Source organism: Rana temporaria, chromosome 3, assembly GCF_905171775.1.
Source record: "Rana temporaria chromosome 3, aRanTem1.1, whole genome shotgun sequence".
Lineage (NCBI taxonomy): Eukaryota > Metazoa > Chordata > Amphibia > Anura > Ranidae > Rana > Rana temporaria.
This window is the reverse complement of record NC_053491.1, coordinates 230,939,716-231,078,595: the sequence shown is the minus strand read 5'-3', so window position 1 is coordinate 231,078,595 and position 138,880 is coordinate 230,939,716. Positions and strand designations below refer to the sequence as shown.

Genomic DNA, 138,880 nt, shown 5'->3' with positions numbered 1-138,880 from the left:
CTCTCCAGCAGTGACTCAGTGGATGCAGGGGATGGAGCAGCTGCCAAGGGGGGGAATTCTGTACCTGGGGACTGTGGGGGGTGCAGATCCTGGTCCGCTATGGAGTCCTCCTGCCGCTCCGTCTCAGGCAGGCCTCGTGTCGCCGCCATATTGGCATAGCTGAGGGGGCCAGGAGACGCCGCCATCTGCCCAGTCAGGTCCCTCCGGACGGACGGTGAAGACATCTGCGGGGTCGGGGGGTGTTTCCCCTGCACGATGGTCCCGGTGGTACGGCTGCGGGGGCGCTCAGACAGCTCCGGTGAGTATCGTTAGGCCATGGTGGAGCGGAGCTTTAGATGACGGCGGCCATCTTGGGAGCTGCCGCGCATGCGCCTCCGGAAAGATCCTTTTTAAGGTCTCTAACCAATTATTTTTGGCAGATCAACGGTTAAGGCTTGCCCTCCAAAGGTTTAGGGGTTTTCCTGTTAAACAGTCACTGGCAGATCCACAATTTCCCTTAAAAAGGGGGTGGTTTTAACTGTGCTTATAAAGTGGCTTCCTCTCCTTCTGAAGCAGTCATGATTGGATGAGGGAAAAGTGTAAAGGTTGTGGCCAGATGACATCATTATACAGACAGGAACCAGAAGATGACCATCATGGATAGGTATCCAAAGTCTAACCTTAGGAAATGCTTGTTTAACCACCCCAATACTGGGCACTTTCACCCCCTTCCTGCCCAAGCCATTTTTCAGCTTTCAGCGCTGTCACACTTTGAATGACAATTGCCCGGTCGTGCAACACTTTACCCAAATGAAATTTTAATCATTGTTTCCCTACAAATAGAGCTTTCTTTTGGTGGTATTTGATCACCTCTACGTTTTTTTCGCTATAAACAAAAGAAGAGCGACAATTTCGAAAAAAAAAAAAAATATTTTTTACTTTTTGCTATAATAAATATCCCCAAAAATATATATATATAAAAAAAAGATTTTTTTCCTCAGTTTTGGCCGATACGTATTCTTCTACTTATTTTTGGTAAAAAAATTTTTTTTGCAATAAGCGTATATTGATTGGTTTGCGCAAAAGTTATAGCAGCTACAAAATAGGGGATAGATTTATAGCATTTTTTTTTACTAGTAATGGCGGCGATCAGTGATTTTTATCGTGACTGCGATATTGTGGCGAACACACCGGACACTATTTTGGGACCATTCACATTTATACAGCGAACAGTGCTATAAATATGCACTGATTACTGTGTAAATGTGACTGGCAGGGAAGGGGTTAACACTAGGGGCAATCAAGGGGTTAAATGTGTACCCTAGTAAGTGAGTCTAACTGTGGGGGAAGGGGGCTGACTGGGGGGGGTGACCGATCTGTGTCCCTATGTACAAGGGACACAGCATCGGTCTCCTCTCCCTGACAGGACGTGGAATCTCTGTGTTTACACACAGAGATCCACGGTCCTGCTCAGTTACTGGGCAATCGCGGGTGCCTGGCAGACATTGCGGCCGCCGGGCACGCGCATTGGGTTCCCAGTAATGCTGCGGGTGCGTGCCCCCTGGTGGCTCGGCAAGGACATCATATGACATCCTCTCAGAACGAGAGCACTATCGCGCCGCCGTCAATTGACGGCGGGCGGTAGTAAAGAGGTTAAAGAGGCAATCATTTCTATGTGCACTGGATAAAGTGCACTTATTCTGTGAGTAAGATTGTAACCCATTGGGGTTTATTTACCAAAGGCAAATCCACTTTTCACTGCAAGTGCACTTAGAAATACAGTCGCAGTAAACCTGAAATGATGGGATGCACTGCTGATTTTATCATCCAATCATGTGCAAGCTAAAATGCTGTTTTTTATTTTCCTTGCATGTCCCCCTCAGATCTACCGTGACTGCACTTCCAAGTGCACTTGCAGTGAAAAGTGGATTTGCCTTTAGTAAATAGCCCCCTTTGTTTAAAAATGTATCTGGTAAGCTGATAAATTGCGCAATAAGGTTATTTTTGTTAATTTGAGCTACTTTTGGAGGAAAGGTGTTTAAATGTGGAGAAAGACACAGATGACAGCTTACATAGAGACAAAGGCCTTTTAACCACTTCCCGCCTGCCGTATGCAGAATGACGGCCGGGACGTGGTTTGGTTATCCTGACTGGGCGTCACATGACATCCAGCAGGATAATGTGGGGGCGTGCGGCGAGTCAGTCTGACACACCGCATCTCCGATCATGGTAAGAAGCCTCTGACAGAAGCTTCTTACGTGATCAGCTGTGACCAAATCACAGCGTGAACCAGGAAGTGCCGGTAAAAAGGCATTCCTCGTTTAACGCTGACAGGGAGAGCCGATCTGCGTCTCTCCCTGTCAAAGGTGGGGTCTGTGCTGATAATCAGCACATTGATTATCAGCACAGCCCCCAACAATTGTACCAATAAGCTGCCAATCGGTGCCCAGTCTGTGCCCCATCGTAACCCCCCTCTCAGTGCCCAATAAAGTGCCAGTGTCCATCACAGTGCCAAGCATTAACACCTGTCCAGTACCTGCCCAATCAGTGCTGCCCATCAGTGCCATCTATTGGTGTCCATCAATGCCACCTGTCAGTGCTGCATATCAGTGCCCATCAATTCTACGTATCAGTGCCCGTCAGTGAAGGAGAAAGCAATATTTTATAAAAAAAATTCAAAAATGTAAGTCTTTAGTTTGTTTAGCAAAAAATAAAAACCGCAGAGGTGATCAAATACCACCAAAAGAAATCTCTATTTGCGGGGGAAATTTTTTTTTTTAGTTTTGGTACAGTGTTGCATGACCGCGCAATTGTCATTCAAAGTGCGACAGCACTGAAAGCTCAAAACTGTCTTGGGCAGGAAGGGGCGAAAGTGCGGTTAAAGGGCAAGGTGCATATTGACCTTGTTTTCAATAGGTCAAAATCGGAGATAAGTCGCCTGTTTGGATGCTACACCACATGTTGGACTTTGCACTTATTTTGGGATGGAAGACATTCAGATAATATTTTTTTTTTTTTTTGTCACAGATGTATTATTCATACATTTGAAAGAATTATATGGCATGTACAGTATATGGCTTAGTTTTGTTTGTGCAGTTTTTTTATTGATTTATTTTTTTACTAACTGGCAGATGTTGCCTGATGATAGCTGGAGTTGTAAGGGACAAGAAATCAGAGTTCCACATAATGGTTTTGAGATGCATCCGCAACAATGAACAGCAGGAAAGAGCACGTGACATTACACCCAGTAGATATCTGCACTTAGTCCCTCAGCATTAACCCATTCTGATGTAAAACTAGCAGTACCTGGAACCTTGAAAGACACCCAGCAGTAGAAACGAGTTAGCCTAGTGCTCACCCCGATCGGCCTACTGAAGTGACTCTGCAAAGCTAACTTTTACCAGTACAGTGGAACTTCGAAATGCGAGTAATGCGGTTAACAAGCATTTTGCAATACGAGCACTGTATTTTGAAAAATCCTAACTCGGGTTGTGAGTGTTGTCTCACAAAATGAGCAGGATTCAGGCCAAAGCGGTGTTTAGTACCACGTTTAGCCTGAGGTGGGGGGTGCCAGAGTGGTTCGGAAAGACTCGGAAACACTATGTTTCCGAGGTCAGCCGCGCTGTCCTCTGACCTTTTCGGCTGTTTCCAAGGGGTGCCCCCCGCCTCTGGCCACATTCGATATTGCATGCCATTGAAGTCAATGTGGAACTAACTATTTCTTTCCATTGACTTCAATGGGGATACTCACTTTCAGGGGCGGACTGACCATTGAGGCACTAGGTCACTGCCCGGGGGCCCCATCAGGGTTGCCAGACTCAGTAAAACCAGGGACAGTATGTAAAGATCTGTGTTTTTTTTTTTAACATCTGTCCCTGATATGTACGAAACCAACATGCTTTTGATGTAAAAATCCCGAGATTTTTAGCTTCCCCGCCTCTGCACTACCGTCTGGCATGGTGGCCATCTGTAAGCCCAGGGGCCCCATAATCTTCTATTGCCCGGGGGCCCCATGAGTTGACAGTCCGCCCCTGCTCACTTTGATATACAAGTACTTTTTAATTACGAGCATTCTCCTGGAACGGATTATGCTCGTAATCCAAGGTTCCACTGTAATGGCGTCTGACCACCACCACAAGTGGAACCCAGTACACCCAAAGTTCACATTGCAGGCTAGCCCTGCACATCTGGCTACAGCACTCTAAAAGGTAGACTGAGGAAAGGCCAATCTGGCTAGCTTTTGTGTAGAAACAGATTAAATCAGCTTTGTAATGAGTAATCTTGATTGAAGTCAATAAAATAAGAGGGTAAAAACAGAATGGCTAGACAGCATTGGAAGCTTCCATATTTCTTTAGAAAAAAAAAAAAAATTGATCTAAACTCTGTGGCCAACATTTAGTGTGCTATGGCAAGGGGTGGGATTCCTTTTCTTTTTTAATCCTTGTGTGAACTATAAAAGCTTGTGTAATGCTTGTAATGGAAAGTATGAAAATAAAACCTGTCTGATTAGAACCACTGTCAGTCTGCACCCAGTGGTGCAGTTCTACATTACATAATTTTTGTCTCAAGTCAGGAAATACCACATTTGCAGACCATAAACCTGACAGCGGAACTTGTCACATGTTTTGTGCAAGGCGAATAGACGTCTATACAAAAAGGAAATACAGTGTTGACCTAAGACTATGAACTATCCCATCTTCAGTACTTTCCAGTTAGTTCATTGCTATGAAGAAAAGTATAAAGAGAAGTAAGGTAAACGCCTGAGATGAATACTTGTTTCAGGTCACTTCTTAGTACTTAAAAGTAGAACGAAAGGCAAAATATTTTATCCCACTTAACATGTTCTCTTTCTAAAATCCGACGGAAAAAAAGTCTGATGGGACACACACACAGTCGGACTATCCGATGAAAAAATTACGTCTGACTTTTTCCATTGGAAATTCCGATCGTGTGTACAAGGCATTAAGGGTCAGGTGTTTTTTTTTTTTTGTTGTTCTTCTGTGCCCCATTGGCAATATTTCCAGTCTCAAAGCAGGAACTCCAAACTGAGGGAATCCCAGATTGGCCAGGTTGTCGCCAGAACTAATGTATCTATTGGAATATTCCAACTCAATTAATGTTCTGGGGACAACTCAAAATATGGGATTTTCTTTCACTTTCTATGATAACAGTACAAATAGGGAGAGTCATCCCTTTCTAAAAAGGCACAGACAGCAATAAAAGCCTGACACAAGATCTGATCCTTCTCCATTCTATCCAAAATAAAAAAGTTTTGCCTTTAGTTATACTTAAAAATACTGACGCTATCATATTAGCATAGCATTCAACATTGTCAGAAGGAAGAACAGCAGCCTAGATATTTTCCTTTACTGAAGGTTTGCTTAAAAGAAAACATGCTGAGAAAATAGAAAAGGCTTCCATTTCTGACCTCTCTGAATGCTAGGTGCCTGGCTTCAATACTTTGAGTTCTGCATGCAGATCAGAAGCCAGACATTCTGATCTGCACAATTGCTTGAGGTCATTAATTCAGAAAAACGCTGAAAAGGAAGAAGTAAGCAACTGAAACCTTCACACTCTTTCACTACAGTTTTTACTTAAAAACATGGCAAGACTTGGATATAAAAGGTATCAGAAAATAGGATTTTTATAACAGCTTACCTGTAAAAATCCTTTTCTTGGAGTACATCACGGGACACAGAGTGGCATAGTAATTACTATGTGGGTATAGAGCCTACCTTCAGGTGATGGACACTGGCACACCCAAGATAGGAAGTCCCCTCCCATACCGGGAGTACCTCAGTTTTGTAGCAAGCAATAAGTCTCCCCAAAAGGAGCTCTGTGTCCCATGATGTACTCTACGAAAAAGGATTTTACAGGTAAGCTGTTAGAAAATAGGATTTTTCTTTCTCGTACATCACGGGACACAGAGCAGCATAGTACTTACTATGGCTACCAAGAATACCAACTTCCTGGTCAGGAGGACTAAGGGAATGTGGGACAAAGGCTTAAAGGGCTGTCTTTGCAGCGCATAAAGAACCAGGTTCAAGTCCCATGGGCACAAGGGGACCTTAATGGGTGGATTGATCCGAGTCACCCCCTGCAAGAAGGATTTAATTTGAGAATGCGTAGCCAGTGGCCTTTGAAAAAAATACCGATAAAGGCAGAGACCTGCCCCTTGTGGTACTCAAGGCTAATTTCATGTCTACACCTAACTGTAGAAAGTCAAGAACTCTACCTATGATATATTTACAAGGATGCCATCTCCTGGCTTCACACTAGGCCACATATATATTACAGGGTGTGGAAGGCATAAGTCTGAATGCTGGCTTTCTTGCCCCAATCAAGGTAGACACCACAAAATTTGAGAGCCCCCTCTTCTATAAGATGTGGGATTCAATAGCCAGACCGTCAAATTTAGAGTTTGTAAAGAAGGGTGGAATATTGGACCTTGCGAGAGGTCTGGATGAAGCGGAAGGGTCCATGGATCCCCTAGCGACATCCTTACAATTTCTGTGTACCAGGAACTTTGGGGCCATGCCGGAGCTACCAGAATCACTGGTTTCCCCTCTAGCCTGATCCTGCGAAGGAGCCGTGGTAACAACTGCAATGGGGGAAATGCATAAATTTGTGAGAACTGGTCCCATGGAGACACCAGCGCATCTGTCACGCAAGCGAAGGAACCTCTCGTCCGTGACACAAAATTGTCCACCTTCGTGTTGAATCTGAATGCAAAGAGATCTACATCTGGCGTTCCCCATTTCTGACATATGGCTAGGAAGATGTCGGGGTGAAGAGACCATTCCCCTGGAAATAACTGTTGGCGACTTATGAAGTCTGCCTGCCAATTCTCTATCCCTGGGATAAAGACTGCGGATATCCATAGGACATGACTTTCTGCCCAAGTCAGGATCTGATCCACCTCCTTTTGGGCCGCACAACTTCTTGTGCCGCCCTGGTGATTTATGTAAGCCACAGCCGTGGCATTGTCAGATTGTATCCTGACAGGGGAACCCTGCAACTCGGGTGGCCAGGCGTGCCACCCGAATTTCCAATAGGTTAATGGGCAAAGATTTCTCGAAAGCCAACCACCTTCCCTGGAGAGACAGTTTCCCCAGAACTGCTCCCCAGGCAAGAAGACTGGCATCTGTTGTGACTACTCTCCAAGAGATCGGAATGAAAGACTTCCCCCTTTTGTAAATTTTGGGGTACCAATCACCAACAGAGGTTCTAACGTACTGTCGCAGACAGAGACATTGGGAAGTCTAAAGCTTGGATCTTTTTGTTCCAGGCGGACAGAATGGCATTCTGTAACTTCCTTGAGTGGAATTGGGCATATGGGACGGCTTCGAATGAGGCCACCATCTTCTCCAACAACCGCATGAAAAAACGAATGGATGGTTCCCTTTTTGTACTGACCATCTGGATCAGCTCTCTTAAGGAAGTGATCTTTGTCTGGGGCAAAAAAAAAAAATCCCTTTCTCTGATCTGTATCTATGAGCAGCCCTAAGTATTCCAGTCTTTTTACTGGTTGTAAGGCTGATTTGTCCAAATTGAGAACCCAACCCAAGGACTCCAGAAACTTGACCGTGTTGTGCACAGCTAGATTTAGGCCGGCAACCGAGTGATCTATCAGCAGCAGATCGTCCAAGTAGGCCATTATTGACACTCCTCAAGCTCTTAAATTGGCCAACAGAGGGGCCAAGACTTTTGTGAATACCCGAGGTGCCGTGGCCAACCCGAAGGGCAAGGCCACAAACTGATAATGGCGCTGCTCCACCACAAAGCGCAAAAGCTTCTGATGGCTGGGAAAAATTGGTATATGTAGATATGCATCCTTGATGTCGATGGATGCCAACAGTTCTTCCCCCTGCAGGGTGGAGACTACTGACCGAATTGACTCCATCCGAAAGGATCGGATATTTAGAAAATGGTTTAGACCTTTGAGATATAGTATCGATCTGACGTCCCCGTTCGGCTTTGGGACTGTAAAGAGGTTTGAGTAGAACCCCAAACCTTGCTCCTTTTTTTTTTTACTGGATCCCTTAGAACGCTTGCCTGTACCCTTGGGACACTGTGGAGAGGACCCAATTGTCCCGAATCCTCTCCTGCCAAGTCCGAGAACAACCAAAGTCTTCCCCCCCACCCGAGCGAGTGGGGGCGACCTTTCATAATGCCGACTTAGGGGCTGATTTACCAGGTTTACGGTTCCAGGGTTTTTTGTGACCCTGGGCCTGACCCTGAGCCTTTCCTCCAGGAGTTGACCGGGGAGGCCATCAAAACTGCTTAGAGGCTGAAGTCCCCTTGACTGGATAGGTGGGCCGTTTAAAGGAAGGGCCCCTGAATCTCTTCTTGACTGGCAAGAGAGAACTTTTCCCATTCGAGATTCTTTGAATATACTAATTTAAGTCTTCTCTAAATAATCGCTCCCCATGAAAGGGAAAGCCAGCTAGAAGCTTTTTTCAAGGCGTCTCGGCTGACCAGTTTTTTCAACTATAGTAGCCTACGCATGTGTACTATAAGGAGCGTAAGGTAGGAGGCCTGATGGATTGAATCCTTGATAGCATCTACCACAAAACATAAAGCCCTAGGCAAATCGGCCAGTTCGCAAGCCTGCTGAGCAGGAAGAGCTTTTAAAACCAGTTTCATCTGATCCTACAGAGCTTGACAGATACATATAGCTGCCACCGCAGGTTGAGCTACCGCAGCGGCCGTAGCAAAGGAAGTTTTTATTAACGTTTCCAACCTTTTGTCTGTAGGATCCTTAAACCACTGGACAAGTCAGAGTCTTGTTCACACAGGAGATAGCCGCGTCCACTGTAGGAATACTCCACTTTTTGGTGAATTTTTCCTCCATAGGAGTCCCTCCAATAAAGGGTGAACAGGAAAGGAGCAGTTAGCTTGAGGGGGCCTTCAAAGAGCCCAAAAAGGAGACAGAGCTAGCTGCCAGTTCTGACAGGGGTAATTTAAACGCAGACCGAACCATTTCCGTGAGGGACTGTACTAACAGCTTTTCAGACTAAGGCTGTAAATGGTTCCTCCAAAGTGCACTCTTCTGAGGCAGACACATCAGAGCACCCCTCTGCTTGGTCCTCTGAGGGCAAATCAACCTCATCCTGGGACAATTGTACAGCTCTAAGGAACTCCAAAGGGGGGGGGGGGGGGAGACCTGGCAGGCTTCCTCTCTGCTAGGGAGGACGCGATTAATGCTGCCAATCTTTGTTCCAGTGCCCCCCCCCCCCCCCCCCCCCAAGGCTGAGGCAAAAACCTCTTCCATCACATATACAGGAGCAGGTGGGCTGAGGGAAGCAGCAGCACCCAATAACCCAGATGACTCACTCTGGGCAACTACCTCTGACTTATCAGGGGAGGGTGGTACAGCAGAAGCATGACTGAGATCCTGTAAACCCTTTAGCTTCTTAGGATTGTCGGTCCCAGAACCCTTAGAAGGCATGGTCCCGAGCACAAAGCCGAGGTACTCACAGCAAAAAAAACACATCCACTGCTGAGCGATAGACCAGTGTATAAGCTGCTATAAAAGGTCAGTTGATGCAAACTAATGTGCCTGGGGATGCCTGTATATACTGCCTTCTGTATGCTGAAAATAACACCAATTATGGTTTGTTTACCTATGCCACAAAGGAAACTACTGCCAGCACTGCTCCATGCTCCTGCGTCCCTCTAATTGCCACAGCGTCTCTCAGAGACTGTTTTTCTAGGCAGAGGACGCCCGCACATGCGCAGAACGAGCAGAGGAGGCACGGAGCATCTTTACGCTAAGCTCTGCCCCCTCCTCCACAGATATTTACGGCAGGCGCGCGCATGTGAATGCCGCCGAAGGAGGCGAGTGAGCGGGCAGGAGGAGAGCTACCGCAGGCTTCAATAGCCGCTCCGACATGGCGCAATAGAATAGCACTAAGCTGGTCCCAGGGGCTTTCAAGCATGAAAAAAAAATAAAAAATAAAAACACACGCTGCCTATGACATACACTCTGGCATTATCCAAGGTATCAGCCCTGCTTAGACTTCCTTGAGAGCCTTGAGCACCCTCTAGTGGTAAAAAAATTAGCATTACAACAATGTCTATTTAAACAAGACTGTATGACAAAATCTTTCACAGCTTTTACTGGTATAGGCATAGCAGGCAAGAAAACACTCCATGGGGGAATACAGGCAAAACAAATTAAGTCAATAGAAGGCTCCTTGATGGACCAAGTTCATCCAGGACCTTCACTTACCTTTCCACGCTGCAGGGCCCGTCAGAAACAGGTAGCCCAACCTTCGCCAATCACGGAGGGCAATGTCACAAGACCTTTAGGGACTGGGGTCAATGAACAGGATCACCACTCCCCTGGACCTGAACCACACCCTGTCAGAAACATTTTGGTATTGGGTCTGACCAAAGAACTGGAACTCAGGATCCAGCCCTCCTAAGAGAAGCATTAAAGGCAAAACCTTGTTCTTCTTAACCGAGGCCCGGGTACCGTCCACTTTGGCTATGAAGCACTTTGGACGGATCCAAAATTAGCTTGCTTAGGCCACAAAGGAACTATAAGCGAAGCTTTCTTGAATACAAGTTAACCGTGACCAACACCTAAGACACTGGCGAAAAAACTGATGTACTCTCGGTATGGGAGGGGTTATATAGGGGAGGGGACTTCCTGTCTTGGGTGTGCCAGTGTCCATCACCTGAAGGTAGGCTCTATAACCACATAGTAATTACTATGCCGTTCTGTTTCTCGTACATCACGGGACACAAACAAGAATTTCTGGTGCTCACCACCACCCTGAGTACCGATAGCCTCTCTAAATGTTTGGTAACAGGCAGCACAACAAAAAGCACCCTGAAGCATTAAGGGCCAGTAGTAGGCAAACCAAGCATGATTCTCATCACTCGTTTCATGAATAGTCAACTGTCCTCATTGCCCCATAGCACCAGAACCCCCTAACCCCCACATCCAGCTCTAGAAACATAAAAGTATAAATTGATTAGTCTTTTCTTTACCCTTAAGCACAAGTACCAGCCTTGCAAAGTTAGAGTCCCCCAGGCCAGCCTCCTAAGTTATTGGCATCAAGATTATGTACGCTCCCAAGCAGAATGTGTTTAGAAGAGATGTCTCCAAACTTTCTAACCAAAAACGGACAGTTTACTGTCCTTCATACTTAAGTGGAAGTCCATGCTAAAACTAAATATCGCTGCAGCTATAGCCCCCAACATTCTAACACTAACCTATCTAGCCTTGTAAAAGGAAAACAAAAATAAAAAATCAGTGTCCATACCTATTCTGCAGGCGATCCAACCCGATCTCCAGCAGCAGAATCTCAGATCCCACACCGAGCTGTCAGCCTCAGTTTCGCTGTGTGGGCGGGTGCAGGGCTCATCCGACAACTAAAGCCCCATAGTAAATCCCCATTCATTTCACAGCCATTGTCGGACACGTCCTCTGCAGAGCTTCCGCCGCTGGAAATTGGTGTCGGATTGCATTGCCTGCAGAAAAGGTATGTATACCGATTTTTTTTTTTCCCTTTACAATGCCCAAGCTTTGATGTCAGTGGGAGGAATAGAATCCTATTGTTGGTGTCATTGGGAGTAATTATGTCCCATTGTTGGTATCAGTGGATAAGAAAAATAGCAGCCAAGAGCCAGAATAAAAAAAACAAAAACAAAGTGCTGCATCTGGTCCCTGGGCCACAGGGTGGAGACCACCGGTTTAAAAGCTAAACTAAATTAAAGCTCCATGCAACTATGCATGTTTTCTGGCTCTCTAGTAATGCATCCTCAACAACCAAGCCAGCAAAGAAAGCGACAGTAAATATGTTAGATAAAGATCACTAGAATAATGTGGAGCCTGTCACTGCTGACTTTGTTCCTGGAAAAGTTAGCAGCCTGGATGTCATGCATGTCATTCAGGAAGTGAACTAAGAACTCCCAATCTACATGCTTATTCTAGGTGACTGAGTACAAAAGCCCTTGAAGGTAGTGGTAAACCATAGCAATCTTAGTTTTTCTTTGGACCTTAAAGTGGATGTAAACCCCCACTCATCCTTTCTAAACTACTGCCATAGTGCTGATCTATAAGGATATACATGCCTCCTGCATGTATCCTTACCTGTCAAATGTCTCCCCTCTGTCTGTTATAAGAACTGAAAAACCAAAGATTCTGTGGGTGGATCTGTTGTCTGGAGCTCGGTGGGTGGAGTCGTGATGTCAGTAGACTCCCCATCCACCTCTACACTCCTTGTCAACATGCATTTTGTGTATTACTTACACAGAATTCTGCTATGATCACTAACATCCAGTCAAAATCCAGAAAAGTAACCACGTGACTTCAGAAAAGGAGTGGGGGTGGGAATTAAAAAAATAATGCCTGTTTCCTGGCTACTGCATGAGATATGTAAATAACCTGTCACTCACAGTAAGGGGGCGGAACGGACTAAGGTTTTTCTCTGTCAGTCCGTTTTATTTCACTGAACAATAAAAGGATTGCTTAGAGCTGGATTAACTCTGTGTGGCAAGACTGGGCACAGATGATAGGAAATCTTTTACTCTACATTGTGACAGCAAAAAACAAATAAAAAATAATTCGGGTTTACATCCACTTTAAGCCCTGGTTCACACTGGTGCATTTTGACATGTCAAATCGGTGGCATTTGCACCGTCCTAATCGGTGCGGCGCTGCACCGATTTCAAAAAGTCGTTTTTGTGATTTCGGCCCGCAAAATAAATTGACATCTGTGCAGAAACTGCACAGATGTCTCTGTAATCGCGGCCGAAATCGGGATTGACAAGCTGGTGTGAAATTGTGCGAGTCCAGCTGAACATACAAGGCTCGATTCCCGCAGCCCAGGGTGAACCTGGTCTTCACCTGTTTTTTAATGTCTATGAAGTGCATCAAACACGGGCTGGACAATTTACTGCAACGAGCTACGATCACTACAGGTTGCAGCATAGTTTGTTTTCTTTATCTCTACCGAATGCATGCGTTTCCTGATAACTTTAGGCAATGTAGAAACAAACTTATTTTCATCTTGGCTAGTAAAAGTCAATCTGAAGAACATCACTCTTAACAAGCCCTCACATGCTTAACCACTTCAATATCAGGCACTTTCACCCCCCTTTCTGCCCAGGCCAATTTTCAGCTTTTAGTGCCGTCGCACTTCGATTGACAATTGCATTGCCAAAGCAACACTGTACCCATACGACATTTTTATAATTTTAGACAGATAGAGCTTTTTGGTGGTGTTTAAAGCGTTCCACCCAAACAATGGAACTTCCGCTTTTCCGGTTCCTCCCCCCTTCCAGTGTCAAATTTGGCACCTTTCGAGGAGGGGGGGGGGGGTCAGACCCCCCTAGTACCCTTCTAATACAGGCATTTGTTCCCACTTCCAGGAATAGTTTGCCGCAGATTCTGACGCGATCTACGCCATGTCTGGGCCCCCGCTGTCTTCTGGGATACACACAGGTCCCAGAAGACAGCAGGGACCAGCAAGGACACGCAGCTCAACTTGCGCATGTGCAGTAAGGAACCAGGCAATTATAAAATCTTGCAAATTCATAATTTTTCTTCTTCACTGATGGGCGCTGCACTGATGATCAGTGTAAACAATGCACTCACTGTGCCCAGGCAGACTTGCCGGTTATCGGCTCGCCTTTCGGCACAGACACAGAATGTGAGGAAAGCAATACCAAATAACCGGCAAGTGCGTTTATATGTGACCAGCTGTGATTGGACACAGCTGATCACATGTAAAGGGCTGCTGTGATTGGCCCCTTACCATCAAAAAGGATACAGCTGTCACAGGGCATGCCCCAGGGGGCACGGGTGAGGAAGGACATCCATGGACATCCTTTGAGAACTGGGGGCCCACGCTGTAGCCGTTTTATTGGCTATAGCGCAGACGGGAACCAGTTATAGGCCAAGTTCACCTTTTACAGAAAAAAAAGCCCATGGAGTCCCAGTAGATATTAAAAGGATACGTAGCTTTGTAAAATGTTTGTTATATTGCTATACCTGTAGACCATTTGGGCCCCCCTCAGACACAAGGCTGAAAATCTCAGTTAGCAATAAAAAATAAAAGGCAGTTTACTTTGATTATAAAAACATGATTTTTAATGTTTTGCGCTTGTACCTGTGCACTTTCCTACTGATTTCTACTTTCCTGAACACATGTAAACACAAAGAAACGTGTAAAATTGTGGTTAAAAAGACCACAAAACAAAAATCTAAAAAAATGCACACATGGACTCATGTGACCCCCTTAGTGAGAGCTAGCAGTAACCTACTGCATTAGTATATCAGTGATGAGTTAGCAAAATTGGAATATGAATAGAGCACCCTCCACTGTTGGACGCTTCAGAAAGGTGATTTCAACAGTTTATTTGAAATTGGAACATTCCTTTAAAAGTGAAGATACTGTAGTGTAATGAGATATACGTCTTCCTCCAAATGGATTACCTGCCGCAGGCTGTAATAATCCATTTTCTTTTGCCACACAAATCAGTACAAACAGGAGGCAGGAGTAAATTTAAACTTTACAGTATTGTGTTTTCTTCTATTTACAAAGAATTACAGTACATTTTTCAGAGAAGGCGCATGACCACCTTCTGCTAGTGACAGGAAATGCAAGAACCTAGTTACACAGAAAAGTAAAAAGGTACAAAAGAAAAATAACAAAAACGAAAAAAAAAAAAAAAAATATAGTGTGTGAAAACCTTAATCATAACATGCCGCCATCCCAGCAAATGGACAGAACTGTATCCCCATATCCAGTCTGCTATACTCAACTTCCATTTACACAGCAGGATGGTATAGAAGGTCAGTGAGGAACTTCCAAGAGATGGGTAGCACCAGTGAATGTGGAGTGATGGACATGGTGGTACACCGAGAAGGTTAGTTTGAGAGTTCAGTCCTTGAATCCATGACAGTGTCCATCTCTCAAGCCAAATAGGGTATGCAGATGGCAGGGACCATGGAATGTCTTCAGTGCCTGGATGTGTGGTATCTGGATGTATGGTACTGTAGGATTGATCACCAGTATAATCACAAGTAAAGTCAGTCAACAACTTCTCTGCTAAGAGCTATGTATACTTATCTCTATAAAAGTTAGCCAACCCATAAGGGATCTCTTATGTATACTTGTCACAATATTTGCTGCATGATAAAGAATGCAAACTAAAAAAAAAAAAAAAAAAAAAAAAAGCTGCAATTAGCATAGCTATGAGACTCTTTTTTAAAAAAAAAAAACTTCAAGCTGACTTCACAGAAGTAATGATTTTACACTAGAATTCTGAGTCACTTGACAAGACTCCAGTCTCAAACCATTGACATGCTCTCAGACAACAGACAAGATATGGCCTACACACATACACGGGACAAAGGGAACCCACACCACCTACATGACTGAATAGTGATCAGTGGTTATAGCTTATCCAACAGCTCTGCTGGGGGCAAGAGGTGGACATGTCAACGGGTAGGAAAAAAAAAAAACACTTTGTGAGCAATGCAACTAAATGGGGGGGGGGGGGGGACACAAAAACATGAAAAACAAAAGCCCTGTCATTCATGCACTTAAGGGTTTAAAATGGTCTACTTTATTGAAAAAATAATAAAGGGAGTCCGTTGCGCTCTGACCCATATTACTAAACAAACATATAAAAAGTTCACAGAACTAAAAGGGCAGAACAATGGAAAAAAAAAAAAAGGTAAAGACTGAGCTTGTGTCACGGAGGCACTGGTACAAACACCAACAACCATGACTCACTAATGTGGTTTAAAAACAGAATACAGTAAAAACATGAAGCACAGCTGCCGATAGCACCATGGTTCCCAGCTTAACATTGCTCAGATTCAACAAAGGCAGATGTAAGCTTAATGTGCAGAAAGGAGGTTGACACAGGACAATGTGCACTTCGTACTGGGGCTGGCCCAGTCATTGGCTACTGCCAAAAATGCCTGTAAAAAGCAGACTTGAGTTATTTTTTTCCCCACGTTTCTCTAGACGGCTTCCATAGCGCTCTTTAAAACATGTCATATGGTCTCTTACTTACAGCCTTGATATATCCATTGGCTTAGTATCATCAGCCTACTTAAAATCTGTCACAAAGTGTGCACTTCACGAATGATGGGAGAGAAAAAAAATAAAATGAAAAAAATTAATAGAACTGGATGTCATTCCATAACAAGGGATTTAAATCAATACGCAGTTGGAAGGCATGATCTGCAAATACTGAAAGATTATCCTTCCAGTTAAAAGGTTCCCACACCTTGTTGTAGAATGCCCATCCAAATTAACAAGATCACCCCTCCTAAGCCTCACCCATCCATTCCAACCATCGCAAAGGGTCTTAGTCTAACTGCTTCTCAATCAATCCACTTGATCTTCATTGCAGAGTACGCAGGCTGAAAGACTTATGCCCTGTACACGCGATCGGACCTTTGTCCGACCTAATTCACATCGGAATTCCATCGGAGTAAAATAGAAAATGTTCTCTATGTAAACGCGGATGGGATTCATCGGAATTTCCAATGGAATTACTCCGATGGGGCATACACACGGTCGGAATTTCCAATGGAAAAAGTCAGTTGGACTTTTTCCATCGGAGATCCTGATCGTGTGTATGGAGCTTAAGAGACCCATTTGATTGGCATTGCAATGCCTGGAAGGGTTGGGAAGCAACGTCATGAGCTGCAGTGCACATAAGGAGAAGCCACATACACAAACAAATAGTGGGGATGTTCTCCCAGAACTGAAAAATTGATTTGGCTGCTGGGGCTAGTTGAAAACCCAATTACCCAGGCTATAGGGTCTCTATCCCCCATGTATTGTTTACGATTAGTTCAAAGTAGAAAATCGGGCAACCTTTGTTACAAGGCAGGAAAAAAAAAATGATGTCTGCCAGTTCAATAGAAGAACTCGTGTTAATGCTTAATACTGCAATCCCTTACATCAACTGATCCAAATGAAAGTAAATAAGCATTAACAGTAAAAGTATGTGTTACAAAACATCCAATTTTTTAAAGTAAGAAACTCAGGCATGCAGTGACAGATCAAGAAGAGACCAATACTACTCAGCAACAATGGAACCCCTTACCCAAAGAGCGCACACCCAATTTTGAGGTCCCATTGGCATTAAAAGTTTCCTAAAAATCCTCAGCTTAAAATACTACACATCATTGTAATAAGGCACCTCTCTATTTCTTTGCTGCCACGCTCCAGACTCAAAACATTGCCAGAAGTGCCTTATTGCTGCTTTTTTCTCTCTCTTTTTTTTTTTTAATAGGCCATAGCCTTTTTAAAAAGGACAACAGTTGTCATTACATGAATACACAAATCCTTATTGGTGACAAGAATGGAGCAGTCCGCTCTCAGCGATGGAACAACCAAGTCTAACTGCAAAATGTCATCAGCTAAAAGCAAATCAAAAAATGTAACAGTCTGCATGCTGTTTTTACAGAGCAATGACACTGCATCTATTTTCTATACAGCCATGGCAGCTGAGTCCGCACGATGCTTTGCACTTCGATACGTGATGAGGCACAAGTTCCATTTGAAGTTCTACACGTCACTTCTTTTCAGGTGCAGCGCGCACAGCAAGACCTTGAGAAGCCCTAGATGGGGTTGGCGCCTGGCACTCTGTAGAAAGTTCCTGCTCAGCAGAAACACCTGCCCCTTGTTGATCGGAGAGAGACGTTTCTTCAATGCAGTATATAGATGGCAAATATTCATCTTCTGAATCGCTGTCATGTACTTGGATAAAAGTTTTGCCAGATGCAGAACGAAGCCTCTCTTTGGCGATCCTAGTTTGGTCTTTTGAAGTAGTGGGGGGTGTTTGTCTACAATTTACACGTTTTCCTAACAAGCTTTTAGATTTCTCTTCTGGTGACCATGTTCCTTCAAGGGTGCTTAGTTTCTCCTGAGATATATGAATGGGCGATCTCTGGGAAGAAGTTTTAGACTGCTTTTTGCTGTCCAAACCATTGTGAAGATCATTCGCACGCCCAGGCCTCTCTTTTGTTAAACCAGTGCTCGCTTTTTGGCAGGGATCTTTAGGCTCCTGTTTAGGGGTGACTGGGGGCAATTTTTTCTGCAAAGGAGTATTACATTTATCTACAGAGGTATTAAGGGGTAGTGTCCTAGGAGGTTGAGGTTGTGGGTCAAGCTGGCTTTTTTTCACATAATCAGATTTGCCAGCTAGGACTTTTTCATCAGCCACAACAGGTTTGCCTGCAACAGCCTGGTGTTTTACAGCAGCAGTCAAGTACACCTTCCCGGCCTCTGCCGGTAACTTTCCAGCCGAAGACAACACAACTTTCCCTGCGTGTTTTCCTGTAGGAGATAGCAGCACTCTACCAACTTGTGAAGAATTCTTTCCTACGGGGGATAGCAGTACCTTCCCAGAAGTCAGACTTTTCTTTCCCAAAGAGGCCAGCAACAGCTTCCCAGTAGATAAAGATTTCTTCCCCAAAGAGGCCAACAGCACTTTTCCAGGCGGCAAAGCTTTTTGTGTGGGAGAGGCCAGAAACAGCTTTCTTCCAGTGGACGACTTCTGGCCTGCAGAGGTCAAAAGTATCTTGCCAGCAGACAGAGACATTTTATCTGAACACCCAACTAAAACCTTACCAGGCGGCTTGTCATTTTCCTCTAGAGCCAGGAATACAGGTTCTTGATTACCAGTTAAAGAGGAACTCAGCAACACCTTTGTTAGTTTGCTTTTCTTATCGACCAAGGGCGGGCTTTTTTCCTTGGCACTGTCTGCTGCAGCTTTTGTGGCAGAAGGTGGCTTGATGGGATCGCTCTTTTTGCTAGAAGGGGATTCAGATTCACGAATTTCACCAGGCTCCAAAGGATTAGGCCCACATGGGTCATGCTCAGTGCAGGATAATCGTCCGTCAAGCTTGGAGATGAAAAGCATTCCCTCACGGTGACCTTTGCAAAAGGAGCTGGGGCACACATCACAGAAAGAAGCTGCCTCTTTGCTACACACATCACATTGATGCCACGGACATTCCCACTTGCCTATTAAAAAAGGAAAAAAAAAAAAAAAAAGTTTATAAAAAGGTTTTGTGTGCCTAAATAAAACAAAATAAAAAAGGTTAATCTAAAGGCAGGGATCTTCAAATTCCAGCTGTTGTGGAACTACATGTCCCATGAGGCTTTGTAAAACTCTGACGTTCACAGACATGGCTAGGAACAATACGACGTGTAGTTCCTGAACAGCTGGAAGGCCGTAGTTTAGAGACCCCTGATCTAATATGGGTACCTGAAACTACAGGATATACTGTAGATTGCCAAACAAACCCCACACAGTGCAAGAACCTTCCCTGAAACTGTAATTAAAGCAGATCTTCTCTTTTTGTATTTGTTCCAGATCTGTGCAGTAATCCAGTATGGAACACCTTATTCTCTTTGTATTTGTGCGAGAGTTTGCCATAATAAAAGACCCTTTAAGTCCTGTTCGCTCTCATTGTGTAGGATAGCTGGTCTTTTTATCCACCTCAGTACTGATTTCTGCAAGTAACCTGTTTGTAAGGATCTGCTCTCTGCCAGGCTATGTGCAACACAGTAATAATGTCATGGATACTTTTAAAAAGGTAAAAGGTTGTGCGTTTGGCATTAAGTGCACACAAAGTAAATCCTTTGTGACTAATGAGGATTATATCTAATCTCAAGTTTTTTTCCCCCAGACATTCATCTTTATTCCAATCACTATAATGTCAAGAATTGTGTCAAAGTTTTTGATAAAATGACTAAGACCATGGCGGGAGGTGTAAAATGTAAATTATACCCAATTTTTTTTATATTTTGATTGTAAAGACTACACAGAACAGGTTACAGTCAATGATTCAAAGAACAGCATAGGCAAATAATCAGTTGCGTAAAATATAACAGGTACAGTCGGAATTCCCTCTAATCTAATGCAACATCTGATAATTTCTTAGTAGTGCAAGAAACCTTTAGACCCCTTTCACACTGGAGTGGTTTGCAGGCGCCATTGCGCTAAAAATAGCGCCTGCAAACCGACCCTAAACAGCTGCTGCTGTTTCTCCAGTGTGAAAGCCCTCTGGCTTTCACACTGGAGCGGTGCTCTAGCAGGATGGGAAAAAAAGTCCTGCTAGCCGCATCTTTGTGGGTTTTTGTAGTTTCAAAGTGAAGGATTCAGTTAGGAGTAAGCATCTGTTAAATCTGTTTAAAGCCACTTGGTTTCATAGAATTCTTTACCTCCTGTCATCCTGTAGAAATATCTGCCTTGGTGCAGTCAAATTATAGATTTTTAGCACAAGATTTATATATAAATGTCAAAATTTAAAGTACACCTGAAAACATTAAACATTATAAAACCTGTCTCAGCATTAACATACAGAATACCTAGTGATGTCCCCCCCCCCCCCCCCCTTTGTGTTATGACTGTCCACTATCTCAGAGAAGATGCCAACCACTGACATTTCTTCCCCCACAGTGAAGCAACTTTAATAAACAGCGCCATCACTAAGGGTTTTTATACGCAAGCATCATTACAATACCCTTCAACGATGTTTACTTACCAGCAGGTCTACGTGTTAAATTTAAGCAATCAGCATGATAAACCTTGGGGCAACCGTGTCTTTTACAAGTAATAAGCTGTCCTCCATCTCCACAGCTAAAACATTCATCTTCATGCTCCTTAACCACCTCATGCTTTGTGCGCTTCACATACTTCCTCCTGGCCCGGTCTTCAGACAGCGGCTGGTTCTTAAATACAGAAACAAATAGGCGAGTCAGTTAGCTTTTGTCACTATAGTAAAAAAAAAGCTTTACAGAAAAAATACACAGCTAGGGGGCCCACGACTGGAACAAAAAAAAAAAACACACACACACACACACACACACACACACACACACACACACACTAGAATTCTGATATCCGAAATTAACATTTTACCACAAATTGTATAAAGACTGGATACTTAGGAGGGACGGCTTGTCTTCCACCCACATATTTAACCCTTTCATGCCTATGCCTATGTATGACATTTGGTGTTTACAAGTTAAAATCCATATTTTTGGCTAGAAAATTACTTAGAACCCCCAAACATTATATATATATTTTTAGCAGAGAATCTAGAGAATAAAATGGCGATTGTTGCAATATTTTATGTCATACGGTATTTGTGCGGCGGTGTTTTAAACACAACTTTTTGGGAAAAATTTACTTTCATGAATTTTAAAAAAATGAAAAAGTAAAATTAGCCCAATTTTTTTGCATAATGTGAAAGATGATGTTATGCCGAGTAAATAGATACCAAGCATGACACGCTTTATAATTGCACGCACTCGTGGAATGGCGACAAACTACGGTAACTAAAAATCTCCATAGGCGACGCTTTAAACTTTTTTTACGGTTACCAGGTTAGAGTTACAGAGTAGGCCTAGTGCTATAATTATTGCTCTCGCTCTTACGATCGCGGCGATACCTCACATGTGTTATTTGAACACCGTTTTCATATGCGGGCGCGACTTCCGTATGCGCTTTCTTTGCTGCGCAAGCTCGCGGGGAGGGGGGCGCTTTAAAAAATTTTTTTTTTTGTTTTCTTATTTATTTATTTTTTCTAATATTACATTTTTTTTTTACATTTTGATCACTTTTATTGCTGTCACAAGGAATGTAAACATCCCTTGTGACAGCAATAGGTCGTGACAGGTACTCTTTATGGAGGGATCGGGGTCTAAAAGACCTCCGAGCCCTCCTTTGCACTTCAAAGTATTCAGATCGCCGAAAACGGCGATTCTGAATACTGTGTACTTTTTTAAATCCGGCGCCATTGGCAGCCGAGAAACCCGGAAGTGACGTCATGACGCCGCTTCCGTGGTTTCAATGCGCACACTGAATCAAAGCCGTTTACGGCTTTGTTTCAGAGCGCGCCGAGACGCTGGAGGCGCCGGATCGTGGATCGGGTCTCCCGGTGGGACGGGAGGCCCGGTCAGAGCGGCGAGAGGCGGCGGGAGGGGGGGGGATGTCCCCTCCCGCTCCTCCGGCATAACAACCGAGCGGCTTTTAGCCGCATCGGTTGTTATGTTTGGAAAGCCGATCGCCCGCTCTAAACAACGGTACCGGGATGATGCCTGCGGCTGCAGGCATCATCCCGGTACAACCCCTGAAAGCCGAGGACGCATATATGCGTACGCTCGGCGTGAAAGGGTTAAAGTATAACTAAAAGCAAAACTGCCCCCCCATTTTAGTTAGTTTAAGTGAGGATTAGAACCTGTAAAAAAAAAATTGCCATCTGTGTCCCATAGGGGAGATTTCTCTCAATTACCTGTCCTATAGCCAAAATAGGAAATGAGAGGAAATCCCTCCAAGTGAGGAAATTCTGGGGTTTCGCCAAAACTAGTGCCCCCATTGGAAGATTCCCTCTGAGGTCAACCCAAAATTTGAGATTTTTTTTTACTTTCGGTAATGTTAAATAGGACAAATAGCGAAAGTGGGGCAAAAGTTTTGCCCTTAGTTACATTTGAACAAATGTGCAATTTGTCTACTTAGCAAGTGACCAGACTATAATTGCCTCTTCTCTCAGACAGCTGGACAAGTGACTTAATAAAAGTGAACAATAAAAGTTAATCCAATGTGTGTTGCGAAAAAAGAGAAAGCATGAAAAGGTAAATTAAAAACTACAAAAACACAGCAAATATCCCCTGGGGTGAGACATACAATTATAAAATGTCCTTTCTGCGCCATAATTCAAATCAAAACACACCTTGGGTCTGACTCCTAGAAAACCACTGCAGTTGGGTGCACCACATTTACACACGGTCTTTCCGTTTCCCAGACATTCCAAGTTATAGTTGAATGTCAATTCCGTTCCTGAAAACAAAAGGCAAGAAAGAATTAGATAAAAAAACAGATAATATTGACATACCTGTAAATTTCTCATATTGGAGTACAGCACAGGACTTGTATTGGTAGCCTGCATATAACCCATGCATGGTATGTCATTGGGTGAATGAACATGGACAAAAAAATAAAAATAACTTACTAGGGCTGAGCTTAAAGCAGTGTTCCAGCCGCAATTTATTTTTTAAAGTCAGCAGCTACAAACACTGTAGCCATCCTCACTAAGGGAAATAGGCAGTGGAGCCTTGCGGCTTCACTGCCCGTTTCCTTTTATGAATGGGTGGCTGTTCTCTGGGATACACACAGTTCCTAGAAGACAGCGTGCCCCTTTCTCCAGAAGACAAATGCGAGGAGGACAAGAATGAAGACCAGCCGCGGACTAGAAAGAGGCAGATTAGGAAGATCTGCCTAGCAACAGCCATTTCTGGTAGGAAAAAAAAAAAAAAAATTAAACATTTTTAGAGCATTTTTTAATGTAATTTTTTAGGGTGGACCTCCGCTTTAAAGAGTGTATCCGTATAACCCTGATCATTCCATGAGACTCCAATTTTTAGCAAACAAAAAATAATTAGGACACCAAGGGAAGGGGCCAGTGTCCTGTATTGTGTTTCAAAAGAAAAAAATAACTGACTTGCCTGTAAATTACACATATTGTGGCGTACAGTATAGGACATAGACTTAAAATGAATAGACTGATACAGACTAAATACACAAATTTGAGCAATTTTTACCAAAGCTATGTAGCAGTAGGGATGAGCTTTGTGTTCGAGTCGAACCCATGTTCGACTGTTCGTTGAAATTCGAACGTTACGGGCCGTTCGTGCCAAATTCGTCACGGCCCATAATTCACTGCGCCATCGCAGTGCATTGCTGGCTGATGATTGGCCAAGCATGCACTATGACCCCAGGGTGGCTTTGGCCAATTATGGCTCAGGGGGTTTAGTACACGTCCCACAATATAAAAGGCCGCCTGCAGGTCAGCCTTGTGTTGTGTGTTGCGGCGGTGGTTTGAGACAGAGTGAGAGACATGGCCCCTGAGTAGACCAAGTACATCACAGTGCTTAACGATAAGGCCGCAGATGGGGACAACACCGGCACAACGGCAGACGATCAGGCACTTGAGTCTGAGGCATGCAGATGGACACCGTGAGGGAGGCCGAGGCATGCAGATGGACACCATGAGGGAGGCTGAGGCATGCAGATCGACACCGTGAGGGAGGCCGAGGCATGCAGATCGACACCGTGAGGGAGGCCGAGGCATGCCGATCGAAACCGTGAGGGAGGCCGAGGCATGCCAAACGAAACCGTGAGGGAGGCCGAGGCATGCCGATCGAAACCGTGAGGGAGGCCGAGGCATGCCGATCGACACCGTGAGGGAGGCCGAGGCATGCAGATCGACGCCGCGAGGGAGGCCGAGGCATGCAGATCGACGCCGCGAGGGAGGCCGAGGCATGCAGATCGACACCGCAAGGGTCACCTTATGGAATAACTTGCAAAATGTACTTTCATATACTGGCATATTGAAGGCTTACACCCATCTATGGTTGACCACATGTAAAGAAGACTTGGATTACCATTAAGGAGGAAAAGCTTTTGTCCATAGTGAGGAATATCACAAAGTATTAGGGATCAATGAAAAAAAGGTAGTATTAAAAGATCTCAACTGAGAACATTGCTATGTAAAATTTTGTTTTCTTACCAGCTTTAACGTCACACAAGGCAAAAAGTCCAACTCGAGTGTCACCATTAACAGTCCATTTTTGAGTCTCGCAGTTTGGCTGGCAGCAGTGGTTCATGAAGCGTGCAAAATTACCCTTTGGCCCAGCATCAATGACACGGTCCTAGAACAAGGTGTACACATAGTAAGCATACATACATAGATCATATTTTCTTTAATACATTTTCTCCTTTTAAGTTTACTTTTCAAGTTGTCCTGGCTGTGCTGCGACACTCCCTGGTTCTATGTCTGCCCACTGTGCCCCCAGGCTCATGGAGTCACAGATAAATCCCCTGTATGTGTATGCTCCTGCCCTATACTACAACTCTACGTGCAGCTTCTGCAAATTTAGCACATACAGGCAGCACAAGAGGGACACAGACACCAGTGACCAACAGGGTGATAAACCAATCCTTATGAAAGAAAATCTGGGAGGGCCTGCAGAGTGTGCCAGGAGTCTTGACGAGGTCAGAATACCAACCACATCTCCCTGGGATGATTGAATGAGAATCACCAGAATACTATCCATCTTGATCCTGTGGAGCAGGAGAGGTAAGCTGCTTGCCTATTGCAGATTCATAGCTAGATTCACAAAGAGTTAAGCCGGCGTATCAGTAGATACGCCGTCGTAACTCTGAATCTTAGCCGTCGTACATTTAAGTGTATTCTGAAATTGAGATACACTTAAATGTAGCCAAGATACGATTGCCTGCGCCGTCGTATCTTAGCTGTCTAGTTCCGCCGGCCGCTAGGGGCGTGAACGCTGATTTAAGCCTAGAATGCGTAAATCAGCAAGATACGCCTTTTCACGAACGTACGCTTGCCCGTCGAGGTAAAGATACGCCGTTTACGTAAGGCGTTTTCCGGCGTAAAGTTAGTCGAACAAATAGCTGGCCTAGCCAATGTTAAGTATGGACGTCGTTCCCGCGTCAAATTTTGAAAATTTTACGCCGTTTGCGCAAGTCGTCCGTGAATGGGGCTGGACGTAATTTACGTTCACGTCGAAACCAATAAGTCCTTGCGGCGTACTTTGAATCAATGCACACTGGGATATGTCCACGGACGGCGCATGCGCCATTCGTTAAAAACGTCAATCACGTTGGGTCATGGTTTATTTACATAAAACACGCCCACCTCTTCACAATTTGAATTTGGCGCGCTTACGCCGGCCCATTTACGCTACGCCGCCGTAACTTAGGAGGCAAGTGCTTTGTGAATACAGCACTTGCCTGTCTGACTTACATCGGCGTAGCGTAAATGCGATCCGCTACGCCTGCACAAAGATGAGCCAGTCTTTCTGAATCTGGCTATCAGTCTTCCCAGCCTGGTGCAGGTCTACAATTGTGTTTCTGGTGTCCTTCACCATAGTGGAGTTTGGAGTGTGACTGTTTGAGGTCGTGGACAGGTGTCTTTTATACGAATAACAAGTTCAAACAGGTGCCATTAATACAGGTAATGAGTGGAGGACAGAGGAGCCTCTTAAAGAAGAAGATAGAGGTCTGTGAGAGCCAGAAATCCTGCTTGTTTGTAGGTGACCAAATACTTATTTTCCACCATAATTTGCAAATAAATTCTTTCCAAATCAAACAATGTGATTATCTGGATTTGTTTCCGCATTTTGTCGCTCATAGTTGAGGTATACCTATGATAACAATTACAGGCCTCTCATCTTTTTAAGTTGGAGAACTTGCACAATTGGTGGCTGACTAAATACTTTTTTGCCCCACTGTAGCTCCAAACTTTGCCATATACAGACTGTGTCAGAAAGGACCAATATGATATCCTTAAGTTTTGGCGCTCGGTCTGTGGATAGAGAGATGACTCCGGAAAGGAGAGCATGAGAAGGTACTCTAGCAACTTCTGTTTTTTGGGTCAGCCAGGGCCGGATTAACAATGGGGCTGATGGAGCTGCAGCTCCAGGCCCCTTTCTCAAGATAGGCCAATTTGCCCAAAAAAATATTTTTTTTTTTTTTTTTTTTTTTTTAAGATCGAATTTGGGGGGTTGTAGCTCGATGACCAGAGGTCACAGAAACCCCACATTTGGGGGTAGGCATGGGAAGAGCTACCCCACAACTGGTTATAATATGGGACGGCTATCATTTATGGTTCCGGAGATACGGGCCTGCTTGCACAGCCTGTCAGAAGCTACATTCAGAGCGGCCAATATAAATACAAGCTGACACACTGCAGCAAACTGATGGGATCACAGTGCTTATAATAATTATTTGTATATTACTCATGGTAATTAACCCCTTGCCACCCAGGCCAATTCTGACACTTCTCTACTACATGTAAAAATCATCATTTGTTTTTTGCTAGAAAATTACTCTATGGTGGTCTTTGCACTTTTTATGTTGCAGGGTACAGAGCTGCACGATTCTGGCTAAAATGAGAATTGCAATTTTTTTGCTTAGAAGATAGATCACGATTCTCTCACGATTGTTGCGGCGTAACATCATCTTTCACATAAAAAAAAAAAAAAATGGGCTAACTTCACTGTTTTGTTTTTATGGTTTTTATTATTCATTGAAGTGGAAAAATGCAGTGTGACATAAAATATTGCAGCAATAGCCATTGTATTCCCTAGAGTCTCTGCTAAAATATATATAATGTTTGGCAGTTCCAAGTAATTTTCTAGCAAATAATATTGCTTTCTAACTTAAGAAACAATTGTTGGACTTTAAGTGGTTAAATTTAGTTACAATGTTGGTTACAATGTTTCATTTTGTTTACAAACTTTGCAGACTGCCCAGATTTTTTCTTTACATACAGAAGTGTATCCCTTTGATCTAAGAAGGAAGTGTCAGTTACAATGTTTCCTGTTAAAAACTTGGCAGACTGCCCAGATATTTTCTTTTGACAGCTGAAAGTCTCTCCACTTGTTATATGAAAGAATCGTCAAACTCTGCTCTGCATTGAAGATCGTCAGGGGGGTTGAATCGAGATCACGATTTTTTTTAACGATTAATTGTGCAGCTCTAGCACGGTATTTGCGCAGCAATTTTTCAAACATGTTTTTTTGGAAAAAAAAATGTCATTCATTAAAAAAAGTTAGTTAACCACTTCAGATCCGCACTATAGTAAAAATACGTCTGCAGCGCGGACCTGAAGTGCCAAGTGTCCGTGTTTAAACGGCCTGCCGTTTCTCTGCTGGAAGCGCGTCCCCGCGAGCGCGCTTCTGCAGAAAACTGTGTTGGCCGTGTCCCTCGGACACAGCCAATCACAGATCGTGCTGAATGGCCAATCACAGCGGCCATTCAGCATTCGATCTAGCCGTCCAATGAGAGATGATCTCGAATGTAAACAAATGAGATCATCTCTCATCGCCGGCTTTCTCTCCTTACACACAGACCGCGTGTGAGGAGAGAAAGATAACAGTTTTACAGTGCATTACAGCGATCGATCGTTACAGTGAAAAAAAAAAAAAAGTGAGTGACACAAACACTACCCACAGTCCCTGCCAGTGCCACCTTCCAGTGCCACAGCCAGTGCATTCTCATCAGTGCCACCTGCCCCTGCCATCAGTGCCACCTGCCCCTGCCATCAGTGCCACCTGCCCCTGCCATCAGTGCCACCTGCCAGTGCCACCTGCTCGTGCCATCTGCCATCAGTGCAATCTGCCACCTGCCCGTGCCATCAGCCATCAGTGCCATCAGTGCCACCTGCCATCAGTGCCACCTGCCCGTGCCGTCAGCCATCAGTGCCACCTGCCATCAGTGCTACCTGCCATCAGTGCCATCTGCCCGTGCCATCTGCCCGTCCCATTTGCCGTCAGTGCCACCTGTCAGTGTCATCAGTGCCACGTGCCATCTTTTGTCATTGCCAACGATGGCTAAAAGATCTTTTTCACTTACGGAGGCATACGAAATTATTGCGGCCGACGAGAGCAACGGGGAGCTCTGCGATTCGGATTCCTCCGCAAGGTCAGACGCCGGATCTGATGTTGACTATGAGCCGGTAGTTAGCAGTGAAGAGGAAGAGGAGAAAGAGGAAGAGGAGGAAGAAGAGGAGGAGGAAGAAGAGGAAGAAGAGGAGGAAGAGGGTCCGCCCGCCAGACGAAGGTGTATTGCTAAGGAGGCAGTGCCATCCACCAGCACTGCTGTGCCATCCACCAGCACCGCTGTGCCATCCACCAGCACCGCTGTGCCATCCACCAGAACCGCAACACCTCGTCAAGCAAGGTCACGTACCAGTAGGTCCCATGCCAGCCTTCCCTATTCCCTTCAGTACCCCTTGTGGCTTCCTCCTAATTCAGGAGAAGCCAACATTCCCCCTTTCACTGCCCAGCCAGGAGTCCAAGTGGACACAGAAAATTTTGCCCCAATAGATTTTTTCAATTTAATTTTTACTGAGGACATGCTTGCCTCAATTGTTTCCCAGTCCAATCTCTATGCCCAACAATTTATTTCCAGTCACCCCACATCCTATTATGCCCGTCCCTTCCAATGGAGACCCCTTACAGTGGAAGAGTTTAAAAAATTTTTGGGCCTCGTATTCTGTATGGGACTAAACCACAAAAACGAAATACGTTCATATTGGTCAAAACGCCCCATCTACCACATGCCCGTCTTTTCCTCAAAAATGCCCAGGTCCAGATATCAAATGATCATGCGATTCCTACACTATAGTGACAATACCCAGTGCCCTCCCCGAGATGACCCAAATTTTGACAAACTTTATAAAATTCGGCCACTACTAGATTATTTTTCCCAAATTTTCCCCCAGTTGTTTACCCCGGACCAAAACATCTGTGTTGACGAGTCCCTTGTAAAATTTTCTGGCAGGCTCGGCATAAAGCAATTTATTCCCTCCAAAAGGGCCCGCTATGGAGTGAAGCTCTACAAATTATGTGACCGTGCCACCGGATATACCTATGCCTTCAACATATATGAAGGAAAGGACAGCCAGCTACACCCCCCTAATTGTCCAGACTACATTGGGACCAGCGGGAAAATTGTTTGGCAACTCCTAAACCCGCTCATGGAGAAAGGCTACCACTTGTATGTGGACAATTTCTACACAAGTTTGCCCCTTTTCCGAAACCTGTATAGAAAGAAGACACCCGCATGCGGCACCGTACGGTCGAACCGGAAGGGCTTTCCTCAAAGCCTCGTCACCAAGAAGCTAAGAAAAGGGGAGACGGCGAGTGCACGCAATGAGGAAGTTCTGGCCGTGAAATGGAGGGACAAAAGGGATGTGTACGTGCTTTCTACCATCCACAACAATACATGCGTTACCATCAGAAGGAGGAATGGGCAAATCCAGAAACCTAAATGTATCCACGAATACAATAAGTTCATGGGGGGTGTCGATTTAAATGATCAAATGATCGAGCCCTACCTTTCCACAAGACGATCATACCAGTGGTATAAAAAAGTTTCCATTTACTTATTCAATTTGGCCATATACAACACCTACGTATTATATCGAAAATCCACTCCAAGACCCAAATCCTACCTTTATTACCAGGAGGAAATCACCACTGCCCTTTTATACCCCAGCAACCCACCAGCAACCATTCGATCCGATGTGGTAAGCCGACTCTACGAGCGCCACTTCCCAGATAAAATCCCTCCCGGACCAACAGGCCGAAATTCCCAAAAAAAATGCCGGGTGTGCTCCAAAGATGGAGTGAGAAGAGACACCCGTTTTTATTGTGCCCAATGCCCTTCCCAACCAGGCCTCTGCGTAGTTGGGTGTTTCCGCCGTTATCATTCCTTACTAAATTATTAGTCACTTCCTGACATTTACCTTTACACCCCTTATGCCTCTGCTTGCTCTGTATTTGACCCTGGCTTGTTATTTGACCACGATTCTGCCTACCGATTTTGTTTATACCTCTGCCTGATATGGAACTGACCCTGGACTGTTATTTGACCACGCTTATGCCTACCGATTCTGTTTATACCTCTGCCTGATCTGGAACTGACCCTGGACCGTTTGACCATTCTTTTTGCCTGCCTCTTGGACTGATCTTTTACCCTGCCAGTGGACTAGTGGGATTCAAAGCACAGGGGTCTCACATGTGAGGGGCTCCAGAATTGTTTTTCTGGATGAAGAAAACTATTGTTTTTGTTTTCTCATTCTAGATTAGGGTCTGGTTGCCCGGAGGCTTCAAAGAGATTTGGGTGGGAGAAGCCTCTACCCCTGTCCCCATTCTGTCCTGAACGAGGCCCTACTTCTGCCTGCTGCCTGTAGGACCTATGCCATCATGCATGTTGCCTGGACAATTGCATTTTCTTTTGCTGACCAAGTCCCTGCCTGCTGCCTGGACCAGTGCTATCGTCCCGTGGACAACTGCACTACTAAAACCACAGGTACATTTTTTGTTTACCCTTTGCTTAGCATAATGTATTGTGGGGTGTAATTCTTGTCATGTGCATGCTATGTGTCCCTAGAACACCTGTTGGTGTTCCCTGCATATTGGGGCTCTGTATGTGGTCAGGCTGTGAAAAAGTCCCACACATGTGGTATCGCCATACTCAGGAGGAGTAGCAGAATGTATTTTGGGGTGTAATTTTTGCTATGTATAGGCTATGTGTTGGCAATATCTTATAAATGGAGAACTTTGCGTAAAAAAAATTGCGTTTTCATTTTTTTCCCACATTTTCCAAAAACGTTTGGAAAAAAATTAATCATTCAAAAGACTCATTATGCCTCATAGATTATACGTTGGGGTGTTAGCTTTCCAAAATGGGGTCACTTTGTGGGCATTTCCATTGTCCAGGTGCTCCAGGGCCTTCAAAAGTGTAATAGGTAGTCAACAAGTTAGATGTGTAATTTATGCTCCTAGAACACCTGATGGTGCTCCCTGCATATTGGGGCTCTGTATGTGGTCAGGCTGTGAAAAAGTCCCACACATGTGGTATCGCCATACTCAGGAGGAGTAGCAGAATGTATTTTTGGGTGTCATTTGTGGTATACACATGCCATGTGAGAGAAATAACCTATTACAATGACAATTTTGTGAGGGGGAAAAAAAAAATAAAAAAAATATTCATTTTGCAAAGAATTGTGGGAAAAAATTACAACATCAAAAACCTCATCATGCATCTTACTAAATACCTTGGAATGTCTACTTTCTAAAAAGGGGTCATTTGGGGGGTATTTGTACTTTCCTGGCGTGTTCAGGGCCCCAAGAAATGAGATAGGCACCGGTACAACAGGTGTGATAATTTTTTTATGATTTGCACCATAGCTTGTAGACTCTCTAACTTTCACAAAGAGCAAATAATATCCACTAATTTGGGTTTTTTTTACCAAAGACATGTAGCAGTATAAATTGTGGCCAAAATTTATGAAGAAAAATTAATATTTTGCTAAATTTTATCGCATAAACTAAGAAAAATTCATTTTTTTTCAAAATTTTCTGCCTTTTTTCATTTATAGCGCAAAAAATAAAAAGTCCAGAGGTGATCAAATACCACCAAAAGAAAGCTCTGTTTGTATGAAAAAAAGGACAAAAAATTCATTTGGATACAATGTTGTATGACTGAGTAATTAACATTCAAAGTGTGAGAGTGCTGAAAGCTGAAAATTGCTCCGGGAACGAAGGTGGTTTAAGTGCCCAGTAAGCAAGTGGTTAAGTTGGCACAATTTTTTTTTGGTATCCTAAGCGATGCTTTACATTTTTTAGGTTACATGTTTAGCGTTACAGAGGAGGTCTAGTACTAGAATTATTGTTCTCGCTCTAACGATCGTGGCGTATGTAACCTGTGTGTATCTGGCTCTGATACTACCAGTGCCTACCCAGCCAATGACTAGTATCTCTCCCCACGCACACTCTCACCTGCTGACCTGTGGATGGGGGAATCACCCTGCAGTGTTATTGTGTTCTGCCAGTGCGTACAATGATCAGTGTTGCTAACTTTAGCTGGCAGCACTGATTGCTTTAAGAAAAAAAAAAACAGGCTGGTTGTACTCAAGTTGATTAATAGATTGACTTGACTGCCCACTGTCATACCCTCCACACTCCTCTCCTGTACATACTGCCCCATCATACCCGCCACACTTCTCTCTGGTACGTACTACCCTCTGTCATACCCCCTCACTCTTCCTGTACATACTGCCCATTGTCATATCCTTCACACTCCTCTCCTGTACATAGTGCTTTTTTCCGTACCCTTTGTACTCCTCTCCTGTACATAGTGCCCACTGTTAGACCCTCCACATTCCTCTCCCTCACCTGCACATACTTCCCACTTATATACCGTCCATACTCCTCCCCTATGTCGCTTACCCACAAAAACAGTTCTTTAAAATTATACTGAATATCCTCGATGTTACCAGCTCTAGAATAGACACACTTTTGTTAGTTCAACTAAAGGAAATCTCAGTTCTCATATTTGTTCTGCCCCATTATTAGTACTCATTTAATTTTGTGATTACTACTATGATGTATAGAGGAACATCGGGGATCTCAGCTACTCTAAATATAGCACTTATATAAAAAAGTGGCCCTGAAAATATTTTTTAAATGTTGGCAACTGTGCACTTAGGCACTGCCCGAGGGCCACCGTCCATCGGGTCAGTAGGGGGCCCCATGAGAGGCTCCTGGGATCCTGTGATAATAAAGCGGTAGTAAACTTTCCTGACATTACTACTTTTTAGAGGCCCTGGGGTAGGTTATGCCACAACGTACAAGTATGCACAGCATATTAGCACATTAGTGTACACTTACATTTTCAGACTGAGCCCTCCAGTACTGTGATGAATCAGGTGGGGCCTGGACACTTCCATCTTCACCTGGTCTTCCTTCTGGGTTCTGTGCCTTTGGTCACTTGCCTTGGCTGGGCTGCGTTCATGTCATTCCCACGCATTTATTTATTATTTATTACACCCCATTCACACCTCCGCGACAAAACGCCCGACGCCGGCCGCTCGTGCCGCTGGAGGGGAGAATTCCCATTGCTGTCTATGAGATGGTTCACATCTCATAGACGCCGTACAGCTGCGGCATGAAAAAAAGTCCCGGACCCTTTTTTTCAGGCGGCATTAGCGTTCGGCCATACAAAGCAATAGGAAGGATTTGTAAAAAAAAAGTTACACTATTCGCGGCAAAATACGCCGCGTACGCGGTGTTACTTGTCGCGGAGGTGTGAATGCAGCCTAAAAGGCCCCACCAAAATCCTCAGCACCAGGCCCATGATGTTCTTAATCTGGCCCTGGGGTCAGCCAACATAGTTAGAATTTTTTTACATAATTACACTACACAGTCTTCACAGATTTGTTGGCCAGTGACCAGTCTCTTAAATTCAGGAGCATAATGCAAATTTTCCCCGAGTTAAAGTGGTTGTTAACCCACAGGGTTAAAGTGTCAGTATCCTCTCGGTTTTACTCATGTAATGTCCCCCCGTGACTGTGCTTAATAAAAATAATGCAGCTATATACCCGTTTACAGAGCGCAGATCGGCGCTCAAGTGACCAGCCGGCTCTCTCTTCTCTCAGCCTGACAGCTGCAGCAGGCAGGGCCAAGGATTCCCTGCTGATGTCGGGGAGAAGGAGAGCCGGCCTGTCACGTGGGTGCCAATCTGCACTCTATAAACAGGTATATAGCTGCATTATTTTTTATAAAGCAGTCACAGGGGGACATTTTATGAATAAACCAAGAGGATAGTGTCAATGTAACCCTAATTTGAGCAGCAGGAGGGAAGGAGGCGGGCACAGACAGAGCTAACAGGCAGGGAGGGGGGAAAGGACAGAGGAGAGCACACAGAGGAGAGACAGGAGACACAATGAATAAAAACGGGCACGATCAGCCAGGTATTTCAGGTGTTGCACTGTGCTGTATAACATGCTTTAAAAGAACAGAATTTTTTTTTTTTTAGGTTAAACGCTTTTATCCTGTGTCCTTTTGTACAATTTTTGAGTTTAGAAACACTTCAATAAGTCTACCCCAACCTTCTGACCTAGATGAGGTTCTGGTTGACAATGCAGTTCTACAGAATAATGTATTACAGTGGAATGTTGCAAATGCCAGTCATTTAAACTAGGAAAAGAAAAATGGACAGCCTTCCAAGTTGCAAACATTACCTTGTCTAAGGTTAGCATGTAGAAATTTGAGATATCTTGCTCCTGAGCATAGCGAATGCGAGCTCGACATTCCTCTTCATCAATCATTTCTCCCACATATTCATTAACAAATTCACCCTAAAAAAAGAAACCAGCATAAAAAAAAGTGGAATTTGTTCAGCTGATTACTGTACTAAAATATGGAAGGATATCACCAGACTATAAAAACAGATGAATCTAGAATAAAAATTCTTCTAACAGCCACAACGAAAAACAAGCTCACCTTTTTAACCTCAGTCTTGCAACGTAATCCCCAGCCCCGGCTCAGCGTTCGGAAGATCTCCACATCTGGGTACTGGCGTTTGGAGAAATCCTGATTCTGGCAGCGCTCGCCAGCTGGGCAAACTGAAGGATGGCATTCGTATAGCAGCATGCGGTTAATGCATTCAGAGTCCTGGCCACACGGGTGATCATCTGTTTCCTTGCAGTTGCAACGAGGGATTTCTGACAGATCAGCTGTAAGGATCTGAACCTTCCCAACTGGCCTGTTTACCTGCCAACAAGAGTAAACCAAGTTGTATTGATAAAAGATTTTGAAATTAAAATGTACATCTGGGGGGGGGGGGGGGGGGGGACACAGATAGCAGTACATCTCCAATTAATGTACATCCCCCCCATTATATCGCTACAACTAGAGAAAAATACCTGTTATCTGTGAGACATGCTTCTAAATCCTGTTGGGGGATGACAACACACAGCATGTGGACAGAGTGGTGCTAGCACTTCCAGTTGTCCATTGCAACTACCACACTTCTCAAATCCCCTCACTTTTTCATGTCTACAACATAGACTCTAAATATTTTTGAGTCCAAGATAAGAATTAGACTTGTTGAGAACACAGGTCAGCTCTGAACATTCGACATAATCAACAGGTATTTTAAAAGTTTTAAAAATGGTATATTGAACAGACCAAAAAGGCAGCACAAAACAGAAGCTTATTGTTAGGGTTGCATACATAAACATATTTAATGTGTTATGCTTACAAAAATATTGTTTTCGTAGTTTGTAATCGTACCGAACTGTCATTAATGGCAGCTCCCCCACTTAGCAGAAAGACAAATGCATTCTTATCGATCCTACTGGACCAATAAACAGGTGGTGTCCATCTTCCCATAAGTAGGCCTCATTCTTTTTTTTTTTTTAAAGCGCTATTTGTGTGAAAAAAATGAGTGTCTCATTCTTTCACCACTTACATTCAGGGCACTCTCACCCCCTTCTTGCCCAGGCCAATTTTCAGCGCTGTCGCACTTTGAATCACAATTGTGCGGTCATGCAACACTGTTCCAGGAGGATATCCATGGACGCCCTCCCGGAACAGAGCTGCGCTGTAGTCGTCTTTTGGCTACGGCACAGTAATGAAGTGTTAAAAGGTAAATGTAAAGCTCCAATAAGAAAGAATATTTTTAGAAAAGTCAAAAATACAAACGAAATGAGGACTCACTTTAATGTGCTTATATGGTGGAGGCTTTTTGTCATTTCTCTTTTCCTCTTGTAGCTGCCTCATCTCTTTCTGTGCTTTTAATTCTTCAAACCTCTCTGCAGCTTCCATTAGCCCTACATAAAATCAAAATCGATTAGAAGGGAAGGAATGTACATCAGGTGTCACTGTATACAAACCATAAGAAATCATCTGAAAATACCCTTTTTGTAGACAGCATCAACCCCTTTGCTCATTTTATCTTTGTTGAGGGCGTCTCCTTCCATATATGGAAAAACTCTGGCCTGGTGAGTCCACAAATAATCCTTTGACCCAAAAAATAAAACGGGAAACTCTCCAATATCATGCTTCATCTTCATGATGTTTGTAGGAATGCTCTTTGGATGACAAACCTCAGCTGGCCACCACCTGATTTGGAACAGAAAACATTTGGTTACCATGTACCTACATGACAAATCAAAAGAATGTGGTTTGTGTGTTGCCATTCAAATTTCTTTACCTGTATCTCCCAACTTTGACCCACACCACTTCCTTATAATGAGGTTTTTTGCCAGCTTTACAGTCATTGCAGAACCAGTTGCCCTCTGGCATTTCGATGTTAAGACACTCTTGGTGAAAAGCAGCTGGACAAGATTCACAACAAAGGAGACTTCCACCTAATGTAAAGACAAGAAGAAAATTATAAAAGTAAAAAAAAAATGAGCTAATGTAATGGCCAACTTGCCCAAATATCCCCTCATGTTGTACAGACAAATCATTGAGAACTATATAATCAGAAGTTCTTCACAATGCAAAGAGCTCAGAACTGCCTGTCTTAGAACAGACTTGTTAACAAGCAGAAGGTGTTTTTCTTGGCAACTACTAGTTAAAAAAGTACTAGCGAGGCAAAGTACAAAACAACCAGCAGTTGGGGATGATTGAAAAAATCCACAAAGAGGGTCATGGAATTTGCAGAGCTGATTAGATATCCATTCTCCTAAAGACATTAGCAAAAAATATAACATGCTGGTTGTGGACTGACCATAGGACTGGCCTACTGTTTTTTCCTTGTAATGTCCAATACTTTTGCAGGCAGCAGTATAACTCTGCTGTCTAAGGAATCCTCTGTCCCTCAAAAGATGGAAATAAACTAGGGTTGTTCAGATCAGATCATACTAATAAGCCAGTAATATAAATCTACCTAAGGCTGGACATAAACTGTTAGAATCTCGACCTGTTCAGCAGGAACCAGCTGAGATTCGAACCATGAATGAGCAGGCTGAATGTCCCAAGTTGATCGATCAATCAACTTGGTTAAAAGCAGCCTGCTGGATTTTACATGCAAATATCGCTAGTGGTTCATATAACTGCTAGCAATAATTACTGTCTTCTTCTGGCAGGGACAGCTTTCCCCTGCAGGGAGGGATTGCTTTGTCAACACTGTTTGTTGACGGGGAAATCAAGAGAATTTATTTCCTGCAACCACAAAGAAATTTGCTCCGTGTATGGCCTGCCTTACTGAGAATACATATTTCACGGTTACTATAAAAGACGACAGAATGATGTCTTTACCTTCGGAGCACACAAAGCACCAGCTAACATTGATATGTTCGTGGTTCTTGCATCCTCTACGTGGCGTAAAGTGATTGGGGCAAATAATGCTATTAGAAGCCAGGGTAACTGTTCCTGCAGCCAGACAAAAGTCGTTGGCATGATATGCAACCGGGCAACGAACGCATCTCATCAACCGACCTGTTGTAAAAGAAAAAAAAGAGAAAAAGAAAAATGATGTCTTGATTACAGTTGAATATGAGGTTTGCACAAAGGAACACACACACACACACACACACACACACACTGCACAATTATATAATCTGCAAAGACCGGCACAAATTTGTCACATTCATAACTGGTTCAGTTTAAGATGTAAAATCAATAAGTGCTTCTAAGGGCAAGAACAAAATTTAACATGCAAGTGTTCTGAAATCCTAACACTTTCCAATAACATTGAAAAAACACTGCAAACTGTATAGATTTCTGGCAGAATCAACATGTATTCTTTTTGCATTCATCAAACACACTTCAAATTGTATATTTACCAGACCAAAAAGGAGAGACAAGGAGTTCATGGTTATGGTTTTATAAAAAAAAAAACGTTCCTATCTGAGGGAACGCCTGCCAACATCAACAGCTCACAGTACATTAGTGCGATGGTCACTGGGAAGAATGCTCCTTACATTAGTGGTCATTGGTAAAGAACCCCCTTCAACACTTACAAAAAATAAATAATAATAATAATAGCTGGTGTCAGTGGTTTCTTACTTGAGAAGCAGAAATTGCTCCTGGCCTTGGGTTCCAAGGATCCTTAGTTGAGAAAGACTGGCATATACACTCCCAAAAAAAAAAAAAAACTCACAACTATTGCAATGTTTTTAATCAATGAAACCTGCAATTACGGTTTCAGGCTTCTTTCATGTCAGTGCTCTGGAAACAAACACAGGGGGAGATTTACTAAAACTGGTGTACTCAGAAGCTGTGCATGGTAGCCAGCTTCTAACTTTAGGTTGTCCAATTAAGCTTTGACCATAAAACCTGGAAGCCGATTGGCGTCTATGCAGAGCTGCACCAGATTTTGCACTCTCTAGTTTCAGTAAAATAATCCCCCACAGCGTGGATCTTGCTGTCAAGCTGGGGCAAGGTATACTTAACGTTTTTAAATAGTTAAGGTTACTAGTAGTAATTGTTCTTAGTGCTTGAGGATCAGTCAGCATTACTTACAGTCCTGACTTACCTTTAGAAGATGATTGGTTGCTGGGATAGTTGGAATAGCAGGTGATGCACACATGCAAGGGACAGCGGAAGCCTTTATTAAGCTGTAACGTGGGGGGATAATTAAAAGCACAGCTTTCATGATAATACTTCCCACACAGAGCTAGAGAACAGCGTTTCACCCCAGAATCAGAGGTCTTGCACACAAAGCATGAATGGACACCTAGAAAAATGAAGAAAATACATTAATTCAGGTAACTAAATTAAACATTGACAGAATATGGATGAAAATGATCAGCTCATGTTACAGAACAATGCAACACTTACCTGAAGAACACTCACTACAGATGAACTTTCCCCGCGGCATGCCACTCAACCCAAGGCACTCCAAGTGAAATGCTCCACAACACTGGGCCTCACAAAGCAGCAGTTCCCCTGGCTTTTCACAGACCTGTATAGGAAGAGGGAAAAAAATAAAAAAATTCTAATTTTTTATGGGAAATAAGTTGTCAAACACACGAAACAGATGCACTTTCACTTTTAAAGCCAAGTATTAATAACCAACAGTGGCGAGAAGGCTACTACCATAATACATACAAAATACACCAACTAGAAAGACCCATTAAATCGAAATATTGCACCAACTGAATGGGTCATATGAGACAACATCTTACACAACTGTATGCAGAGAAAAGTAAAACCGTCGGAACAAGCAATACACAAAGCACATCTACAGCCAAACTTTTTATGAAACAGTGGGGAAGGATTAGAACTGTAAATCGTTCCCTGTAAAAAAAAAAAAAAAAAAAAAGAAGAACTGTAAATCGGGTGTTTTTTCCTGTCCCCAGGATAGGAATTTGAAGGGAAACCTTTCTAATAGCAACACAGATAGAAGTAAAATATATATATTTTTTAAAAAGAGAAATGTTATAAGCACTGCCAGCTTTTTGTCATCCTTTTCATTGTTGCACATTTTTACTTAAAGTGATGGTAAAGTTGTTAATACAGCTGGTTTTGCACAGAGCAGCCCAGATTCTCCTCTTCGAGTCCCTCTTTGCTGCTCCTGGCCCCTCCCTCAGGAGTGCCCCTACAGTCAGCAGCTTCCCATGGGGGCACTACAGGCGAGTCACAGCTCTGTGTGTCCATTCAGACACGGAGCTCCGAACCCGGGTCCACCCCCTCTCTCCTGACTGGCTTTGATTGACAGCCACGCGAGCCAATGGCGCCGCTGCGGTGTCTCAGCCAATCAGAAAGTGTGGACATCGCTGGAGAGAGATGGGGCTCAGGTAAGTAATTAGGGGGCTGCTACATACAAAAGTTGTTTTTTTATCTTAATGCATCAAGAAAAAAAAAAAACCTTCTGCCTTCACAACTCCTTTAAAGTTACACTTTAAGCACTCGCTGTCCGAGACAGAGAACCAAGTAAGAAGATTTCCAGTGCTAGAATGAACAGAAAGAAATATAAAAAATGGTAAGCAGCAATGCTTTTTTTTTTTTATGAAATGCGATTGAAAACATGTAACAAACAAAAATTAGGGGGTTTTGGTTGTAAAGCCCCATACACACTATCAGTAGTGATGGACGAACATCCGACGGGACGGTTCGAACGCTAACCGCGAACGATCGCAAATGTCCGCGAACCGCAAGTTCACGGCGGGCCCCATTGACTTTAATGGCAGGCGAATATTAAAAACTTTCAGGTCATATTTGCAGCCACAAAATACTTACTAGCTGTGCACAAATAGTCCCTCAACATGGACACTGACCTACCAGAAGTATTAAGTGAAAAACCGAATACATAAGTGCCGGCCATTACAAGCCCCAAAAATTAGCCGACAGGCGTTCACCTGACAACAAACATTGTATTCTGTGGCTGGAGGTACATTATGCCATTCACCGGATACAGAAGTGTCGGCCATTACAGGCCCCAAAAATTAGCCCACAGGCGTTCACCTGACAGCAAAAAACTTTTTATTCTGTGGCTGGTGGTACATTAGGCATTCGCCGGATACAGAATAAAGTGTCGGCCAGTACAGGCCCAAGAAATTAGCCCACAGGCGTTCACCAGAATTTGAATGAAACATGGTCTACTTGCCACATGTGTTGAATTCCTCCGAGATCCATGCTTCATTCATTTTTATAAATGTGAGGTAGTCAACACTGTTGTGAGCTAGGCAAGTGCGCTTTTAGGTCACGACCCCCCCCTCTGCTGTGCTGAATGTCCTTTCGGACAGGACACTGGATGAGGGGCAAGCCAACCGTTCCATTGTAAATTGTGCAAGCTCTGGCCAGAGGCCAAGCCTGCCCACCCAGTAGTCCAGGGGTTCATCACTTCTCTGTGTGTCCACATCGGCCGTTAACCCGATGTAGTTGGACACCTGTCGGTCTAGGCGTTCCCTGATGCTGGATCCGGAGGACAGCTGTCGATGGGTCGGCTGAAAGAATGACCTCATACCATTAGTGACCAAGACATCTTCAAACCGCCCTCTTCTTGCAGGCGCTGTTGGATTGGTACCCGAAACTATTTCTCTGAGTGGAAATTCCTCTGCCAGCGGACGCAAAAGCAGAACGCAGCATTTCTCGAAGCAAGGCCTGGAATGGCTGCATTCCGATAGCCCTCTGTGATGGTGGTAACATTTCCGCCATGTTTTGTTTGTACCGGGGGTCTAAGTACGTTGCCACCCAGTACTGGTCCTTGCCCTTTATGCTTTTTATACAGGGGTCCCTCTTAAAACACTGGAGCATGAAGGCTCCCATTTGCACTAAACTGGAAGCGCTGTACTGGCCTGGCTCCTGCTCATCATCCAGGATAATGTCGTCCTCGTTCTCCTCCCCCCATCCACAGACAACACCAGGGATCCCAGAAAGGTTTAAAGCATGCTCTTCTTGCTCCTCCTTCTCCGCCCCCGGCACCATCCTCCTCTGACTCCTCTTCAGACTCCTGTAGCTCCCCCTGGGAATTCATCCAGCATTGCGACTTCCTCATCTTCCTGCTCCTCGATGGCTTGATCAATGACACAACGCAATGCACGCTCCAGAAAGAAGGCATAAGGTACGATGTCACTGATGGCGCCCTGGCTGCGACTGACCAGTTTGGTGATCTCATCAAAAGGCCGCAGAAGTCTGCATGAGTCGCGCATGAGCAGCCACTGGAGTGGGAAAAAAAAACAAGCTCCCCAGAACCTGTCCTGCCTCAGAGTTCGTACAGATAGTCGTTAACTGCACGTTTCTGCTGGAGCAGCCTATCAAGCATATACAATGTTGAGTTCCATCGCGTCGGGCAGTCACAAATAAGACGTCTGACGGGCAGGTTGTGTCGCTGCCGAATGTCAGCAAGGCGAGCCATGGCCGTCTAAGATCTTCTAAAATGGGCCGATATTTTCCTGGCCTGCCACAAGACGTCCTGGAGCCCAAGGTATTTGGCAACGAATCGCTGCACAACCAAGTTCAGGACGTGTGTCATGCATGGAACGTGTGTAATTTTGCCCTGTTTCAGCGCTCAGCAGATTGGCACCGTTGTCGCACACCACTTTACCAACTGTCAAATTGAGCGGTGTTAGCCACTGATCTGCCTGTGAAGGCAAAGCTGAAAGGAGTGCAGGACCAGTGTGGCTCTCGTCTTCCAGGCACAACAGACGCAGCATGGCAATGTCTCACCTGGCATGTCGAATAGGTTCTGGGGATCTTGGGCGGCACAGCGGAAGAGTAGGTAGCATCGGAAAATGAGGAGTCAGCCGAGGAGGAGAGGGAGGATGGAGTAGGAGAAGAAGAGGCAGGCCTGCATGCAATCCGTGGCGGTAAAACCAAATCTACATGGGTGCCACGGGTTACATGCTTGACAGCCGTCAGAAGGTTCACCCAGTGGGCAGAGAAAGTTATATACCTTCCCTGCCCGTGTTTGCTAGACCACGTGTCTGTGGTCAGATGTATCTTGGCACCGACACTGTGTGCCAGAGATACATTCACTTGCCGCTGAACATGGCCATATAGCTCTGGGATGCCCTTCTGTGAAAAAAATTCCCTTCCTGGAACCTTCCATTGTGGTGTTCCAATGGCCACAAATTTTCGAAAGGCCTCCACCAGTTAATCAGTTCCGACAAGCCAGCAGTCAACCGTTGGGCAAGAGGGTTATCCGGCATCATCGTTTTTCTTACGATCGAACATTTGGGCCATTGAAGCAAGCCTTTTTGCAGAAAATTGTGAGGAAGGCATGATGGAAGGTGAAGTGGAGGACAATTGTGAGCATTGAGGGGAAGGAGGAAGAGGAGAAGAGGCTGGACAGTAAGAGCCTGGAGTGTGGCTGTCCTGCACCACCTGATGGATGTGTCATAGGTCAAAAGTTTTTACCCATGTAATATTGCGGAATGCCGCGAACATCGCCAGATGTCCAACGGTTTGGCGGACCACGAACCACCAAAGCTCGCCGTGAAACGACCGCCTGGCGAACCGGCAGGCCATCTCTAACTATCAGTTTTCCTGCAGGTTTTTGTCTTCAGGTTTACCAAAACCATGTAGTGCGAGGGCCTGCCTGATTGCATACGAATTGAAACTCTTGAGGTTTGAACTTATAAAAACCTGCAGAAAAACTGATAGTGTGTATGGGGCTTTAAAGTAGAAATACACCAAGATCAAATTAAAACACATGATATATAGGCCGATTAATCCCCAACTTCAGCCAAGACTTTTATATACTGTCTGACCTGAGAATTTACTGTTGGGTTATAAAACAGTACCTCCACTGACATTGCCCTTCCTGTCCAGACACCAGTCACCTAGATCAGGGGTCTCCAAACTTTCTAAACATAGAACTAGTTCACTGTCCTTCAGACTTAAGGGGGGGGGGGGGGGGGGCAGACTGTTGCCACCGGGAGAACAAAATGTCCCAGTATCAGTGAGAGAAAGCAATCCTCCATCAGTGGTGTCAGTGTGGGAAGTTGTACCCCATCATTGCCATCATTATTGCCCCATTGTTAGTATCATTGGGAAGTACTGTGCCCCATCAATGTCATTGAGAGAAATTGAGCTCTTTATTGGCGTCAGTGAATAAAATAGTGCCCCAAGGGTCAGATAAAAGCAAGCCAAGCCCTGGGCCATCGTTTGGAGACCACTGATCTAGTGGATGCAAACAAAATCCTGAAAGAAAGTCCACCTACAAGGAGATTTTGATTTTATTTTTGCAGTGTCCTTGTTGAGGGGATCTCCTCTCACTTGTTCTGTTTGACACCCATCACTATAAATAAGAAGTGAAAACTAATCTGCCAAGCTGGGACAAACTTTCAGTTGATTAGTCACATTATCAAATGCTGCAAAAATGTTGGCTTGATTTGGGTTTTAATGCTTGGGTCTCAGGGTCCGATTGGTTTTCAGCAGTTGCCGGTATTTGTCAGATGTTTTTTCACCTTAATGCATAGGATGCATTAAGGTGAAAAAACAGGAGGGTTTAAAGCCCCTTTAAATACAAATATGTTCATCAGTAGAATTTCAATATTTTAATATAAGCAAATATTTTATTTAGAATTTTATTGGTGTATAGGTCATATTTATGCATACGAGTCAGCCTTTAGTATATCTTGATGCAAGGAGATCAGATATTTAAGACTAGCTGAATCACTTTTGTAGGCAGCCCTTCAGCAAGGATGCAATTTATACTTGCCAACCAGAGAGAAGCCTACAATCCGTATCTAAAATATCATCAAAATGTATGCTAATGCTATTCCAATGATCGCTTATTCAAGGTTTTAACAGTTACCTGGCACACATTCTCTTTCATGGCGGCTCCCCCTCCACCTCGTTCACAGCTCTTCTTAGAAGCTCCTCCATGCTCTGGATACAGTCCCTCCTCAACAGTGTCACTGGGACTGGCTGCACCGATATTTTCACCCTGTACAGAAACACCATTATTTAAATCAGTAATGACACATACAAGATGATCAGCGGCCATCTTCGGTAAGGGAATCAGGAAGTGAAGCCTTGCAGCTTCACAGCCTGGTTCCCTACTACGCAAACGTGAGTCACGCTGCGCTTCCTTTACTGGTCCCCTGCTGTCTTCTGAGACTTGCGTCTCCCAGCAGACAGCAGGGAGCCAGACATGGCGTAGATATCCGTGGCGATCTATGCCCGAAAGTGGGAGAAAACACCTGGCTTAGACAGGGATTCTGCTCCACACTCCCCCCTGAAAGGTGCCAAATGTGACACCGGAGAGATTCCGAAAAGCAGAAGTTCCATTTTTGGGTGGAACTCCGCTTTAATGAAAACCTGCTCCAGAGTACTCTGGACCCTTGGACTAGGGCAAAGGTTCATCTTCCAACAGGACAACAACCCTAAGCACACAGCCAAGATAACAAAAGTGGTGGGGCGGTGACAACTCTGTGAATGTCCTTCAGTGGCCTAGCCAAAGCCCAGACTTGAACATCTCTGGAGAGATCCGAAAACCGCTGTGCACTGACACTCCCCATCCAACCTGATGGAGCTTGAGAGGTCCAGCAAAGAAAGGGAGAAACTGGCCAAAATTAGGTGCACCAAGCTTGTAGCCTCATATGCAAAACAGACTTGAAGCTGCAATTGGTGCTTCAACAAAGTACTGAGCAAAGGGTGTGAATATTTATGTACATGTGATTTTTTTCGTTTTTTATTTTTAATTTGTAAAGATTTCAAACAAACTTCTTTCACATTGTCATTATGGGGTATTGTTTGTAGAATTTTGGAGGAAAATAATGAATTTAATCCATTTTGAAATAAGGCTGTAACATAACAAAATGTGGAAAAATTTAAGCGCTGTGAAAATCCAGATGCACTGTATGCATGTGCACAAGAGAGCAAAAAAAAAAAAAAGAAGAAGAAACAAAAAAAAAAAAAAAAAGAAGTGTAACCTCAGAATGTGAAGATTCCCGAGAGGACAGGTGCTTTTCCTTCTTGATCCTTCCAGCAAGTCTTAACCGTTTTCGCCTCTTCCGATTTTCAGATAGTTTACTGGTTGCTGGGGAAAAAAGTGTGAGAATTTGATTATAGACTCATGAGCCGTTTCGCATTGCAGTCTCCAAATAGAACAAAGCCTGTACTCCTGCAGCTTTATATTCCTAAATATCTTGCGCAAATGCAGATAAACTGTAAGACCCCTTTCACACTGGGCCATTTTGCAGGCGCTATTGCGCTAAAAATAGTGCCTGCAAAACAGACCTGACCGACCCTGTCTTCTTTGTGAAAGCCCAGAGGGCTTTCACACTGGTACAGTGCGCTAGCAGGATGGTAAAAAAAAAAGTCCTGCCAGCCGCATCTTTGGATTGGTGAAGGATCAGTGTGTATACGGCTCCTCCACCACTCCTGCACATTGAAATCAATGGGACACCGCGGCTATACCACCTGCAATGCTTTGCGGTGGTGTTTAACCCTCTCTCAGCCTCTAGCGCGGGGGGGGGGGGGTAAAACTGCCCCGCTAGCGACCGAATAGAGCAGTGAAAATGGCGGTAAAGTGCCGCTAAAAATAGCAGAGCTTTACAGCTGACGCCACTCCCGCCCCAGTGTGAAAGGGGCCTTATACCTCCATGGTTGAGGTCTTACAAATTCCAAACTCAGACAGCTGTTAAGCAGGTACAGTTGTATTCAGCTTGAAGTTCGAGGTTTTACATACAACCACAAGTATACAAGAAAATAATTACTTAGCATACACCATAAAAAAAATCCATACGCTCAGATACCCCAGTTTTTTTTTTTATTATTTACAGGCATACCCCGCTTTAAGTACACTCACTTTACATACACTCGCGAGTAAGGACATACCTGCGAGTGTATGTAAAGTGCCTTACAAGTACTGTACAGACATTTTGCAGCCGCAGTAGAAGGAGCTGAAGCTCCGAGAGCATACCCCACCCTGTTCCAGTGTGCCCCTGACACCCCCACTACAGCCCCTGAGACCTCAACTACAGCTCTTGACACCCCCACTACAGTCCCTGACCCCCCACTACACCCTAGAAGTGAAAAAGGGTATTGTTTCACTTTAAGTACATTTTCGTTTTACATACATGCTCTGGTCCCGTGTATACATTTATCCGTTTCCAAACAATAAATTATAACAGACAGTAAAATTACATTATGACCTTACTTTTTCGGTACCGGATACGTTTCAGAGGTTTCTTCACAGGCAAAGCAATAGCAGGCTGATAAAAAAAAAAAAGAGAAGAACAAAGATGCTACCGATCAGGAAAATCATACATAGGTCAAAAAGCATAAAAGTAAGAGATTCATGGTGTAAAATGAAAATCGGTTTTTCTGAAGCGCTCAGTTGCCAACAAGTAAACATTGATATAGGAGTTCTACTGGCAGAGATCGATATATCAGACAAAGTATACTGTACAACCTCCTATAGCCTACACATATCCCAGATCTTTGCTGTAGCAATTAAATGGGATGAACAATTTTCACAAAAATTATAAACAAAATACATTAGAGTAAAAATGTTGAACCTGGTCTAATGTGCCCTTCGGTGAAGTCTAAGAGAAACGTGTATTAGTAGATACAGCTACCCTGTCTATAAGCTTTCTAAAAAAAGGTGAAAAACTTGAATTTTACTGGTCACTGAAGGCATCAAAATTGTATGTAATTTTATCCAGCTTTTACAAACAGGGCGCGAATGTAACATTCAGTAACACCAACTCTTGTATTTGCGGAGCTCCTCTGGTTTCCCCACTCCGCCCTGTACAGCAATAAGCATACATCTTTAACCCCCATTGATAACGTCCTATGAAGGACGAAACGCGTCTGGGAGGCTACGCAGTGACGTCACCACGCTGAGGAGGGCTCCTTACATGCCGGCCGGCATTTTTGAAAATGTTATATGCGGTTTTAAAACTGATCGTTTGAGTATTTTTCAACTTTTAAAATAAATCGTTTGGTATACGGAGTCACGCTATGTGCGCCTCTCTTTTCTATCCTAACTGAACCTATTGGAGTTGGCGGCTATCGTGGATCTGGGGTAACCTGTCCAGGATTCCTGAGGAGTTAAAGGCTGTGGCTGGGCTGCCTGTATTGCTTGCCCTCTGGTAAGCGGCTTTATATTCCGGTGGAGGGTTCACTCAAACTGTCTAAATGTCACTTGGTGTTGACCGTAGGATTTTTCTGCAGAGAATTAACCCATTGGTTCCTATGCCTATCATCTAAGGGATATAGTAATTTCCTTATGGACTGCTACAAGTCCATGTACCTTCATATCGACTTTCATTATAGTATACTCTGAGTTTACACGTATTATTGTTTGAGTATTGTGGCGCGGCTTTTTGTTTCTATATTGCTATTTGTGTATCGCACACCAGCTGCTGCCTTTAGTGTGTCAATTAGTGGACATATTAGCGCAGTTTTTTGTTTTTTCTATACATCTTTAACCACTTTGCATCCTGGGCAATTTTGAAGTTTTTCACACAAGTTAAAATCAGGGGCTTTTTCAGCGTCTTATATGAGAGAGGATGCGGTACCAGTAAAATTATGTGAACAAAAGACTGCATTGTGCAGTCTCCTTCCCCTTTTCTAGTATATCGTACCGTACGAAGAGAAAGGTGGGTTTAACCAACTGACATAGCAACCATCACAAAAAGCTTTGGCACAATGGCATCTCAACATGGCCATCGAAGGGTAGCATTTCAGATGAAAACTTTTTGGAAACATAATGTTCTAAGAAAGTTTGTATGCTTTTATAATAATTAGTGAGTCAAATGCACATTCGTTTTCAACTGCAGTGACAAGAAAATTCGAAAGGACCAGGATGATGGACACTTTCTCAAAATTAACAAATGTCCAACAGTTTATGTGGTTTTTGTTCAGTAAAGTCCACTCATTCCAAAATCAAATAATAAAAAGCAAATAAAATCTTTCGAACGACATTCAAATGTTCTGAGAATCTTTGCCTACATTTTTCTAAGACTTTCCTTTGGTTAGAAATTTAAGGCCAGCTTTAGTCGAAGGCCATTTACGCAATTGAAGAAACTCACCTTCTCTTTAGGACAAATCGTCTCTTCCTCCTCTTCCTCTTTAATACCAAATTGTGCATCCAGGTCATCAAAGTCACACACTCTTGGAATAGCTTTACTTTTGCTTTTATTTCCATGGTTTGCTTTTATTTTAAAAGAGAAAAAGGTTACATTATTAATAAATGTAGAAATCAAGAAATATCACAAATCAGGATTATATTGTGAAAAATAGTGCATACATATTAGAAGTAATTAAAAGTGGTTGTCCCCCCCCCCCCTCAAAAAAAAAAAAGTTCCAGTCCATTTAAAAGGCATAATATATAGTATAGTGCTTTTGCAGTGTCAGTTGGCCCTTTCCATGTTGTACAATACCTGGTTCATCTTGCCTGTTCCTATGTTCCCCTGTGTGTACTGACCACCCTTATCATGGCTGCTGATCCATGATAGCGTGGTCAGTTTACATGCCTCAACCTTCTTGCGCTCTCCTCAGTGTATCTGCATCTCCCCCATCTCTTCCTGTCATTTCTGTAGTCTGCAAAGCTGATCTGCCTGCCCCTCCCCGCCTGCCTTGAGTACCATTATTCTCTGCAGCTGCACCAGTAAAGAAATTTCTATTAATTACTTTGATCACGTTTTAGATCCAAATTAAGTACAAATTGCGGGTTAAAATTATAATGCTACAGGGGATCTCTGACTTACGAACAACTCCTACTTACAAACGGGACGTATCTGCCGTTCTGCGAATGCATGGCCATTTTCTACGACAGGCACATTCGACGGAACATCGGAAAACGACGTACCTCCTGTTCTGCGCATGTGCGGCTGTTCGCCGATAGGACATCGGAAAACATCAGAAAACATCAGAAAATGACGCAATTGCCGTTCTGCGGTTTACGACTTACGAACATTTTCGACTTAAGAACAAACCTAAAGTCCCTAACTTGCTCGTAAGTCGGGGACCCCTTGTACATGCCTTCTTTGCACAGTGCTGCTGTGCAGTCATGTGTCCTTCCTCTGGGAATCTCAGTCCCTCCCACTGTACTCTTTTAGCTTGGGAAGGGAAGCAGAAGGAGGATACAAGAATTACTTGGCATACATTATCAAAAAGTTCATATGCTCAGACACCCAGGTTTATTCTTTTGTACATTTATCAGTTTTATCCCAACTAATACATTTTAACAGACACAGTAAAATTACATTATGACATTACCTTTTCGGTGCCGGATACGTTTCAGAGGTTTCTTCACAGGCAAAACAATAGGCTGGAAAAAAAAGATGCACAAAGATGCTACAGATAAGGAAAATCGTACATAGGTCAAAATGCATAAAGGTAACAGATTCATGGTTTAAAATCCATCAGTTTTTCTGCAGCTCTCAGTTGCCAACAAGTACACACTGATAAGGAGTTCTACTGGCAGTGTTTGATATATCACACTCAAAGTATACAACCTTCTATAGCCTACACATATCCCAGGTGTCTGCTGTAGCAATCAATGGGATGTACAATTTTCAGTAAATTTAGGACCAAAATACATTAGAGTTAAAATGCTGAACCTGGTCTAATGTGTCCTTCAGTAAAGTCTAAGAGAAAGTGTATTAGTAGATACAGCTATGAGCTGTCTGGGAAGGTGAAAACGTGAATCTGACAGGTCACCGAAGGTTTTAAAAACCATTCATGTATAATTTTGCCCAGCTTTTACAAACAGCGTAAATGTAACATTCAATAACACAAAGACCCCTTTTACACATGCGGACCGTTCATTTCATCACTTAAGTCACATCAAAACGGATGTAGTTGTCATCTGTTTTTTTTTTACATCCACTACCAATGCAAAAAGAATGAAACACTGGCCATTTGTCAGTTTACATTCGTCTGATCCGTTTTTTAAGCGGAAGAAAAATACAGCTTTGATCAGTTTAAAAAAAAAAAAATTGACGGTGACAGAAGCAGATGAAAACTGATGTGAATGGATGATCCATTTACATCCGTTGTTCCATAGAGATGCATTGATGTCCGTTTTTCATTTGTCAATGGATGGATAAAAAAAAATAAAAAATCGGACAGCAAGTGTGAAATGGGCCATACTCCTGTTTCCCTCACTCTGCCCTGTACAGCAAGCATTAAGCATACATCTAACTACTTTGCATCCTGGGCAATTTGGTAATTTTCCCCACAAGTTAAAATCATCTGGGTTTTTGGTTAGAAAATGATCCAAATCCCCTAAAGCAGGGATCTCCAAACTTTCTAAACAAAAAGGGCCAGTTTACTCTCCTCCCTCAGACTTTAGGTAGGGTCAGACTTGGGTCAATGAGAGTAAAAATATTTGTGGGATGACTAGTGCCCCATCATTGGCATCAATGAAAGGAACTGTGCCATTTTGATGGTGTCAGTGACAGGAATTATGCCCCATTGTTGGTGTCAGAGGATGGAATAGTGCCTCCAAGGGCCAGATAAAGGCAAGCAAAGGGCCACACCCAGCCCCAGGGCAACACCCCTGCCCTAAAGGATACATACATTTTGAAAACAGAGACACTATAGAATGAAAAGGTGGCAGTTGTAATTTTTTTTATGTTGCATGATATTGGCGCAATTGTTTATCAAATACTATTGTGTGTAATGCCCAATAACCAGGAATAATGGATCATACTTTGTAAACGTAAGAAGTTGAATATGAAATATTCTATACAGACAGTAAATGTGTTTTGCTGAATGAAAGCTGACAGTTTCCTAAGGAACCCATTTGGAGACACGACAGCAAAATCAGAACCATCCAATAAGAAAAACGTTTGTAGAGTATGAAAAATAGAGTCCTTATAAAACAAATAGGTCTTTATTCTTTAAGGTTCCATAGATATTCGAGTGTTCCTGAGCATACACGTCTGGTGGAGTGGCTGCACGATAGTATATGAAGGAGGAAATTCCTGGGACCTCTTTCCATAGTGTTTCTTCTTTGTAGCTTAAAGGAATAATTCAATCTTTTTTTCATAATACCATAAATGTTTTAAGTATGACTAGTTTCCCTTGAGGTGCAGTTGTTGCAGTTCCAATTTTTTTGTTCAAACAGCACGTACATTGAGCATCTATAAGAGATTTATGCCGTTTCTACCCGAGGAAGCAGGCCCCGTTCCTCTGAAATATATCAGATTGAAGATACCTGCATGGAACACCCTATATGACCATCTGGGACTATGGTTAACTTGCAACATATGGAACTGCAGTTTTTCGTAACAAAAACACCTTTGTGTTTGATTTAGGCCCCTTTCACCCGGGGTGGATCCACTGGACAGACTCCGCTAGCTCAACGGGGGGATCGCTCCGTTGATCCCAGCTGAGTGGACAAATAACCGGCGTCTCTCACTGTGCAGGGACAGACCTGTCAGAGCCCCGCTGTGGTCTATGGGGAGATCCGATGAAAACGGACAGCCTGTCCATTTTTATCCGATCCGATGGATAGCGAACATATCGCCATTCGTCTGTTTTGAGCAGATAAGATGGCAGACGGGTGTCAGACACATCTCTGCTGACATTCGCCTGCACATAGAAGTCAATGGGTGGCCCGCTTGGATCCACCTGAAAAACAGACAGGTGGATCTGAGCAGGTCGATCGCGTGAAAGGGGCCTTACTGTGTTTTAAACTTTTTGTAAAAAAAAAAAAAAAATGTTAATTTTAATATATGGTGTGGTACCTTTAAAGTCCCATTAGTTGTTTTAAGGGCTCTTTTTCAGTGTCTTATATGGAAGGATGCGGTACCAGTAAAACATTGTGCAGTCTCCTTCCCATTTTCTAGTGCATCGTACCGTACGAAGAGAAAAGTGTGTTTTACCAACTGACATAGCAACCATCACAAAAAGCTGTCACAATGGCATCTCCTAAAGAGGCTGTAAACCTCTGAAAAAATTATTCTAGCTAGCTCATTATGAAATCCTTAAAAACGAAGCTCCAACACATTCATGCCTGGAGCCGTCGTTCACAGCATGGGCTCGGAAGAACGGAATACATGGGCCGTTCCTTCAGATTGCATGCACCAGTGATGCATTGGAAATATCTCAAACTGTACAGGTTTAGGATATATTTTCAATACCTAAAGACAAGCGTTATTATAGGCTTACCGATAGGTAAAAAAGTTTGCAGAAGTTTACTTCCTCTTTAAACCATAGAGTAGAATTTCGGATGAAGATTCTTTGGAAAAAGATTGTTCCAAGAAAGTTGGTTTGCTTTTATAATCATTCGTGGCTCAAATCCACATTCATTATTGACAAAAGAAAATTCGAAGGACCAGGATGGACAATTTTTCTCAAATTAACAAAATGTCTAAGGCCCCGTACACACGACAGAGTTTCTCGGCAGAATTCAGCCAGAAACTCGATCGGAGCCGTATTCTGCCGAGAAACCCGGTCGTGTGTACACTTTTGGTCGAGGAAGCCGACGAGGAACTCGTCAGGCCAAATAGAGAACATGTTCTCTATTTCCTCGTTAGTCAATGGGGAAACTTGGCTCGCCGAGATCCTCGGCGGCTTCACAAGGAACTCGACGAGCAAAACGAAGTTCCTCAGACGTGTGTATGGGGCCTAACAGTTCAGGTGGTTTTTGTTCAGTAAAGTCCATTCATTCAAAAATCAAATGTTAAAAGCAAATTAAATATTTTGAACGACCTTCAAATGTCGTGAGAATTTTCGCCTGGATTTTTCTTTCCTAAGAATTTTGGTTAGAAATTCTATCAATCTATGGCCAGCTTTAGTCTAAGCTATTTACACAGTTGAAGAAAATCACCTTAGCTTTAGGACAAATCGTCTCTTCCTCCTCTTCCTCTTTAATACCAAATTGTGCATCCAGGTCATCAAAGTCACACACTCTTGGAATAAGTTTACTTTTGCGTCTATTTCCACAGTTTGCTTTTATTTATAAAAGAGAAAAAAGGTTACATTATGAAATGTAGAAATCAAGTAATCTCACATATCTGTATCACATTGTGAATTAGTGCATGCCGATCAGAAGTAATTAAAACAAACAAAAAAAAAAGCTCCTGTCCATTTCAGAAAGGATATGTAGCATAGTGCTTTTTCAGTGCAAGTTGGCCCTTTCCAGGTTGTACAATACCTGGTAGATCCTGCCAGTTCCTATGTTCCCATGTGTGTACTGACTACCCTTATGGCTGCTGACCTATGATACCAAGGTCAGTTTACATGCCTCAGTCTTGCTCTCTCCTCAGTGTCTCTGCATCTCCCCCACTATCTTCCTGTCATTACTGTAGTCTGTAAAGCCAATCTCCTGCCTGTCCCTCCCACCTTAAAAACATGTATATAACATTACATTCTGCATACTTCCAACATTTACAGTATGCCGTTTTTTTTTTATTGCTGTACATACCGTATTATTGCTATTTTCCACCCGACCTCCGGGTACTCACTCCCGCGGGAGTAGGCGTGTCGTGTAGGACTCCGCCCAGATGATTGACGTCTTGAGAAAACTTACCCTCGGCGGATAAGGCGCGTCACGAGTTTCCGAATAGAGCCAACTCGCAGTTCGGCTACTTTCGGAAACTCGTGACACACCTTATCCGCCGAGGGTAAGTTTTCTCAAGACGTCAATCATCTGGGCGAAGTCCCACATGACACTGTGCCTCTGCATAGGAACGCCTACTCCCGCGGGAGTGAGTACCCGGAAGTCGGGTGGAAAATAGAAATAATACGGGGTATGTACAGCAAAAAAATAACAAACAGCATACTGTAAATGTTGGAAGTATGCAAAATGTAATGTTATATACATGTTTTTAGGGTGAACCTCCGCTTTAAGTAATACTATTATCTGTAGAGAAACATCTATTAATTACTTTGATCCCGTTTTAGATCCATGTTTAGTACAGTGTGCGAGTTTTCCTAAAATTATAATGCTACACGTCTTTGCACAGTGCTGCTGTGCAGTCATGTGTCATACCTCTGGGAATCTCAGCCCCTCCCCCCACTGTACTCTTTTAGATTGGGAAGGGAAGCATAGGGAGAACATGACTGCACAGCAGCACTGTACAAAGAAGGTATTTAGCATTATAAGACGACACACACTGTACTAAACATGGACCTAAAACAGGATCAACGCAATTACAGTAAGATGTGCCTTTACAACTACTTTATGTTATGTCTATGCTCCTTTACCCTGTGCTCCATTTTAAATGTATGAAAATTAACATCGGATCTCATAGCAGAAAGCACCAAAAATTGCCTACACTGATTTATTGCCATCTGGGTTTCTAAGCAATTTTACCTCACTTCTTCTCAGTGACCACTAACACTGGTACAGGAGAACTAGGTGAACTTTTTCCAAAAAATAAAATAAAAAATACTAGCACACACTATCCAAATGATTTTCTACTCTGACGCCGCGTACACACAACCGTTATTCATGACGTGAAAAATTCATTTTTTTAAATTGGTCATTAAAAACAATCGTGTGTAGGCTCCAGAGCATTTTTCGCGACGTGAAAAACGGGCATTAAAAATTTTGAACATGCTCCAATTTTTCTCGTCATTTTTCACGTCGTGAAAAACGGTCATGTGTAGGCTTTAACGACGGGAGAAGAAAACCACGCATGCTCAGAAGACGGGAGCACTCGTTCGGGTAAAACTAGCAATTGTAATGGAGATAGCACATTCGTCACGCTGTAACGCACTGAAAAGCATGAAGTCTGAAAAGCACGAATCGTCTCTCACCAAAGTTTTATTAACACAAAATCAGCAAAAGCAGCCCAAAGGGTGGCGCCATCTGAATGGAACTTCCCCTTTATAGTGCCATCGTACGTCACCGCGCTTTGCTCGAGCATTTTTTTTTTTCACGATCGTGTGTATGCAAGGCAGGCTTGACAAGAATCGCATTGAGAAAAACTTTTTTTCCATGACATTAAAGCGGATCTCCACTCTAAAGTGGAGTCCCGCTGATCGGCACCCTCCCCCCCTCCGGTGTCACATTTGACACCTTTCAGGGGGGAGGGGGGTGCAGATACCTGTCTACAGACAGGTATCTGCACCCACTTCCGGCCCTACGATACGGGCAAAGGACGGGTTTTTTCTCCGCTTCCCGTCGCCCCCCGTTGTATGCTGGGAACACTCGGCTCCCAGCACACAGCGGGAGCCAATCGGCGGGCGCAGCGCGACTCGCGCATGCGCCGTAGGGAACCGGGCAGTGAAGCCGGAGCGCTTCACTTCCTGGTTCCCTCACCGTGGATGGAGGGGGGAGCAGCAGGGTGACGAGCGATCGGCTCGTCATCTGCTGCGATCACCGCTGGACTCCAGGACAGGTAAGTGTCCTTATATTAAAAGTCAGCAGCTGCAGTATTTGTAGCCGCTTGCTTTTAATATAGTTTTTTAGTGGCACATCCGCTTTAAAAATGGTCGTGTGTACGTGGCATTAGCCTTAAAGCTGAATTCCAGGTGTGGCTTTTACATTGGTCCAGCTGGGACCTACGTCCCTATGCAACCACCATACCTGACCGATCCCTGTGAAAGCTGGAAATCACTGTAGTAGGCACCGCTTCTACATCGATTTCCATTGGCTTCCGTGTCCCATGTCAAGTGGCTGCATTGTTGCTTGGTAAACACGTGTCCCTCCCTCAAAGCTATATTCTAATCTAGATTGTTAAAGAAAAACTTAGAAGCTCCTGAAGAAGCAATATATTTGAAATCACGAAAACATGTAGAGCTGCTTTTTAACACTTCAAGGATCTAAATGGCTTGATCCAGGATTTTCTACTCTACCCAGCGTGGGATCTGTGTATTGTTACAGCTCCACATCAAGTTCTGAGGCTATCGAGTACCGTATATTCATTGGAAAGACCATTTGTCCTTTGTTTTGTATACTGTATCACATTTTCTCTAGATGCATCCATGTATTAAAATATTTTTTTTATTCTAATGTGCCTACAAAGTAAATTTTTTCTTGGAAACATACATTTTTGTAATGCTTTTTTCCCTTTAGCCCATTCCGAGCAAGGGACTTACTGTGCTTGCTGAACAGCACAGCAGGGCAGCCACTCGGCACATGACTCGGAAACCAGTGGCAATCACTGAAGTAGTAATGCCTCCAGTTTCCATGAGGACCAAACAGGTAAGAAACATGCATAGTTACACTGGTCCAAGCTGCACCAATGCAACTACAATGCAATACTTGAAATTGAGCTTTAACGTCATAGTTAAAGTCCTGGAAGAAGCTGCACTGCCAATGCACAGACTCAACAAAATCATGCAAGTCTTTGAAATAATGCTCATTACTGAAAGTATGTTCCCAAGAGGGCTTGGAAAGACTAGGGGCTCATTCACATGGGCAGAGATGCCCACAGAGCATGCAAGATAAGCTTATTTAGGGGTCTGAAGCAGCACAGAGCTGTGTGCAGGCAACCTATTTAAGACAATGGAGACGCAGTGGATGTACAAACTCACCTGGACATTCAAGTTTGACGAGTGCACAGACTAGAATGCAGACAGCGAGTCTTCATAGACATAAAAAGGCTTCCTGTATGTGGCTTCATACTGCTCCAGATGCATAAACTGTTTATGCATGCTGTACTGGCATGTGCACCCAAATCAGCCCTCAACCATCATTTGAAAATACCAGAAAGATAATCACCTGGTTTTGCTGGAGGAGCAGTGCTGCCACTCGATTCTTCAATAGGTTCGGTTTTTATGGTAACCTGGGTAGCCATTCCTGAAAATGTTCCATCTTCTCCATTTGAGAGATTAGTGCCCTTTTCAGCAGGTTCACTTCCTGTTTGATTACTGTGACCCAGATTGTCTTGCTCTTTGGTGGGTTCATGCTGCCATAAAAACACATTTGAAAACAGACTTCGTAAGTAAATATGCAACACTAACACCGCCTCATACAAACACAAATCGTTTTTTGTATCACGAAGCAGGAAGAAGAGTCTGTATGAAAATAGCTAAAACCGATTAATCCTAGATACACAATTAAAATGCTACGCAAATTAGCCATTTTTATTTCAAATATTACCGTACATTAATACATTTAATTAGGCCAATTTAAGCTCATGTACTATCCATCACATAAATATTATATCACTGCACCTCTGTCTTAGCCAAAAGGATACACTTTATTTTTTAAATCAAATCGATGTTATACAAAATGGATAGGATAATGGACCTGTAATCAACATAAAAGGAAATGATAGTGCATGCTAACCAAGTCTGCGTCCCTCAATGGGTTCAAGGAAAAGTAATTTAGGTTAATGACAAAAATTCTATGGTTGTCTCTCCTCCATGGTGGTCCAAAAGGAGGGGCAGGCGACAGAAAAACAATACAATAACGGGTACACAAAAAAAGACTGGACTCAGGATATCCTATAACTGTTTTACAATGCAACATGGACTTCATGCTGTTGTAGGAGGGCAAGCTTTTACATACCTGTCGGTTTGTGGGTATTTTAACTACGATTGTGTATAATAAACTATATGTTTTAAGGATAATGCACTAGGCTGGTGGACCCTCTGTTTTGTCTTTCAGTTTGTGTATTTTGAGGGACTCTCAAGCGCAGATGGTTTTACATGTATCTATTGGTTTGGAACTTAAATAATGGTCTGCCCGAGCCACCGAAATATGGTTGAACGAGAACTTGGTTCACCCTTATGAGGACCAATAAGAACGGAAGTATCGGTCTTTAAGAAAGCAGCAGTCCCAAGGTAGTTTCACAGCATAAACTACATTCAGGTAAGAAAAGTAAATCTTCCCTTATCAACTGCGGTCCAAAACGAGGGAAAGAAAAAACATCCTGGCCGAGTTGGCAGGCAAAGCCCATGTTAGACAGGAAGGAAGTTATGGGCTGCAACACCTTGTGAATGACCAGAACATAATGCTTTACAGCAGGGATATGCAATTAGCGGACCTCCAGCTGTTGCAGAACTACAAGTCCCATGAGGCATAGCAAGACCCTGACAGCCACAAGCATGACAGCCAGAGGCAGAGGCATGATGGGACTTGTAGTTTTGCAACAGCTGGAGGTCTGCTAATTGCATATCCCTGCTTTACAGGATAAAGCTACCAGCTTAGATACTCTCCTCACATAGCTGATGGCAACAAGAAAAGCCCACTGCTTTGAACCATGTGAAGTATGCCTTCCACAAGCAACTATAGACCTTTTGAGAGTAGACTTCCTAGCTTTTAGCATTCTGGGAACCACAAATTTAGAAATGCCCATGTCCCTCAGAACCTAGGCTTCAACAGCCATGCTGTGAAAGCCAGTGACCATGAAGAATGATAAAGCAATCCTTGGGACATATGATTCAAGCAATCTAAAGAGTCTTATCAGATTGGAGTAGCACATGTATGCGCCACTGCCCTTGTGTTGTCTGACTGGATCTAAAATTAGATGACCTTCCAGAGGTCCAGCAATGCATGGACAACCAAATTGCCCAAATAAAGGTTGATTGGAAAGATTCGACATCCAGGCCCCCTGCACCGAAAGGGGGCACAGGGCAAAGCCTCAGCTCAAAAGGCTAGCAACATACATTTCCCCTTGGGACTTTTAAGGTAATATACAAAACTTATAGTAAAAGGCAAAATATGCCAATCTTGATTACGGTGCAATCAGAACAATATAAAAATTACAACACAGCTAGCATTAGTAAAATATATACAGCATAATAATACATAATAATGCTGTAATGTTCGGGATACCCAATTGTCCCTACTTAATCGTTACCTTCCAAATTGTTTAGCTTTGTCTACATTGATGTTACACCAGGACAAATCAGACGTGTTTCAGAGAGAACACCTTCCTTCGGGTAATGAAGGGTATACAGTATATTAAATGTTATACAGAGAAACCTGGACCAGCCCTATATATTAAAAACAATAGTGAGAGTACCCATATTTCCTTCCATGAACTAAGGCACCCCCCCAGGAGACCACCCACTTTGTAACAGCGTACACTCTTTTGTCAACTCCCAAGGAAATGGCCCCTCTGCCATTTCTTTGGGAGTTGACACATGACAATGCCTGCTGTATATAGCCTTAAAAAGTCTCCAAGGGGAAAAATATATTTTGCTGCTAGTATTGTATGGGCTGTGGGCAATTAGTGGAGTGCTCCATATTTCTGTTGCAGCCCAAGAGGCTTGCATCCTTTCTTGTGGGTCTTCCAGAAATCAGTTCTTTGATGCCAGATGAATTGGTAGGTCCAAGGATAAGATAAGACCCAGGCTAGTACTGGGAACAGCACCTTGACAAAGAACTGAGGTGCAGAAGAAAGGTTGAACAGTAGGAACAGAAACTTGAAAGGGAGAGGAAATGCAGCAAAGCACAGAAGTCACTGCGGTTCTGTAAACATATGGACAAGCAGGTCAACAGATTAGGCGATCCGTCAGATCTGGCAACGGAAGTGACATTCTGGTGTAGCCTACTTGGTACACCCCACACTCGCCTAATCTGACGGAACACAGGTATGCGAGCGAAAGATGGAGAAAATGTACACACAAAGTATAGCAAAAGAACAGGTCCAAAAGAGTTTAAAATCCAACCAGCCGTTTTTCTTTTTCTCTGTACAGTCACGCTACCAAGGAAAAACACTTAAATTGCTTACCTGTGAAGCAGCTAAAGGCTGTCTACAGTTCCTTTTCTTTGGGGCACCAGAAGTCCCGTGCTCATCTGCAACATTTCTGGCTCTCTTTCTGGATCTCTTCCGATACTTCTTACCCCAGTTAGTTCCTACTGCTGAAACCAACAGGATGACATGTATGTGTTATGCAGATGGTAATAAAATAGCACAACACAAGCAAGCAATTTTGTGGACTTAAGATGACAGGCAAACAAGGATTCCATATGAATTTTTTTTTTGCAAGTCAAATGGGGTTTTTGGTGGGATTTTTTGCCCCTTTATTTCTGAAAATAACAGATTGTCTGTTCCTTGGTGGCTATGCTTTTTCCACCATCGTATCTACGAAAGTAGCCACCCATCCTGCATAGGATTAGTAATTTAAAAATAAATCTATATAAACGTTTTTATGCGTCCGGGCCATCTCACAGAAGTGACAAGAACATTGCATGACCGGCAAGGTTAAAATGTCACTGAACTCACATCATAAAAACAAAAACATCAAATGCTGCATTACATGCTGTTCATACTCGGTCACTATGAGATTTATTTTCGGTGTTCTGAAAAATAAAATAAACCTAGTGGATTCTGCCGTTCTCCATCTGTCCATGTCCCCAATTCAGCTAGGGATTTTGCAGAGCAGTGTTAGCAGCTCTGCACATGCTCAGTTTTTAGTGTGTTTCTATGCTCAGTATTTCCTCCCCATCACATCTGAGCAGCCCATGTGACTATAGAGCAGGGGTTCTCAACCTTGCAAGTGCCGTGACCCCTTTATAAAATTTCCCAAGTTGTGGAGACCCCTAACAGTAAGCGTTGATGGTCGGCACCCAAGGCAAGACGAGTAATTTGCACCCCTAACCCACAGACATTTAGCACTCCCTGAGTCCCTTCCACTCATACAGTTTTTTTAAAACCTCTTATGGCACATTTTAGGATGAACCACTCTTTCTCTTTGTCCTCCTTTCTTTCCCTTTTATCTCTCTATCATAATTTCTTGTTTTTCCCCCCCATCCCTCTCTCTAGCCGTCTTTCTTATTCTTTCTCTCCCTTTTTCTTTGTTCCTCCCCCCTCTTTTCCTCTACCTTCCATGTATTCTCTATTTTTATTCTTTCTCTTACTCCTTGGTGGTGGAGAAATGGGATGTGTGGCAGTGCTGGTGGGGGGTGGGATCAGTGGCAGTGCTGGGGGGAGTTCTGATCAGCCAAATTGGGTGCTCTTGATCAAGGTCCTCTGCTGATCTGAGAACTGTAGTGGGGACTTTTAATGGTAACTATAATCACAGGTAGTGTTACTCGCTGTGTCTCCAGATTCACGGTGTCTCTGACTTTGTGGTGTCTCGTAGCAGTGACACCTATGCTGAAATCAGGAGATAGGGTCTCCTCCAGCCCCTCCCACTTCACATTCTTCACCAGTCAGCTGACCTCTAGTCTCTGCCTCCCAGCCATGTCATGAACTGAAAGGGTGGCTGCAAAGAGGCTAAGAGGGCAGATGTGGGCTCCAGAAACAGCCCTGCTGGGCGGTCGCAAAAAGGCTGGGAGAGTGGTGCAGGCTTTAGGAACAGCCCAGAATTTGGTGACCCCTGGCAAATCGTAATTTGACCCCCGAGGGGGTCCCGACCTCCAGGTTGAGAACCACTGCTATAGTCACACATGTGGGCGTAAACAGAGTGGTAAGTGACAGGCCACTCTCCTCCTCCATGCCCAATAACCAACTAAACAATATGGGTGGTGGGACATTGCATCTTGATTAGTGGAAGCTTCACCTCCCTCTTATTCTAAGACACAGGTGAGGCGTGACAATCTGTGGCTGGAAAAAATCTACCCACACCATGTTATTGTGAAAAATAAAAAGATTTGGATTTCAAATATATACTTGCATGACAATTTAAAAACAGTTTTTGACATTTTTACATGTATTACAAAGGCTGTTTTTTTTTAGAACATGTGGCCAGCAGAAGATGACTAGAAGCTCCTTCTGCTTACAGTTGTGCTCATAAGTTTTCATAAAAATAAAAAAATTGTGTAAATAACCCTGCGCTGCCAATATACAGTGTAGCTGCTAACACGGCTGATTGAAAAATACGAAAAAAACAAAATGGGTGTATATGTGTAGCTCTTAAACAATGAGAATTACGATATCAAACATTGTATGTGATAAACAAATGACACAAACTAACAGTGACTGAGTGATAGTGGCTCACTGTGAAATCAAATACATGGTATACTAAAGTCCATAAATAAAAAAATTCTAAAATTAAATCATTAAAAGGATTAAATAGTCCACCAAGTGCCAAAAAAATGGATAAAGAAGAAAAGAAAACAACTTCCAAGCGTTTCTTGAATAACACAAAATCGTGATTTATATGAAATGTGATGACCCACCACCGGTAGAATTGTGAACTTACCGGAAAGGATGGACTCAGGGGGACATATGTCTCCGTGAATCAAAACGGGCATATATGGAGTAAACCAAAATGTCGGAAACTGGAAGAATCCTAGTTAAGTAAACGCCATGACCTCCGATCAACGATGGTACCAATGCAGCAAAACATATGATGAAACTGGATCCTGAAACTTATTCTCCTCTGCTGCCTCTTCCAGTAAAGTCTCCTAATGTGCTGAAAAACTTGGCTTATACTCAAGTCACTTTATCTCCCGGACTTTGGGGACGTGGTACCAACTGGCCATAGGTCCCCTGGACCCCTTGGCACACATAAAGCCCCACTCTTTCTCTACAAGTGTGCAAAGTTTTCTGTCTGGGGGACCTACTGCCGGGGAGCACCGATTTTTTTAAAGTCGGGCACCCCTTCCATAGGCTCCCATGTTAAACGGTAATTTCTCTGGTTACTTTGGGGACACGGTAACGGCCGGCCGTAGGTCCCCTGGCACACATGTAGATCACAGTTCTCCCCTACAAGTGTGCAAAGTTTGGTGTCTGGCGGACATATATCCGGGGAGCAACGTGTTTTCAGAGCTAGGCACCCCTTCTATATACTCCCATGTTAAAACGTAAGTCTAGTCATGGACACAGTGAGGCATGCAGATGGGTGCACTGATGGGTACTTATGGGTGGCACTGATGAACACTGATAGGTGGGCACTAATGGACACTGATGAGTGGCACTGATTGACACCGATTAATGGCACTGATGGGCATCAGTGATTAGGAGGCATTGGCAGGTATTGCTGGTGGGGACTGATTGGCATGTGTGGCCACCGGTGGTGGGTCATCACATTTCATAGAAGAAGTCACGATTTTGTGTTATTCAAGAAACACTTGGAAGTTGTTGTTTTTTCTTTATCCATTTTTTGGCACTTGGTGGGCTATTTACTCCTTTAATAATCTAATTTTTTTATTTATGGACTTTAACAGGGTTTGACAAATTTGCTTGGAATCTAGGAGTCAGCTAAAAAAGTTAGGAGCCAGAAAACGCGCCCCGTCCCAACGAGCTCGCACACAGAAGCGAATACATACGTGAGTAGCGCCCGCATATGTAAACGGTATTCAAACCACACGTGAGGTATCGCCGCGATCGTTCGAGCAAGAGCAATAATTCTAGCTCTAGACCTCCTCTAACTCAAAACATGCAACCTGTAGAATTGTTTTAAACGTCGCCTATGGAGATTTTAAAGGGTAAAAGTTTGTCGGCATTCCACGAGCGGACTCAATTTTGAAGCGTGATATGTTGGGTATCAATTTACTCAGCGTAACATTATCTTTCACAATATAAAAAAAAAAATTGGGATAACTTTACTGTTGTCTTATTTTTTAAATTTTAAAAAAGTGTATTTTTTCCCCATAAAAGTGCGCTTGTAAGAACGCTGCGCAAATACGGCGTGACAGAAAGTATTGCAACATTCGCCATTTTATTCTCTAGGGTGTTAGGATAAAAAAATATATAATGTTTGGGGGTTCTAATTAGAGGGAAGGAGATGGCAGTGAAAACAGTGAAAAATTACACATTAGAACTGGTTTTACTTGTAATGCCAACGGCCACCACCCGATGGCGCCAGAAGGAAGCTTGGGACTTCACAAGGCCGCAGTCTCAATTACCGGCCACGGCGGGGGCGCACAGAGACAAGGATCCTGCCGATTGCGGCGGCCGGTAATTGAGGCCGCGGCTTTGCGGCCCTGTAGGTCGCGGCCTCAATTACAGGCGGGCGCCAGGTCACAATTTCTTGTCGCAATTGCGACCTGGCGCCCGGATTTTGTCGAGCCCTGCTTTAGTATACCATGTATTTAATTTCACAGTGAGTCACTATCACTCAGTCACTGTTAGTTTGTGTCATTTGTTTATCACATACAATGTTTGAAATCATAAGCGCTACACATATACACTCATAAGTTTACATACCCTGGCATAATTTATGATTTCTTGGCCATTTTTCAGAGAATATGAATAAACAAACTTTTTTCACTCATGGTTAGTGTTCGGCTGAAGCCATTATCAACTGTGTTTACTCTTTTTAAATCATGACAACAGAAACTATCCAAATGACCCTGATGAAAAGCTTACATACCCAGGTTCTTAAAGCGGAGGTTCCACGGTTTCTCACTTTTTTCTATTTAGGTTCAATAACTAGTGTTACAGATATCATTATAAGCTGCTATTAGCTGCTTGTCAAGCGATCCCATCGGTTTCCGTGTGAAAAATTCAGGCAGGCGTTTTCCATCTTGCTTGTGGGCATTCTGAAGCCCACAAGCAAAGATTTCTGGGAAGCGGTGATGATATGCTCCCATCGTTCACGCAGTATCTCGTGCATGCACTGTGTTGACAGCGAGCAGCGCCGTCAACACTTCCTGATTACCATGACAACGGGTGTCGTCATTTCAGATACACTCCCCGTTGTGAGTGACTAACCTATTGCCAATAACAGCAATGCTCCTGGGAATAATGACACAGTACTCCCAGGAGACATTGCGCACAGCTCCCAGCACACACTGTGGCGGCAGGGAAAGGGATAGATACGCCCACTCCCGCGAGGAACAGTACCCAGAAGCCAGATGTAATCCCTCGGAATTAAGGTAATAAGATACAGAGGGAAAAAAAAAAAACTGTGGATTATTTTAAATGTATTAAGGCTGCAGATTGTATTAAGATAAAGTTTAGATTGTGGGTGAACCTCCTCTTTAATACCATGTATTGCCCCCTTTAACATCAATGACAGCTTGAAGTCTTTTGTGGTATATGTGGACGAGGCTCATCTTTTCAGATGGTAAAGCTGCCCCCATTCCTCTTGGCAAAAGGCCTCCGGTTCCTGAATATTCTTGGACTGTCTTACATGAACTGCACGTTTGAGATCTCCACAGAGTGGCTCAATGATATTGAGGTCAGGAGACTGAGATGGCCACTCCAGAACCTTCACTTTATTCTGCTGTAGCCAATGACAGGTCAACTTGGCCTTGTGTTTTGGATCATTGTCATGTTGGAATCTCCAAGTATGTCCCATGTGCAGCTTCCTGGCTGATGAATGCAAATGTTCCTTCAGTATTTACTAACATACAGTACTGCATTCATCTTGCCATACATTTTGTCCAAATTTCCTGTGCCTTTGTAGCTCACACATCCCTAAAACATCAGCGATCCACCTCCGTGTTTCACAGTAGGAATTGGGTACCTTTCATCATAGGCCTTGTTGACTCCTCTCCAAATGAAGCATTTATGGTTGGGGCCAAAATGCAAAATTTTGGTCTCATCACTCCACATGACTTTGTGCCAGAAGGTTTAAAGCTCGTCTCTGCCGTTTGGCATATTGTAAGCGGGATACTTTGTGGCATTTGCGTAGTAATGTCTTTCTTCTGGCAACTCGTCCATGCAGTCCATCTTTCTTCAAGTGTCTCCTTATTGTGCATTTTGAAACCGATTGGCATTCCCAATTCCATGGATATCTTTTTATATCCCTTTCCTGTTTTATACAGTTCAGCTACCTTTTCCCGCAGATGCTTTGACAATTCTTTTGCTTTCCCCATGACTCAGAATCCGGAGACGTCAGCGCAACTCATTGACCTTTTTCACACCCTCACCAATTACAAGCAAACCGATCACAGGTGAGGATGGTTACCTTTTAATAGCCATTCAAACCTCTGTGTCAACTTGTGTGCATGTTATCAGGCCAAAAATCACCAGGGTATGTAAACTTTTGATCAGGTAATTTGGGTAGTTTCTGTTGTGATGATTTAAAAAAGGGTAAACACAGTTGATTATTAAATGGCTTCAGCCAAACACTAACCATGAGTTCAAAATTATTGTGTTATTCATATTCTCTGGAAAATGGCCAATAAATCAAATTCTGACAGGGAATGTAAACTTATGAGCACAACTGTATGTTTCCTTGCAGACAGGCTGGGAAAGAACTGGGTCATGTGACAGCTGTATATCGATTAAGATACTTCTAGGTTTTTTTTTTAATAATTAAAATGCCATCATTGAGAAGAAAGAAAAAGAAATAAAAAGAAAGAAAAAGAAAGAAAGAAAAAGAAAGAAAGAAAGAAAAAGAAAAAGAAAGAAAAAGAAAAAGAAAAAGAAAAAGAAAGGATCAGGAACTCATATGTGCAGACATGAGCCAGCAACGCTTATACCACCCACCATCAGACAAAGTGTATGGCAAGCACCCTTGGAATTTACTTTTTTTTTTAATAAAAACAGGCATAAGGTTTTCACACCTATACGATTCATTTTTTTTTTTACCTAAAAAAAAAAAAAAATTATATATATATATATATATATATATATATATATATATATATATATATATATATATATATATATATATATATATATATATATATATATATATATATATATATATATATATAATCTCTTTGCCCATCAGGACGACTAATACCATAGGCTTATTTTAGCATTTGTGCTTTGATTCACGTTTAAGATCAAGGGGGGACTTCTAGAAATGTACAGTGTGAACATTGGAATTTGAGTAAATTCACAAAACTACCAGGCTTATTTAAAAAAATAAAAGTGACACCCAAGATACTATAAAACAAAAATCACTGACAATCTCTAATGCGTTTAAAGCAGTAATCTGCCCGAAATGGAATGCCAAGTGTGCCTATGCCTCAATTTAAAGTGGTTGTAAACCCTTACATATACCTAGTGGAAAGACAGGCCTCATGTGATATAGAGAGGAAACAAATCTTTCTACATAAGTGGTATCTGTTCGTCTGCAGTCTACTCTACATCTGTTCAAAATCCAGGATTTATAAAGCTTTTCTGAAATGTCAGGAAAGAAAAAGAAGGGGGGTGGAGAGTTGACATTACGCTTTGCAGAGCTCAGTAAGAATGCTTTTGCAAGTCGATTGGAGGGAAGAGACACACCTCCCTCCATAGAACAGAGCTGAGGTTGTCAATCTGCTAGGACATGAGTGCTCAACCTGTGGCCCTCCAGCTGTTGCAGAACTATAACTCCCATCATGCCTCTGCCTTTGGGAGTCATGCTTGTAACTGTCAGCAGCTTGCAATGCCTCATGGGACTTGTAGTTCCACAACAGCTCGTGGGCCAGAGGTTGCTAGGAGGTCCCTCCTGTAACCATTTTTCTCTGACTTCTCCCGATAGAGAAGGGAGGCAGCAGACAGAAATTACACTCCACGCTCTTAACCGAGACTAATACACTATAAAGCAGTGGTCCAAACTGCAGTCCAAGGGCAGGATGCAGCTTTTTTTTGCTTTTATCTGGCCCTTAAGGCACTACTCTTCCAACTGACACCCCAGCTGGAGCATTGTTTACCCTCACTAACACCAGAGCATTTTCTACTTCTACTGAGCACAGTAAGGCCCCATTATAGTCTGAAGGACAGTGAACTGGTCCTTTGTTTAGAAACGTTTGGAAACCCCCTGCTATAGAGGGATATGCTTAGTTCAAATTTCATGTCTGAAGTTTACAACCACTTTAATTTATTAAGTTAACAGAAAAAAAAAGTTTTGCATGGATGTATTTTTAATACAGCTTTCAACAAACCAAAATGCTGTCTACATATCAGGACAGTTGCACCACAAGACTAATTATTACAAAATAAGGAGAGGTGCTGAATATAAATTTTTTCACAGTACCTTCGTCCCATCAAAATTTGAAATATGCATTTGGTTTGGACTTTGATGGTACCATATATCAACTGATTACCAGTCAAAATGAGATAAGTATAAAGAAGGTTTTATTACAAAAAACATATACATAATTTACATATTCATAAAATAAACTTCTTTAGTCATAACAGCTATAAAGTGCCTAAAAGACATTAGGTCATTGTAGATAGAATGTCAAAATCATCTAGTTTATATTAAGAGCTCAACATGTTTTGCGGTTTCTTATATCGCCCGCTTCTTCGGGGGCATTACTCATACATACACACCGGATGTGGAGACCGTTTCAGGACTTTCTATGTCCTCTGGTGTGGGCTGGCAATTCACCCCGACTTACCAGGAGCCATGGTCACCGCCCCCCCATGTCTCATGACAACCTTTTATACATCATCTGACAAAATGTATGAGTAATGCTCCCGAAGAAGCGGGTGATATAAGAAACATGTCGAGATCTTCTCAATAAAAACTAAATGTTGACATTCTATCTACAATGACGGAATGTCTTTTAGGCACTTTATAGCTGTTATGACTAAAGAAGTTTATTTTATGAATATGTAAATTATGTACCGTATTTATCGGCTTATACCGCACACTTTTTTCCCCTTAAAACAAGGGGAAAATCGTGGGTGCGCGATACACGCCAATACCCGCGCTCAGTTTGAATGCCTGCGCCGACATATACCGAGTGCAGTACACTCGGCTAGGCTCGGCTTCGCTCGTGCTCACGCATAAACGTCACAGAGCGTTAGCACGAGCGAAGCCGAGCCTGGCCGAATGTAGCCAAGTGTACTGCACTCGGTATATGTCGGCGGAGGCGTTCAAACTGAGCGCGGGAATCAGCGATTCGACGGGGAGACAGCGCGGGAGAACACCACCGAAGCCGGACCCGATGAGGCCGCCGATGGATGCCGCGCAAGACACCAAAACCAAGTACTAAAATGTTTTTTTACAGGAATTGCGGGTCCACATTAGGGGTGCGTGCTATACGCCGGAGCGCGCAATACCCCGATAAATATGGTATATGTTTTCTGTAATAAAACCTTTATACTTTTCTAATTTTGACTGGTAATCAGTTGAAATATGGTACCATCAAAGTCCAAACCCCAGCCTCCCCCCAAATACATATTTCTAGTTAAATGACTAGAAAAGAAAACTATACCTCGTCGTGGTGGGTCAGGTTGTGCCGTGACAGAACTGGAAACTTTGCTTTCGTCACTCAGATCAGCGATTGGTGGGGTACAGTCCTTTGTAGAACCTCCACTGTGGTTTTCTTCAATAGAATGCTCAAATTTCTGCCAGCGTTTTTTTGGTGCAACATAATTAGTCTCTGGCTCATCCAGCCCTGGGCACCCTTTAACTCCTGAATCTGCTTCAGTCTCCTTTCCATGGGGTTTCACTTCAGTTGTGCTCATTTGGAGAGTTTGTGCATCATTTACAACATTGAACTGTGCAAAAGGATTACTTGAGAACGTTTCCACATTCGCTTTTATTAGTGTGTCATTCTGAGAAGATGCAATACTGTTGGGGGAAGAGCCCAGCTTTGACCCATCAGGCATTCTTCCTACCAAAGGCTGGCTCATGCTTTCTGAAGACACATTCTCTTTTAGAGGAGAAGCGCTTTTATTTGTATATGCTTCTATTGTCCTAATGCGTCTTTTCTGCAGAATGCAGGGCTTTGTAAAGATTTTTTTGGGGCGGGGTACTGAAATATTAGGATCCGACGACTCATCTGAATTCCCATTGGAGCTACAGGAAAGCTGTGCACCAGTCTGAGTAAACGAAAGATCCTTTGCTTCATTACTGGTATTTGCAGGCTCTTGTTTCAGGTCAACCTCTAATGAAGTCTTTGATACCTTATCTGACCCACTTTCTGAAGAACATTCCATAGGGCTACACACGGAAGATGTTTTTGTTCCAGTCATAAGCGGTCTTTCCTTTTCTTTGGTATCATGAAGATCTTTAAGCATCATTAACAGGCTGCTGTATTTATAATCATGCTCCATAGGGATTCTACTTTGACCCGGAGCCGACTGGAAAAGTAAGGGTGTAGAAGGTTTTGAAGTTGCATTTTCAGCATTGTCCTTGCTTATCCTATCGGATTGTTCTTTCTCCACAGAATCGCTACTCCCCCCATTCGAGTCACAGAACACTTCTGTGCATCCCGGCTCAGTAGGCGATTTAGGCGAGTTTGTGGAGGCCATACTTAATTGCTCATGTACGTTTTCACCTGCTGTGCAGGACAGGCTTTCAACATTTAGAGGCCTAGTCAAATCATTCAGAGAATGGTGAACTTTGCTGATATTATGATTTGCCGATATTTGCCTTTGAGATTCCCCAGGAGACTCTGGTGCTGCCGTTTTATTTGGCGACATACCTTTGCTGCAGACCGAATAGTCTTGGGATCTGGAAGGTTTTTTATTAGCACTTAAAGGACTGGATAATGAGCACTCTCTAACACGTTTCTTGATTTTTATATTTTCCGCAGACACCTCCACTTCTGAGACAACACTTTGCTTTGGAGATTGATTAAGAGGGCTCAGTTCATTTATACATATATCCGTTGTTGAAGACACCATTGGTTTTACTAAAGACTTTGCAGTCTGATCATGATCACTCATAGACTGCTTATCCATTAAACACTTGTCTTGCTCCACTAGTCCAGTACTGCTGCTTTCTCTACTAAGGCTATGGGGATCGTTAAATATTTGCTTGAGATTACTATTTTCTTTCTGAGCTGGTGGCATTTTTATCTTCTCATCACTTGTTTCATTAGACCAATAATCAGGAGAGACAGCTTGTTTAGAGGCCACAAAGTCTTCTCCTAAGTATTTAGTCTTAGGAGAGTCCTTATTTAAAGGCTTTCGGCTTATACCTTGTTTTTTCTTTGTAGAATCTGTGTTAGTGCAAGGAGATGGGACACAGTTAGACAGATGAGGTTTTACAAAACCGTTCAATACACTGATTGTCCCAGTGAATTTTTTCCCGCCATAATCTGTCTGTTTCTCTGTTGGACTTGCAAACTGTACAACATCTCCATATTCTGTCTTGGCAAGGCAATCCAGGGCATGAGTAATACTTGACTGCCATAGTGGTAGAAGTTTTGATGGAATCTGGAAGAACAAAAATTAAATTCAGTCAACTAGGAATATAGGAAAAAAAAAAAAAAATTGAAAGAAATTACCTGGAAGTATTTATGTATGGAGATATTGCCCACATGCTCCGTACATGAAAAAACAAACATTCCCATTTGTCTCCTTCCTTGAAGGAAGGCAATAACTACATTATTAAATTAGATATATATATATATATATATATATATATATATATATATATATATATATATATATATATATATATATATATATATATATATATATATATATATATATATAATCTCAATGTTTCTTTTTAAAAACTTGGCAGACTGCCCGGATATTTTCTTTGAAATCTTTGAATCGAGATCACAAGTTTTTAACGATTAATTGTGCAGCTCTAATATAGTGTGTGTGTGTGTGTATGTGTATATGTGTATATGTATATATGTGTATATATGTGTATATATATGTGTAAACATATCGTCCGAAAATGGTGTTTTCAGCACTTTGCCGAAACAAAATTTTTGCCGATAATGGTGACGAAAAAGGGGCGGGGTTATCCTGCTGGGTGCCGCACGCGTATGAGTCTCCCCTCTATCCTACTACTACTTCTTACTCCTGTGTACATAAATTACACAGCCTCCCTAGTGCCTGGTAATGCATGTCACACTGTGTGTTAAAGCAGGTTATGAATCGATGTGCAGCTGCTTTAACAATATCTCTGATCCAGCATCGCCGGCTGCCTCTCCCCTCCTCTCCATCCGTTCTACATAAAGTACACAGCCTCCCTAGTGCCTGGTAATGCATGTCACACTGTGTATCAAAGCAGCATCTGAATCGCCGTGCAGCAGCTGTAACGATGTCTCCAGCATCGCCGGCCGCCTCTCTCCGCCGGACACGCGGCTGGAGCTGTGACATTTCTTTTATTGGTGAGGCAGGGCCACCCGTCACGTGACTCCGTCCCCATCTGACGCACCCTCTGCTACGTGGGCCTGACATTTTTTTTTTATTTCGGTTTCGTTTCTGAAATTTCCATTTCGGTGCACATACATATACATATACAAACATTATATATATATATATATATATATATATATATATATATATATATATATATATATATATATATATTACACACACACACACACACACACACACACATACAAATATTAGAGCTGCACAATTAAATCGTTAAAAAATCGTGATCTTGATTCAACCCCCCTGACATCTCCAATGCAGAGTTTGCCGATTCTTTCATACAAGAGACTTAGCTGTCAAAAGAAAATATCCGGGCAGTCTGCCAAGTTTTTAACAGGAATCATTGATCAAAGGGATAAACTGTGTAAAGAAAAAAAAAAACTCTGCCAAGTTTTTAACAACATGAAACATTGTAACCAACACTTCCTTGTTAGATCAAACTTCTGTGTGTAAATGCAGAAAGTTTAACCACTTAAAGTCTAAATAAAGACTAAAATTAAATAGCAGTTTCACTTTAAAAATTAACACTGGTCTGTATGTAGAGCATTTATACCTCAATACCATAAATAACAGATTAGATGTTTCACTATACACAACAGTATAGGAGTTTGGACATTGTAAAGAAATGTTAACTAATGCATTACAATTTAAGTTACACCCATTAGATTTTAGACGACTAAAATGTGTTTTATTCAACTAAAATGTACTGGAGATTTAGTCAACTAAATACGACCAAAACAATCACAGAAGATTAAAATGGGACTAAAACTAAAATGCCATTTTAGTCCTAAGACCAAGCCTAAAACTAAATCTAAATTTGCTGCCAAAATGAACAATGAGTTGAGAATAGCCATGCCCCTTTTTTCAAGGCACCAAAAGTAATCAAACAATTGAATCAAAAAGCAGTTTCATAGCCAATTGTGGGCTACTCCTTCGTTATTTCTTCATCAATTAAGCAGGAAAAAGGTCTGGAGTTGAGTCTAAGTGCGGCATTTGCAATTTTACTAACCTGACAGCTTATTCTAAATAGGAAACCTTCATTTTGTTTGCAAATATTAAAGATTCTAACTACCAGCAAGAATAAGTCCTTACATTTTTCAAGAGCACCTGTCGTTTCAGATTCATCATGGCAGCGTCCGTTAGCAGGCATCCACTCACCTGCTGCCACCACATCCCTCACCTTTGAGGCACTTCCGCATCACCAGCAGTCCCATTAAAGTGAATGGGACTGTCAGTCAGTCAACAGAGGGTCAAAGGAGGAGCCGGTTTGTGACGGAGATAACAGTTGCTCTTTAAAAATTATGACTTAAAAAAAAAAAAAAAAAAAAGAATAGATTTAAATCAAGCCTTTTTACTAGCGATTTAAATAGACTTGATTTAAAGCAAATCCACCCTGAGGGTGGAGGAGACAGGACTGTGTATAAAAATGGTTGCAGTTCCTAAAATTTGTACTTGATATTTAATGTTCAACCTTTTCAATTAAAGCTGAAAGTCTGCACTTCAAATTCATTTGGGTTGCTTCATTTAAATTTTATTCTGGTGGCATACAGAGCCAAAAGTAAATTGTGCCTGTGTCCAAATACATATGGACCCAACTGTAACACACACACACACACACACACACACACACACACTAATGCATTATAAAAAAAATAATCATCAGAACTAACCTTAGGTTTGCTACAACCTTCCTTCTGAGATGGCCTTGAATCAGGTAATTCTTCAAACTGATAGACTCCTTTGAAAGGAACAACTGCTTTTGCTGTCACCCAAACTTTTTCAGTTAGTTCCCCCAGCGTTTCCACATAGTACCGTCGTGGTGACTTTGTAGTAGATGCACCTATGAAAAATTATAAAGACACGATTAGAGTTGTTAGCATACCTATTTTAAAAAGGAATAAGGCTCCGTTGATCTCCACTTAGCTGGTGGATGACAGGTCCATCTCTGCCCAATGATCGGGGTGGGACCTGTCAGAGCCCCGCTGATTTCTATGGGGCGAAAACGGACAGCATGTCTGTTTTCATCAGATCTCATCCGATAAGACAAATGGCAGCAGTCTGTCTTCAGTGGATAGGATGACAGGCGGGTGTCAGCGAACATATCTCTGCCGACACCCGCCTGCCCATAGGAGTCAATGGATGGCCCGCACGGATCCGCATGAGAAAACCAACAGGTGGATCCGAGCGGGCTTATCACGTGAAAGGGGCCTTAGATTCTGTATGCTTTGAGGTGCTTCAGTTGCTTGGATATGCATTGCAATTGCTACAGACTGCTTATAAAATGCCTTTCTTGCCCTGTAACAAAAACTATTTTTTTTTTACTTTCTGCTATAAAAAAATAAAAAAAAAATCTACGTCTTAATGAATTTAGTACAAAGTGTATGCTGCTAAAGGGTCTTTGGTAAAATAAATAAATCGCAAGAAGCGTATATTATTTGGTTTGCGAGAAAGTTATAGCGTCTACAAAAACTATGGTATATACAGTGAGTATTTAAAAAAAAAAAAATTATATATATATATATATATATATATATATATATATATATATATATATATATATATATATATATATATATATATATATATATATATATATATATATATATATATATATATATATATATATATATATATATATATATATATATATATATATATATATATATATATATATATATATATATATATATATATATATATAATCTTCACCCCCTTTAAACACTTGCTTACTGGGCACTTATATCCCCTTCCTGCCCAGGCTAATTTTTAGCTGTCACACATTGACTGACAATTGTGCAGTCATGCAACACTGTACCCATATGAAATGTTTATCTTTTTTTGGTTGCATTCTAAAATCACCATTGGGGGTTTTTTTTGTAGCAAAAAATAAAGACGAGGCGGCACTGATAAGGGACACTAATGGTGAGGCAGTGATGGGCACCGATATGTGGCACTGGTGGGCACCAAGGGGACACTTGTCCCTCTAAGCGCCCTTTCACACGGGACGGATCCGTGATGATCCGCCCTGTGAACCTCCGCTGATCCCCGCTGAGCTGGCATATTCCTGCACACCGGGCAGGGACCGCCCTGTCAGATATCCGCTCTCCTCTATGGGGGGGGGGGGGGTAATCGGATGAACACGGACCGTCTGTCCGTGTTCACCCGATCTGATCACGGATGGAAAAATAGGATTTCCTCTGTCTGCAGAATCGGAGCATAGCGGACCCGGATGAGATCAGGTGTCAGCAGATGAACATCCGCTGACACCCGCTATCCCATAGGGATACATGCATTGACCGGCTCCTGTTTACTTCCATGATCAGCTGTCACTGGCTGACAGCTGCTCACATTGTAAAGGGCCCACTGTGATTGGCCCTTTACCTCAATCAGTGATCAGCTGAGTCCCAATCATAGAGCTCACCAGCTGCGTGAGAACGGAAGGACGTCTATGTATGCCCTCCCGGCATTTTAAGCCCATGATGTAGCCATCTTTCAGTTATAGCGCCGGGTGATGATTAAAATCTTATTTTTTTGCTTTGCAGCCTGGAATTAAGACAGGTAGTTTTTATTTTATCCAGCTGTATTTAAAACATCCAAGTGAAAGATACAACACCAACATTACAGAGAAAAAAAAAAAAAAAAAAAATCAGAGTTGGAAGAAGAACCCCCTCCTAAAAATGACTTGTAACCCAGGAGGTCGCCATCACTTAGACTTTGAGGGCCAACCAACTCAATCATTTCCTGCATACTATGTCAGCCTCTCCCGCGGGAAATTACGCTCCTACGTCCCTAGAAGACCTATGCTCAGATACGGATGTACTGCCACACGCTCTGTCCATTATACATACTATACTACTCACACCGGCGGAGGGATACCAAATCCCCTGCATTACTAAATGGGAACACGAACTGCACTGCACATTCTCTGCCAAGAAAAAGCAACAAATACTGACATTCACACACAAATCCTCTACCTGTACTAAAATTCAGGAGACAAATTACAAAATTATGACCCGGTGGTACCGAACACCAGCCCTACTTGGCAAACTGTTCCGGACGACATCAGACGCTTGCTGGCGATGCCAAAGCGAGACAGGCACATTACTCCATATTTTCTGGTCCTGCCCACGGTTGAGGCCCTTCTGGACGGAGATCAGGAGGATTTCACAAAAGTTCAAAGACCAACCCCCGATGACCCAGCGTATATCCTGTTACACGCCAATGACATCCCCACACGTTTTTACAAAAAAAAAAAAAAACGATCATCCGACACCTTCTGGATGCAGCCAAGGCGTGCATCCCCATTTGCAGGAAGTCCCCGAACCCGCCGACTGTAGCGATGTGGCTACGGAAGGTGGATGATATTAACAGGATGGAGGACCTGATTCTTACAGACCAAGATAGACATGAATCGTACAAACAAACCTGGCAGATGTGGAACATCTACACCTACTCAGATGAAGGACAAACCCTTAGGAACCTGACTTGGACCCTCGGGACAGATTTTCCCCCTGACAGTGAGGACGCAGATTTGTCGACCCGAGATGTATGTTGACGGGTCTGACAGACACACGGTTTCATGCTCGCGAGCTCCCCCCCCTTCCCTCTCCTTACGCCCCCCACTGGGAGTTTATCTCTCTGGGTGGCTATTCTTCTCTGCTCCCCCGAACACTTCTCGGGAGTTGCTATTCTCTTCTGCTTCTCTTTCCTTCTCTCTTACTACCGTTTCGATATTGGAAAAAAGTGGGCGGGTCCGCAGATCCTTGATTTCATGCCACGTCCTATGGGTAGATACTGTTAGAATGACAACGCCGAGATGGGTGTAGCATGGTGGGCTTAGCGTTGTTAGTACGGAGTCGGCTGAATGCCGCCCGTGAGGGCAGGTGGCCCGATACTACATGATAGCCTATCGGACAATCTGGTTGAACTTACTGACTACGTGTATCTGATTGAGTTCTGTCTGTATACCTGTGGATGTCATTATGTTTACAATGTTACTGTGATCCATGTGGACACGCTCTCTGTTGTAAATAAAGAATTTTGAAAAAAAAAAAATGGACTTGTAAAACGCAATCAGGTGTAGCTAATCACCTTCTCAATGGAACACAAAGCTATTTGACATTCAACTGTGATCAGCGGTGGTCATTTTGATTAGCTCAGCATGAAAAAGCTTTCCTGGAGCATTTTAGTCCCTGGTAGGGCAACTGAAGCAATCAATTATGGGTGCCAAAGCACTGTCAAAAGATCTCTGGGATAAAGTTGTGAGCTGGCACAAGTCAAAAGATGGATAAAAAATAAAAAGGCTAGCTAGCACAGTGTAGTCTATTATTAAAAAATGGGAAGTATTTGGTACAACAGACCATCCCTGGATCAGGACGGCGCTCCAAAATTGAATGAAAGAGCCAATAGGAAACTAGTCAGAGAGGCTACCAAGAGGCCTACACAGCAACTCTGAAGCAGTTGCAGGAATTTATGACAGAGGGGTTATTGTGTGCATATGATAACAATATCACAATTTCTCCACAAATGTGGCTTGTATGGGAGGGTTGCAAGAAAAAAGCCACTGATCAAAAAAGGCCACATGTATTCACAACTGAACTTTGCCAAAACGCACCTTAAAGATTCTGAGGCCACATGGAAAAGGATGTTATGGTCAGATGAGACTGAAATTGAATTTGGCCTCAACATTAAACGATATGTCTGGCGAAAAACGAATACAGCTCACTATCCAAACACCACCATTCCTAAAGTAAAGTATGGAGGTGGCAATATCGTGTTATGGGGGTGTTTCTCTGCAGCAGGGACTGGAGCACTTGTCAGGATAGAAGGAACAAGAATTTGACAGTATTTTGCCCCATCCATGAGGAAAATCTGCTGCCCTCTGCCAGAAAGTTGTCAGTGGGAAGGTTTATCTTCCAACTAGACAATTACCCATAACACACAGCAAATACGACCACACAGTGGTTGAAGGAGAGAAAGGTAAATGTCCTTGCATGACTTAGTCAAGGTTTTTTTCTTAATATATTCTATGCATTAAGATAAAAAAATAAAAAACTTCTGTGTGACGCAGCTACCCTGTTACCTGAGCCCCATCTCTATCCAGCGATGTTGCAGCAAAGACTTGGCTGCCTGGGACTCCCCTCCTCATTGGCTGAGACAGCAGTGGAACACCATTGGCTCCCGCTGCTGTCAAAGTCAGTGAGCCAATGAGGGAGAGGGGGAAGGGGCCTAGCCATGTCTCAGTGTTTGAATGGACACAGGGAGCTGCAGCTGGGCTCGGGAGCCCCCATAGCAAGCTGCTTGCTGTGGGGGCACTAGTCAAGAGGGGCCAGGAGTGCCAAAGAGGGAACCAAGAAGAGGAGGACCTGTGCTGCTTTGTGCAAAATCACTACGCAGAGCAGACAAGTGTAACATTGTTATTTATAAGCAGAAAAAAAAAAAAAAAAAAACGCAGACTTTAGTATCACTTTAGCCATTTAAAGGACCAAGCCTATTTTTGACACTTGTTTACAAGTTAAAAATCTATTTTTTTTGCTAGAACATTACTTAGAACCCCCAAACATTTTATATACATTTTTTTTCTTTTTAACCCTAGGGAACAAAATGGAGGTCGCTACATTATGTCACACCATATGTGCGCAGTGGTCTTACAAATGCAATTTTTTGGGGGGAATTTTTTTTTTTTTTTTATTAACCACTTGCCGGCGGCTGGCAGTCATGATGTCCTTGGCTTTGTGGGTGTATATCCGAATGATGCCTGCAGCTACACAGGCATCATTCAGATATCGGCTTTTTCAGCCGGCGATTTCCTACACCATAGGAATGATCATAGCAGCTGGTCAGGGGCCTAATCTTTCTTACAGGTGGCGGAGAGGGGACAGCCCCCCCCTCCTGCCGCTCTCTGGTGCTTCTACAGACTTGGATGTTTGCTATAGAGATTTCCGGCGAACCAAATAGTTGCCGGAGTCTATATTACCGTCAGAGGCTGGGCACGATGTTATGACATCAAGCCCTGGCCTCTACATTCAAACAAATGGCCTACAGGTGAGATGTGGGGTCTTTTTGACATATTCCAATTACAAGGGATGTTTACATTCCTTGTAATAGGAATAAAAGTGATCAACAAAAATGTATTTTTAAAAAAAGTGTCAAACTAAATATTGAGTAAAAGAATACATTTTTATTTATTTTCTTAAAGTGCCCCTGTCCCCGTGTGCTCGAACGCAGAAGCGAACGCATACGAAAGTCTCGCTCACATATAAAAACGGTGTTCAAACCACACGTGAGGCATCGCTGCGAACGTTAGATCGAAAGCAATAAATCTAGCCCTACACCAACTCAAAACGTGTAACCTGTAAAAAAAAAAAAAAAAAAATTTAAAGCGTCGCAGGGATTTTGAAGTAACAAAGTTTGGCGCCATTACACGAGCGTGTAAAATTTTGAAGCGTGCCACGTTAGGCATCTATTTACTCAGCGTAACTTCATCTTCCACATTATGCAAAAAAATCGGGCTAATTTTACATATTTTTTTTAAAGCACGAAATATGAAAATACCGTGCGACATAAGTTGCAATGACTGACATTGTATTCTCTAGGGCAGGGATATGCAATTAGCAGACCTCCAGCTGTTGCCAAACTACAAGTCCCATGAGGCATAGCGAGACTGACAGCATCAAGCATGACACCCAGAGGCAGGATGGGACTTGTAGTTTGGCAACAGCTGGAGGTCCGCTAATTGCATATCCCTGCTCTAGGGTCTCTGCAAAAAAAATATAATTATATATATCTATCTATCTATCTATCTATCTATCTATCTATCTATCTATCTATCTATCTATCTATCTATCTATCTATCTATCTATCTATCTATCTATCTATCTATCTATCTATCTATCTCTATCTATATATCTATATCTATATCTATATCTATATCTATATCTATATCTATATCTATATCTAGATAATGTTTGGGGGTTCTTTGGAATTTTCTAGCTAAAAAATATAAATTTTTACATGTAGGAGAGAAATGTCAGAATTGGCCTGGTTGGCAATTGGTTAATATACAAAAAAAATTCATATTATGTGAAAGATTATGTTACGTTGAGTAAATTGATACCAAACATGTCAGGCTTTAAAATTGCGCATGTGCGTAGAATGGCGACAAACTTTGGTATTAGTCTCCATAGGCGATGTTTTAAAAATTTCTACAGGTCTTAAAGTCAGATGCTTTCTTTTCATTTCAAGATTAAAAACTTTAGTAATTATATGGGCTTCAACTCTCAGCCAAGAAAATGGTGGCAAGACACCAAGACATCTGGACGCATATCACATATAACTGGATGTAATTTTTACAATTTAGATAATCAGTTAAAAGTCCATTTGTAATTGTTTTTCTTTAACCTTAGCCATACATAAAGGTATGGTATTGCTTACCTCCAAGCAATCTGACCCTTGGTGGTGCCCCTTTTTGTTTTTACACTACTAGACTTAAGTATCCTCTGTTTTTAATGGTAGGCATCAAGAAAGTTGCATCCGCTGAGCAGGTGGATGACAGGCCTGCGTCCACTGCGCTATACAGAGTGGACACAGCCCCGCTGTTCTCTATGGGGCGGTCGGATAGAAACAAGCCAGCTGTCCGTTTACACCCGACTGTCATCCGTCCCCCGTATGGGACAGGATCAGATGGGATGCCAGCGGGTGTCTGGAAGCTACATAACCGCTGACATCTGCCGATACATAGAGAGCAATGGCTGATCCGATTAGGTCTGCCTTAAAAACTGACAGACGAATCTGATTGGATTGTCTGTGTGAAACCAGCCTTTGTACTGTAAAAATAAAATGGATCTTGCACAGTAGTAAAAAAAACAAAAAAAAAACAAGTTTTTTTTTAGACAATGAGAAATATATAAAAAATAAAATTGGTCCAAGTCATGGCTGAGCCAGGGCACCTAAAGTATTGCTGGTAGCATATATCGTTAACTGAGGGGCATTCTTGGCACTTATACACAATCTTTTGGCTGAATTACTTTGTCCTGGTCCAAAACCCATACTGAATTTGTTTTCCCCTGAAACATAGCAGAAAAATAAATCTACTCTCACCTTTTTCTTCCTGAGGAGGTACTGCACAGATCTTACATGGCCACCAAGGGCGTCGACTGAACTTTGCCCACACAATGTCCCCTTCTTCATAGATTACAGGAGCAGCTTTTTTCCTCTTCGGTTGTCGCTATAGGAAATGAGAGAAAATAAAAAAAGTTTACTGCACGGCTCCTCCTACACCTCAGACACCCTTTAGAGGAAATCACAGAACAGGTTAAATGAGGACATTGCTTTGAACATGTACATTGTAGGCAAAAGCCATTGCAGAAAACAGTCACTGCTATTGACATTGGTATCTGCAGATTACAAAACACAAATTGCCGCAAAAACACTTTAAATGCTTTTCTGCAGCTTCTCCATTGAAGTATATTATTTGAACCAAAAAAAAACAAAATCGCACCGTTTTGCGTTAAAAAGTCCTCGCCCTTTCCAAATACGCAGCAGCTGAAAAAAATCATGGATGTGAACGTGTCCCATAGGAAAACATGTAAATGAACTGTAGTGTGTTTCTGCAAAAAGCACCAAAAAACAAACAGAGGTGTGACCCCGGCCTGAGATGTTTAGTAACATAATGGGGTTATAAAAACAAAGATAAGTACAAAAAGAGCAAATAATCGCTACTGTAAGGGGTTCATTTTTTTACTGTGGGACAGTGAAAGTAATATTTACACTAGCGATTTGCTTTTTTGTACTATAAAGGGCAAATTTTAGTTTTTTTAACCCCATTATGTTACTGTTCCGATTATTCGATTATGAAAATTGTAATCGATTAATTTCATAATCGATAGATTAGTTGTTTCAGAGATATACATCTCTCTCATTAGCTTGGACACAAAGCAGATATAACGTGCTGCACATACGCTTAAAAGGGAAAGTATATTTCCAATAAGTGATAGGGTCATATTAAAATAATTTTATTTTCACAATCCTTGATAATTTTTTCTGCTATTAACCACTAGACATGTGCATTCGTTTTCGTTAGAATGCATTTTCGTTATCGTTTTAACAAACGATAACGAAAGTGCAAGAAACTAAAACCGAAAGATCCGACATAAAAAATGCTTTATTTTCGTTTTCGTTGCGGTAAAAATTCGATATAGAGAGATTCGATATTATAGAGAAAAGATTCGACCTCATAGAGAAAAGATTCGACCTCATAGAGAAAAGATTCGACATTATAGAGAAAAGATTCGACACTATAGAAATAATAGATTCGACATTACAGAGAATAGATTTCTATTTATGAGAAAATAGATTCGACATTATAGAGAATAGATTCGACATTATTACTAGTCATACAACATTAGAATTCTTGTAGGCGGAATATTCAAATGGAAATGCACGATTCGACGTAAAGATTCGACGTTCCGTCGAATGTTCGTTTTTTTTGACCATTTGACAGAAACCAAAAAGATTCGACGTTCCGGCGAATATTCTTTTGACCATTCGACAGAAACCAAGTATTATTGGATTTTCGGACGAAAGCTATTCCCCAACGAAAAACGAAATAAATCAAAACGATTTTCGGGAGTAACTAAATAAATTTATTTTCCAAACGAAAACGAAAAAACAAAACTAAATATTCCAGTCTGCACATGTCTATTAACCACCTCAAATCAACACTGGGCACTTTCAGCCCCTCCCAGCCCAGGCCATTTTTCAGTGCTGTCGCACTTCGAATGACAATTGCAGCACTGTACCCATATGAAATTGTTATCTTCGAGACAGATAGAGCTTTCTTTTGGTGGCATTTAATCAACAAATATTGTATTTGTTTTTTGGACACAGCTTATAACATGGTAAAGGTCTGCTGCGATTCGCCCTTTACCCCTATCTGATCAGCTGTTTCCAAAGAGGGAGAACGTTTATGAACGCCCTCCCAGAACTATAGTAGAGCTGCACAATTAAATCGTGATCTCGATTCAACCCCCTGACGACTTCCAATGCAGTGTTTGCCGATTCTTTCATATAACAAGTGGAGAGACTTATCTGCTCAGTCAGCTGTCAGCTAAAATCATTTTTTTTTTTGCTAGAAAGTTACTTGGACCCCCCAAACACACACACACACTAATTATATATATATATATATATATATATAATTAGTGTGTGTGTGTGTGTGTGTATGTGTATATATATATATATATATATATATATATATATATATATATATATATATATATATATATATATATATATATATATACATATATACACACACACACACACACACACACACACACACACATATATATATATATACATACATACACACACACACGCACATATATATATAAAAATTTCACTTCAATTAATAAAAAAATAAAATTAAACAGAAGCAATTTTTTTTGTTTTAATGTGAAAGATTTCACGCCGCAAGAATCGTGCTCCATCTTCTAAGCAAAAAAAATAATTGTGATTCTCATTTTGGCCAGAATTCGTGCAGCTCTAAACTATAGTACCGTGCGGAGGTTTTTTACACACAGAAGTTTGCTCCAAGAAGGTTAGTTACAATGTTCCATGTTATTACAAACTTGGCAGACTGTTTTCTTTAGACCCGGTTCACACTGGGGCGACACGACAGGCGGCTCAGCCGCCTGACGTGTCGCGTCCCCATTCAATGCAGTGGAACCGTTCTAATAGGAGCTCCGACTTAGAAAAAGGTTCCTGTACGACTTTGGGGGCGGCTCGGGGCGACCTGCATTGACTTCTATACAGAAGTCGTTTTGCAAATCGCCCCTGAAGTCGTGCCGCTGCTGTGTGAATCGACTCTTAGACAAAGAAGTTTATCCCTTTGATCTAAGAAGGAAGCATTAGGCCCCTTCTACAAAAGGCATATTTCAGGCGTTTTAGCGCTAAAAATAGCGCATAAATAACGCCTGAAATAATCCTGCCCAAGCATTCTCAATGTGAAGCCTGAGGTGATGCGCTAGCGGGAGGAAAAAAAAAATCTCCTGCAAGCAGCATCTTTGGAGCGGTATAGGAGCGGGGTGTTTACCGCTCCTTCCCATTGAAATCGGCCGCAGCGTGCGGGCGGTATTAACCCTTTTTCGGCCGCTAGCGGGAGTTAAAACCGCACCGTTATCGACCGAATATAGCGGTAAATACATCAATATAGCGTCGCTAAAAATCGCATCGCTATACCGCCACCGCACCTCCCCTGCCCAGTGTGAAAGGGGCCTTAGTTACAATGTTTCCAGTTAAAGCGGAGGTCTGGCTTAAAAAAAAAAAAAAAAAAATTAAAAGTCAGCAGCTATAAACACTGTACACTTTAATAACACTTACCTGTCCAGGGTGCCCGCAATGTCAGCAGCCGAGGCCCCCATCATCCACTGCCCTATTCCCTACTGCGCGAGCCACGCAGCGCTATGTGAATGGGCGGATTTCTCCTGGGACACACACGAGGCCCCAGAAGACACCGCTCCCCATTTCCCAGGAGGTAGCACAAGGAGAAGAAAGAAGACCCACCGGGGACAAGGAAGTGGCAGATTAGGAGATCTGCCTAGTAACAGCCACTTCTGGTAAGTATTTTTTTGTAGCTTTTTTGCCACTTTTCATTTTTAGGGTAGACCTCCTCTTTAAGAACTTGGCAGACTGCCCAGATATTTTATTTTGACAGCTGAGTGAGCAGATAAAGTCTCTCCACTTGTTACATGAAAGAATCGGCAAATTCTGCATTGGAGATTGTCAGGGGGGTTGTGCAGCTCTATTGTTAGTGTGTATAAATCTGCTAGTACATCCAACACTCCTCTCCCCCAAGACTGACAGACAATGCTGCTGTCCAAAGGTGCACCCTGTGCTCTTTCATCCAGAGTGGGGGCCCTCTAATACAGGTGGTGCGTTACTGGCCAGATCACCAGGGAAAAAGGAAAATGCAGCAAACACATCTAATGATTAGTAAACTGGATTATATTACATTACATGTTTGGTTTTGGATTTAATACCACTTTTATTACATGTAGGGATTTGTAAATTGGCCACTAGAGAGGAGTTAATTATCTACAACAACGACTCCTGAAACCTGTCCTACAAGCTTATAAAAAGACATTAGATAAACAGGAAAGGCATTTCTTTCCATGAAACGGCCAAGTAGGAACTGTGTACATGGGAATTGCCATCAAACATTTGAATGCATATGTGTTTTAAACAGGGGATGACAAATTTGCTTGGAATCTAGGAGCCAGCTAAAAAAGTTAGGAGCCAGAAAACGTGCCCCGTCCCGACGAGCTTGCGCGCAGAAGCGAACACATACGTGAGCAGCGCCCGCATATGTAAACGGTGTTCAAACCACACATGTGAGGTATCGCCGCGATTGGTAGAGCGAGAGCAATAATTCTAGCCCTAGTCGTCCTCTCTAAACAACGCATATGGAGATTTTAAAAGGGTAAAAGTTTGTCGCCATTCCACAAGCGGACGTAATTTTGAAGCGTGACATGTTGGGTATCAATTTACTCGGCGTAACATTATCTTTCATAATATAAAAAAAAAAAAAAAAAATGGGGATAACTTTACTGTTGTCTTATTTTTTAATTAAAAAAAAAAAGTGTAATTTTTTCCCAAAAAAGTGCGCTTGTATGACCGCTGCGCAAATACGGCGTGACAGAAAGTATTGCAACGATCGCCATTTAATTCTCTAGGGTGTTAGGATAAAAAATATATATAATGTTTGGGGGTTCTAATTAGAGGGAAGAAGATGGCAGTGAAAATAGTGAAAAATTCCATTAGAATTGCTGTTTAACTTGTAATGCTTAACTTGTAATACCAACGGCCAACCACCAGATGGCGCCAGCTTACACATCTGGTGGTAATAACTTGTAATACCAACGGCTCACCACCAGATGGCGCCAGTTTGCCCCCCCTTCCAAGCCAAGTCGCCAGGACCCCATTTCTAGTCGCCATGGCGACCGGGATTTGTCGAGCCCTGGTTTTAAAGACCAAATGCTGCAGGTCCATTGCAGTCTAAAGAATGTTAACCACACTGTGCTCATCCCTCACTCACTCCGCTTTCTCTTCCTATTGTCAACACATGAACCGATTGGGCTCTTGCACTGCTTTATCTTCTAAAAACTCCAGCTCTGCTACACAGGGACTGCAAAAGGCCAATACCAGGTCTAATTCTGCGTCGCACAGATTTGGACGGTGTCATTGATGGCAATAGTCGCCGCCGATTTTGCATGTCAAATCGCATTCCAAATCGGCCTGATGTGAATGTGGGCCAAGGCCAGCAATAAATGGATGGAATCTCGACCAGTTAAAACTGAAGTAGTTTTTTTTTTGCAGGTTTATACTTGCATAGGTGGATGCAGCATAGGTCTGATGCTGCGTCTGTCCCTCGCCGGCTCTACACTGAGAACCGAGTGATTGCACACAGCCGATGGCTCGGTTCTCACAGGTCCCCGAGTAGAGAACAGCCGACTGTCAATCAGCAGCTCTCCTCTCATTTAGTCTGTCTGGGATTACATGAGGCAGAAGGACTTGAGGCAGCCATGCATCCACTCTCTCACGTCTCCCCGCAGCGATGTAGTCCCAAGGGAGGGGGCGAGCACAATGACTAACCCCCCAGCCAGAACGGCTCGGATGATGGGGGCAAGCTTACTGAGGAGGAACAGGAAGTGAGAAAAACCATTTAGAAGGGAAATGGAAGGAAAAGGTAAGTGAACCACCAATGCATTAGCTTAAAGGAACCCATTTAGAAAATAAAAAATGAACCTTTACAACCCCTTTAAGAGTGATGAAGACATTGTAAAAAGACTTAAGTCTTAGCATTAGGGCCGAAACAACTAATCGATTAAATCGACAACTAATCGATTATGAAATTAATCGATTACGATTTTCATAATCGATTAATCGGCCAGTAACATAATGGGGTTAAAAAAACTAAAATTAGCCCTTTATAGTACAAAAAAGCAAATGGCTACTGTAAATATTCCTTTCACTGTCCCACAGTAAAAAAAAAAAAAAATGAACCTCTTACAGTAGCGATTATTTGCTCTTTTTGCACTTATTTTTGTTTTTTTTACCCCATTATGTTACTAAACATCTCAGGCCGGGGTCACACCTCTGTTTTTTGGTGCTTTTTGCAGAAACACACTGGAGTTCATTTACATGTTTTCCTATGGGACACATTCATGATTTTTCTTCAGCTGCTGCGTATTTGGAAAAGGCAAGGACTTAACGCAAAACGGTGCTTTTTTTTTGGTTTAATATACTTCAATGGAGAAGCTGCAGAAAAGCATGTAATGTGTTTTTGCGGCAATTTGTGTTTTGTAATCTACCCGACAACAAATTGGCCCCAAATTTTTTTTTAAATTGTATTTCTTTTTTTTAAAGGCCATTATCCGATGAATTGAAACAATAATCGGCCAACTAATTGATTATGAAAATAATCGTTAGTTGCAGCCCTCCTTAGCATTCTATACTCGCGTCTAAAAAGGATGGCGAATCTAGATCTACGTGTTGCAACCCAAACCCCTAAGGCCTCTGCCCTATGAGGGGGTCGAGGTTTTTGAGAACAAGACACTTGAGAGCATCCTCTGTATAGGAATACTGCTTTTATCATGTGACATCTCTAATAATGTTGTCCAAAGTGTCAAGAAGACAGCCCCTCCCAAACATTAAGCGTATGAGAAGTCTTTTGCATGCATCTTTAAAGCGGAACTTCACCCTAAAGTGGAACTTCCGCTCATCGTATTCCCCCCCCCCCCCCCCTCCGGTGCCACAATTGGCACCTTTCGGGGAGGGGGGGGGGACAGGTATCCTTTCCCACTTCCGGGAGTCCGGCCACGGCCGTGACGTCACCGCGGGGCTCCCTCCTCCTCCCCCTGGCCGCAGGGATAATAGAAAAGAGGAGCGGGGCCTTGCGCAGTAGGGTTCCCGACGTGAAGCCGAAAGGCAAATCAAAACCATTGTGGAAATTTTATTTGATGACCACGTATAAAACTATCAACTCAGTGAAGTAATATAAGGTAACCACAGAACGTGCTCCATTAAAACTGGATTACATTGGTTGCACTGTTCAAGGTCCAGACAGCTGTGGTCTGACAAATAGGCAGTCTACAAAAAAAGCGCTTAAGAGCATGTAAAATTTTCTATTCATAGGATCCTTAAAAAGGCAAAGATACATTCTGGTGAAAAAGTGATCGGTCTACCCAAATATATAAGACGTTTGGATCCACTATCAGTACTGACCATTTCACTGTAAACTATGTCTGTAGGATGGAGTCTCCCGATATCTGGATTGCGCCAATCTTCATAGACTGTCCCTTTTGCTTGTGAACAGAGCAAAACAGTTTTAGATTTTGCAAGTCTCTCTATTCCCAAAGGGATAGGACAAGACGGGAAGGGGTCAAAAGCAATAAGACCAAGACCTTCTCAAAAAGCGGAGACGTGCAGATCCAGATCGGTAGGGCGATTGTGTGAGGGTATAGTAGCCTGTGTATCTGGGCCTGGGAGAAATATCTTCCAATAGCAAGACTAAAAGACTACAACTGTTAGGTCATTAGATTGTAAGTAATATGATTAAGTAATGTGATGAAATACTCTGTCAACCACTTGAGCTTAAAGTGGAGTTTCCATTCCAAAAAAAATTCTAATTTTTGTGCTCATTAGACCTAAAAAAAGAAAAAAAAATGTTTTTACTCATCTGGAAATGCCTGTTGCTATGCAGTCCCACGAAATCTGCCTTTGGAATCACCTAGGATCCTGACATCTCCCTCTAATGCTCCTGGGAAATGTGTGTGTGTGTCATCATTTCCCAGGATGCAGTGCGCTACCCAATTATCACTCCCCATCCAAGACTTCCAGGAAGTGCTTGTGGGCTTCACAATGCCCACAAGCAAAATGACAACGGTCATAACTATGCGGAGCGGTGGCGGATTGTAAAATAGTAAGTGACCAGATTTATATTATAAAAACGCCTGATGAAAGGACATACATTTAAAAAATGTTAATTGTGGTTGGAACTCCGCTTTAAGTGGTTAGGTTTTAGCACCAAGTTCCAAAAAGTTTACACTGATGTGAAATACATTTCAAACATGTTAGTTATGACAGCAATGGTCAGAATACAGGGCAAACTTGTCTACGCAGCTGGTCTATGTAAAACAGGGGTACGCAAACAGAGGAAGCAGGAGATGAGAAGGGGGGGGGGGGGGGGGGGATGAAAGCTGCGATGTGATGGGGAACCAGGGAGAAACACAGGGGGGCTTGGGCAGCAGAAGCAAGGGGAACCTCGGACATGAGGGGCAGTATTTACTGGAATATTTTTCCCCCAGCAGCCGTTTAAAAGCCAGATGGGGAGGAGGAGAAGCCAGCTTCCAGCTGCTGCAGGAGGACTCTGGGGTTGACAAGGAAGGGATGCCATCCTCCTGTCATGTGCCCGTGATCGACGTGTTGCCAACCGCTGTAAAATGTCCAGGCTACAGAGTGGGCATACCCCCGCAGGAGCCAACTGAAGTTGATAGATTCCAAAAATGCCTATAAATTGCCCCTAAAAACTATACAAGCTAGCGGCTCTCATTGTGCACCATTACAACCTTCTAGTTGCTGACATCCCAACAATCAATGATGTCATTGGTTGACAAGGACATTGTGTGTCTGCACAGCATCTTTGGCTCAGCTTTAAGCTTTTCTTAACCCAAGCACAATTTAAAGTAGAACTATAGGCAAACACCCCCCCCCCCCCCCCCCCCGCAATTTTGGATAAAGGAGGGCTGTCAGTTTTTTCTGTGTACCATTGCGAAAAATTACCTTTACTTCATATCCCGTGGCCAAAAAAGGAAGGTAGAGGAAATCCCTCCAAATTTAGGGAACCTCTTGGGGACCCCCAGGTCACCAGAACTAGTGTCCCCATTAGAAGATTTTCCCTCTATTGCTTTTCTGGGAACAACCCAAAATGTGGAATTTTCTTCTACTTTCAATAATAGTAAATAGGACAAATAGAGAGAGTGGATCTCTTTAATGGGGGCACAGACAGAAATACAAACTGAATGAGGTTCTAATCCCTCTTTAGTATATAAAAAAATAAAAAAGGGTACACGTTTTTGCCTTTAGTTATACTTTAATTCTTAAAATTAGTTGCTGCATTTGTCTTTTTGAGCCCCCATCCCCAATTTGTTTTCACCTGGTGCACTGGCCAGTAACACGCATCCTGTGTGTTACTGTACATACAGTAACAAAGTAAAGCCAAATTCCAGCTCACACTTCATAAGCAATTACTGCAAAAGTTTTTTCCTCCCTTTTGGGATAATAAAAGCCGATTATTGTAAGCACCCCGTCGGGTTGGTTCACACTGGGGAGGCTTCAAGCCTCCCCGTAAAGCGCGACTTTGGTGCAGCTTGCAAACAACTTCTGTATTAGAAGTTAATGCAAGCATCTCCAAAGTCGCCCCCAAGTGGTACAGGAACCTTTTTCTAAGTTGCAACGAGTCGCTCTTAGAATGGTTCCTTTGCAATAGAGAGTGACTTGGCTGGCGGCCAAGTCACCTGACAGGTTGCCCCAGTGTGAAAAAAAAAAAGGAGTCACTGGCCAGATCACCATATTAAAAATAGAAGTAAGGAAGCCTTAAAGAAGATTATATATATATATATATATATACACACACACACACACACACCAAGAATCAATAAGCTACAATAAACCGCTTTAAATGCTTAATATAAAAGTTCTAGCATATGCGGGACAGTAAAGTAAAATCTGTGTGAAATACTGCAAATATCTTCTATGTGTGTGGAAATCAATGCAATAAGAAAAATACTTAAGCTAGTGATACACTGATCGAAATTCAGATGTGTTCAGTGGGGAAATGGACGAATTTTGATCAGCGTATGGTCAACCATCTTTAGAAGTCAACCATTTGATTGAAGAGACACGCTGGACAGTGTTTCAATCATTATCTGCAGCCACCGATTGGTATATTCTGACAGCTGCAGGTCCTTGCTTTCAAAATACAATGTCCTGGGGGAGGACGGAAAATCTCTTATGCCTCGTACACACGATCGGGTTTCCCGGCAGACTTTTTACCCCCGGGAAACTCCGAGGTGAAAGCCGAGAACCAGCTCAGCAGCTTTTTCCCCCCTACACACGGCCGGTTTTCCTGGCAGGAAAACTGCCATGAGAGCTTTGGCCGGGAAACATGTTCTCATTTTTTTGCCACGATTAGACAGTTTTCCTGTCGGGAAAACTGCCATGGAGCATACACACGGCCAGTTTTCCTGGCCAAAAGCTGTCACGGCAGTTTTCCTGATGGGAAAACCGATCGTGTGTACGAGGCATTAGTCTTTTTTCATTCAGCTCGCTGGCTGAACAAATGGAAAAAATAAAAATAAATAGCCGTCTATGGACAGATTAACATCAATTTGAGGAACAGGCAGGCACAAGACATGCTGAAGTCAATACAATTACTGCTGAACAACATTTTCCTACCCAACAACCCTATGAATGGGCACAGGGAACAATTTCCAGATTGGAACATCTTTGAACTACAAACTTCCACAGCACACTAGACACACCACATGCATATTATGAAAGTATAATGCTTGTCTTAAGTCAAACGCTGTATGCCTCAGCGTTTCACCTGCTATAAGATTTTGTGTGTGGGCTAGGTGATAGAGACTGCTGTATTAACATCTAAATACACGTTAAGACAAGGTCACTACCACTGAAGCTACTAGAGACCACACTTCTACAGTGGTCACTGTCAACCATTGGTCCTTGAGCGGCGATTGCTTGACCTCCCGTTTGATTACACTTGCATAGCTCCAGGAGCACCTTTGTATTCTTCCTGCTGACCACCAATGTAAGGCCCCCTTTCACATGGGGCAGACTCTGCCAGGAGTTCACCTGCTAAATAGGGAATCCGTTTTCCGATCCTCGCCGAGCAGGAGGCTGGCTTGTCCATGTCCTCTCCACTTATGCAGAGTAGACACAGCCCGCTTTCCTCTATGGGTGGTCAGATGCAAATGGGACAAGCTGTCCATTTACACCTGATGGCCATCCGATATGATCCACTAAACCAGGGGTCTCAAATTGGCGGCCTTCCAGATGTTGCAAAAGTCCCATCATGCCTCTGCCTGTGGGAGTCACGCTTGCAACGGTCAGCCTTGCAATGCCTCATGGGACTTGTAGTTTCGCAACAGCTCGAGGGCCGCCAGTTTTAGACGCCTGCACTAGACGATTTGGGAACGGATCCCCAGCCATCTGTTTTTAGCAAATGAGATCGGATTGAGGCAAGTCTCAATGGACACATGTCTGTTGACACCAGCTGCGCTATAGAGGGCAATGGCTGGTCGGGTCCACCTAAAAAAAACTGACAGGCCACTAGTGTGAAAGATGCCTAAAGGGAGCAGCAGACACAGGCTGAATTACGGGCGGCATCGGCCGGTTCGATAGAAGCCAACCGACGCGTGGCCCATGTGTATGGCAAAGTGGCATGACCGAAAAAGGTCTGCCGAGAGCGCTGCCCAGGGAGTTCCTGAGGGAGTGGGGGGCCCTGTCAGAACACAAAAGTTCAACAGGGAAGATCGCTGTGCTAACATAGGATTATTAGTACAGTTGCACCTCCTGCACGCTTCAGTTTATTTTCATTTAGCTCCCTGGGTTGAATGAAAAAAAAAATAAAAAATAGCATGTGCTAGGCTTAGGGTCCTTTCACACATGTGGACTGTTTAGCGCCCTAAGTTTTTCCAGACGGACCTGAACGGACGCACCATGTACCCCTTATGGAGCAACATGTCTGCTAACATCCGATCCACTCCACTAAATCCAGACGGATAGAAACCCTAGCTTTCCATCTGTCTGGCAGATCGGATCATATGAAAAATGGACAGGCGGATCCGTTTTCATTCACTTTCCCGTAGAGGAGAGCGGAGCTCCGACAGGTCCGTCTCTGCATAATGAGCAGAGATGGACTTGTCATCTGCCAGCTCAGCGGGGATAGATGAAGCAATACCCGCTAAGCAAGCGGAGTCGGTGAAAAAAAACAAAAACGGACAAGCATGTGTGAAAGAGCCCTAAAAAGGGAATTTTTTTTTTTTTTATTGTCATGGACTCCCAATCTCAAATGTATTGGTTTTAGCAGGTGTTGCCTGAAAATTATTTTAGAGGTTTCCCTGGGGTAAAAGGGTTCAGAAAGGATGCCCTATAGCAGTGATGGCAAACCTTGGCACCCCAGATGTCTTGGAACTACATTTCCCATGATGCTTAGCTACACTGCAAAGTGCATGAGCATCATGGGAAATGTAGTTCCAAAACATCTGGAGTGCCAAGGTTCGCCATCACTGCCCTATAGTGATAGTACATATGAAGTGACGGGGAAAAGCATGTTTTTGCTGTGATAGAAGCGTATAAAAAAAATAAAAAAAATAAGGGGGAAAAAGCAGGGCAGCGGGATTCCTACTCCAAAAAACACAAAACCTAAACTGATACCAAACTAAGCCTGGCATCTCTTTGTGTATACAGCATCCAGTGGCAATGATGGGATAAAGAAACTACACAGTCACATGGACAGTGAACATGCAAATATGGCGACTGGATGCGGTAGGATGTACTAGTGACATAAGGCTCAAGTGAACCCCATTGCAATGGGACCAAAGACTGTACCCCCAGACAATATGGCTGAGCAGCTTAGAAAAATTACACTACAGCCTCATGCACACTGCAGCTCAAAAAAGCTGATTCCTTAAATCATTTGAGCTCCCCCCCCCCCCCCTTCTGCCTGTAAACTCCCCTCCATGTGTCTATGCTTCAGGAGTTTAGTGGCAGGAGAGTTTACAGGCATAAAACAAACAAAAAAAAACACATCACTTTGGCGTTTTGGAGAGGACCTTTTTTAGAGCATAAAATAAAAATAAAAAAAAACACTCCTTAATGCATGTTAGCGCACATTGCCGCGTTAATGCATTCTAATGGCCAAAATTCTGCCCAATAGAATACATTAATGTCAGATGCGTGAGCGTGCATTACACTCATGCAGCTTTTTACCACTTTGAGGCTGCAATCTCCTGTAGGAGAAAAAAAAAAAAAAAGCTTACAGATGTGAACGAGGCCTGAATGGCATACTAGATGCATTCCAAATGGACAAATTTGGGCTAGAAAAAAACAAAAAAAAAAAAAAAAAAAAAAAAAAAAAGTGTACAAGCCCTTTTGCAATCTGACCTGCAACAGATATGAATGACATGGTTCTAGAACTTGAACAAAGCACAGTACATTGTCCATAGAGCCCTGCAAAGCAGTGTTAGGGTGCCCCTGGCCATCATACGTGAATGTTTATAAGCTGATACTGAAAATAAGTAGTCTGCTGTAGGTGCAGGATAAATGATCGAACCACAAAAATAGTATTTTAGCCATCTAAAGTGCACATTTTGCACTACATACTGTGCCCCCAAGGGAATGGAGGGGGGGGTGTTGATGTCCTCTATTGCTCATAATTGCAGATAAAAATCTTTGTAAGTAGAGTGCTATGCAGATTCACTGCTTGGCATACAGCACACAACAATAAACAGTCGGTTCTCACAAAGTATAGTATTATCCAAGGATAAACAGTCAGTTCTCACAAAGTATAGTGTTATCCAAGGTCTTTGCATTAGTTACTTAAAGAGGAAGTAAACCAAAAATAAGGTTTATCCCCCTTCCTTGCAAAGCAAAGGAATAATGTGCTAGTATGCATCGCATACTAGCACAATATGAGCACTTACTTGCAACTGGGCACTTACTTGCAAACGAAGCCCGCGCCGTCCCTGCTGCAGGCCGCATCTATCTTCCCCTGGTCTTTCTTGCGGGGGCCACGGACTCCGGCTGTGTGACTGACCAGAGCCGCACGATGTCAATTCCACGTATGTGCGCGGGAGTCGCCAGTCATGGCACTCGCTCCTGAAGAAACAGCATGGGCGACCGTTCCTTCAGAGTGCATGCGCTAATGATATCATTGGCGCAGTAAATGTCTCCTAAATGGTGCACATTTAGGAGATATTTACAGTACCTATAGGCTAGGCTTACCTAAAAGCCTCATACACACAATCAGACTTCCATCGGACAAATCTGTGAAATTTTATTCGAAAAGGCATTGGCCGTGAACTTGTTCTGCATACAGACAGCAAAACTTTGTCAGCCAACAAATACGAACTACGTGGTTTTTCAGCTCTTTAGCGCCACCCTTTGGGCAACTTGTGATAATGTTGCGTTATGTCTAGCATTGCTTCTGAGCATGCGTGTTCGTACTTTGGTACACACGATCGGAAAATCCGACATCACCCATTTGTTTTTGGAAAATTTTAAAGCATGCTATTAGAGCTGCATGATTCTGGCTAAAATGAGAATCACACTTTTTTTGCTTAGAATTCTCGTGGCGTAACATCTTTCACATTAAAACAAAAAAATTGGGCTAACTTTACGGTTGTTTTTTTTATTCATTGAAGTGTATTTTTTTTCACCAAAAAATTGCACTTGAAAGACCGCTGGGCAAATACAGTGCGACATAAAATATTGCAGCAATTGCCATTTTATTCCCTAGGGTCTCCGATTATATAAATATAAAATGTTTGGGGGGTCCCTAGTAATTTTCTAGCAAAAAATATTGATTTTTAACTTCAGAAACAAGTGTCCAAATTTCTTTGGACTTTAAGTGGTTAAAAACTTCATGCATTTACACACAAAAGTTTGATCCAAGAAGGAAGTGTTGGTTACAATGTTTCATGTTAAAAACTTGGCATACTGCCAAAATTTTTCTTTTGACAGCTGAGTGAGCAGATAAAGTCTCTCCACTTGTTATATGAAAGAAAGAGTCGGCAAACTCTGCATTGGTGATCATAAGGGGGGTTTGAATCGAGATCACAATTTTTTAAACGATTAATTGTGCAGCTCTACGTGCTATCCAACATTTCTTGTCGGAAAATCCGACAATTGTCCGATGGAGCATACAAAGGGTCGGATTTTCCCAACAAAACCCTGCCATCACGCAATTCCCCATCGGAAAATCTGATCGTGTGTACGGACCAATAGGTACAAAACACTGCATGGAGGTTTACAACCTCTTTTAGAGATATACAGATGTTCTAGGGTTTCATCGCATTTGTGAGATAATCTAATTTAACATCACAGCCTAAATACCAAAAAAAAAAAAAAAAAAAAAAAAGTGACGCACCTGGGATTCGCACCAAAAACAATGATATGACTACTAGATAGGCTTTTTAAATAAATCTGAGAATTAGGCAAATGCTGTGAATCCCATCTTCCAGCAGAGAAACATTAGCAAAGTTTAATAAGTCCAGCAGCTCTGTGTGAAGGGCGGGCTGCATATGGCCTAAAGCAGGGGTCTTCAAACGTTCTAAACAAAAAGGCCCAGTTTATGGTCTTTCAGGCTTTGGGAGGCCGGATTGTGACCAGCGGGAGTGGAAATATTGCTTGCTTTGGTGGGAGTAAACATCCTCATTTTTGATATTAGGGCAAGCAATAGTGCTTGATCGTTGGCATCATATGGAGAAATAGTACCCCATTATTGGTGTTAGTGGGAGAAATGGTGCCCAACTGTTGGTGTCAATTGGCAGAATAGGGTCTTGTGTCAGTGGGAGAAATAGTGCCCTAGGGCCGGATAAAGGCAAGCAAACTAAGCAGTTTGAAGACAACTGGCCTAAAGTAATTATAAGGCCATGGTTTTTTTAGTTAATATAAATAGGTTTTTACTTCCCTCCACTGTGCAATGGTACTGCATAGAGTGTCCTGAACATCCTCTACTGGGGTTCCTTGCCGGTGATCTTGGCGGCTCCTGCTCTTCTGTGTCTGCCCCCATAGCAAGCCGCTTGCTATGGAGGCAGGCGGGTGGGCTAGCTTCCCGAGTCAGGCTGTGTATGCTTATTGACAAACACTGTGGCTTGGCCTTGCCCCCTGCTCACTTGCTTTGACAGCAGGAGCCAATGGCTCAGGCTGCCATTAGCAAAGCCTGCGAGACCAGGAGGGAAGAGAAGCTGGGCACAGTACTGGATGGATAAAAGGACTTGGGTAAGTTAGGGAAGAGGGAGGTGGAACGTGCAGTGTAAGGTTTTTCACCTTAATGCAGAAAATGCTTTAAAGAGCAAAAACCATACTAATTATACGAAAATCAAGACGTTGCTTTTTCGCACAGCTTTTGTTGTACAAAAAAAAAACAAAAAAACACGGAATCGGATGTCAAAAGCACCATACCAACGGTTCCGAAATCGGCAGATCGTTCGTCGGATGAAATTTTACTCCTTACTTTCATATCGTGTGTCCAAGGATCCAGGGTTTTCCTCACCCAAGCCAATCTGTCAATCAGCTTTGGGTCCAGGTGCCAGCATCTTGATGAAGAGACAGAAAAAAAAAAAGCATGCACAAGCCGCACTGCACTTTTGAATTGGTCCCACGGTCTTCCGGGAGCTGTGATGTGTTCCAGAAGGCGGGGGGGGGGGGGGGGGGGGGGGGAGGGAATGGGACCACGGATTGCTATAGTGATCCGATTGGAAGTGGGAGCACCTGGGGTACCAGTGAAAACCCCCCTAAAAAGTTGTTATATGGCGGTGGTGGGGAGATGTAGATAAGTGGAACTTCACACTTTAAAGTTAAAAACTATAGATATTGGTGTTTAGAACCACTTTTAAAATTTAAAACCACCCTACACAGAGTAAATAGACCAACCGCCCAATGTAGCTACTATATTCAACAACCAGCTGGTGCGTTTGTCAGAATACCCAATAAATGCCCGCATATAACTAGATGCAACCGCTGTTTGGTGGACAACCCAAGAGGACATTTCAGCCAATTCATCAGGCACCAGTGAAAAATGTGCATAGCGTATATACTTGCAGTACAATCTAGTCACACACAGTAAAGCCGACAACTTTCAACTTCACTCTGAACTAGCAAGTGCAATCGTTTCATACAAGTTACAGTGGATCAAAAGAAGCCCAAATGTCTTTCCTATTCAGAGGAAACAAAGAAACCAGTAATGCTTTGCCCAAGTTCCCAGAGGTGCTGGTGTGGTGCAATTTAGTTTCTTTGAAAAACTGATCCGCTTTAAATATATATAAAAAAAAATTTAAAAAAATAATCGCCCCTTCTACAAAGGCAAAGCTCTACCTTAAATAAAATTCTATGGTTTCAGGTTTTTTCACAAGAAAACTGAGCTCCATTGCCCAACACAAGGACAAGCCAAACATCCTTATTTCCTATCCTATTGTCCCAACAATGGGCTGCGTTGATGCGCTTTGAAAAAACAAACACACACACACACACACACACGTTAAAATGCATGCCGGTGGTGTGAAGGAGCCTTAAATAGAAAAACTTTAAAAGGAGAATAAAAAAAATAAAGTAGATCTGGCTATATTTACCGTTTCTACAAATGCAGAGAGCAGTTGATCTAGTAAGAGTCAGGGACCATTGTGTATGTATAAATATATATATATATATATTTTATATATACACACACACACACACACATACATCCTACCTCCTGAGATTTTCCCAACCCCTTTTTAAACCAAGCCAAAGAAAACGCATCTACCATGGTCACATGACAAATGACAACAACAAAAACAAACCATGACACCTTTTAGTCAGGCTTCCATGGATGAAAAAACCCCATCAGGCCAAACATTTTGCTTTGCACCACAGAGGGCAGACTGAGGAATATACACAATATTGTCAAAAGTATTGAGACACCTGCCTTTACACACATGAACTTTTATGGCATCCCAGTCTTAGTCCGTCAGGTTCAATATTGAGTTGGCCCACCCTTTTACAGCCAAGGATGAGCTCCGGCGTGTTTGCACAGTCCACGTGCAGAGCCTGCCAGGAAGTCGGCACGGCGATGTGCTAATCACAGGCAGGGAGACATGTCCCGATGCTCGGCTGCAGAGATCGGAAATGTCTCCCTGCCTGTGATTATCGCAGCGCTGTGCCGACTTCCTGGCGGCTCTGCACATGGACGGTGCGAACACGCCAGAGCTCATCCTTATTTGCAGCTATAGATTCAAACCTTCTGGGAAGGCTGTCCACAAGGTTTAGGAGTGTGTCCATGTGAATGTTTGACCATTCTTCCAAAGTGCATTTGTGAGGTCAGGCACTGATGTTGGATGAGAAGGCCTGGCTCACAGTCTCCGCTCTAATTCATCCCAAAGGTGTTCTATCGGGTTGAGGTCAGGACTCTGTGCAGGCCAGTGAAGGTCCTCCGCCCCAAACTCACTCATCTATGTCTTTATGGACCTTGCTTTGTGCACTGGTCCAAATCATTTGGTGTAGGGGGATTATCTTGTGGGGTTGGGCTTGGCCTCTTAGTTCCAGTAATGGAAACTCTTAAAGTGTCAGCATACCAAAACATTTTGGACAATTTCATGCTCCCAACTTTGTGGGAAAAGTTTGAGGATGGCCCATTCCTGTTCCAACATGACTGTGCACCAGTACATAGAGCAAGGTCCATAAAGACATGGATGAGCGAGTTTGGGGTGGAGGAACTTGACTGACCTGCACAGAATCCTGACCTCAACCTGATAAAACACCTTTGGGATGAATTAGAGCGGAGACTGCGAGGCAGGCCTTCTCGTCCAACATCAGTGCCTGACCTCACAAATACGCTTCTGGAAGAGTGGTCAAACTTTCCCATAGACACACTCCTAAACCTTGTGGACAGTCTTTCCAGAAGAGTTGAAGCTGTTGTAGCTGCAAAGGGTGGGCCAACTCAATATTGTACCCTATGGACTAAGACTGGGATGTCATTAAAGTTCATGTGTGTAAAAGGTAGACATCCCAATACTTTGGACAATATACTGTAGCTTTAAGACGATTTTTGGTGGTCCACTGCATCTAAATTCCAATTTAACTCCGTAAATACAGATACCTAAATACAGAAATAGTGCTTTGGATTTTTTAGCAACTGCGTGCCTTTCTGCCCAAAAGACTGTGCAAAGCATTCACCGACCCAAAAAAAAATAAAAAATTAAGCTTGCTTACAACTTGTAATTCCGAGGAGATTGGAGAAAGTTCACGACTTGTATCAAAATCTTCTAGTTCATCGTCGAAAGACAAGGACTCCTCCTCTGGGCTCATAATGGCTAGTGGCCCATGCCCACTTAGCCTATCATCCACTTGTAATGGTGTAATTTGTTCCATTCCCCCATCTAGAAGATCATCTGAAATTGTACTGGAGTGGGTTCCATTTGATATTTCAGGATCTTGGATCATTGCCAAGAAAGAGCTTTTTCTCTGAAGAGCTTTATTTTCCATTTGATTTTCGCCATTGTTTGTCCAATCCAGCTGAACCAAATCCTCCAAATCTGTTCCAAAGTCTGGAGGCGTGTTTATTTTTGTAGGTGCCCCAATATTATCCAATGCCTGAGGCGATTGTCGGTAAACAGGCAAATGCATGCCAAAGCCAGATTCAGCCAGTCCATAATTTAGATGTTCCACATTATATTCGGGTTCCGCGTGACAAAATGTATTAAAGGGGTGCATTCCATTTTTTAAAGGCTTACAGGATTTCATAGGAATGTCTGGGGTATAGTGACGCGGGGGATCGGGTCCCGTGGGATGAATCGGCGGCTCGCTTTGATTATAAAAGTAAGCCTGCGGACTTGGCTCCGACACGCGTCTGTCCACGTTATGCGATCCGTTCACGCCATCCATATTCATCATGGAGGCGATGTCTTGGAGCCGTTGCAGCGGATTGTAATGGGAAGTGGATTCCTGACCATAACCTGGCAAGTTAGTCTGCAGCGGCTGATTGCGTTGCGCCGGGCACCCGTTCACCGGCTCTAACATGCTTCGATCCGCCACGTACCGTTTGCGCTGGGCATTAGGATCCAAGGCGGTAAAATAGGCCGGGCCGCTGCCAAGCCTGTCTAGATCACAGGCTTCATCCATCCTGTGCAGGCACTGACCTGAAGACAACAAAGATCACATTAGTGGGAGAATGTAAAACAATGTAACCATGTAGGCACTACTAAGAATCACTGTAGCTTTTTTGTTTTTCTTTTAAAACTCCATAGATACAAAAAAACTATTTGAGAAGCCAAGATTTCTAAGTCATCGAGCCAGATGGAATGGTCAGCAATCATTGAATGATGTCCTCTGGGCAAAATGGCAGCCAGCAGCAGAGGCCTACACTAGCAGGCTAATGTGTGTCTGTACCGGTGTGCTCACACTTCCAGTCCCTCCCCGGCCTTGGAGTGAATGCTGAAAGAGAAAGGGGGGGGGGGGCACGATCTATGGGACAGATCAATTAAAAAAGGACCCAGATCCCCTCCCCCCATCATACCATGTGAACACAGGTCAGGATATGAAATACATAAACATTGAATGAGTCCCCCCCTCCCTCCATCCCAGCACCACACAGGTTAAGTCATGCTAAGCCCCGTGTACCGGCTTTGTCCCCGATTGCACAGCCCCGTCCATAGTCTGTCGGATGTAAACATGCACATACAGCCCCGATCCCCACTGCATGCAATCAGCCAATGCAAAAACCGCCAAGCGATCAGCAGTCAGAGCCGGGAGATCGCAGCCGTTGAACGTGGAGGTCAGCATGCAAATGAGATCTGCTTTAAAGAACTGAGTTGGTGACAAATAATAGATCTGATCACCGGCTTCCCTCCCCGCTACACAGCAATGGTGCGGCTCCTACCCCCGGCCTTACCGTGCGCCTGCCCCTCATCACACACAGCGCTAGGCCCGGAGCCCGCGGCGGTCTGCACTGCCTCCCCCCCGACCGCACAGCACACAGGAGGGGAGAGCTGCTGTGCCTCGATAGACCACAGGAGGCGTGCGAGGCCTGCGTGGGGGGAGGGGAGGATGCAGTCAGGAGGCTGCTGGGGTACTTGCTGGAGGTGGGGGACGTGCACACTGCAATCCCGGGGTTAGAATAGAAGGGCATTGGGGGAGGGGTGATTGTGCAAAGCATGAGGGGGGAGGGCAATACTGAACATCTACTTATAGGGTCAGGGCAGCAGGAGACCTTACATGTCATCTCTATACCCCTTTCCTGGAGTAATATGAGTGAGTGACAAGCACAAATAATATCAGCCGGCCAGTCACCTGCTTTCTGGAGAGTCACACTCAACACAAAGAGCTGTGCACAAGATCACAGCCAATCAAAGTTCACTTCCGGGTTATTTATTCAGGTTGCTATGTGCTACTGTTCTCCCCGAGGGCAGTGTAGAAGCACGCAGCGACCAATGACTACTGACTTCCGGTTCATTCAGGTTGCTATGGGCTACTGCTTTCCTAGAAAAGCTTGGAGAGTCACACACAATACAAGGAACAGTGCAGAAGATCACAGCAACCAATGACAATTCACTTCCGGTTCATTCAGGTTGCTATGGGATACTGCTTTCCTAGGAAGCTTGGAGAGTCACACACAATACAAGAAACAGTGCAGAAGATCACAGCAACCAATGACAATTCACTTCCGGTTAACTCAGGTTGCTATGGGATACTGCCTTCCTAGGAAGCTTGGAGAGTCACACACAATACAAGCAGTGCAGAAAATCACAGCAACCAATGACAATTGACTTCCGGTTCACTCAGGTTGCTATAGGATACTGCCTTCCTAGGAAGCTTGGAGAGTCACACACAATACAAGCAGTGCAGAAGATCACAGCAACCAATGACAATTGACTTCCGGTTCACTCAGGTTGCTATAGGATACTGCCTTCCTAGGAAGCTTGGAAAGTCACACACAATACAAGCAGTGCAGAAAATCACAGCAACCAATGACAATTGACTTCCGGTTCACTCAGGTTGCTATAGGATACTGCCTTCCTAGGAAGCTTGGAAAGTCACACACAATACAAGCAGTGCAGAAGATCACAGCAACCAATGACAGTTGATTTCAGGTTCAGTTAAGTTGCATTGAGCTACTGTTCATAGAGAGCAGTGCAGATCACAGCAACCAACTTCCAATTGTCAGGTTTCTATGGGTAACTGCTCAGTGGGCAGGGCTGAAGCACACAACAACCAATGACAAATTACTTCCTGTTCAGTTAGGTTGCCATGGCTTACTGTTCACAGAGGGCAGAAGCACACAGCAACCAAATGACTTCCGGTTTAGTCAGGTTGCCATGGGTTACTGCTCACAAAGAACAGTGCAGAAGCTCACAGCAGCCAAATGACTTCCAATTGTCAGGTTGCTAAGGGTAACTGCACTCTGCCACTCCATATTTAGTACTACTGCTGCTCTTAGGAAGCACGTCCCACAGAAATGTATATGTTGCATGAATTCCCTGACACATGCGGGCAGTAGGCAGCCATATTTGACTACCGTGACCCGAGTGGTTGTCACACAGATAGACTGTGCAATCATTGTTGAGCTGACATACATGAGCAGTAGGTGCAGAGAGAGAGAGCACACAGGAGAACTGGTGTGGGATGGATAGACTCCATTCCCCCCGCTGGGGTCTCACACAGGCTTACTAAGGCCCGGTGCCCTCAGTAAACATGGTGGACACACAACATGGCTGGTGCCTGTGTAGTGCAGCACACGGGCCCTACCTAGAACGTTCCACTAGAATGGAAAAATGAACGCACACACACTTGAGGTTCGGCCAGTGAACAGGAGGCTCAGTCACTGTGTGCCCGGTCCTCCTCACGTCATTACACTGCCCCTGTCACTCACAGCCCTGCCCCCACTGTCTCCATCTTGTCAGCCTCCTCCTCCATGTCCTGTAAGGAAGACAGTACCGAAGAGAGGGAGGGGGGGACACAACACGCCCCCCCCCTAAACCCGGGACGGCCACTTGTCTACTAAAATGTGCTCAGTTTGTGAAACACCGTCCTCTATAAACGTCTGGGCTGTCATGACAGAAAGTGAACCAGAGCAGAGACAATATCAAAATGGCGGCCCGGGCGCGGCCTGTCCCCTTTATTACTTATTTCTTTTAAAATGCCCGAGTCGTGCGAATGCGACAAAGCCTTCCCCGTTATATGTGTGTGTAGAGGTCTCCTTCAGTGTGAACATGACTGGCTTTGTACAGAGCTCACAATGGGTCACAAGTGTGTGAGGAGACATGATACTTCTAGATGACATTACATGAGGGAGAATGGCTCTGTCAGCACAGGGACTCCACACACCGACAATTAGGGAACCCGCTATAAGTTCCCCGCACATGTGTCTGTGTGCTGCTCTCTTTACAGACTTCTAGCAATACATAAACATGAAGTCAGAGCTGTGCTGTGTACTCATAGACATTCTCCTCTCTAGGCCCTCTACAGGCAGAGCCATACATAGCACCTAGGCTGCTAGGCCTCCTACTCAGATACAAGACATTCTGTATGAGAGGAAGCGCCAGCCAGTACTTGTGTGCTTCACATTTATAATCCCAGCAATATTGTATGAGCTTTCATATATATATATATACAAAAAATACATACATAAATACATATACAAAAAATACATACATAAATACATATACAAAAAATTCATACATAAATACATATACAAAAATACATTTAGAAAGGTGTATATATATATATATATATATATATATATATATATATATATATATATATATATATATATATATATACACACACACATACACACATTTTTAAATGTATTTTTAGATAGAAAAAAGTCCTGGACTGCCGCACTCCTAAAACGATGTCTTTATTGCAAATGAAAATCCAAAAAAACAACCAAAACAATGCAGTCAAAATAAAGTGAACAAAAGGAAAGAGGTGGCTGACATGTTTCACCTGCGCATAGCCAGCACCCTTTTGGTCCAGTGGGACGGAAGCAAAGCCAAGGGATCAGCAACTTTTAGAGCGGTATATTTTCTCACTTCAACTAAATGTATTTTTACCAGTGGCGGCTGGAGCTCAACATTTTTTGGGGGGTGCAAACCATAATTATTTTTTTTTTTTTATTGCAGCCTCACTGTGCCCATCAATTGTCGCCACTGTGCTATCAAACGCAGCCATTGTGCCCATCAATTGTTGCCACTGTGCCCTCAAATGCTGCCACTGTGCCCATCAATTGTCGCCACTGTGCCATCAATTGACGCCACTGTGCCATCAATTGACGCCACTGTGCCATCAATTGACGCCACTGTGCCATCAAACTCAGCCACCGTGCCCATCAATTGTCGTCACTGTGCCATCAATTGTCGCCACTGTGCCATCAATTGACGCCACTGTGCCATCAAACTCAGCCACTGTGCCATCAATTGACGCCACTGTGCCATCAAACTCAGCCACTGTGCCCATCAATTGTCGCCACTGTGCCATCAAACGCAGCCACTGTGCCATCAATTGTTGCCACTGTGCACATCAATTGTTGCCACTGTGCCATCAAGTGTCGCCACTGTGCCATCAATTGACGCCAGTTTGCCCCGTGAAATGTCGCCAGTTTGCCCCGTAAATCAGATTGTCCCATCAAATAACGGGTCAGCCATCCACCTCCACGCTCCCTTGATGTCTTCTCCCGCCCTTGATGTCGCTTCAGCAAATCAGGTGACCGGTAACCAGACCCGGTAAACTTGATTGGCTGAGACGCGTGTCAGTGTTAACCAGGGAACGCACACCTTGTGTGCCCTCTGGTTAACCATTTGGAAGCAGATTAGAGCCCACAGGCTGTAATCGGGAAGCCTATCAGAGCCAGCGACTCTGATAGACACTTCCAAAACACACCCATCGCTGTTATTCAGATGGCCGGCGCTCAACAGGGGGCCGGCCACCTGAATAGTGGACGGCAGCGGCGACAATACATAGATTCATGCAATGCATGAATCTATGAATTGTTGAGTGACGGGTGCAGGAGAGAAGCATTCTGAAGCTTCCCTCCAACCACTTTGCATATTATTTTATATATACTGTAATTCGATACTTGACAAATATGCTGCAGAAATCTTCCTCCACTGAGACTGGCTGCAGCCATTTTAACTGTGGGCAGCTGAAGCTGTTGCCTGTTCACTTCCTGGATTTACAAAAAAAATGTTTTACTATCCAAAGTTAAAACAACAAGGGCAGAACATAGATGGAAAGATAAATAAATGACTGAAGGTCCCCTTTAAACCTCTTCAGCCCCGGAAGGTTTACACCCCTTAATGACCAGGCCATTTTTTGCGATACGGCACTGCATTACTTTAACAGACAATTGTGCGGTTGTGCGACGCTGTACCCAAATAAAATTGATGTCCTGTTTTTTTTCCACAAATAGAGATTTTGGTGTTATTTGCTTACCTCTGCGGTTTTTATTTGTTTCGCTATAATAAACAAACAAAGACTGCCAACTTTGAAAAAAAAAACTAAATGTTTTTTCTGCTATAAAACACATCCAATAAAAAAATGTAAAAAATCCAATTTCTTCATCAATTTAAGGCCAATATATATTCAGCTACATATTTTTGGTAAAAAATCCCAATAAGCGTATATTGATTGGTTTGCGCAAAAGTTATCGCATCTACAAACTATGGGATGGCTTTATAGTATTTTTTTTTTACTTGTAATGGCCGCGATCAGCAAATTTTAGCGGGACTTGGACATTGCGGCAAACAAATCTGATGCTAAGTGACACTTTTTGGATACCAGTGGCACCAATAAATACAGTGATCAGTGCTAAAAAAAATGCACTGTCACTGTACTAATGACATTGGCAGAAAAGGGGTTAACATGAGGGGCGATCAAAGGGTTAAACATGTTCACTGGGAGTGAACATGTTTAACCCTGCAGTATAGAAGCATGGGGTGGTCCAGAAGAGGTTAAAACGGATCTTCAGTCTAGTTTTAAACTTCCTTCTAATAGCATTCTCTCACCCCTCTTTGAATACCAATGGATGAAAAAAAAATTCAAGCTCCAAATACCTTTTTTATTCATTGTTCCTCTCGTCTTCCTGTTTCCCCCTCATAGGCAAATTATGTCAAACCTCTACTCCTGTTGACTCCTGGGATATTTTCGCCAGCAATCTCAGGAGTCTTTACGCTTTTTTTCATTTTTTATTGTGAGGGGAGAATAGCTGGAGGAGGGCGGTAAAGAGGCAGAGATGGGCAGAGACAGAAAAAGGTCGTAAGGAGACAATGTGTAATGCGCAAACGCAAACTAGCTGTGCGCTGCAGAGAAGCATCATGAATTCCCCGGGAAACTGAGGGCGCTGGCTTCAGCTGCCCTCAGTTAAAATGGCCACCGTGACATTTATGATCAGTGTGTTTGCAGTGTGTTTGCAGTGTGCTTATTTCTGGATTCTCAGACAAGCTTATTAACGGATGTAGAAAAGAGAAGACTGCAGATAAACAGATACAGTGCATCCAGAAAATATTCACAGTGCTCCACATTTTGTTATGTTACAGCCTTATTCCAAAATGGATTAAATTCATTATTTTCTTCAAAAATCTACAGACAATACCCCATAATGACAACGTGAAAGAAGTTTGTTTGAAATCTTTGCAAGTTTATAAAAAAAAAAAATGAAAAAAAAAATCCCATGTACTTAAGTATTCACAGCCTTTGCTCAATACTTTGTTAAAGCACAAATTACATGCTCAAGTCTTTTTGAGTATGATATTACAAGTTTGGCACACCTATTTTTGGGCAGTTTCTCCCATTCTTCTTTGCAGGACCTCTCCAGCACCACCAGGTTGGATGGGGAGCATCAGTGCACAGCCATTTTCAGATCTCTCCAGAGACATTGAATTGGGCTCAAGTCTGGGATCTGGCTGGGCCACTCAAGGACATTCTTACTTTCAATAGATTTTTACTTTTCAAATAAAGGATACAAGTACAGTATGACCAAAGATTGGGTCTACATCATCATAACATTCAACGAACAAGGCATAATGTTAGCAACAAGGGCTCAATTAATTTCATATTGCCCAATTGTTGTGGGTTGATTAAAGGAAGCAAACGAGCTTGCTAACAGGGGAAAGGGAGGAAAAGAAGTGAATATAGTGGTCTCTCGCTCGGGGGAGTTTTACCTGTCGCGGGCACCCCTAATGAGATCATTCTGTGCCCCAGCCAGGCCCCCCCCCCCAACCTGCCCCTTCAACAAAAGTATTCGTAAGAAAATTAGTGGGTTCGAATTTAACTTCAGTGCACCTCTAGCTCGTACTCACAAAATAAATTAGGCCTATAGTGTTGCCAAATTGTCTTTATGAAAAACCGAATATAGAACATTACCCTCTAGTCATACAACTATCTAAAAAGAATAAAAGGTAGAAAAAAAAAGAGAGAGGTGGGGGAAAGAAAGAAAAAAGAAAGGAAAAGGAGCATGTGCCTAACTAGAACTGGAGGATGCAGATTGCACAGGGTGTACCCCCGTCACCAAAGATATACCACAGTGGGACGCCCATGGTTCCCACACGGCTTTAAATTTTTGTTTCATATTTGATAGGATGCTGGCAAGCTTCTCCTGCGCCATGATCCACGAAATCTTGCGGTTTACCGCTTAAATGGAAACCCTGGGTTGTTTCCAAGCCCTAGCGATAGTAATTTTAGCCCGAGGAGCAAAAATCGGATCAGCTTCTGATTAGGCTTGGATATACCCGGAACCCGAGCATTTAGGAGAGCAACAGATGCTGACCTGGGGACCGAGCATTCAGTGACTGTATAAATGAGGTTAAAAATCCTCCTCCAAACTGGTCTAATTTTGGGACATTCCCACCAGACATGCACCATCGAACCCAGGAGTTGGCATCCTCTAAAGAACCTGGGATCGGATGATGGGTAGATGGTCGCAAGTCTGGTGGGAGTCATGTACCACCTCATGAGAACCTTTAAGTTTGCTTCCATCAAGGAAATATTTAAGATACCCTGAAATTAATCAGAGCAAGCTGCTTGCCAGGTCTCCAGGTCCCATTCAAGTTGGAGGTCGGCCTCCCATGCCATCATGTAAGAAGACTTCTCGGTCGGGCGGGTGAGTGAAGAGTAGATGACAGATATCCCTCCCCTTTGTCCCATTTTCTGCCCGCACCAGAGCTAGTGAACTGTGAATTTGGAAGGTAGAGGCCTCTCCATCCAAAGAGTGTGTAGGAATTGTGATATCTGTCTAAATCTGAATTTTTCCGTGTCAGAGAGATCCAATTTGGTTAAACAGTGGTCTAGGGTAAGGGGCCCTTGTTTGTGAAATAGTGTCCTATGCGGTACAGACCCCTGTCCAACCACCAACTGAAGGCCTTACTATCGATTCCAGGTGGGAAATTCGAGTTTTGAAACATATTGGCTAGAGGTTGCCCCTTCGAAACCAGGGCTGACAGGTGATGAATTCTATCCCAAAGGGCGTAAGATTGAGATAGAGAGGGGGACAAAATGGGAGGTCCTCTCTTTTGGGGGCACCAAAGTAAGTAGTCTAGGGAAAAATGGGGGACAGCCTGTTTGTCTATGTGGACCCAGTCCGGTTTATCAGGTTTGGAGTAAACTACGGATAGTTGAGCCAGTCTGGTGGCTAAGAAGTACTTATATAGATGCGGTAATCCCAGCCCCCCTCTTTTCCTATGGTTATATAGGGCGTTTTGGGGGATTCTGTAACCTGACTTGCCCCAGATGAATTTGAGTATTTTGCTTTGTACAGACTGCAACTGATCTTTTCTGATGGGAATGGGAAGGGAGTGGAATAGATAAAAAATTCTAGGAAGCAAGGTCATCTTTATAGCGTTAATTCTGCCTAGCCAGGACAGTTCATATTTGGCCCAGTTACTCATGTCCGCTGTAAGTTTTCAGTAAAGGGGAGGATAATTGTTTGTGTAAAGGGATTCTGTACGCGCTGTTAAGGAAATCCCTAGATATTTGATGGATGAGGGACACCATTCAAATTTGAATGACTGTTGGAGGAGGAATACTGTGGAAGGTGGGAGGGACACGTTCAAGGCTTGCGATTTGGTATAATTGACCTGAAGCCCAGAGATTTTAGAGAATTCTGAAATTACCTTGTAGAGGTTTGGTAAGGAAGTAATGGGAGAGGTTAGAAATAATAGTAAATCATCGGCAAAGAGCCCACATTTATGAGTTTGATCTCCACATGCTACACCCCGAATGTCAGGGTTCTGTCGGATGGCTATCGCCAGGGTTTCAATTGCCATTGCAAAAATGATTGGGGAGAGAGGGCATCCCTGTCTGGTACCCCTAGCTTTGTCTATCGGGGAAGAATAGTACCCTTGGTTTCGGATTTGGGCCTTGGGTTTGGAATAGAGAGCTTGTAACACCACCCATAAATCTCGGGCCAAAGCCCCATCGCTCTAGTAGGGGGAGGAGATATTGCCAGGACACAGAGTCAAAGGCCTTCTGCAGATCAAGTGCTAGGAGAAAGCCTTGTTGTTTCGGACCTCCGTCCCAATTGGATTGCAAGATTGAGACAATGTCCACTGCCCTTCTCAATTGATCTGGGCCTTGTTGACCTGGGATAAACCCAACTTGGTCCTTGTGAATATATTTACCGATGAAAGAGGAGATGCGGACAGCTAGAATTTTTGTAATAATTTTTAGATCATTATTTATCAGGAAAATGGGATGGTAATTACAGACTTCTTCTGGATTTTTCTCTGGTTTTGGAATAACCGTAATGTATGCAGTATTCAGTTGTGTACCCAAGGAGGTGCCTTGAGTCTTGAAATTAAAAAAGTTTGTCATATGTGGGACTAGGGTATCTGCAAATGCCTTATAATAGGGGACCGACAGACCATCTGGGCCTGGGGCTGAACCCTTTCTGAGGCCCTTGATTACTTTCGCCACCTCCTCAACCGAAAAAGGTGCTTCCAACCTGTCTCTATGTTCTGTGTCTAAGGATGGGATGGGTAGGCTGTCCAGGAAATCGTCGATCGAGTCCTTGGGAAGATGTGAAGGAGCACTATACAGGTTGGAATAGAATGTTTGAAATGCCTCCAGAATCTTTTTTGGGTTGGCCGTAGGTTCTTGACCCGCTATGCGTATCTTGGGCAAGGAATGAAACCTTGTTTTAGGGGACAATTTGGTCACTACCATCTGCCCTATATTTTCTTTTTGGGTGTAAAACTTGTTGCCACTCCAGCGGAGAGATCTCTCCGCTTTCGTTGTGAGAGCTAAATTAAGTTCTATTCTCAGCTTGTCAATATTCTCTAGTAGGGCTAAAGACGGTTTATTTTTGTGTTGTGCCATTAGGGTCCTGTATGACTTTTCCAATCGCACAATGTCCGCTTCGTGTTCTCTTTTGATTTGCGTGGAGATCTGAATAATTTTACCTCTAATATAAGCTTTATGGGCTGCCCATAGGGTCTCCGCGGAGATATCCTCAACATTGTCAATTGTAAAGTATTCTTGAAGAGCTTTATTGATTTCTGGTTGGATTGGAGAGAATGGACTCATTTAGCCGCCAATGTCCACTCTTTGCCATACCGGCTATAGTGCGTATGGACATGATGACCATGGAGTGGTCAGACAGGACCATATCTCTGATTTGGGCCTTGATCACTGCCGGAAAGACAAAATAAGGAATTCAAATATGGTCGATCCTGGCATAGGTATTATACGGGTGAGAGTAATGGGTATAGTCTCTCTTTGAAGGATTAGACTCCCGCCAGACATCCGTCAACCCCCTGTCATGGAGTAGTCTGTCAATTTTCAGGCTAACCCTAGTGGGTCTAGTAAGTTGGGCAGATGGAGGTTTGGATTTGTCTAAACCTTGGTCGAAAGCCACATTGGAATCCCCCCCAAATGACTGTGCCTTCCAGAAGGGGAGTTACAGTATCCAAGATAAGTTGGAAAAACTTGTCTTGCCCTTTGTTGGGAGAATAGTACGAGACCAGGGAATAGAGATGACCTTCAATTTTGCCCTTAAAGGGTCACTAAAGGAAAAACATTTTTTGCCTAAAATTAAAGCGGATGTGCCATGGGAAAAAAATATTAAAAGCCAGCAGCTACAAATACTGCAGCGGCTGACTTTTAATATTAGGACACTTACCTGTCCTGGAGTCCAGCGCCGATCGCAGCAGAGGATGAAGGATCGCTCGTCTCTCTGCTGCTCCCCCCGCCATCCACGCTGAGGGAACCAGGAAGTGAAGCACTGCGGCTTCACTGCCCGGTTCCCTACGGCGCATGTGCGAGTCGCGCCGCGCCCGCCGATTGGCTCTCGCTGTGTGCTGGGAGCCAAGTGTTCCCAGCACACAACGGGGGGGGGGGAGGGGATGTGACGGAATGCCCGTCTTTTGCCTGTGAATGCCGGGCCGGAAGTGGTTGCAAATACCTGTCTTTAGACAGGTATCTGCACCCCCTCCCCCCTGAAAGGTGTCAAATGTGACACCGGAGGGGGGGAGGGTTCCGATCAGCGGGACTCCACTTTAGGGTGGAGAACCGCTTTAATGTCTGCAAGGTAGACAGACCGAATAGTGTAATGATTCTGTTAAAAAACAAGTAAATACTAGGACTGTGCAAATTAACTTTTAATTAATCGATTAATCTTAAATTTTTTTGATTGATCAAAATCTTTTTGATCGATTAAAATTCTTTTGATTGGTACTCACCTCTCCGCCGGCTTCTGGGCCTTCAGGGAGTTCCGTCGGAGATCCAGTAACGTCACAGACACCGGCGGAGTTGTGATAGTTCCCTTCATGGGACATCTACATGCCGACGGACCGATGTTAACCTCTCCTCATCTGGATTCAGCAGTGGTATCGTTGTACACATTTTTATACCAGTATCATACTTAGCTACATGTTTTTATGACTGCTTTTGGTACCGTTTGGTATTACTCGCAGCATTTTTACAGTTTATGTAGCTACATCGATTTTATCTCCAGTGCAATATTTATTTTGTTACCTACTTTTAAGACTATAAAAGTTTTAATGCTATTCCCATCGAGCGCTGCCTTTGTGTGTTTTTTGTATCCTGCTATCCATTTTTACAGTTGTTGGTAGCTTCACTGGGAATCAGTAGTTGGATCTGTATGTGCGTTATAATTAATTGAATTTGGTCGATTAATCGATAAAAAAAAAACGATTAATCGAACAGAAAAATTTTGATCAGTAACAGCCCTAGTAAATACCTATTAAATTCCTTCATCTATATCACTTCCGGCATTCTAGTTTCTGTTCTCTCATTCACTTCCTGGTTTGCATCGCTCGTTCATGTAAGAACTACATTTTACCAGTATGAATTGCGGCACGCCCAGTAATTCACACCTCCTTGAAGTCTCTAACACGTAAAGAGCATCCTGCCACACAGATGTAGTTCCCAGGAGGGGGTGAGCACGTTACTGACCACCGCAGTAAAGCCTCCCATCACGGTGGTCAGTAAAATCAGACAAGCAGGAAGTGAACAAAACAGAGAAGAAATAGAGCAACTTCTGAGCAAAAACGAACAATGAGGAAGTGAAAAGAGGAATGTCTGCAGGTAAAGGATGCTTATTATGAAAAAAATGTTTTCCTTTACAACCCCTTTAACCAATATAAACCTTCCCTCCGGGTCTTTGAAGTCAGAGAGATATTCAAAGTTACAGAATTTGGAGAAAAAGATTGCAACCCCTTTAGTTTTATTCTCGGCGTTAGCCAAATAGAAAAGGGGAAAATGAGAGTGGACGAATTTGGGACTGTACCGCCCAGGAAAGTGGGTCTCTTGGATCATGAGAATGTCAAGTCCGAGTGCTTTGTAATTATCAAAGATCTTTCGCCTTTTGACGGGGGAATTCAGGCCTTGAACGTTATGTGTGGCTATTGTGCGGGAGCTCTGTACGTGATCAGCCATGGGAATCCGGAAAGTTACTGTGTCTGTCCCTACCTCCACTCACCCTTAGACGTCTTCTGTCCTCCCAAACCTGCCAGCTGTCAGGATAGACGTCGGGCAGCCAGGTGAACACCCTTTGTTCGTAAGTACTGCAAGCTGTAAAATAATAAAAGGTTAGGCACATGTGGGAAAGATGAGGAACAGAAAATGAAAGAACAGATTCAAAAGAGAAAAAGAGATGAGATGAAGGTCTCCCGATCCAACCAAAGGAGAAAAGAAAAAATAAGAAAAAATACATTCTCGGGGGGGGGGGGGGGGAGAGACGCCCATCGAGAACTTCTACCAAGGTAGAGCAAAATAAGCTTGCTCCAAAAGGAAACAAGCAACCTCGCCCCCCAGAGACCTTCTGGAGGGAAAGGCGGAGATACATGGGGCTCACCCCAGCCAGGGCACCCCTGAAAAAATGATTACAACAATTTTCAAAACAGTAACTGGAAGGAATCAAATAAATCAAAACCCAGTTTGGTCCGATCTAGGTCCGACCCGAGAGTCCCCCGTCCTCCCCCCTGAGGGGACCGAGGAGGGAGGGACCACTGATTCCAAGTGGGGACATCCCCCTGCCAAAATAATAATAATAATAATAATAAAATAAGAGATCTTTTTAGTAAGTGAAATAATGGTGTCATAGCAATTGTCCAAGAAGTTGTTAAGCTGATCAAAGAAAGTCTAATCCTCAGGCATAGGTCCATCCAAGATCCTCTAAAGTTCAAGGAGTATATGACCAATGTGTCAGCCAAGATCTGGATAAGTGGGTCCGCTGTCTCTAGCCTTCTTGGACTTCGACCTGGTCCATAGCAGGGATTGAGGACTGGTGGGGGTCGGTCTCTTGGAAGTATTTGGGATATCCATGGTGGGTTCTTGCAAAATGAACTTTAGGCGCAGTAGTAATCTTTCACCATCAGGAAAGGTGGAGAAGGAGTAATTCTTCCCTTTGTCTGAGAACTTAACCGCAAAGGGGAATGCCCATTTTTATTTTATAACCTTTTGGGCCAGGACTAGGATTAGCGGCTTCAATGACCGTCTTCGCTGCATTGTGGAGGGAGAAAGGTCTGCGTGTATTTGGACAGGATGACCTTGGCACAAAACATTGGGCACAGAACGTGCTAGTCGCATGACTTCATCCTTTACTGTGTAAAAGTGAGGTTTGGCGATTATGTCCCACGGTAAGCCGTCCTTTCTGGGTGGCCCAAGGGCTCTGTGGGCTCTGTCAAGCTCTAGGCGGTTTTGAGGAATGTTGGAGATCAGACTCTGGATCACATTTTGTACCGCTTCTGGAATGTCAGTGATGGATTCGGGCAGACCTCTGATCCGGATATTATATCTCCTGGATCTGTTCTCCAAATTGTCAATCCTGGATAGGGCCACATCCAATTGCTCCTGTACTGTTTGGATATGCTCTGAGTTCTGGTTTGTGGCTGCCACAGTTTGATCCAGCTTGTTTTCTATAGCTTCAATTCTGGTGCCCAAATTCTGAAAATCTGCTTTTAATTCTCCTTTTATCTTGGTAGCAGTTTGAGAAAGTCCCCTATCCAGGAGTTCAGCCAGTGCCTGATATAATTCAGTCACTGAGAATGCAGAGGCTGTAGTCAGGGGGCTGACAGAGAATTGAACAGCCTGGCTCCCTATGTTAGATCCCATGAGGGGTAGTGCAAAGTCCTCCATATTACTGCCTGCCAGGGGTTCTGTGGAAGTTATTGAGGGGGGCATGTCCTGCTGATGATTCACTTGAACCAGGGGGGTATAAAGCGGGGGTGCCGTTTTTGAAACAATCCTTCCCTCATGCATCTCCTCAGCTCCGCTCTTGTGAGGTGCAGCAGCGGCCGCCATCTTGGAATTTTGCAGTTTTTTGCCCGTTTTTTAAACTGTAAAATATGAGCCTTAATATGTCCCTTTAATAAAACTAATTAGGTAGGGGGTGCCCTGGTGTCTGGGGGTGCCGTGTGTAGTGGTGGCACCACTTCCAGCCCGTTTTTAGCTGACTTACGGGCACCGCTTGGCTGGGGTGATGAGGAGCTCCCAGCTCAAGCAGCCATCCTCCGGGCTCCGCACATGTGTCTCTCTCTCAAGGACATTCTTATGCCCCCTCCACACGATTGGTTTTCCTGTTGGAAAATGTCTGATGAGAGCTTTTGGTCAGGAATCCCGACCGTGTGTATGCTCCATCAGACTTTTTCCAACGGAAAAACTGCTGGAAAAAGATAGAGAGCAGGTTCTCTATTTTCCCATCAGGAAAAAATCTGATTGGAATTTCCTATCATGTGTACAAATTCCGACGCATGCTCAGAAACAAATCGACGCATGCTCAGAAGCATAGAACCTAATTTTCTCGTCTCGTCGTAGTCTTTTACGTCACCGCTTTCTTGCCACTCAAAAGTTCACCAAACTTTTGTGTAAACCGTGTGTATGCAAAACAGGCTTGAGCGGAATTCCGTCGGAAAAAAAAAGCTGGATAGTTTTTGATCGCATGTAAGGGGCAATGGAGTTGTCCCATAGCCACTCCTTGTAACAGCTCTGGTGAACGGAGTGAACCACAACTGCGGCTAGCAAGGATTTCAATGCTATTCCTTATGTGAGAATTCAGTATTGGACCCCAGGCGTCACTCCACATAAAAACAGGAGTTTGGGGGTTCTCTACATCATCTCCCTCTCACATAAAGAAAGGCGTTGAGCCACTAAGGATGGACGCATTACAACATGCGACCACAGCTTAGCATTTAAAATTATAGAATACACTTTAAAGATTCCAATGCAGCTCTATATGCAAGTGATTATCAGTATGGGACCCCAGGCGTCACTCCCAGTAAACAGGAGTTTGGGGGTTCTCTACATCATATCACTTAAACATATAGAGATGTATTAGGCCACTAAGAAAGATGGTATGAAATACCATCAACCCCTAGCATAGAAAAGTTAGAGCGAACATGTTCAGCAAGTTAGGGCAAGGCCCATAAGCAATTTTCACTTATGTCAAGCTCGTAGTAAATTTGAGTTGTAAAGACAACTAATGCCGCGTACACGGTCGTTTTTTGTGATGAAAAAAAACAACATTTTTAAAAACATCATTTAAAATGATCGTGTGTGGGCAAAACGTGCTTTTATGTCTTCTAAAAAACGACAAAAAAAAAATTCGAACATGCTTCAATTTTTTATGTCGTTTTTCAAAACGTCGTTTTTTGTGTCATAAAAAATGATCGTGTGTGGGCTAAATTGACGTTTTTAACCCGCGCATGCTCAGAAGCAAGTTAGGAGACGGGAGCTCTCGTTCTGGTAAAACTACTGTTCAGAATGGAGTAAACACATTCGTTAGGTTTCAAATTATAGAAGAAAAGAATGCGCTGCATTACACAATGCTTTTAAATGCTACACAAAAATCCTCATTTGTTGCGGCTGATCTTGTTACATAGTTATGACAAGCTTTTTACTTTATTATTTATTGTTATATAATGTTTTGTTTTGTGTTGTGTTTTTTAGGCAGATCTCCATCTCCAAAAAAAATATATATATATATATATTTAAAATCATGTTATGTTGGTTTTTTTTTTTTTTTTGTGGGAATAAATTTGGTAATATTTTATCTAATTTTTTTTGTGGTTGATTTTGGAATGTGTGAAGTGAGCACAACAACATCATTATTTATTGGAATTTACCCACAAGGAGGTTGTTGTCCCTTGTTAATGTAAAATTTTTTGTTTTTGAAATGTGTCTGCCTACTCACTAACGATCTCTCTATTTGCCAAAAAATACACATGGACAAATTTTGCACGCAAAACAAAAAGCCATTTATTCTGGTCTAATAAAAGAAAAACATTAAACACTGCTGGCAAACAAAAATCAAAAATTAATAAAAACAAAGAAGCCAAGGAAGGCAGCACTTTAGAGCGTGCTTGCGTTTAGAAAGACAAGGATCCACCAAGCCAACAATCAAGGCTGTGAGTAAAAAAAAAAATTCCGTTAGGGGCACCATCTCATCGCTTGGACTTCTTCCCTGCAGTCTTCCCTGCAGTCTTCCCTGCAGACCGAGTCCTCGGGGGCTGGGTTCCTGGAGCTGAGGTTGTGCCAGGGGCCAGAGCAGGCTCAGGAAGAGGAGGAGAAGGAGCAGGAGAAGGAGCAGGAGCAAGAGGAGCAGCAAGTACAGGAGGAGCAATCCGCACAATGTCGATGTTGTCATCGAACTGCCACAGTGTGGCCATGTTTATGGCCTTGAAGATGAGGGTTTCACAGCGCACACGCTGGCCCAGCTCCAGATTACAGAACTTGGCTGCGATGAGCGCTGCAATACCCTCTTCTTCTGTGGGTGGCTCTCGGATGGCCGCAGTTGCTTCGTGAAGCAGGGCCTGGGTCTCCTCCTCCATTTGGAGAAACCTCCTGGCCCAGTGCGGAGAGGAGGGATCCGGGAGATTGTATCACGCCGGCGTGCCTCCTGTCTCCCACTGGGGCCTGCCACCTCCTGGCTCCCAGTGGGTTCTGCCACCTCCTGCCTTGCAGTTGGACCTGACTCCCCCTGGCTCCCTGTGGGGCCTGCCTCCCCCTGGCTCCCTGTGGGGCCTGCCTCCCCCTGGCTCCTTGTGGGGCCTGCCTCCCCCTGGCTCTCTGTGGGGCCTGCCTCCTCCTGGCTTTGCTCTGTCTGTGTATAAACACACAGGGCCACTATCCATAATTATGGGGCCCCTTACACAGCTTCAGACATGGGCCCCCTGGAGCTGTGGGGGGGGTTTGCTGCCGGCTGAAATAGAGAAGCGGGGGGCCTTTACCCAAAATAGAAATGTAGTTATTTTTTTTTTTTTGGACAAAATGATTATTCCCAAAAAGGGTGTTTGATATCCGGGGCCCCTTCCAGGTGTATTGCCTGTACCCCCCCTAATGGCGTACCAGAAAATTACACACAATCATTCTGACCCCTGCATTTTTCTATCTTGTCCCCATCATGTTTTGCCACTACTGTCTATTGATATGTTCAACACTTTTTGTTCAATCCTTTTAAATTTGGAACACTAGTAACATAAATTTGACATCATTATTATAATTTGATTTCCCAAAATTGTTTGCAAAATGCAATACCTGGCTCCATGGGTCACAATCAGGGTCCTCCAGGAACTCTTGCTCTTCCTCCTAGGTTGCCTGCTCTTGCCTGCAGGGAAGACTGGAGGACTGACTGCAGGGAAGACGGGAGCGATCTCTTGGGGGAAGGGTAGACAGGGATGGCCTGGCCTCAATGTGGTCGTCCAGGAACTGCAGCTGACCATAGTACCACAGGTTTGGCTTGTAGATGCTGTCAGCTGCAGCCCCAGATCTCATTGAGGCCAGGACTTGTACCCGTTGGGTCCTGTAGGTGCCCCTGATGGAATTTATTTTTTGTTTCACAGTGTCGGTTGTGGCGTTGGGGACCCTTGTCTTTACAAATGCAAGCAGGGTCTCCTTTGCTTTCTTCCTGGCATCTTTGTTTTTATTTATTTTGTTTTTAGTTTGCCACAGTTCAGGAAAATCAGGAAATCTGGCTCTTTGAACGCCTCTATTATTTCTGCAAGTCAAAATTAAAATAAAAAACCTAATGTCAGTCAAGCCACTACTACTAATAAGCTTTAACACCATATCTAGCCCACAAACTCATCCACTGTTCACTAATAACGTCAAAAATACAGTTACGTACCGTCGTATGACACGATTGTGACTTTCACCTTCTTCCACAGACTGTGAACGCCACTTTCAATCACGTCGTATTCCCTTTATACACTGCCCGCGCTTGCCGCTCCGCACGTTACCCCGCCCCTGACGTTCGGTCTCGTCCTTTCCCCGCCCCTTCTCTATCGTTTTATGAGGAAGAATTATGGAGGAGATGCAGGACATGCAGAACAATATGGCTAAATCGAGCCAGGAGGCAGGCCAGGACCAAGCAACCAGAAGAACCAGGCGGAGGTACAAGGCCTCAAACATGTCCTTCCAGGAAATGGTTGAGATGGTCAGCATCTTAAGGAGGGAGGACTATGATGCCAAACATGGCCCTCACAGGCATCCCAACAAAGCGAAGGCCGCAATAATGCAGACAGTGGTCAGGAGGCTCCAGGAGAAATTTGGGGAACGCAGGAGTAAAGAACAACTGAGAAAAAGGTGGTCAGACCTGAAGTTGAGAGAGCCAGAGCAACTGGAGAGGATAAAAGAGTCATTAGAAGAAGTAAGTAATTTTCCTGTGTAATCATTATTTTGGTTTGTTCTTTCAGGTTGTACTGTATGTTTTTTATGTTTGTAGGCACAATAATTGGTCGTCGGAGTCGTCGTTCATTCGATAACTTTAAATAATAAAAGTCGATCTCTGTGAGAAATGGCATCATGCCTAGATCGAATGGGCAAATGGGAGTTGAAACACTGTATCAGACAAAAAGATCGTCTTTTTATTATTCCGGATCGAACGACGACTCCTACGACCATTTTTTGTGCCCACAAACAGGAAACTTGTGACATATTTGGGGTTTTAGGTGACATCAATTGTGGAATTTATGTAGATGTGTTCCTAACTAGATTTTAATATTAGATAATAACTCAAAATACAGAAAAAGGAGAGTCTGCTCAGCAGTTGGTTACACATGTGGACTCAGTAGCACAATTGTTGGCCACAAGACCAACCTATTTAGGGTGTCACACAGAGGTGAGGTGATCCATTGGATACTTGGTTAGCTTCCATGTAGAAAACTAGACTAAAGCTCCAAAGAATTTAAAATGCTTTGGGAATGCCTACAATCCTGTGTTCTGCTTAGAAGGGTTGTTAAAACCACCAATAGTCCCATCATTTGTAAAAACAATGTTTTTTATTTCTCTTCCAGGCCTCTAGTCTTTTAAAATCATGTTTACCTTTTCTTCAATCTCGTAGGGTGCTCTGGCCCCGCCCCTTGCTATGTGTGCAGTCACTGCTGCCTGCCTGGTGACATCACGATGACGAGAGTGGAGCCCCAACATTCAAAGCGGCCGGAGGAGGATTCCTCCTCCTCGCGCCTAAGCTCCGCCCCTGACTCCACAACCCCAACTCCGGGTCTTCCCTGAAGGTGAAGGCAGTTCCTGCCTGGAAAAAAGGTAAGATAAATGCTCCCTGCACTGCCTTGAGTCACTGCTCACTGCTCATGGTCACTCTGCTCCATCCCATACACTGCTCTCCTTCAGTCATGCTGTACAGTTCCCCCATACTGCCTTCCGCTACCCCCACATTATACTGATCTCCACTAACACCCCTCCCATTATACTGCCCTCCACTACCACCCCTCCCATCATACTGCCCTCCACTACCCCCCCTCCCATTATACTGCCCTCCACTAACACCCCTCCCATCATACTGCCCTCCACTACCACCCCTCCCATCATACTGCCCTCCACTACCACCCCTCCCATTATACTGCCCTCCACTACCACCCCTACCATCATACTGCCCTCCACTACTACCCCTCCCATTATACTGCCCTCCACTAACCCTTTCTCATCATACTGCCCTCCACTACCCCCCCTCCCATCATACTGCCCTCCACTCACCCCCTTCCCATCATACTGCCCTCCACTAACCCCCCTCCTATCATACTGCCCTCCACTTATCCCCCTCTCATTATACTGCCCTCCACTACCACCCTTCCCATCATACTGCCCCCCACTACCACCCCTCCCATCATACTGCCCTCCACCAACCCTCCTCCCATTATACTGCCCCTTCCATTTACATTATACTGCCCTCCATTGCCCCCTCTCATTATACTGCCACCCCTCCCATTTACATTATACTGCCCTCCACTACTCCCCTCCAATTATCTTCCCCTCCACTGCCACCTCTTCCATCATACTGCCCTCCACTGCCACCCCTCCCATCATACTGCCCTCCAATAGCTCCCCTCCCATCATACTGCCCTCAAGCCCATCATACTGCCCTCCACTGCCTCCCCTCCCATCATACTGTCTTCCACTGCAAACCTCTCCGATCATACTGCCCTCCACTACCTCCCCTCCCATCATACTGCCCTCCACTGCCACCCCTCCCATCATACTTCCCTCCGCTGCTACCACCTCCCATCAAAAACTGTAAAAAAACTATAATGGTAAAGAAAAAAAAATAACAAAAATTCAAAACTATTGATCCCGTCCACTGCTCTACTGACCACGCCCACTGCCCTATTGACCACGCCCACTGCCCTATTGACCACTTCCACTGCTTTACTGACCATGTCCACTTCCCTACTAACTGACACCATTCACAGTCCACACTAACACCACTGGCGGAACTACCAGCAAAGGTTGCACTTGCGACTGGACCCTGGCCTTCTGCCACCATGGCAGGGCCCAAGATTGCAGGACTGCACAACATGTGAAAGGAATCCGCTGTGGGACCATTAAGGGTGGTGGGATCAGTGGGAAGGGCTCTGGGCTTGGTTCTCACTCCTCCTTGAGCAGAGTGATGCTGACTGTCAGTCATCATCGCTTCTGCTCTACTTCTCAGCGCTCATTGGAACGCGGAGCTGTGGAGGGGTGGGGAGAGGCTGTCTCAGCGGCTCGCTGAGACTGCCCAGCTCAGTTCAGTGTGGGTCCCCGGCTCTCAGTGACTGACCTGGAGCAGCGAGAGCAAGTGCAGAGCATGGATGGTTGTGTCGACCCCTCCCCTCCCCTTGCATTGGGGTGGGGGGGCACAAAAAAACATTTTGCCCAGGGTCCAAACCATATTAAAGACAGCCCTGGGAGCGGCGAGGGGAGGGGCCGAGTGATACAGTGAGCAGCTAGGGCTGCTCGCTGTATCAAGGGGGAGCGCGCCCCCAATTACTCACCACCATGCAAGCTCTCTCGCATGACTGTGGTCAGTACTTGTGGGGAGGACCAGAGACAGCCGCCGAGGGACCCCAGAAGACGTGGATCGGGGCCACTCTGTGCAAAACGAACTGCACAGCGGAGGTAAGTATAACATGTTTGTTAGTAAAGGAAAAAAAAATGTTTCATTTAAAATAACACTTTAAGTTTGAAACAATTGGAAAAACACTACAATTCATGGACTTGATTTTTTTGATTCTTTCCAAACTTTAGGTGTGGGTTTTGGATGACCACTTATGAACACTTGTTTAGAGATAATATATAATTTGCAGTATATATTTTCTACATTTTCTTTTTATTCTCATGTCTAATAATTTGACACTTTTTTACATGGTGATTTAGTTTATATTATTTACATGTTTTAGAGTGTTGGGGTCAACAGTATAGTGAGTAGGAATGGCATTGGCGGTCAATGGAAACAAAAATGCTCTGGCATCAGTGGTCAGTGAAAGGAGAGAAAAAAATCCCTGGCAGCAGTGTTCAGTGAAAAACAAAAATGTCCTAGCATTGGCAGGCAGTGAAAGGAAGCTTGCCCTGGTGTTGGGGGGTGAGTAGGATAAAAATCATGGGCAGCTGTTGCTGTCAGTAGGAAGAATCTCCCAAGCATTGGAGTGAGTGGGATTGTTAAACATGTTGCATTATTGGTGTCAGTGGGATAATAAAACATTGCCCATGCATTGGTGTCAGTGGGCTAAGCAAGCTCCCCCTCCTCCGCCAATGTGTCAGTGTTTTCGTTGGTGTTAAAGTGGAAGTAAACTCCCATCTTTGGCCCAGATTCTCCTAGATGGGCGTAAAACTGCGGCGGCGTAACGTATATCATTTACGTTACGCCGCCGGAGGTTTAACAGGCAAGTGCTTTATTCACAAAGAACTTGCCTGTAAAGTTGCGGCAGCGTAGCGTAAATCCCCCTACGCAAGCCCGCCTAATTCAAATGAGCCGGGTAGGGGGCGTAGAGCATTTAAATTAGGCGCGTTCCCGCGCCGAACGTACTGCGCATGCGCCGTCCCTAAAATTTCCCTACGTGCATTGCGCTAAATGACGTCGCAAGGACGTCATTGGTTTCGTCGTGAACGTAAATGGCGTCCAGCCCCATTCACGGACGACTTATATGAAGTTGAATCTTCTTGGTGTATGTGTTCAATGACAGTGATGGATTAACAACCAGTGGATGTTGGGTGAAAGTCACAGTCGTTTCTTTAAATATATGCCTCATAGCATCAGGCTTGCATTTAAAAAAAATAAAAAAAATTGTGCTGGTGTGTTAGGTAAGGTTGTGCAAATGTAACCACCTCCCACCCGTGCTATAGCTGAAAGACGGCCACATTGTGGGCCTTAATTGCCGGGAGGGCGTCCATGAACGCCCTCCCAAGAATGCGCCACATGCATGCCCCCTGAGGGGCACCTGCGGCATGCTCTGTGATCAATGAGACTGATCCCGGCCCCTTACCAAGTGATCAGCTGTCAGCCAATGACAGCTGATCACGTGATGTAAACAGAAGATCCTAATCGCTGACAGTGTGAGAGAAAAAAAAAAAAAAGCAGAGAGCCACTGCTGCTTTGCAGTGCCCACCTACCAGTGCATAAAAGTCCCTTTCAGTGCCACCTATTAATGCCCACCAGTGCCTCCTATCAGTGCCCATCAGTGCCTCATCATCAGTTCCACCTATCAGTACTGCCTATCAGTGTCATCTACCAGTGCCCATCAGTGCCACCTATCAGTACCCTTCAGTGCCTCGTTTCAGTGCCCTTCAGTGCCACCTATCAGTGCCCATCAGTCCTACCCATCAGTGCCACGTATCAGTGCCAATAAGTTCCGTCTTATCAGTGCCTATCAGTGCAGCCCATAAGTGCCGCCTCATCAGCACACATCAGAGAAGGAGAAAAATCACCTGTTTTTACATTTTTATAACGCACTATGAATTTTTTTGTGGGTTTTTTTTTCGAAATTTTTGGCTTTTTTTCTTTTTTTTTGGCAAAAAATAAAAAAAACAGCAGTGATTAAATACTACCAAAAATAAGCTCTATTTGTGTTAAAAGATGATAAAAAAATTCAAGTATGCGAGCGCTGAAAGCTGAAAATTGGCCTGGGCAGGTGGGGGGTGAAAGTGCTCAGTAAGCGGTAAGTGGTTAGGCAACCTAAAGATGTTCAGAAATCATGTTTAAATAATCTGATTACAATATCCTATTTAAAAATGTAACTTCTCATTAGGTGCACAATTCTGACTGGGATTGTCAATTTTTTCATTGCAGGTTACATAAATTGTTTGTTTTCTGATTCTACAGCACCATCTACTGGTGGAAATTGAGAATTATTTTAACCTAAAGCAGGCATTTTTTTTCGTATATGTATGAAAGTGATTGGCTTAATGTGTATTAACATTTTAAAGAGCTGTTGAGCTGGACATTTATGCTGTGACAGTTCAGCCCAACACTAGTACTGATACTGGTATCTTCTTCCCCTCAGAATTTTATGATCAATTAGTGGTATACTTCTTAAGCAGAGCATCTGATATTCACTAAACATGCACTGCAGGTAAATGTGTCTGTTTTTTGCTAGTATTGATCCCAGCTATCAGTATGGTCTACTACAGTACACCCTCATGTAATGGAGAGAGGAAGGGGTTTTGTAGTCCCAGCACGCTGATCCTGCCAGTAACACATTTGCTGTCCTAGGATGACAACATTGCTCCTCCATAGATACAGTACAGTAAGTGAGCATTGTCACCCCCTGACAGGAAGTGTTTTACTGGTGGGTTTGTCAAAAAAAAGAAAGAAAAGCTGGAAAAAAGGAAGACTAATGCAGCCACTGCATCCAAGGATTGGTAAACTGCAATATATAACATTTTCCTTTTTGGGATTTAATGAAGGGAAGGCTACAGTACAATACCAAATCTTCAGGGAGGGGATTACTCTGAAATAATAGGACAATATGTATACGCTTTAACGTTATCAGTACCTAATGTTTAACCGCTTCAGCCCCGGAAGATTTTACCCCCTTCCTGACCAGGGCACTTTTTACAATGTGGCACTGTGTCGCTTTAACTGATAATTGCGCGGACGTTCGACGCTGTACCTGAACAAAATGTGCGTCCTTTTTTCCCCACAAATAGAGCTTTCTGTTGGTGGTATTTAATCACATCTGCAATTATTTTTTTTTGCACTATAAATAACAAAAGAGCGAAAATTTAGAAAAATTTGCTATAATAAATATCCCAAAGGTTTTTAAAAAAAAAAAAAAAATTCCTAAAGTTTAGGCCGATATGTATTCTTCTACATATTTTTTTGTAAAGCGTATATTGATTGGTTTGTGCAAAATTTATAGCGTCTGCAAACTATGGGAAAGATTTTTGGCATTTGTTTTAGACATTTTTATTATTATTATTTTATTACTAGTAATGGCGGTGATCTGTGATTTTTAGCGGTACTGCGACATTCCAACGGACAGATCAGACACTTTTTTGGGACCATTGGCATTTAAACAGCGATCTGTGCTATAAAAATGCACTGTTTACTGTGTAAATGACACTGGCAGGGAAGGGGGTTAACACTAGGGGGCAATCAAGGGGTTAAATGTGTGTTCCCTCAGCATGTTCTAACTGTGTGGGGATGTGAGTGACAAGGAGAGAAGCCATATCGTTTTTTCTACTCCGTAGGAAGAAGCAATATGGCTCCTCTCCTCTGACAGCCCAGAGATTTGTACGTTTACACACATAAATCCCCGTGCTGGCGCTCGTGCACGCGATGGCATGTGGCTGGCGACGACCGAGCCGGCCGGATCGGGTCCCGCTGTGCAGTGGCGCGCGTGCTCCCTCTGGTGGCAGAAAACGGGTAGGACATACCCGTATGGAATTTCGCCCAGGAGAGCCATTGTGCGGCAGTATATCTGCGTGACACAGTCGGTACGTGGTTAATGGATCTAAGTAACAGTTCTTCTACAGATGAAAACACACAGTTGGATCATGCAGTCTATGAAATTTAGAATCATTCAGATGTCTTATACATGGTCGCACTCAGATTGAATACATTCATTTATCCTGGATGAGATTCTGTGAAATATTAACTGGCTACACTGGAAAGTATTGATTGCCTCTAGCCTTAAAAATTACAGTTTATTTTTACTCAAACGCTTCCTTTTTGGAAACTCAGTAAAGCATGTTACAATTTGATTGCATGATCTAGTAAGTATAGGATAAACAGTTCCGAAAAGACAATACAGTATCTTCCTTTTGGATAATTGGGAATGATAGATGTCCTTTGTTTATAACATTTGCTTATTTATTAAAGTGATATTAAACCCTCAATTGTTTAAGCACTTTCAGCAGTTGATTTAAAAGTATGGCTTTAAAAATAAAAAGTAAAATTATACTCACCTAAAAAGTGTAGCTGCTGGCTTTTAATAAACAGACACTCACCTGCTCCACTGTCCAACAATGCGGCCGCCCGGAGCGTCGCTCCTCTCCCCCCTCTCCACTAGGGTTGCCACCTTTTCTTCAAGCCAAACCCAAACACTTTAGCGGCCTGGGACACCTTTGCATGCCCCCAAGCAGAGTAGTAATGCATTGGGCATAGCATGCTGCAGCCAACAGTGGATTTGGCCAAATTGCTCTTGCTGACATAATTTCCCTGCCCTCCAGTGATGCCAAACCTGCCCCCAAATAGCCATCCACAGCTGCCGCTTGACAACAGACTTGTGTGTGACTATCCTGGTTACTTAGGGAGCCACAGCCCGATCTGAATAATGTGTCCGGGTTTCAGTCTGCCTCAAACCCGGACACATGATTCAAAACACGGACTGTCCGGCGCCTCCATTCAGACTTTGGGCACCCAGCCGTGACAGCTTTCGGCTTCACGGCTGGGCACTCACTGCGCATGCGCGAGCAGTGATGCGCTCTAGGAGTGAACAGGCGATCGCCTGGGACCTGTCACGTGTCCCAGGCGATCGCCTACAGGGAGGGGCCGCCATAGGCGATATGATGAGTCGCCCAAGCGGTCCCTGGGCGGAAGGAGGATGTGGAACAGGAAGTCCCACTCCTAATGAAGCCCCCACTCCCTACCAAAAATGTTCTAATGCCAAATGTGGCATGTAAGGGGGCGAGGAGTGGTTTAAGTGGAAGTTCCACTTTTGGGAACTTTAGAACCACTTTACGATCTCTTGCCTTTATGTGATATGCAGTGCCTCATAACTCGGATGAAGCTAGATGACGCTACATAGAGTTTATTCAACACATATATTATTGAAGGAAATAGTCCATTTGGACCAGCTTAGTTCAAACAAACTATTTGATGTCAAATCAAACCTGCAGTGAGGCTTTAATCACCTGAGAATAACTCTAGGCCCTGGGAGTTAGAAGTGTTAGGCCAGTTGAAGTCTGATGGATTCTGTTTAATTCCTCCAAGTACTCTAGACCCAAATATCCACTTTGAGATATATCTTTAAGATGTGTTGCACATCACCTAAAACTAGCGCCACTTTACCGCTAGTGCGGCCCGTGTCTTATTGATGTTTTTTTTAAGATACGCTCAGGCAAAATGTTAGCTCTCTGTCTATATTTTGTGTGCAGAAAAGCATATGTAACAGTCTCAGTTATAGTCTATTTTTTGAGTATTATGCATATCTGTGGAACAGTAATTAGTGTTACTAAAAGGTAATTTTTTTTAAATTAAAATAATAAACATAATGGGCCAGATTCACATACATTTGCGGCGGCGTAACGTATGTCGTTTACGTTACACCGCCGCAAGTTTTCAGCGCAAGTGCTTGATTCACAAAGCACTTGCCTGTAAACTTGCGGCGGCGTAGTGTAAAGCTGTCCGGCTAATTCAAATGGGGCGTGTATCATTTAAATTAGGCGCGTTCCCGCGCCGAACGTACTGCGCATGCTCCGTTTTTAAATTTCCCGCCGTGCTTTGCGCGAAATGACGTCGCACCGATGTAATTTTTTGAACGGCGACGTGCGTTACGTCCTTTCCTATTCCCGGATGTCTTACGCAAAAAAAAAATATTTAAATTTCGACGCGGGAACGACGGCCATACTTTAACATGGCCTGTCTATTTTTACACTACCTAAATAGCAGTCGCAACTTTACGACGGGAAAAGCCGACTAGCGACGACGTAAGAGAATGCGACGACCACGCGTACCTTCGTGGATCGCCGTAAACAGCTAATTAGCATACCCGACACGGAAAACGACGCAAACTCCACCCAGCGGGCGCCAAAGTATTGCATCCTAAGATCCGAAGGCGTACAAAGCCGTACGCCTGTCGGATCTTAGCCAAATGCCGTCGTATCTTTGTTTGAGAATTCAAAATAAAGATACGACGCAGCAAATTTGAAAGTACGCCGGAGTATCAGCAAATACTCCGGCGTACTTTTTCTGTGAATCTGGCCCTGAATCCTTACCTGTTCTGTGCAGGTACTGAACCTCCTCCTCTTCTTTGTGTGCCCCTATAGCAAACCGCTTGCTATGGGGGCACACAGTGCATGCTTGCTTCCAAGCTGTGTGTGTCTGTGGAGCCACACTCCATAGGCACACACAGCAGAACTTAGCACTGCCCTTGCTTTCTCCTCAGTGCATTTGATTGACAGTGACAACGACAGTGGTGTAGAACCGTGCACAGCACTGGGGGCAGATCAAAAAGCAATATTTTATCTTAATGCAGGAAACAATTTTAAGGAGTATGTTGTGGGTACAAAGACTGCAGCAAATGTGTGTAATGTATACTTTGAGTAGACTCCAACTCTATTTTATTTTTTGTGTGTCCCTGTTCGGTAGGATTGCCATCACTTCCTGTCCTGAAAGGAAGTGAAGGGAAATCTACCCTGTAGGAAACCTTTAGTGCAGTGCAGCCATGTTTTTTTTTTTTGTAATGTGTCCGCAACATATTAGCTTGGAGCCAAAGTGTACTAAAGTTGGGAGCCATGTTTCCCTGAGTGCAATAGTATCACATAACATGACCCTGTAGTTAAGGAGAATATAAACCATTACAGGGTTGTGTTTTATACTGCTATGGTTACCTAGGAGCAGGAAGACAAAGTGTTATCAGTATTTGTTCAGTAACCTCACAATCACAGCCCTCATGTCTATTTCTTAGGTAAATATAAACTTTTTATAGGTAAGCTTGAAGAATTATAATAGTTTACACCTTTACACTTCCTGTGGGCCAGAGCAATGTTTACTTCTATGGGCCTATCGATTCTTTATGTAAGATAACAAAATTATACATATATAGAGCTAGATTCACAGAACACTTATGCTGGCCTATCTACAGATACGCAGCGTAAATGAACAAATGCGCCGTCGTATCTATGCGCCCTATTCTCTTAACTAGATACGCCTGAATTTGGCCTCCATCCGACCGACCTAAGTCTCCTACGCCGTCGGATCTTGGGCGCATATTTACGCTGGCCGCAAGGGGCGCTTCCATTGATTTACGCGCCGAATATGTAAATGACCTAGATACGCCTATTCATGAACGTACTTGCGCCCGTCGCTGTAATCTACGCCGTTTATGTAAGGCGTACGTCCGTCGTAAAGTTATCCCTGCTATAGGTGGCGCAACCCATGCAAAGGTATGGACGTCGGAACAGCCGCCACATTTTACGTTGTTTACATAAGTCGTACGGGAATGGGGCTGTGCGTAGGCTACGTTCACGTCAAAAGCATTGAGCCGACGTAGCTTAGGGAGTATATGCGACGTGATTCTGAGCATGCGCGCGTATGCGCCGTTTGTACGGCGCTTCATTTACATGGGGTCACGATTCATTTCAATACAACACGCCCACTACCAGCCTACTTTGAATTAGGCGGGCTTACGCCGACCATATTACGCTGCGCCGCTGCAACGTACAGGGCGAGTGCTTTGTGAATACTGCTCTGGGCTCTCTGCGCGCCGTTGGCGTAGCGTATATTCGATACGCTACGCCGGCAAAACTATGCGCCGAGCTACCTGAATCTAGCTCATAGTTTTTAGGACAAACAAGGTTTAATTTTAGTGATATTGTCTTGAAAAGGTATTCTATTTTCGTGCAATCCATAGACAAAAAAATAAATAATATATATACTTTTTTTAATTTGAGCAGTGTTAGTTTAACCACTTAAGCCCCGGACCAAAATCCAGGTAAAGAACCAGGCCCCTTTTTGCGATTCGGCACTGCGTCGCTTTAACTGACAATTGCGCGGTCTTGCGACGTGGCTCCCAAACAAAATTGGCGTCCTTTTTTTCCCACAAATAGAGCTTTCTTTTGGTGGTATTTGATCACCTCTGCGGTTTTTATTTTTTGCGCTATAAACAAAAATAGAGTGACAATTTTGAAAAAAATGCAATACTTTTTGCTATAGTAAATATCCACCAAAAATATATAAAAAAATATTTTTTTTCTCAGTTTAGGCCGATACGCATTCTTCTACATATTTTTGGTAAAAAAAATCGGAATAAGCGTTTATCGGTTGGTTTGCGCAAAATTTATAGCGTTTACAAAATAGGGGATAGTTTTATTGCATTTTTATTATTATTTTTTTTTACTACTAATGGCGGTGATCAGCGTTTTTTTTCGTGACTGCGATATTATGGCGGACACTTCAGGCAATTTTGACACATTTTTGGGACCATTGTCATTTTCACAGCAAAAGATGCATTTAAAATGTATTGTTTATTGTGGAAATGACAGTTGCAGTTTGGGAGTTAACCACAGGGGGCGCTGAAAGAGTTATGTTTCACCTAGTGTGTGTTTACAACTGTAGGGGGGTGTGGCTGTAGGAGTGACGTCATCAATTGTGTCTCCCTATAAAGGGGATGATACGATCGATGCAGCCGCCACAGTGAAGCACGGGGAAGCCGTGTTTACACGCGTCTCTCCCCGTTCTTCAGCTCCGGGGACCGATCGAGGGACCCCAGCGGCGATCGGGTCCGTGGGTCCCGCGGTCCCAGAGCTTCGGACCGGGTCATGGGCGCGCGCCCGCGACCCACAGCTAGGTAGATGTACAGGACGTACCGGTACGTACATCTGCCCAGCCGTGCCATTCTGCTGACTAGTGTTGAGCAGAATATGCCATATTCGATTTCGCGATATATCTCGAATATATATTCGAATATTCGAGATATATTCGCTAAATTCGAATATTCGTGATATTTTATCGAAATTAATTGAATGCGATTTTTCGCTATTGCGAATGCGAAAATAATTGCGATTTTTTTAATAACTGCGGTAGGAGCGCTCTGATTGGCTTAGAATATTCGTGATATTTTATCGAAATATCGCAACATGCGAATGCGATATTTATTGCGCAATTTCGAGATATGCTGGAGGAGCGCTCTGATTGGCTCAGAATATTCGTGATATTTTATCGAAATATCGCAACATGCGAATGCGATATTTATTGCGCAATTTCGAGATATGCTGGAGGAGCGCTCTGATTGGCTCAGAATATTCGTGATATTTTATCGAAATATCGCAACATGCGAATGCGATATTTATTGCGCAATTTCGAGATATGCTGGAGGAGCGCTCTGATTGGCTCAGAATATTCCTGATATTTTATCGAAATATCGCAACATGCGAATGCGATATTTATTGCGCAATTTCGAGATATGCTGGAGGAGCGCTCTGATTGGCTCAGAATATTCCTGATATTTTATCGAAATATCGCAACATGCGAATGCGAAATTTATTGCAGATATTTCGAAAACTGCTGTAGCAGCACTCTGAAATCGAATATGTATGATATTTTAACCAAAATACATATTGCGATTGCGATTTTTCGATCGCGCATGCGCAATTGCGCGAACAACACGCGACCATTTCCTGGAGCCTTGCCAGTTTCCCAATATTACAGCAACATGGTGGGAAGCAATTTCTCAAAGTCTGAGGAAAAGTTGCTGATTTGTGTAAGTATTTTGACCACTGTTATTTCATCATCTTCAACTGCATTTAAGTCTAGTTTAAAAGTTAGTATATATGATCAGATATTAGTATTTAACCAAAAATGTGTCTCCTGCTTTTACAAAACTACAAGTCCCAGCATGCCTGGACAGCTGCAGACACCCTGGTTGGCAAATGTGTATTTAGGCACTTTTCCTTGTTATTTAGCATAATGAATTTAAAAATTTTTTGGACATAGGACGTATGCGAACGTCCTGACTTCAGTGTCCTCAAGGCCCAAGGACGTTCGAATACATATTGCCCTTTAGATGTTGCAGAACTACAACTTCCAGCATGCCTGGGAATGCTGGCACTTCTAGTATTGTAAGTTCTGCAGGCCCACATTTTTCAGGCCTTTATGCACGGGTCTCTAAACTGTGGCACCCTAGATGCAGCAAAAGTAAAATTCTTAGCATGCACTGAAAGACCGTGGCTGATGGGAGTAGTAGTTTTGCAACAGCTGGAGGTGGACTGGTCTTGAAACCCAGAGTTAGGTAACAAACCCGTAGTGTTTTGCAACCATTCTGCCTCCAGCTGGTTATTTTCTGTTGAAAAGCCTGTGGCGTGCAAAACACAACCCAAAAACTCCACCCGGTGCAAGGAAAAATTTGCACACACCTAAAGAGTGACATCACAAAAAACTGCGACGGTTGCATACGTCAGTGGTCCTCCGAAAAGGTCCCGTCTCTGACCCCCCGGGGCGTTAGGCTCCTAGGCTCCTGACAGGGAAAAGAGTTACTGTGGTCCATACAGCCGAAGCCATATGGACCCATCTCGGTCCAAGCAGCGCAATCAACACGCGAACAACACGCGACCATTTCCTGGAGCCTTGCCAGTTTCCAACTTATGATCGCAGCGCAATCACACAGCAACATGGTTGGAAGCAATTTCACTAAGTCTGAGGAAAAGTTGCTGATTTGTGTAAGTATTTTGACCACTGTTATTTCATCATCTTCAACTGCATTTAAGTCTAGTTTAAAAGTTAGTATATATGATCAGATATTAGTATTTAACCAAAAATGTGTCTCCTGCTTTTACAAAACTACAAGTCCCAGCCCAGCCCAGCATTTAAGTCTAGTTTAAAAGTTAGTATATATGATCATATATTAGTATTTCACAAAAAATGTGTCTCCTGCTTTTACAAAACTACAAGTCCCAGCATGCCTGGACAGCTGCAGACACCCTGGTTGGCAAATGTGTATTTAGGCACTTTTCCTTGTTATTTAGCATAATGAATTTAAAATTTTTTTGGACATAGGACGTATGCGAACGTCCTGACTTTAGTGTCCTCAAGGCCCAAGGACGTTCGAATACATATTGCCCTTTAGATGTTGCAGAACTACAACTTCCAGCATGCCTGGGAATGCTGGCACTTCTAGTATTGTAAGTTCTGCAGGCCCCCATTTTTCAGGCCTTTATGCACGGGTCTCTAAACTGTGGCACCCTAAATGCAGCAAAAGTAAAATTCTTAGCATGCACTGACAGACCGTGGCTGATGGGAGTAGTAGTTTTGCAACAGCTGGAGGTGGACTGGTCTTGAAACCCAGAGTTAAGTAACAAACACGTAGTGTTTTGCAACCATTCTGCCTCCAGCTGTTTTTTTCCTGTTGAAAAGCCTGTGGCGTGCAAAACACAACCCAAAAACTCCACCCGGATGCAGTGAAAAATGTGCACACACCTAAAGAGTGACATCACAAAAAACTGCGACTGGTACATACGTCAGTGGTCCTCCGAAAAAGGTCCCGTCTCTGACCCCCCGGGGCGTTAGGCTCCTGACAGGGAAAAGAGTTAGCAACGCATATCTCCCCTATACGTGTATCCTGTGTTGTTAATAATATATTCATAATTATGCAAATGATAATGGCTGCTATATTTATGCAAAAAAGGTGGCGACCGAAATGGCAGGATATAAAATCTTTCATGTTACCCCTGTCATTGATTAATAAGGCGAGAATGCTTCCAATTGTTGAATAGCATACATTTACGTCATATATCCATAAGGCTGTCAACAGAAGTATTACAATATACTTTGTTCTTCATCTTGCAGAAGTTCCTGGAAACAGGATACGATGACCTGCGGCGGCAGCCACAGAAAAGGGCTGTGGTCAGCGCCCTAATCGCTGACTTTGGCGGCCATCATGACCACAAGGCCATTGTTAAGAAGTGGTCTGATCTAAAGAGGCGCCAAATGGGTAATGTCAGACGTCTTCGGGCTAAATATCATCCAGGTAAGTTATTGTTGACAGTTATGTTTTTTTTAAAAAAAGTGTATTTTGTGCGTGAACTCGAAAGAGAGAGGAGCCGGCCTGCAGGAGTTGGGAGGCCTCCCCCAGAGGCAATCTGCCACCTTTCTCCATGCCCCGGTTGGCAATGGCGGGTGTGAGGGGGTCCTCCCAACCCAACCTCGCATAGCACACCCACCAGTGGCGGGGCTGAGACCACCAAACTCAATTCACAGGTAGCCGAGAGCGGGATCCGAACCCCTAGCTGCAGAGGTGAATCAGTTGTCAGTGCAGTGGCAATCGCGTGGAGCCACCGCAGCTCCTTTGGTGACAGTTATGTAAGGTCATATGTAATTCATGTAAGGTCAGATGTTGTTAACCAAGATGCCATGTTGTGCTAACATATATCACCACCGGCCAAGGTATTCATAGTACTGTTGAAAAAAGACATGGGGCAGCAGACAGGAACACAGAAGTTATGTGGGAACATAATTTTCCCATTGCTTTGCATGGGACTTTAAAGAAAAACCCCGACCATGGCAAGTGGGGGTGGGTAAGGTTTAAACCACCTATCCTATGTTTGTGGCTGACATATAAGTAACCTGTGTGCCAAGTTTCATATAAATATCTTTAGCCGTTTGTACGTGATGCTGGAACATACATACATACATACATACATACATACATACATTTATGCACACACACACGTTGAGTTTTATATATATAGATTACCACTAAATTCCTGTGTTAGGAGTGGGGTTGTTATAGTAATCCCGTGTGCTCCATCAGGCCCTTTTTTTAACATGAGATGGTCTGAACAAAACAAAGTAGACAAAAACAGCTCATTTTAACATGGTTGCATCCCAGCTCACGCTCAGTCCCCTGTAGTGCCCACAAGACCCTTTAATATAACATTGTCCCATTGGTTAACTGTCTATATAAATCAATTTGTATTCATATACAATACAGCAGAGTACACAGAATTTGCATACGTCATTAGAAAACATTTTTATAATATATGAACATTGTGTTATTATAGAAGCTCCAATGCCAGTTATCCGCGCCAAGCGCAGAAGGCGCCAGGCCGATGAGGAGGAGGAGGAGGATGCGGCAGAGGAGGATGCGGCAGAGGAGGAGATGGATGAAGAGGAGCAGCCAGGGCCCTCCCACTCCCCAACCCCAGCTCCTGCTGAGGAGCAAGCTGAGGAGATTCCCCCCCCCACCACCCCAACTTCTCAAGCGGAAGAGCAGGAGGAAGAGAGCGGTCCTGTGAGCCTCGCTCAGGAAGGTAAATATGTGCACAATGATTAATAACATTTCAACAACAAAATGTAGATATAAAAATGGACAACATATAAAGCGCACCTGTCAGATTGTAGAACCATAATATGGTATTGATGCTAGAAGTATACAGGTAGTGCATAATTATTAGGCAAGTTGTATTTTTTGAGGATTCATTTTATTATTGAACAACAACCATGTTCTCAATGAACCCCAAAAACTCATTAATATCAAAGCTGAATTTTTTTGGAAGTAGTTTTTAGTTTGTTTTTAGTGTTAGTTATTTTCGGGGGATATCTGTGTGTGCAGGTGACTACTATTACTGTGCAGAATTATTAGGCAACTTAACCAAAAAATAAATAGATACCCTTTTCAATGATTTATTTTTAACAGTGAAACCAATATAACATCTCAACATTCACAAATACACATTTCTGACATTTAAAAACAAAACAAAAACAAATCAGTGACCAATATAGCCACCTTTATTTGCAAGGACACTCGAAAGCCTGACATCCATGGATTCTGTCAGTGTTTTGATCTGTTCACCATCAACATTGCGTGCAGCAGCAACCACAGCCTCCCAGACACTGTTCAGAGAGGTGTACTGTTTTCCCTCCTTGTAAATCCCACATTTGATGATGGACCACAGGTTCTCAATGGGGTTCAGATCAGGTGAACAAGGAGGCCATGTCATTACTTTTTTTTATTTAATACCCTTTCTTGCCAGCCACGCTGTGGAGTACTTTGACACGTGTGATGGAGCATTGTCCTGCATGAAAATCATGTTTTTCTTGAAGGATGGTGACTTTTTCCTGTACCACTGCTTGAAGAAGGTCTCTTCCATAATCTGGCAGTAGGACTGGGAGTTCAGCTTGACTCCATCCTCAATCCGAAAAGGCCCCACAAGCTCATCTTTGATGATACCACCCCAAACCAGTACTCCACCACCACCTTGCTGGCGTCTGAGTCGGACTGGAGCTCCCTGCACTTTACCAATCCAGCCACGGGCTCTTCCATCTGGCCCATCAAGACTCACTCTCATTTCAGCAGTCCATAAAACCTTAGAAAAATCTTTCTTGAGATATTTATTGGCACAGTCTTGACGTTGCAGCTTGTGTGTCTTGTTCAGTGGTCATCGTCTTTCAGCCTTTCTTACCTTGGCCATGTCTCTGGGTATTGCACACCTTGTGCTTTTGGGCACCCCAGTGATGTTGCAGCTCTGAAATATGGCCAATCTTGTGGCAAGTGGCATCTTGGCAGCTGCACGCTTAACTTTTCTCAGTTCATGGGCAGTTATTTTGCACCTTTGTTTTTCCACACGCTTCTTTTGTTTGATGATCACGCTTCAGAAGCTTTGCAACTTTAAGAGTGCTGCATCCCTCTGCTAGATATCTCTCTATTTTGGACTTTTCAGAGTCTGTCAAATCCTTCTTTTGGCCCATTTTGACAAAGAAAAGGAAATTGACTAATAATTATGCACACCTGATATAGAGTGTTGATGTCATTAGACCACACACCTTCTCATTACAGAGTTGTACATTACCTAATATGCCTAATCTGTAGTAGGCTTTCGAGCCTATACAACTTGGAGTAAGACAACATGCATAAAGAGGATGATGTGGTCCAAATACTCATTTGCCTAATAATTCTGCACTCCCGGGATGTGTTAGACACATAACAAGTGTATACACATGATAATGATTGATTAATAAGCAAAAAAAAAATTTTATTTATTTGGTAACGTTATTTTAAATCCAATTTTTTTTTTTATTATATCCTAACAGTATCAGGAAAGATGAGGAGGCAGACCGCGCTGATAAAGACAACCCACCAGAGGATCCAGGCAAATCAGCGCCAGATCCGCTATCTTATTCAGCAAAATGTGCTGCTGGAGCAGCAGCAATTAAAAAATATTGAGAAGCTGGAGCGCCTTCAGAAGCTCAATCAGAGTTATATCTGAAATTATGTTTTTATTAATAAATATTATTTTTTGGAAATGTTTCATTTCTTTTTGAGATAGATTTGTAGGTTTTTCAACACATCTAACTTAACATCAAACAAATCAACATCAACACATTTAACTTCATAATAAGCAAAAACATTTTATACTATTATTTTATTTAACAGTAACCTAGGACAAACTAAAGCACACGACACAGACACGACGAACACAAAATAAACAGTTGAAAAATGAACATAACAAAAGCAACAATATATATATATATACAAAGAGAGAGAGAGGGAGAGCAAGAAAGAGAGAGAATGCAGATGAGCTCTTGCAGACAGCCCAATGGTTGCAGTATAAATGCCGCAAAACAGTGTTTAACAT

The 138,880-nt window shown here is 43.4% G+C and overlaps 1 protein-coding gene across 2 annotated transcripts; it reads right to left on the bottom strand.

Annotated features, from left to right (window-relative positions):
- Positions 1–17,239: 17,239 nt before the first annotated feature.
- On the bottom strand, positions 17,240–102,484 carry NSD1 (nuclear receptor binding SET domain protein 1). Of its 2 annotated transcripts, none has more exons than XM_040344419.1 (25): positions 102,261–102,484; positions 100,583–101,508; positions 81,632–81,758; positions 74,203–74,372; positions 69,619–71,569; positions 60,353–60,480; positions 57,391–57,577; positions 53,548–53,669; positions 49,986–50,037; positions 48,797–48,918; positions 46,918–46,972; positions 45,689–45,795; positions 44,569–44,700; positions 39,147–39,270; positions 38,842–39,042; positions 37,623–37,802; positions 36,571–36,727; positions 36,274–36,479; positions 36,075–36,187; positions 34,857–35,126; positions 34,595–34,711; positions 24,545–24,686; positions 22,709–22,815; positions 20,519–20,705; positions 17,240–18,992 (listed from the first exon to the last, which is right to left on the bottom strand). In XM_040344419.1, exons 2-25 carry the CDS (start codon positions 101,489–101,491, stop codon positions 17,539–17,541), a joined length of 7,320 nt encoding a protein of 2,439 aa, XP_040200353.1. In that variant the 5' UTR covers positions 101,492–101,508; positions 102,261–102,484; the 3' UTR covers positions 17,240–17,538. The 2 variants fall into 2 exon arrangements, with proteins under 2 accessions (XP_040200353.1, XP_040200352.1); XM_040344418.1 differs by having other exon boundaries at positions 60,353–60,483; positions 102,261–102,483.
- Between the last annotated feature and the right edge of the window lie 36,396 nt (positions 102,485–138,880).

Excerpts from the sequence above, each read along its gene's own strand:
- NSD1 (XM_040344418.1), bottom strand. The coding sequence starts at position 101,491 with ATGGATGAAGCCTGTGATCTAGACAGGCTTGGCAGCGGCCCGGCCTAT. Across the intron at positions 50,038-53,547 it reads CGATTTGTCCTAAAGCTAAG|CCTATTGTTTTGCCTGTGAA; the intron begins GTGATTTTCTTC and ends TTTTTTTTCCAG. Across the intron at positions 48,919-49,985 it reads ACGTATCCGGCACCGAAAAG|CAAACCATGGAAATAAAAGC; the intron begins GTAATGTCATAA and ends TTAAAATAAAAG.